Genomic DNA, 106,736 nt, shown 5'->3' on the forward strand with positions numbered 1-106,736 from the left:
CGGACGGGATGCGGTATTTTCAGAGTCCTATGGCCGTGGATGGGGGATCGCCTCATCCAGAGCACATGCCCAGAGCTCCTGTGGCCGAGGCCCCCGTGCAAGACAAGGCAAAAGATGCACAAGTCCAAAAGATGCATCTGCCCCAGTTCCCCAAGCCTGTGCTGTGTGAGACCACCACCACCCCAAGTCCACAGAGTGTGCCCCAGTTCCCCATCCCCCAAAGGCCCACAAGCCCAATCCCCTCACCGACGCCTGGGTCGCCCCAGTTCCCCGTCACTGAGAGGACAAATCGCGGAACAAAGGCTTAGCCTCAGCGGATCGTAGCGACAAGGCTACTCTGCCGCTTACAGCACCCCGTTCCATTCAAGTCGTCTGCAAAGGATTCACCCCCGCCCATATCCCATTTCGCTCAGGGAGACCCCCGACGCGTTTCCACGAGGGGGCCCTACCCATGTATGGTGCACAGCCGAAGCCTATTCTAACGCAACTGACACGTGCGGGACCAACAACGTCGTTTCCAGTACAGATTCTGACTTAGAGGCGTTCAGCCATAATCTAGCAGATGGTAGCTTCGCGCCATTGCCCGGTCGGACAGGCGCAAATACCAATTATCTGAATGAGCAGTTCCTCTCGTACTACCCTCAATTACTGTTACGACGTCCCTCCAACAGTAGGGTAAAACTAACCTGTCTCACGACGGTCTAAACCCAGCTCACGTTCCCTATTCAACATGTACCGACCTCGGCCTGGCATTTCCTCCAGACCTCAAGCGGCCTCGGTCACCTTTGCGAAGCACGCGCTCCAGCGGCCGACACGATTTCTCGTGGGTTTAGCACGTCCCTTAAGCCACCCCGAGGGCGACCGACACCTTTCCGCGCGTTACGTGCGTCCTGAGACTGCACTCGGGATTAGCAGGGCCATGAGCCTCAGCCTCCCCCGAACCAGGTTGTCTTGCCGCGTACCACGTGCAACTTGTACGGTACGTCGACTAGCAGGTACCACTGGCAGGAGCCAGCCCGCTGTTACCACCAATAAGGTCTAGTGGGTGAACAATCCAACGCTTACCGAATTCTGCTTCGGTATGATAGGAAGAGCCGACATCGAAGGATCAAAAAGCAACGTCGCTATGAACGCTTGGCTGCCACAAGCCAGTTATCCCTGTGGTACGTAGATTCCGGTTACACCCCATGGGCTCGGGCGAGGGGGCTCAAATGTTATGGGGCAACAACAAATTGAGAGAACTCCATCGAGTTCGACGGATTAGGATGGAGGAAAGCGGCAGCTGGAGGCAGTGCTGCATTAGGTAGGGATGAGTTTTCCCCCTTTCTAGATTTCTCCACTGGGTTTGCTCAAAGGCGGTTTTTTACCTGTCCAAGTATGTACGTAGACGCTTGCAGTAGGTTGAGAGGAGGACACGGACCCTGGTAGATAGTCTATAGTACAATCAGCAAAGTTGGTACTTTGCTGATTCTTCAATATCATTCTTTGGCTACATCGATTGCAGAGGAGACACAAGTCATTAGCAACCAAGACACCCAGACTTCTACGAGACTTCCATCGAGTTCGACCCAACCTGCGACCTAGTCATTGTGTTTCCAATACTGTTACAATAGTGCTAATTCTTCTTTGTCACCCTAATGCCACATCATGCTCTTAGTGTTTGTCACGAGGACCAACTAACCAGCATTGGCTCGATATAACAGTGCCCAACGGAACTGTCATGAATCACAAGTATCAGTTTCGTCATGTTTTAGTTCTGCTCTGATGCCTTTGAGGCAAGAGACCTGAAGCTTTAGTTATGTCATTCTCAGTTATGATGCCTGGTATGGCATGAGACCCAAGACTGCAGTACAGTTGGAATCAAGGTGAGTGTATGGTTCACAACGTGATGCGTACTTTCTCGTGCGGTCCACAGAGTATTACACGCAGCGCGGTGAGAATTGTGTGCAGTCTGTCTTTGCTAGTTAGAAAATGATAAATATGCCGAGGATTACGGTGTTTTCCTACGCAGGACGGTTCAACCTGGTAGAAAGCCTGATTTGTCTATATAAACCCCACTTAGTACTTTGTAGTCTTCTTTAGTTCTTGATCAAAAGTCATTTCCATTGCCACCCTTTCTTTGAGTCCAGTCCAGTCCAGTTACAGTTACAGTCCATGTCCTTCCTAGTCTTGTTAGACAAGCCAGGGACATTCTTTGGGTCACAGTCCCATTCCTTGTTGGACTCAGTCCTGTTATCATAAGTATATTCCTTGTCACTCCTAATCCTTGTCCCCTTGTCCTTTGTCCTCTGTCTCAGGGTGGGCAGTATCCTTGACAGGAACAGTGATGTGAACCACTGCAACAAAAAGGCCTATTAATTGGCGGTTAACCCGACCTCTTACGACCTGGCTAACCAGCCCCAGGCCGTACACTGGCCATGCATGTGACATCTTAAGCCACTGCGCTAAAAGGCACAATATCACAATCAGCCCTATGATTGCGATCTGGTTATAACCTGATGTCACGACTGAGGTTGCAGGGTCGTGACACTACCGCCGATCGCTGGTTAAATACCCTTCCTCAACTTTCGCTCGACTTGTCACACGCTTTGTGACAGTGTTCTGATACTACTGCTGCTAATGCTACATCCTCAAGTATGACCTTGTCACAATGGTTGTTTCTTCTTCTCTACTGACCGACGATCGACAAACCTCGGCTGACTACGTCGTACTGGGGCGTGTATGTCTCACTGAGACAGGGTACTCATCAGGGGAACTACGGCTAACTTCGCCGTGGTAATAGGTCGAGTGGTAAATGATAAGGTGATCGTTGATGAACTGTGGCTAACTTTGCCGTGGTGGTCAGACTGCTCGGTGGTAGCTCTCCCTAACTCGATGGTTGTAGCTACTGGATATATCTCTCGCTACTGACAACAATCAAGGATCACTGAAGAAATTCAGCGATCTGTCACCTATCTATACTTCTCCTCTCTTCTCAGAGAATGTCCTTCAACCCCTGCACAGCCTCACGCTCAGTGCTCCTCGCTCAACGTCGCTGTAGTTCTCTGTTCGGCGGGGTTGTTGTGACAAATAACCCCTAGGTTCCCATAACCTCGTCGTAGTTGGTCTCAGTGGTTCAGGTTATGGTGGTTGATGGCGGATGGTGATTCGGTGATGGTGAAAGGAGGGTTGGTGGTGGTGGTTGTCAGGAATGTGTCACGAACTACGTCGTGACACCTCGATTACTCCACCAACAATGACCCTCCTTTGGCCATCAAAACCCCATCACGCCTTAACCTCTTTACTCTACACGTAACTCAGGACTTCTGACACCAAGTACGGCGAAGTTAGACGGAGTTAGGCTAAGTAGGGACAATGGGAGCAGAAGTGCGGCGATGTTAGGCGGAGTTAGGCTAAGTAGGAACAATGGGAGCAGAAGTGCGGCGATGTTAGGCGGAGTTAGGCTAAGTAGGGACAATGGGAGCAGAAGTGCGGCGATGTTAGGCGGAGTTAGTCGAAGGAGGAAGAGGATGGCCGAGGGCTCGGGGAAGTTGGACGAAGTGCGTTGAAGTACGTCAAAGCGCGAGAGGGTTGGATGAACGTCTAGGAGGAGTAGATAATATTAGCTGAGAAGATCGCTGAAGTTCTTCAGCGATCCTTGATTGTTGTCAGTAGTAAAAGACAAATAGAGATAGCTATACATCGGGATACATCGCCATCAATAGAACAAAGCCTTAGTTAGAGTAACTACGCCGAAGTACGCCGTAGTTACACTCCTTTCGACGTCTGCGCCCTCCTGGTTGGGTGAGACATCGACTCAGAAGCGTGAAGTTAGCCGAGGTTCGTCGACCGTCGGTCTATTAGGAAGAAGTTGCTCGACGGCCGTGACAGAATGTTACGACACGGTTCATGACAGACCTGCCTCTGTGCAGTGTCATAACACTAATGTCATTGGACATGGGGCAATTTTGGCTGTTAATTTGGGATTTGGCCGGGACTTTTCCGCCCAACAAGTAGTTTGATGATCACCTTTTGTCCCTTTGACAGGCATACACTATCATAGTGTAGTTAGCCATAGTTGCCTGAAGGGTGCCCTGTCTCTCTGAGATGTAGGCCCCATTGTACAAAGCAGTTAGCGGAGGTTTGTTGACTGCAGGTCATCCAAGAAGAGAAGGGGTGTCAATTGTGACACCCAGAAGCTCGAATATGCTACACATCCATCGATGAATCTCGTTTCCCCTGAATTACTTAGTTGACAGGTCATGATCACTGGTTTTCTTGAAAGAGATTCATGTATGGATGGCATTTGACCTTGGAGTCATACAGGGCAGTGACATTTTAAACATTCTTTTCCTACTTGGGTTACATGATGTGGCAGCTCTGGTCAGATGTATGACTAGGGTATCGACTTGCGGAGGCGATGTGAGCGGCTGTCAGGGTTCTGCTTGATTAGCCCAATCCGGCTATGAATTTTTGGTCTCTCTCTTCATCTCTCTTCATTGTCACAATGTGGAGGAAAGGTCTAAAACTTACTTGAGACACTATCCCTGCTTCTCCTAGAGTCAAGACTTCTGAGTCTCAACTCGAAGCTGTATCCAAAGATGTATCAAAAGATGTATCGAAGTCGAAAGACGTATTGAAGTTGAATGTCGTATGTCAAACAGCAAACACTTCTGGAGTCAAGACCACTAAGTCTCCAATCGAAGTCAAATCCATATCAAAAGTCCTGGAAGTCGTATCAAGATTTGAAGGGAAAGTTGAAGGAAGACTTGGAGGGAAAGGCGGAGGGACAGTCAAAAGCGGAGGTCAAGGAAAACAGACTAAGCGGCGGCGGTCTTGAGCTGAGGAGGAGTATCACAAAGAAGGTCAGAACATGAGGAAGCGATGGGTCAGGAAATTCAAAGACCTTGGTAAGTCTGTCACAGATCACAGAGAGATCTCACCCTTGCTTTCCACCCTTGCTTTCCACCCTTGCTTTCCACCTTCTCTTTCCCTCTCTTTTCACCTCTCTCTTTTCACCCTTGCTTTCCACCCTTGCTTTTCACCCTCGCTTTCAGGTGAACTGACATATAGTTCCGCTTTATCTCCAAGCACCCCCCCATGTCTGGATGCATGCGCTATACCATCTCGGACAGAATGAAGGACAAAATGCAGTCAGAGAATGGGCTGAGAGTCACCGATCATCACTCTCCATTTATCGACTTGCTCCTCCACCAACTCCCCTTGTCATTCCGGTCCCTGCCAATACCTCACACATTCAAGTGAAGAATCTTGTCATACATATTCCAAACGCTTTTTCCACAGAGGTTGGAAGGGAGATACTGGAGGCATGGGACTCCTCAAACGCAGTGAGTCGGATTGAAGATAGACTCTGACCCAGCTAGAGCTGACTCTCCAGGCCAGACCCAAGGGGTATTCCGGGTGTAGTGCATGTCACGCTTCCAATAATGATGAACATACCGACGATCTTATCTACCAACAAGTCCTACATCTACTTGAATGGAAGCGTTACAGCAAGGAAATCTTCACCACTCGTGATACCAAGCAGGAGGGAGATGAAGAAGCTGTATATCAACTCATCCTACTCTGTTCCACCATAGCCAAACTTCTTGGACCTCAGGCCAAATCCTTGGTCAAGCAACTTGACCCTGGCACACTAAACCCAGTCACTGAGTAAGTTTATCCTTCTACACAAGCAGCAACTATGGCTGACCTCCAGATAACTTCACGAACGGGTGAATGCACCAAGACCTGAACTTCAGAATGTGCTAGACCGCCTCAAGGAGTCACATCCTACCTACTCCAACCCATTCCCCTGCGTATTGCAACTTTTGTGGCGGTGACTGAACAAGCTGGAGAAGTGTTTCATTTGGCTTTTGGGGATTCAATAAGGACATATTCACTTCTAGCTTCCATGGGACAGTGGACATCAGGTGGGGAATTACACATTCCATCCATTGGTCTCTTTCACCAGCTCCCTTCTCGTTCTGCAACTTTTTTTTGCCTCTTACCCCACAAAGTGACCCCAATTTCTGGAGGGAAGAGGCTCTCTCTGACCCATTCCACCTGTTCCAATGCCCTTGAACATGTACTCAAATGAGCAGATCAATTGTAAAGATGATGAATACCATATTCATGTTATGCAAGACAGTACAAGAGGACTCATGCATAGAACGGAAGCGCCGTCCTTCTCAGCTCATCCTCCTGTGCAAATTGTTGAGTTCCCCCTCTATCCCTGCTAGCCCCTTGTCCAAATAGCCTCTCCATCGTAAATCCTGGTCGGAATGTCAAGCCTATGAGACTCTTTACTCGGGACACTCCAATAAATGTGAGACCGGAAGCAAACTCTGGAGAACCCAGGTCTATACAAGCATGCCTCAAGGTCATACCTTGAGATTTGTGTATGGTAATAGCATAAGCAACTCGTAGGGGAAACTGTGTTCGAAAACAATGAGATCCGCCTGGGCCTTCCTGTGACGGGGGTGATTGGCACCAATGGATTCCCTTCAATGTCTTGCCAGTCTGTTGGCCCGGAACATGAAGGGATTGCAACCATGAACACACATGGCAGTCCTACTCCTGGCTCCTCACCCTCCAATAAACCAATGGAGTGTAAAACCCCACATGTACCATTTGTGAGCCCTTGTGCGGTCCAAATATTCCTTGTAAGCATAACCCTTGCCCCGACCATCAAATAGACAATTCTAGCCAATCCCTCTGCCTGTTCCTCAGAGGCGTTTTTTGGCCCCTAACCCTACATGACGTGCAGGCACTTGCAGAACTGGCTTCTGTGCTGCCAGCAGCTCTCGGATATTGATCTCTGTCAGAACAGACTTTTCTGAACACAGGTGAGTGGCTGATTGAAACGTCTGCTGCTCCGCAATGGTGAGCTGATCCCAAAATCTTGTGGCAAGAAATTGGTAGTCTTGTGAAGTCAAGTTTCCGCTCCTCAGATTAGATAGTGTTTGACGGAAAGTGCTTGCTTCCACATCCTCTCCTGCTTGCGTCATCACTTGTGACAGTTCAATACTCTCGTCAATGCTGTGATAGATCTCGAGCCCCTTGTTCTGGAGCAGGGATGACTGAGAGTTACCCTCTCGCCAAGAAGTAACAAAGAGGGGGGTGTCGCCAACTGGTGGTAGTTGTCCAAAATCACCAAATAGAAGAACCGAAAGTCCACCAAAGGGAAGATGGGAGGATCCGGGGAAGATGTGACAGATCTGAGTCTGTATGTGTCCCAAGCTTTTCCGTCCAATCATACTTTTCTCGTCAATAATGACATATCTAACATTCTGCCATTCCTCTTGCAAGTTTGCCAGCCGGGTGGGTGAGACGGTTGTAGGGCGTGACTTGTCATCTGCTGACAGACCAAGGGCTGAGTGGTCTGTTTGTCCACCAATGTTGAATGCAGCTACCCCCATTGGAGCTAGCCTCATGACTACTCTATTTGAGTACAATTTGTAGAGGGATTGAGAGATGGCATCAGTCAAGAATGATTTTCCTGTACCTGTGGTCCCATTGGTATTAAGTTGGAAAGGGGAGGGGTTTTGACCATCAAGATGACACCCAGCATGATTGAGAATTTTGTTGAGGACCCATTGTTGGCAATCATTCAAGGATGAGATGTCAATGTTGGGGCGCAACAGGTAGACCTCTGATCACAGAAGTTCTTCAGCAATCCTTGATTGTTGTCAGTAGTAAAAGATTGATAGAGATAGCTACAATCAAATTGAGATACATTGCCATCAGTAAAACAAAACCCTAGTTAGAGTAACTACGTCAAAGTACGCCATAGTTACACTCATTTCGATGTTTGCGCCCTCCTGATTGGGTGAGACATTGACTTTTAAGCATCAAGTTAGCCGAGGTTCGTCGAGCGTCGGTCTGTTAGAGAGTGGTTGCTCGACGGCCGTGACACATGCAGCTCGTACCACCTCTCCTTACATTTTTCACAGTACTCCTTTCCAAGACGCTGAACCTGTTGGTGAAAATTATTGATGAGGGTGATGGATTCATTAGAGATACAGGGGCCGTATAGTTCAGTTGGATCACAAGAAATGAGTGGATCAAGAGTTGTCTTTGAGACACTATGTGAGTGTTGTCCGGTTCAGCTGATTGTATATCATTTGGTTTGACCCGCTCTTGATACCTCTGTCGCTGAATTTCTCGGCAGTTGGCACAGGAAAGGTATGGGGCTGTGCGGTTTGAATGTTGGAAATTGATGTCTGCAGACCATTTTTGGCAGGTGTTACAGCATTTTTCTCCTACATGTAGGAAGGGTCAAGGGGGTCGAGGGGCAGCCGGTCTTCCTAGAAGTGGAGGAGTGCCATCAGGGGGGCGAGGAGCACGGCAATTTTGAAGTGCAGGGTGTGTGTTGCCAAGCATGAGTGGTTGTGGTCGAGCAGGAGAAGGTGAGGGTACACAAGAGTTGTGAAGACGGCGGCGAGGTTGAGCTCTCTGAGACCCAGGGGTGAGCTGAGAGTGCCCATCAGAGTGAGATGGAGCAGGATGAGGGCTCTCCAGATGTATTTCCTCTTCCTCACAACATGCTTGACAAGAATGAACACGTCTTCCACGATTGCCTCGGAAATGGGGGGATGGGAGAATGACTTGACAGCGAGAGCAGCAGACTGACTGGTGCTGTGATGTTGGTGTTGAGAGGGGTATGGTTGTATTGCCGTGTGTCACGACTCGGACGAGTCGCGCCACCATGACTCATCAAAACTCATTGAGTTACCCTGAATTCAATGAGACTCAATGAGTTACCCTGAAAACTCATTGAGACTCATTGATACTCATTGAGACTCATTGAGACTCATTGAGACTCATTGATACTCATTGAGACTCATTGAGACTCATTGATACTCATTGAGACTCATTGATACTCATTGAGACTCATTGATACTCATTGAAAACTCATTGAGACACAATGAGATAATGAGGTTATAGGGGAAAAGGAGAGACGAGACAAGAATGAGTCAATGAGTCGACTCATTGAAAAGCTCATTCTGAATCCCTCAGAAAGGTATAAAAGGAGCACGTATCTACTTTGTAGTTTTCTTTTTCTCAAGGATCAAAATATTATTTGCCACTTCACAAAGATCTCTCTTCTTGACATATACTCATCTTTAACACGCCTTCCATCGACAAAACCCCTGCCCACGTCATATCACACACCCTTGTTGTCATCTCGACTTGCTCGGATCCTTCGCAAGTCACTTTAGTCGTCCGACCACATCACAAGTTCACGAACAATATACTGACCGTCGTTGTTCAAGCTAACTAAACAGTTGCAGTCCACCTGTCTTTGATCTTTAGAGATCTGTCAAGGACAGGACCGTGACACCGCGGCAGAAAGAACAAGTCTTGTAGTACTCATCACTCTTCTTTCCCTTGGAGCCCTTTCAAAAGTGAGATGAATTGAGTGTCATGTCAGAGGGAGCTTTACATCTTGAGTTTGCCATGCTGCATTGCCAGCGGGAGGACATGCTGGCTCGGAGTGGAATGTCAAGGTACAGTGAAGAGGTCAGATTTCACCATACATGTAAATTTCCCAGCCTCACGTAAAGTCCCTGTTTCTGCCAGGCACTTACTTAGAATTGCACCCCCTATATTTTGCGAGCTGACGCCCGCAATGAGTATGATATTAAGGCGTTAGTAGAGAGTCGCATCAAAGACTACAATCACATTTGGCAATCCGTATCGCAGTGACGTGGCATTACTGATCAACAAGCTGGTTTCTACGTACGCACGGATCACCAACTGACCTGCGTTGAGTGATCTTCCACCAACCTCCTTGAAACTGAAAATGTCAACAATACGGTGCTGCTGCAATCAACATCTCTCAATCTTTCTTCTTTCTCACTTCTCACTTCTCACTTGACTCTTATTCAATCACATTTGTCGTTCCCGCTCAGTGTTCCATCCTTTTGAGATTCAAGTTTGACTTGAAGAGTGTGAGTAAGTCTTCTCCTTGTCCATTAATCACCGAACTTCGTATCGAGCTGATCGTGCAGACGGACATGGTCCTCAACTTAAGTGCATCTAGCAATACCACTATCCAAAGTCACACTTCACTTCACTTCCGAAGTAAATCCAAATGAATAATTTACGTGTCGTCTCATGGACCAAATGACTCCTCGGGATTTCAAAGATCATAGTGAGTCTTCTCACTTTGTATGTTTTCGTCGATAGGATCATTCCCTATTCTTCCATCACATACTTTCCCGTGCAGGTTGACAATGATGAGTTTTATATTCTCAAAAGTCGGTCGATATATCGGTACCCCGTCATACGGCTCATACCTATATAACAGTATCAATAATGTGAACGGCGTTACATTGTTGATCACTATGAAAGGTTTACATCCACACCCTTTCAAATCGGACTTGGTCTTGGTTATTTACCAATGATACCAGTATCGATATCCTTTTTCTGTGCTACCATCAGGTTTCATGGATGACAAGATTATGTTTCTTGTCTTAGTGGAATACAACAACCATTAATCTTTTTGGTGAATGGTTTGTTATACCCTCGTCACCCTTGATGTTCGTGAATCAATCTTGAAGAGGATTTTATGACTTGGAAAGATGGAAATTGAGGGTGACGGGTTCGCGATACTCATTTGTTCAATTTTGCGTATTACGCTTTTTGACATTTGGGAGATCTGAAGATGGACGTCTTGCGTGTTGTGCTTGATGGAAACTTGGATTGTTTCCGGGGGTGATCTTTGAACGTATCTTTCGACCTTGAGGAGGTAGTTTGATGCTTCGAGATCATCATATCGCGGTGTCAGCTTGAGGGAAACTGGAAAATGGTTTTGGCTGACACGCGGGTTTCACGAAACTAGGTACTCGGTCGACATTCCACATCGAGTGAACTGAGCAAGTACCGGCGAATGGGATGAAGTTGGGTCATGTGGTCGAGCCTGTGTGGTACTTGCTTTGGGAGATAAAATATTGTGAGTAATCTTTCATTGCGATTCCTTCTCCCACCAACATATCTCTCTCCGATGGTAACGATATACGGATAGTACCAACTTCACCGCTGTGACAGATCGAGCATTGTGAGTAGATATTTCGACCCCCGATATACTCTATTGACACCGACATCAATTGATGAACAATGTGTATTGGTGTCTTTCATGAAGCATACCATATCCCCAGTGCGCCTGTCTGCAATCATGGCTCATTCAGCCCGCCCCGATCAGAACGTGAAACTACCAAGTGGGGCGTGTTCTCCGAAACAGATTACTTAGAGAAGTGTCCGGATGCATCCGTTCAAAACAACTGCACCTACAAGCACCTACTCCTCCCCCTCCACAACCTCATATCTCTTCCCCCTTATTCCCCAAACACCCCAGTTCGTCTTGACCCCGACTCTCACATCCCACTCTGCAATCTCCCATTTAATACTACCAAACGGATTGATACCCGGAGTCAACACCATCTCGAATTCATCGGTAACCTTGTCGATCCTGTCTATCGGCCTGGTGGGTAAAGCCACGTGATCCGGGTATTCTCTCGGTCCGGAGAGAGCGGAAGGCGGTGTGGTACCTAATAGTGCGGAGACGTCTCTTTGGAGATCTAAGGGTGAAAAGGCGGTGAAGAAGAGGGCGCATTTGGTTCCTAGTATTTGTTGAAGAGGTCTTTTCCATGTTGTTTGAGCTTGTACGAGGGGTTGAAGAGGTTGGTCTATTTCTGTGGATTGAGGGGAGGGTGGAACGGGTTCTGATTCTGGGGTGGAGTATATGCCTGCGGTCTCGGAAGATGTATTGTTTTCTTCCACCACGGGTTGCTCGAGAGTGGAAGATTGGCTTGAGTCGTCCTCGGCTTGAGAGTGGGAGGTCGGAATGAAAGAGGTCGAGTCAGATGGGTCCTGTTTGATAGGTACCGGAGAAGGTTGGTGTGGGAAACCTAATCCTGGTGAAAAGGCGAAAAAGACATCGGAATAAGGATCGAAAGGTCCGAATTGATTATGAACCTCTTCGTAATTTGTCCTCAAGCTTGTGAGTTTGAGTTGAGGATTCACATTCAGTGTATAACTGGGCACACCATATCCACCATCAGGATCGAAGTCGTAGTTTGTTTTCCGCCGAGGAGAATTTTGGGAGAGTAAAGGAAGTCCGACTTCAGGACCGATAAAGTAGATATGGAGTGATGAGCGGGGGAATAAGAATGTGAGTTGAGACCAGAGATCTGGGGGAAGGGTAGATTCGGCTCGAGCGCCGAGAAGGAAGATACGGAATGGAGGTTGAGGGGTTGACGAGGAAGAGGGGGAGGTTTCGGTGATTGCGCCTCGGGGAAGGTGAAGGATGGAGTGGAAAGCTGCGGATGAGCGTGGGGCTTGAAGAATGAATGAGACAAGATGGAGATAAAATTACTCACCAGCCATACTCCTCTGACCTTCCCGAGTGATCCTCCCATTACCAGAAGTGAAAGGTCCATTCTGATGCAAAATGGCGCCGACCGTGATTGGGTAAGTGAGAATCTTGGAAACATGTCTTATCGCTCGATCATTATCGATAGAAGGGAAATTTCTGCTGAAGAAGAAAGTATCCCATGATGAGAAGTTTATCGCTGCTTCATATGGTTGCCATTCTGTATATCAGAGTGGTCCGTTGTCCCTTTGATATATTATCAACTGTGTGAAAGAGGTATGGGTGTTTGTGAAGTGCTTTAGGGTCGACCCGTCTTGTACGCCGTAGGAAGCTGTTCGATGGAGAGGACTGTGTGAATGTACTGTGAGAGGAATGTTGTAGAGAAGGGTTGATGACTCACCAGGCATACTCTCAAATTCTTTCATCTTTCTCCCACTCCTCAAATCATGTTCATCCTCGTTGACCTCCCTCAATCTCCCACAATACCTCTCATGTTCGGATCTTCCCTCATTCCATCTCTGCTCAGAAGCGTGTGTAGGCCAACCGCAATTCGGACAATCAAACTTAGGTCTGATTCGCTCACCATAACGTTCGTAAGATACAGGACAGAGAGAATGAGCTTTGACTCTATCTGCTTTTTCCCTAAGTGCGGATGAGGGGGATTGAGAGAGTAGGTGGAAGAGGGTTGAAGGTGGAGGAGAAGGAGGGGAGGGGAGAGGGGAACGCCGGAAGAGTGAGAAGAATGTACGTGAGTAGATGGTGATTGGTATAGGTATAGGTAGCCGGTGTGAGTGTCGGGGAAGGAACATTGTCATGGGTGGGATGGTAGAGGACAGCGGTACTTACAGCTAAGTAGGAGGGGTGAAAGGGAGAAGGTTTGGAAGGGGAAATTTTGATCCCGTTAGTAATGTGTGATGTGAGGTTTAAGATTAGTAATCTCATTAGGAAAGTTTTACTAATCGCCTATTTGCTCCCTTCGTCCACCTGTCCACGATTTCAACTTGCATGACCTTCTACGTTCGCCCGTTATCATTGATTCGGTTTTCTTCTCTGCGCCATTTGCTTCTCACTATACACGATACGAAGATGCAGTAGGAAGATGATGAGATGGTAGCGAACTTACTAGATCTTCCAACTGAGGTACGTTTCCTCTCTCTCGCTTCAACAGTTCTCCCCGAACTCGATCCATCCATTATATAGATGACATCTGTTCATGAGCTATTGCATATGTTCATGACCTATGACACTTGTTCTCAATGTACGAGACCTAACGCTCAGCTCGTACAATCTATCCATCTACTCTCTCTCAACCCTTTCCTACCTCAAGTCTCAAAACGTATCTACTCTACCCTCCACAATTCTTCCCCTACAACCATCGCCACTTACCTTCTTTCCCTTTATGCGCATTACGGACCGGAGGATGTATTGGTGAGAAGTGTGCGACATCCGGTATGTGATGTAGGGGTGTGTAGAGAGATCCGACGGTTATGGGATATGAGAAGGGGTGTGGGGGATGAGGATGAGGATTTTTCGATGAGGAGGAAGCAAGGCAACAATCTACGACGTTCCGAAGTGGACGATATTCGCGGGGAATCATCTTCTGGACGACATACCTCTCGATCAGAGGTTGATGCGACCGGTGGTCTCTTACGAACCGATCCGGAAGTTGGTGTAGAGGAAGAAGGACAAAGCCTCGTAATTGGTGGATTACCACACAAGGACTTCTCAGTGGAAGAGGTCGAAAAGACACAAGACGGTGTTAAGATTGGACCATTGTCATGTGTCGAATTACCAAGAAGATTATTTCGACCACCTTTTCTTCTACCAACATCTTCATTCAAACCTCCTCGAGCATCACAAACTACCGTGTTCTCATCCAATCAACATACACAAGATCCACTTTCTGTTGATGAAACCTTTTCAGCAAACTCGACTCTCCACCCACTTCTGATCCACCTATTCTCAACTTATTCTCCTTCACCGAATTCCCACAAAGGTTATCCTCTATGTCGTGCTGTTTTAGCTAGAGACGTGTCGTTGATCCAGTTTTTATTGTATCACGGTGCTGACCCAAGTGTGAAAGGGTGGATGGCTTTGGAGTTGGCAATACATATGAAGGATTTGGAGCTTGTTAGGTTGTTGGTGGATCGGAATTGGGTGGAGCGTCAGACGTCGAAAGGTGTGTCATACCTTAGCAAGAAAGCGACAATATCGAAGGATGGGGTCGTGAAGGGGAGCGAACCAATGAGAGCGATGGAGATTCCCGGGGACGATGGAAGAGAGGGACGGGGAAGCACTGCCGGGGGAGGAGAAAGTGTACAGGGAAGGGAAGAAGAGGTAAATGGTAGATGTAAGAAAAGGAGAAGGATATCTATAACGATCGATCCGAAATTTGTCGATCTCGCTATGAAGAAAGGAGCACATGACGTGGTGGAATATTTTGTAAAGGAAAAGGGTGAGTCCAGTTGAAATCTTGCTTGACCAACTTTGATCCTCATTCCGTATATATCTTGATTCTTTCTCCTCTACTTTGACTCTCCGCTACTTTGGTCCGGGTCTCGGATATAATCCCCTCAAACTGGATCATGGGACCTTGCCGATATGTCACAATAGCCACGCTCATTCATTCGTTCCGTCGACCAATATCAAATATGTTTCCTGCGTCCGGGAGGGGAGGGACGAACAACTCAGACCGCTGACGAATAGGTATAATGCCTTCTTTAGGAACTATAATGTCTATGAACCCTGATCGATCTGGGAAAGAATCGTCGAGTAGGAAGTCGAATACAATCGGAAACCAAAAATCGAGGTCAATCAAAGGTAAAAGGCGCTTGAGATAACCATGGGGGCAAATCTCTCATCTATGTTCAACATTTTCCCTATGACGTATATGTATTGAGTAAGCTCATGCTCTTTGATTATGGATCATGAGTCTTCAGGCTTTGGGCGTTGGGCGTTAGTCATTGGGAGTTAGGCGTTCGGAGATGGGCGTTGCAAATCGGTTAGCGATTGAATATGAACGCTTCGACCAGATTTATGATTTTCCAACTTGACCTGTAAACCAAATACCTTCTTCATACTGATATCACAAATGATACTGATACCACAAATGGCAAAGACTCTCCTCATTCGGTTCAATATCACTCGAATCATTAATCTTTCATTCATCTGAGGCCAATTGGAAATCACAACGTTTTCACCGTACCAACGTTTCTCAGCCATATCACTCGATCTTTCCACAGTCTCGAGGATTGACCTCACCAAGTGGGGAAGAACGAATTCTTTAGTTAGTTACTCTATAGTACTGGTGTATAGGACAGTGGTGGTCGAAATGAAATCTGGCATGTGGAGAATTACAAGTATGAAGGAGAAAACAACTTGTGACCAAGACAAGACAAAAATATATTTTCATCAATTGAACAGGATATCAATTCCTAATTTGCTACAACAATTCACAATTCATAACCCCACACCCACTCCCCCAGACTGATCATTCCTCTTCCTCCTCTTCTTCCTCTTCAATGATAAATGGTGAAGCACCATTACCCAACCCTAAACCTCTTCTTCTATCTCCAATCTCTTCTTTACCTTTACCTTTCCTCCTTCTTCCACCAACTCTTTCTTCTTTCCCTCCCGTCGTACTTGTCCCACTTGCACCCGCACTCGCACCTCTGATCCCCTCTATTGCAAAAGAAGATTCAATAATCATTCCATTCTTCCTTCCTGATCCAGCTCCAAGATTATGATTCTCACCAAGTCCATTCCTTCTGGCACCGACTTTTGAATCACTGTCATTCCTCTCTTCCCCACTTTCCCCACTACTTCCCATTCCCATTCCTCTCCTTCGCCGTTTATCACCTTTGATCAATCCTGAATTACCCGTTCGGACACCCGGATGAACATCTGACATTGTTGCTTTCTCATCGTTTACCAAATCTGAGATTCTTGTTTTAAAACCCGGATGAACCTCTGTTATCCTTCCTCTGAACACGTCCAATTTGGTATTTGGATACACCGCATTACCCCAACCAGCTTTTTTACTTTCATATCCATTCTTCCACCCTTGACCTTTATTCAAATTCATTTCTTGACCTATCCCACCTAAATAATCTTCATCAGATTCATCCACCCAGTCATCATCTTTGAAAACATCTCTGGTAGGTTTCTTTTCTTTCCCATTCATATCATATCCCAACATTGAACGTTGTGCCATTGTCATCTTTTTTCCTTGTCTTGATATCTTTTGATCCAACAAAGTAGATTTATGTAATTGTTTGGCCAAAGACCGTTTAGATCTGATTGAACCGTTATCACCAGTTTCATAATCACTTTCATTCTTGTCCCTTTCTCTTTCTCTTGAAGAATTTCTAGAAGATGTTGTGGATTTTATAGAACTTGTGACGCTCATAACACTCGCAGATCTTAACATATGAGAACTTGATATACTGACAACACTTACCATACTCCCCGAACGGAGTATTTGACCACGACCATTCCCACTTCTGAATATTTGGGATTCAGGTATAGCACGAACATGTTTGATACGTCTTGATGAAGAACCAGATGTTGGGCGTCGTTGATAATTGTGTAAAGGTGATGAAGGTTGATTTTGATAGAAAGATGATTGAGATTGACGGAATATACTTTTTTCAGAATGTAAACTTGGTGAACGTAATACTCCAGGTCGACGATCACGACCGTATAAGGAAGATGGTCTGGATTCAAAGTCTGAAGTTGGAGTTTGACTACCTGATGTATGTCGACGAAGAGATAGTTCGATGGGATGATTGGGATGTGTGGTTGTTCTAGATGGATGATCTGGTTGAGAAGAATTTTGAGATAATGGATGATGATGATGATGATCTATCAAAGAGGAAGAAGATCTAGGTCCGAGTGGTGGAAGATGATCTAATAATGTAGGTATGGAAATTGGCATAGGACTAGGAGGATGAGAGATTGAAGATCGTCGAGAGTTTACACTACTGGATCGTCGAGAAATCACAGGTCTTCTACCTTTTCCATCGATCGATGCGCGGCGGGAGACTGTGACATGTTTCCCATCTATAGAAGCACGTCGAGAGATAGAGACGGATTTTCCATCGATGGAAGAACGTCTGATAGAAACAGGTCTCCCGTCTATGGAAGCTCGACGAGAAAGGGAGACTGGTCTACCTTCTATCGAAGGTCTACGTGAAGCTGGTAATCGAGAAGGATGAGGAGCTCTGGCTGCTATTCCTCTAGATAACACTAATGCAGGACCGACTTTTATTTCTGATAAATGGGATGGACCAGGAGAAGAATTCTTTCGACGTCGACGATCTTCTTGAAATAGATAACGAAAAGTTGACCAAAGACTATCGCGTTTTGAATTTTTGACTTTCGGCATAACACCTGGATTTGGACTCGGGGTCTTACTACCAGGTGTGGTCCCCTTAGCATGACTTGTCGGAATAACATTCGGAGGACTGTTGTCACTTTTGTTCGGACTAGTCTCTCCGCGAGCAGCATTGACAATGGTTTGAGTACCTTCTGATCGGATGGGAAGAGAAGCAGGTGAATTTATACTATCTTTCGTAGGAGGGGGAGGTGGTAAAGGTGATTTGGGTAATGGAGTAGGAGGAGTTACCAACTCTGTGAGATCTATCAATCCGACTTTTACAGATAAAGGAGTTGAATTTTGAGATTTTTCAATGGTACCATGAGAAGACGCAAGATCGACAAGTGGGAGATTCACAGGTATTGGTGATCTTCCCCTCGAAGGATTCTCAACTAATGAAGGTATAGAACTTTCAGGTGATCTAGATCCTATGGTAGAACTTGAAGCTAAAGCGTTAAGTAAGGTATTACTACTATCCGATCTTGTCATTTTTGTTCTATCTTGAACGATCTGCTGGTTTTCCGACTTGGTTAATTTAGTTTTTGGATTTGGCTTTATTAACTTTGTAGGTGATGTAGATCTTCTGTCCTCCTTCTCTTTCTCTTTCTCTTTCGCTTGTTTAGTGGGTTTGTTCCTATTTGGAGATGGATTATCAGAAGAATCTATCTTATCTTCCAATTTCCAACTACCCCCTACCAGGACAGACGTGGCACGTTGTAACATTGATATTGACGGTGAACGGGATTTCAACCGATTAGACGGCGAAGTGTCGGGCGAAATCAGAAGATCAGGTTTAGGTGGGGTTTTTGGTGGTTTCAGTGGTTGGAAGGATTCAGGTTTGATTTCTTGCATCGAATCAGAGGGAATGACGGGTTCGGGAGAAGTGACGATGGTTTTCATAGGTCCTAAGAGAGGAGCTAAGTGTGACTGAGGAGTGACGGCTCCTGATCCTGATCCTGATCCAGAGAAAGATAGTGGGATGGAAGTGGGGGTATGTGAGATGGAAAGATGACTTGGATCTTCGATTGAAGAATCTCGACCCTGGTCCTTTCCTTCTTTGGGAGGACTCTCCTTGTTTCCTCTACTCTCTGGACTTCTTCCCTCTCGTCTTTCCAATCGATCCGAGTCTTGTTTTGAATTCCGTCCGTCTAGTCTTTCCGATCGATCCTTCTCTCTTCGATCTCCTTCATCTCCTGGATACGGTTTCCGAGCCCCTCTCAAATCTTCATCATCTTCTCCTCCACGTAACTCATACTCTTTTCGCTTCCTCCTCTCCTCTTTGGCATAAGCGGAAGCTCTGTCTTTCTTTCTCGCAGAAGAAGCCATCCTATCCTCTATCACCTTGTCCGTTTCACCTCTATCTACCAATTGCTTTTGTCTCAATATCCACCACATGGCAGCTGAAGAATCACAGGCGTCTGTATTGACAGAATGTTTCAATTGACCGATGTCCACTCCTAAATCTGACATTTGTTTCAACAGATATTTCTCTGAAGGTGTAGTAAATCTTTCTGGGGTGTTGGAGTTCAATTGACCTAGATAATTTTCAGGTGGATAAGTCTGGAACTGACCTGAATTAGAATGATGTGATAATCTTCTTTGGATAGATAAGATGGATGATACCGATCTTCTTTTTGTACGTGAAGGTGTACGAGAGAATTGTGTTAATGGATGTGAATGATGATCTTCAAAAGAAGAAGGTTTTCCTAATGGTGCGAGTTGATCATTTTCCAAATCTTCATCGATCTCTTGAGGTCCATCACCTAGAGTGTTTTTCCCTAACGATACTCTAGGTTTAGGACGAGTGATTTGTGATTCAGAATTGGGATAACGAATGGTGGTTTGACTAGTATTCGAATGTTGCATTTCTAGCGTATGATGTTGTGATTCCAAGACTTTTTCAGTGTAGCTGTCTTCTCCACTGTGCATTCTTTTGATTACTCGATCTTCTTCTGGTTGTTCCTCTTCGGTGGAAGTAGGTGTGGTGACTCCTGTGTCGGGACGTCCTTCACTGCTGAAGAGATCGTGGGATGTTTCAGATGGGTCTGTATCGGATTGTGGAGCGGGTGGTGCGGATAGGGGTGAGGGACCAGGACGAGTGAGTGATTCGTGGGTTGCGTGGACTGCTTGTGTGTCGTGGGAGGTTGAATGTTCATGGGGTTGTGTGAGTTCGGTGGAATGTGGGGATTGCGATGTTTGGTTGGTAGGAGGAGGACCGAGGAATCCAGATGAATCGGAGAATGATAATTTGGAATGTGATGATTCGGGGAAATTACTGCTTTGAGGGTTGGGACTGGCAGCGGGGGAAGGTGCGATGGAATGGGTGTCTCCTCGGGCATGGGGGATATCATCGATGAGGGTCATGGTGAACCATGGGTGGGATAGGATCCCTTCGATGGTGAGACGTTTCGAGGGATCTTGTTGAAGCATGTCTCGGATGAGGGAGCGTGCTTCTGAGGAGTGAGCTAATGTGACATATACACATTGTATCGCTTCGGACAGATGAAAGTGGGTACCACATGGAATTCGAATGGTGTTGTTGGAAATGGAGGGAGAAGAAAAGGGGGAGGGAGGGGGGAGGCTGCGTAAACGACAAGTGCGATAAAGAGAGGATTGTTGAATCACCCACCGGGACTCAACCAATCCGGTTCGTCATACACCCCCTTCAAGATCAAATGTTTCATCTCCCTCTCATCATCACTGTCAAACGGTAAACCTCCACAGAGGAGAGAATAGAGAATTATGCCCAATGACCATACGTCGGTCTCTTCTCCTAGATATTTCCTCCCAGCGAGCATTTCGGGACTCGCGTAGCCTAACCATCAGATTGTGTGTCTTTCCACTGAAAATTGGTCAAAATAGGGAAACTCACCCGTGGTCCCACAAAAAGTATCCATCAACCTACCCTTCTGACATTCCCTAGCAAATCCCAAATCGCCCAATTTGATCTTCAATTCACCATCCAACAACACATTCTCCAACTTCAGATCTCTATGCACCACTCCTTGTTTATGCATCAATCCTACAGCCACCGTCAACTCTCCAAATAATCTCCTTCCTTCACCTTCCAACATCCGTCCCCTTTCCACCAGATAGTCGAACAACTCTCCCCCGCTACATAATTCCGTGACTAGCCAAATGTGAGATTCGGTAGCTATGATCTCGTGTAGATGAACAATGTTGGGATGATGTAAACGTCGATGGTGATGTATTTCCCGTGTGAGTTGAGAGGTGGAGGTTTTTGGGATTTTCTTGATTGCGCATCGGGTGCCAGTGAGACGGTGGGTTGCGAGGTGAACGGAGCCGAAGGTTCCTGCGTTTTAGTGGGGAGGCTGTAGGCTGGATGGTAGTTGTGGTATCGCGAAAGTGATAGGAAGAAAAACCGGAGAGGCAAAGAGTAAACGAGGGCTGAGAAATGGGGATGAGGAGATTCAAGTATGAATGTGATGGGAATACACGATGTGGTAGTGATAAGAGATAAAACGAAACTTACCTTCACCGATGATCCTTCCCAACGTATATCCGCCGACCACTTTGAGTTTATCAGATGCCAATTCTTTGCCTAGTTCTTGATACGCATTGCTTAGCTGAGAGTCAGCATAGTGGAGAGTCTCGAAAAGATGACCCACCTGAGCAGCTTTGTTATTAGCCGACCCGCTTGCGAAGATATGATTCTGTCTCGCACGGGGTATTGACGTCATGTCGGGGTCGAGGGGTGGGTGATTGTTGTCAAGTGAAGCATACAAACTTGCCTATGAATATCGTTCGCGATATGATAGATGTGGGGGAAATAGTCAAGTGAGATGATGACCGATGCGATGCGAGATGGGCAGATGGCAGGGGGAAGAAGTGAAGGGGGGATCAAAGGAGGGAGACGGTCATGGGGAAGCGTGAGTTTTGACTACTTGTTCGTCACAGTTGGATCTGCATGAGAGCGTTCGGTCGAGATATGAGTGTGAGTTGTCAGTCGGGACAGATGGGAGAGGGATGAGGGAGGAGGTTGATGATGGGTGGGTTATACATAGCTTGGATGGGGGTGGAGGAGGGAGTAGGAAGGGGGAAGGGAACGGCGATCGCCGCTGTGGTATAGCTTGGACTTTTGCGTCCTTGCATATATATGGTGGCCAGGTGGCCAGGTGGGTGACCCTGTATGGCGGGTAGACATTGTGGGTGATGATGTGATCACTATATCTTATGTATATACAACTACTCAAATGCATGGCGAGCCCATTGACGACGCTGTGGGATGGTACTATGATGGTGAGAGGAGAAGAAAGGTGACCACTCCATACTCTAGACCCTGCTTGTCCGTCGGCCGCCGGCCTCGGTCTTGGTATGTTACTCCCGACCCTGAAGCACGAAATGATACCTACCTTACTGAACGACTCCGTAACCACTTGATGTTGACATTGTCACCTGATCTTTACACAAATGGTTACATCATCTAGTAAACAGGTCCTTCCGTCTGATGTTCGACCTCGTAAGTGACTTACCCCCATCTTTCTTTCCCTCACAATAATCAACATAGTAATGTCATACTCTTCAACATTTGCGTATGATCTAGGCCTAACTCCCAGTATCGCTACATGAACAATTCTCACTCTGTCGTCGACATGCAGGATACCCCAATATAATCTCGGTAATCGTTGCATATCCCACTGTCTTCCATTCCGAAGAACACTCCAAGGAAAAGGTTGATCAAGTACAAGATTTCCCCTCGGAAGAATACTTGAAAAGGAGGATAGATCAATTACAAGATAAATTACCCATCTTACATTCTCGTTTACGAAAAGGATGTTTCGAACCTGGTGAAAGATGGTCTGTTGGGGATATCTTACGTCGGGAGGTGGTCCCTAACGATGGTTTGTCCGATGAACAACGAACAGAGGGGAGAGATACCAAAGGAGAAGATGGAGAAGGAGAGGAACAAGAGACGTTGATGAACTATTTAATAGAAAGAGAAATTAGGAGAATGGAAAGACAACCTCTTCATGGACCTATGTGGCAAGTCACCTTGTTCACTAGACCATCAACAACCTCTACTATATCTCAATCAGATCAAGAAAACCAGGATCAAATAACCGACCATATATCTTACCTCACCTTGAGCGTATTCCACGAACTGATAGATGGTCGTGGTATACTCCATTTACTATCTGCCTTACTATCTTCATCAGACATAAAACAAGAACCATTCCGTACTTCTCTCCTGGAAGAAACACATTATATTAAACCACCTATATGGTATATCTTGCCCATCGCATTTCAATCTCTTTTACTTCCTCTCTTACCTGAATTCGTCCAGAGGTACTTTGAAAAGCCTCGACCTTGGCCAAAGAAGACGGAGACGAAGGAAAATCCTTTGGATGTAGATTGGACTCAAACCACGGTCGGGCTGTCTGAAAATGTGGTGAATGGTTTGAAGGTGAAGACGAGGGAAAATGGAGTGACTTTACATTCTGTGTTCACTATCGGACTAGGATGGGCATTGAGGGACGTCATGGGGGTTCAAGATGATGACGGGGAAGTCAAGGGGAAAATGTTGTTACATACCACTCATCCGAAAGATGAACGTTCTCCTACCGTTGGACATTCGGCTATCGTCGGGAATTACGTATCTCACTTGTCGGTGGATTTCGAGTTACCTCTTTCTTCGAGGGATGAGTTTAGAGTCTTCACATCGAAATCGTCTGCATCGACCGCATCTACTCCCTTGACCCCATCGACCCTGTCTAACGGATTGGTGGAGACGAATGTTCCTGTCAAACATATCTCAAATGGGGAATTCTCAATCACAAAAGGTCTGAATCTCACTTCTTCAGATATGACTCCAACGTCATCAGTGGGAACGATGAACCGTGAAGATTTCTTCTGGGAGTCAACACGTCAAGTAGGTATACAATTGAAAGATGACAAAAAGATAAGAGAAGGACGTTGGGGCATAGGTTTATTAGAATATGTTCCTAAGAAATTTGTTGGACCTCTTCATTTGACTCCTCAAAATGTTTCTTCTCAGGATTCTCAAAATGATTCATTTGAGGATGATGTTGAAGATGGAAGAGTTGTAAAGTTGAGTGATACAAAAGACCAATCCAATGAATCCGGAATGAGGAAAAGAAATCAAAATAAACCAATATTGGTCAAATCCAAAGGTCAAATACAACAATCAAATACGAATACGAATACGAATACGAATACGAGTACAGGTAGCCCCACTGAGGTTATAGACTACGACACAGAAACAGGTTGGGAAACTTTTTTCATTTCTGAAACTCGTAAAATTCCTTTCTCAACCAGTATATCAAATTCAAACCTCGGTTTTTACACTTTACCACCTTATGCGACCGATCTCATTTGGGGATCAAGTTCGACGGCTTTCGGACCCGCTTTGAACGTTTCTATCATTGGACATGAGCGTGGGGTGAGAGTGGGGATGTCTTGTAGGCTTGGGGCCGCTTTGGGAATGGATGAGTTGGATGGAGTGGGGAAGAGGTTCAAGAGGATGATGAGTGATTTAGCGGGGGTGAAGTAGGGGGTTTGGACTTGGGCGTTGTGAGAGTGTTTGAGAGTGTGTGAGAGCGTTTGAGAGTGTGTGATCGGGGAAGATGAAATTGGACGAGGGAAGGTAGATGGGGGAGTGGGGGGGGGAAGGGGGGGGGGGAGGATGGATTTGAGGAAGGATTATATCCAGAGTGAGGTTCAGAGGGAGAGGGGGTATTGGGATGGTATGAAGATGGTCTAGGTTTGGGTTGAGTTTTGAGTGGGATGGGGTATGTGAAAGAAAGGGATTTATAATATGAAAGCTATAATACAGTAAGAGATTAATAGAGGAATACAATATGAGGGTGGTACAGGGATCATAATGCTGCAGTGTCGAGGAAAATATGGTAGGCGAGGGAAATAATATAAATAGATGTCAGGATGGGTAATTGAAATACCACTTAATAATCTGATGAGAGTCGTAAACATACAAAGTATAATATCAAAGTGGTAGAGATAATAATCAGTCATTATAATTGATGCAGCGAGTGAATAAAGTATTGATCTTTTGCGCCTGAGAATCAACTGATTAACTGAACAGATTGAATATGATCACATGGTTCAAACCAGGAATGACTCGAATACATATCCTCTCATCTCCCCTTTCTACCTTTTCTCTCAATTTGGATCAAACGTAATCGACGACCTTCTTGTCCTGCAAGACTCAAGGTTCCCGCTATGAGTTCAGCGGTACGGAGTGACTATTCATCAGTCGTTACCTTCTTGTGGACAAACAAGACGACTCGTTCAAGTGTCTATATGAAACAAGCTCCCACTAGGAGAAGTGAGAAGTGAATATTGGGTGAGGATGAACATAGCGTAAAAGACAAACAACGCACGAATAGAGTCAAGGAGAGAAGAGGGCGAATGGTAGAATCTGAGTGGAAGAATAAATGGGGAACAAAGATAAAGAGGAAAGGGAGAGTAGAATTCACTCACTTCCATATTCGCAGGAATAGGATATGTGACGATCCTAGGATCCGTATCGGTATCTACGATACCAATAGTTGGGACATTCCTTATGGTACATTCTTTTATACCACCCAAGTTTTCAGAAGGGTTTAAGAAAAATACCAAATCTGGAAGATAAGATTTATTTTCTATAGGTTTGATACCGAATCTGTGTGTTAGTTCACTGAGTTGATCATATAACCCCATTCTCCGAACATTCCACCTCAAGCTGACTCCCAATCGATACTACAAACCGACTAGCTGGAACCCTTTTGCTCTGATATTTGAATGCAACTCATTCTGTCACTTCAACAGTCACTCGTTCGAAACTCTCCACACCAATATTCTCGTGGTCATGTACTTGGTGATAATATGATAGTGACCGATGATGGGATATAAATGATAATATGGTAGCGACCGATGATGAAATATAGAGGTATGTTCAGAAGAGAACAAAACCAAAAAAAACTCACACAGTCTCAGCATTTGTCAAAACACCCGATACCCATTCATTAGTACCAAAACCATTATCACCTAATCTTTCAACTGATTTCCTTATAATCCCCTCATGTCCTTTTTTAGTACCTACAAACAAGACGATCCCATCGGATCTTACCACATCCCTCACCATAGCAGCTGTTCGACGTAGAATAGGAAGTGTCTGATCAAGATCGATAATGGATAAATTAGAACGAGTTCCGTAAATGTATGGAGTGAAAGAACGGTTTTGGTATTTTGGTGAATGACCTAATGCCGCACCGGAAGCTAAGAGTGTAGAGAGAGTAGTTTGAGTTGGTGATTTTTTACTTTGTTGAGATTGAGAAAAAGGTGAAGGAAGGAAAAGAGGTAAAGAAGATTCTAGATGGTTAGTTGAAATTTTGTTAAGAGTAAGAGTAAGAGTAAAATTGAGTTGTAGTGGTGAGAGGAAAGTAGAGGTTGACTAACTGATGATACTTTGTTTTTTTCTCCATTCCCTTGCTTCATCCAGATTTCTTTTCCAAGCAACTGAGAAATCTTCATTTTCTTCTCTGACGAACTTTCCCCCGGGTTGTGCGGTGGTGGAAGTGGTGTGATATCTGATACTTCCTCCGGATTGTGGCCTGATGCTCGATGTGAAGCTGCCTTTGTTTGAATCTCTCCAGATATATTCAGCAGAAGTACAAAGGTTTGTATTGTATCTTATACCATTCAACCTGAGTGAGAGGGTTTTAGGCGTCACTGAAGCTTGTCAGTACGGTCCAAAGTAGATCACAGTGGAGGGACTCACTCGGGACAGACCCACAGAAAGCTGTAGCTGTAGCGGTAGTGTTGGTACTCTTGAAACTTTTGACATTGCCCAACCCTGTTATAACTCCCAGCCTGCTCATGACTTGCAGGGGACGAGAGACTTGGTTGTATCTGATGTTACTATATGCTAAGTATAGGAAGTGAGAGATCGGAAAGACGTTTCAGAGGGAAATTGCGGTTGCTTATCAATCCACGTGTGAGCCACGTGTTGGATAAACGGGTTTATACCACGTCACCAACTCCCCACTATTCCCTTGCTATGCGACCGGTAAGTAAGTTGGAAGGAATTCGGTAGGTATGATGGGGGCTGCTATGTAGATACTGATGCATTGTACTGGACGGTTTATGATCATGAGATTGTCATATATGTCATGAAGAACTACCCTCACTCTCTTCACCCTCAAACTCACTCCCATCCTCACTCCCTTCATCACCCAAAACTGGCAACTCCTTCCTCTCCACTTCGAACCCCATCTCTTTCGCAATCCCCTCCACTTCCTCCGCTTTACCGCTGTTGACCGTGATGGCGCACACGCTGGTTTGAGAGGAGAAGATGGGGAGAAAGTGGGTTTTGATCGTTTGACGGATTTGGGATAGGGTGATGGACTATGGTGTGGTCAGCTCAAGGCGATGTTGTGCTTATAGAGCTCTCGATGGTGGCAGACTCGAGTAGCCAGCTCAGTTCATCTAAATTACGGGCCGAGGTCGTAGAGGTGTGATTAAAGGGGGTGGGTGGGGGGGGGGGGGGGGGCCGACGCTGAGGAGTGAAATGAAGAATAACTCACAGGGAGAACAGTCAATACATGCTGATGATGATCTTTCCCTAATCCTTTGAGAGCTTCGTTCAAGTACGCACTAGCAGCCTGGGAATCAGCTCAGGTTCGTGACGCAAGGCTATGATCATAGCAGATGATTTGAATCAATGTATTTTCAGAGGGGAACAGAGAGAATTGAATTTGGAAACAAGTACGTATCATGGTCTCGACTCACCGCAGCAGACACAGTCTCAGATTCACGAGCATAGCTAAACGTCATGGTCGCTCTAGCTCCATCTAATATACTTTGTTCCAATTCCACACTTCCGTCCGCTAAACCTTGAAGGAGTTTCCCAGCTGCACGATACGCTTCCAATGCGTTTGGGCTCTGGTTGTCAGTGAGTGGGTCTATTGTGGTTCGAAAGAATTTTGAGAACGAAGGAGAGTTACTTTGGGCATATGGAGAGAGAATGTTCCAACGGAGATAGAAGAGGGGTTACTTTGGTGGGATGGAGAGACGATAATCCAATGGAGATAGAAGGGTCACACGCTTGAATCTACCCACCCGATACACTGAAAACCCAACTAAACCCGATTCAGCATCAACATCCACATGAGCCCCATAAGCTAATCCATTTCCTCTGATAGATCTCCATAGATAACTTTCAGTGGCGTTCAATACTGCCGCGGAGAGTAATAATGCTGGTAAATCCGGATGAGAAAAACCTTTGGGTCCGAGGGCTGAATGGTTTGAATAACTTCCTTCTATCGAACTCATGGGAATTATGATACACTGGGGTCAGCTTAAGATATGCGAGGATGTGTTGGCAGCAGCGAGTCAGTTAGCGGGGTAAGGAGACAGAGGGAGAAGGGTAGGAAAAGGGGAGGGTTGTATTACGATTAGCAGGGAAATTTACTTTTGCCTTGGGATTTTTACCCAATACAGAAAGTGTGTCAGCTGATGTTGATATAGGCCGCAAAGGTTTTGGGTCCTATTCGTCAGTACAATGCTATCTACCTGCAGATGACCAAAATATAAGTACTACCTACTCCAGTAGCTTTCAATTTCTTCCTATAAAGTAGGGTTCAATCACACACAACATGGGCTAGGGCACGGGACAACGCAGAGAAATGGGCATGGTACAAGTGAGTAATAAGGAATTACTGTCCACAATCCAACTCGATGGAGATGGCGAGAGAGAGAGGAAGATAAAAAGACAAGATGGACCCACCTCGATACGGAAAAACTTCTCCTGCAATACCTTCCTAGGATGTTGCAAACTCTTCACATCACCCCTCACCGATACACGGATGATAGCCGGATCCAACAGATATGCCCTTATCTCCTCCAGATGACTCAACACAACCTCTGGTGAACCCTCCAGCAGCTCCATTGTCTCCGGTACGAACTCAAGAGCTTTCAACAGCCCGCACGCCTCAGAAGTGGATTTCAACGGATCATACAGGATACTATTCAAAGTGGCAAGGGAGACTGAATCTCCTTGACGTTTGTTGTAAGGTAATTCTTGCGCCATTTTAGCTAAGATGATTGAGATCCTGGCCATCAGCGTGGTATAGACCAAAAATGAAATGGGGGGATGGAAGGGGAAGTGAATATGGATGTATGGAAGAGGAAACTGACCTCTCTTTCGTGAATATACCCCCGGTGATGAGATCTCTTATCCACTCTACCGCTTCTTCGTATCGAGGTTTCTCCACCTTGAGCGAGATCAGGAATACCTCGGAGAATGAGTTACGGAATGAGAATGAGGCCGAGTGAGAGACTGTCAGACTGGAGTGTCAACGACGTGACATATATTCAACAGTTGAAACGTGTACGACGGCGTGCCCGGAGAGTCGACTGTGGCCAAGGGTGAAGAAAGTGGAGAAGAAGGAAGATATTGCAAAGACTACACTTACTCGTTCAATTGATCAACCACCTGTTCATATGATAGTTCCGATCCGTCGGGCTTTTTCACACCCAAACGGAAAAGAGCGTTCTGGAATATTGACATGTATCTAGGTATCAGTTTTTGACTACGACCCAGCGCAAATCCAAAGGCATAGACAGTGTCTCGGTCCCAGAGTATCGAGCAATGTGCATAGTGAAGATGTACGCTCCAAAGACTGGAAGAGATCATTGACGGCAAGAACGGACAACTTACGGTCTCAATTCTGCCTTGAGATGAATAGTATCGAACAATACGGAAACATGTACGAAATTCGACTGTATTTTCAGCCCCAGCAGACCTCATTGGGACAAACTGACATCAACATTAGCGAAGTGGACTTCATATGGCAGAACATTCCCATCCGATTCGATCCGTTTTTGAAGTTCACCCCGGTCACCAGATTTGGATTCACCTAGGGCATTGTTGATTGCCGTTTCCACAGGTATCCAAGTGAGGGATTTTGGCTGGACGTCAGCGTGATGTCCATAATCAGTCCAGATATCACGGCATGCACAGTCAGAGGGCCAAAACAAAGACACCAGATGCCGATTGATCGCCTAGGGCACTGTCAAGGTACCGACATTCACAGTCAGTGTTCAGCTCGAGTAGTGTCAAAGAATGGAAGAAAGATGAATGAGTTGCTCAATTGACTCACATCGGTCAGAGGAAATGAAGTGATCATTTCTTCCGGTGGAGGCGTATCACTCTCTTCTTTAGCTTTCTTCAACATTCTTCCCAATTCTTCCAACTTTTCTTTCCCGAATTCTTCTTTTCGCTTGGCAATACGTTCCTTCTCGTCGGATTCGATCTTTTGAGCTAACGCCGCGGAGGGTTTGCCGATGATTGTCAGGCAATTCTGAGAGATGAAGTATCTACTTTGTCAGCCTAGGTGTTCGTGCGTGACTTTCCAGTATTTATCCTAGACTTGAGGCTAGCCAGTCATGCGACTGACGATGCGCGGGGGTATACCGGACATTCGCGAGGTGAGAGACAGCATTGAGAAAGGAAAAGAAGGGTTGATACTGATGGGCCGGAAGAAGGTTGACTTGCTTTTTGAGAAAGCTTTGCCAATCTGAGCCAGACCATTTTTCCAGGATCGCATAATCTTTCAGATCGTCGAATGCGGAGGGAAGGTCTTTCCCCTCTAGGTCGCCATACAGGAAGTCTGGCCGTGAGTTTCACGTATGACCGCTGGGCAGAATTCGCGAGGGCAACCAAACATGTGTGTTGGCGACGAGAGACGAGGTGACCACTAGGAAGAAAGCGGCAGGTCACGACGCACGGGGGTGAGATTCAGTACGAGTCGAATCATAGGATGTGACAGGCAGGTGAAGAGAGAGATAGACTGATTGACGATGAAGAGAGGATCTGCTCACCCCCAATCACTACATCCGACAACACACCCGATACACTGGTCTCCATATGATCCAACAACTTTCTTTTATCTTGTCTCAACACTAACTTCATCCTCTCCTCGTCCACACCTTCCTCTTCGGCGATCTTCCTCAATTTCTCCAGAATTAGTTTCGGTAGTTCTTCCAGATGTTTGGTAGGTACGTCAGAGATGTACATTGAGATCTCATTCTTGTTTACCCTATCCTCTGATGAGACTCCTATATAGCTGGCATAGGGCTTAGAGATTTCGATAAACTCTTTCTGTAAAGGAGCTGTGGCGGTGAGGGTCAGATATGAGCCGAGAATCTTGAGGGCGAGACCGGAGAGATAATCCATTGGTGATGGACCGAGCCAGAGAAGAACGATTTCACCCATTGATTCATCTTCTTCCATGAATTCCACCACTTGGGTTTTTGGAGATGGGATGGAAAGTGGTTGAGAGGTGGTAGATTCGATGAAAGGTCGTTTCCAGTCTGTTGGTAGGTGCCATTTCCTTGAAGAGGTGGCTGTATTTGATGTACAGGGAATAGTGTTTGAAACCTTTTGCTGACCTAGGTTTTTGAGAATGAGTGGATCTACTTCCTCGTTGAGTACATGGAAGAGTTCAGCGAGAGGGACAGCGCCGTCTATCAAGAGACAAGACTGTGACTGTCAGTTTGAGTCCCATAGTGTAGTTGAAACATACATTATGGGGAACGTAGTAACTGGCATGGTAGTCTCGTACTGGATATCAGCGAGTGACAACCAACCGAGTCGAGACACAAACTCACTCTGTTGAGGTGTCAATATACGTAATTGGGACATCAGCCCTCCTGTTTCACTCCTATAGGCAGATGATTGAGGGTATAAAAGTCGTTGAGACCTACAAAGATTAGCTCAGCAGGATTTCGGACGGAGCTAATGGACTCACTCCAACGCCATGAGATCACCCGATGTATTCTCCCTAGCTTGCATCTCACTATACACCACTCCCGCATCTTCACCCGCCTCATTGATGTGGTGTATTTCGGTAACGAAACCTGCGTCCGTCATGGTAGGATGGAAGATGTGGTCGACATATACTTTCTCGTCAATCTGAACCCCGCACAACTTCATCAGTTAACTCACTGGGGAGCATCTTTAGAAATCCTTGTGTTCCGGCGGTGGCGATAGTATAAGCCGTATCTATCCATCAGTCATCATTACCTACTTCAGCACAAACTTACGATCATTGGCAGTCCAAGCGTTGGTACCATTACTTCCTGCTCTATTCGCCAGCTGATCAAGAACACCTTTATAAGGATAATCTTTACTTCCTAAGAAGACGAGATGTTCTAACGTGTGCGGTCTACCAGAGTCGTCGAAGATTTCTGAAGCGATGACAAAGTGTCCGTTTGTAATGGGAGCTTTGTGTTGTCCCACCACAACCGTCAAACCAGTTCGTTGTGATCTCCATTTTGATACGACTAGAGGAGCGTAGTTGACATGATGAGTTTCAAGTAATTTGTAGTGACCGAAATCTTGAGGCTGGGGTGACATTCCTCGTCGCGACGTCACTCGGGGGAGCGTGGCTGTGAATCGTGGTACGGATGGAGCGATAGAATGTGATACTCTTATTCTGTGGAGTATAGGAAGAAGCATGAGCTACTGGATGGTTATATAAGGAAAGGGGATGTATTGGAGGAAGAGGTTATATGTCAGAGTTGGGTGCAAGGGGTTCAAATGCCACGTGGGGCCACACGGAGATTACGTCATCTCCGTCAGTCCGATCACCCCCCCTTCTCACTTTCCCGATGGTCACTCACTTTCTCACTTTTACTACTACTTACGCTTTTCATCCTATCGCTATATGGCTCTGTCAGGACCATCATGAGTGCTGCGAGACCGAAGAAGAGTAAGATTATCCCCAGGAAATCTGTTGAGGAGAGGTTGGTCAAGGAGTCCACACCGGTCAAACCTCCCAAGAAGAATGGAAAGGTCATCAATGACAAGCCACATCGGACCCCTCGTCCTCCTCCACCTGTCATCGTGAGAGACAAGGGACAGACTAAAGGTTTGTAATGGATCTAACAATGTAATGGACACTGATGGAAAGAAGATTTGCATCTCAAATCAACTGATATTCCGACGCACGACCAAAACGACCAAGATGACGAAGAGGAGGAAGATTTTGAAGAGATTGTCATACCTACCGCTGGACCTTCCTCACCTCGTATTGGCACTTCAAGCAGAGGGATACATGATACTCCCGGAAATACCACAGCTCCCAGTGTAGACGACGATTATGCTGGTTATGGAGATGACAGTCAATCGGGTGAAGAAGAAGAAGAGGGCAATGTGATCCGTGTGGAGATAGGTGGTGAGACACCTGAAGAGAAAGCCAAAAGGTTATTGTTGGCCATGAGAAAGTGAGGTCGCATGTTCTGGTGTAAAATACACGCTGACTCGTAGGAAACCGATAACCAGTAAAGATCGTGCTATACGAATGGAAATTCATAAATTACATGTTGTCTGTCTTCTGGCGAGTGCTAGAATACGAAATAGGTGGTGTTCAAACTCCCTTCTAAAGGTCGGTCTGCATCTCAAGACATGTTCCCAAAAGGATACGTTTGTGTTGATAGACTTCAGGCCAGATTACTCTCTCTTCTCCCTCATCCACTACAAGCGGCATTCAATATCCCTCCTTCACGTTTCCCCGATAGAGCACAACGTTCCAGACTTTTCTTCGAGGCTTTACAATCTTTAGTCACTTGGTGGTCTCAATCGTTTTTCGACATTCCCGATTATACCATAGGTTTGAGGACTAGACCATGGGATGAAGTACAAGAGATCATTGATAATCTTCCTCCCTTGACCAAGACCGATTTCCTCACTCCCACTTTCAATCTCCAATCAATCTCCTTAACATCCACGAATAACAACCATCAAACTCCTTCGTCCAGGGAGAAAGGAAAAGGTAGAGAACAAACATCACCTGCTTCTAGTAAAAAAGGTAAACAAAAGGAAATGGAAGATGTCTGGATAGAACAAATAGGAGAAGGAGCAGGGGGCGAGAGATTGAGAAGCGTCAATAGTTTGATGAAGAAAGCTTTACAACAAGAAGGTTCGAGAGATGTTTCAGCTCAATTGTTCGTAGCTCTCGCAAGAGCTTGTGGTTTAGGGACAAGGTTGGTATATTCGATACAGGCTGTACCATGGAGAGCGGAGAAGTCTTTAGTTAAGAAGAAACCTACCGGAGCGGGGAGTGGAGGAAAGACTGTAGCAAGTCGACAAGGTAATGGAGATGATGAGGACAGTGAGGATGAGTTCGAAGAGGTTTATATACCATCTATAGATGGGACGAAGCTTACAACTCCTGGAACTGAACCATCCATTGGGAACGAAGGAACTGCTGGAGAAACAGAATTGGCAGAAAAAGAAGTCTTGGGGAGTAAAATGGAGGAATCGGGGAAACCAATTAGGGCAGCTGGGAAAAGACGTTTACAAGATCCGGCAGATTTGTACAGGTTGAGGAAACAGAAACCGACCATCACACCAAAGAAGAAAGTCAAGACGAAGCAAGGTGAGACCAGATCTCCCCACCTCCGACCCTTCCGCTGGATCGTTGTGGGTGCGGATCCAAGTGATATCTGCGGCGGTGTGCTGATAATCAGATCTGAAATCGCAACCTCCTGTATTTTGGGCAGAAGTGTTCAGTCGGTCGGATCAAAGATGGATCCCTGTGGATCCTGTTTCCGGGATTATAAGGAAGAAAGCGCATTACGAACCTAATAATGATAGTGGGTTAGTGAGGATGACTTATGTCGTGGCGTTTGAAGAGGGTGAGTTGTATGTTCGATTTCCGTTGTTTTCCCTCTTTAATTGCGTACAAATATACCACCATCCACCATTTATCTCCTGAGATCGAGTTGATTTCTATTTCGCTGGTTGTGACATCAACGTCCAAAAGCGTCTGGATTCTGAGAGTTGAGCTGTATGCAAGCGTTTGTTTGGGTACGTGGTTGACGGTATATGTCTCTCCAGTTGGGTTTGGAGAGGAATACTCATGGTGTTTTTCGTTGCTAAGAAACAGATGGCCACGCTAGAGATGTAACATTAAGATATGCGAAGAATTTCGGTGCGAAAACTTCAAAACTTCGTATTCCTCCAAAGAAGGATGAAGAGGATTGGTGGAATGGAGTGGTCAGGTTTTTAGAAAGACCTTATCGATTGGTAAGCTATACGATTGTGATCATCATGCAAGCTAATGGTAGAAACGAGACGATTTAGAAGATGCTGAGTTGGAAACTAGTCATTTTTCAGAAGGCATGCCGTTACATATGAATGGATTTAAAGATCATCCCATGTGAGTCACCGGTCTTTCCCTCCCTACACATGCTCTCTCACCTTTTATCCCTATAAAAGCTCCCACGTCGTTTTGTCCCGTTATGGGTTGTCCTTGGAGAATCTGATTAACCCTGTCACTGAGACCTCCCCTCCCTTCCCTCCGCAGTGAAGACGAGGAAATAACGGATCGTCATCGGCCATATACGAAAAAGAACACAAGTTGTATTCATCCCTCCCAACATACCCAATACCGGCATCTCATGTTCAAGATGCAACCAGTCATGAAACCATGGTATCAAACCCTGACCCCAGATACGTACTCGAACGTCATTTAAAAAGAGATCAAGTCTTAAATCCTCGACGTGAAATAGGTAGGTTCAAAGGTGAACCTGTCTTTCGTCGTTCTTCAGTACAACAATGTAAAACGTCTGAGAATTGGATGAGAATGGGTAGAAAGATTAGAGATAAACAAGAACCTTTGAAATGGGTAAAACAACGTGCTGTCACTATACAAAAGAGAAGAGCACAGGAATTGGTAAGATTGGAAGGTGGTGAAGAGGTACAACAAGGTTTATATGCCGAATGGCAAACTGAGTTGTATAGACCTGAACCTATAAGGGATGTGAGTGTTGTTACTGTTCCCTTGTTTGTCTTTCATAGTCCCTTCATTTCTGTTCATGTTTGATGGACATGCTCTCTTCATGTATACTTCTCGTCCTTCTTACGTATAGTCGTTCGGTCTGGTATCTTCCCTTCTTCGTGTAGTCGGACAATCTCCTTGTGTTGTTTGACAATCATCTTGTGTCGGTTGATCACTCTATGTGGTCGTTCGCCTGCTCCGTCGGCTTCCCTTCTTGTGCGCGGGTTCGCGGACAAATGGACTTGCGACTCGATTGCGATCCGACCGTACTGCCATGGATCAGACAAAAGAGCAAGAAATGAGTTTAGTTGTTAGGTAGTTAAACTGGACGAAGATGGTCTCAATGATGAAATGATTGACGACCAGGGAATCATACCTACCAACACATTTGGTAACCTAGATTTATACGTACCTACTATGCTTCCCTTAGGAGCTGTTCATCTCCCATGTGAGTTGCTGAGTTTTATCTCCCTATCTAGCACTATCTCATTATACCACAGTCTTTCAATGACCGAGCCCCCCCCCCCCCCCTTTGCGTCTCGCCATCTGTTCACGAGACGTCCATTTTATTCTCCCTTGACAGATTTCTTGTCTCCCCTCACCAGCCGCTCTTATGGGACTTGTTTCACTGAACATCCGGAGAAAAGCTGATTATCAGATCAAGGTATTGCCAAAGTTACCAAACAACTAGGTATCAGTTATGCCGAAGCTTGTGTGAGTAGAACTCCATTACAAACTGATGTATATGATAGACTTACGGATAGACCGGGTTTGAATTCAAAAACCAACGTGCTATACCGGTCATCACGGGAATTGTGGTTGCGGAGGACATGGAGAGTATTGTCTTGGAGGTGAGTTACTTGTCTTGGGTATATGGACCTGCAATTGGACCGGATTTGTTCTTTGTCAGTCTGGATGATGAGTCTGAGCTCTCTACTAGTTTCGAATAGACATTCGGTTTTCGGCTACTCGTTGAGGTGGAGAAAAAAGTTCTTTGTCCATTTACCGGTCCGGATATGACTTTTCGTACCTGGCCATTGTCTCGTACATACCATCTCGGTATCTGTCCATCTATCCAAAGATCAATCCTGTGTTCATTCACCATCCCAGATTAATATGCCGAGTGTACCCTGACACATCAGGCATATTGGGAATCCGAAGCTGCTGCTATGGAAAGAAGTAGGGTCAAAGCGGAAGATCGAGCTTTGAAACGTTGGAAGAAGTTGATCAACGGGCTTCGTGTTAAGCGGCGACTTCAAGAGGAATATGGACAAGGAGATGGGGTGAGTTCTTCCGGCTGAGCTTTCTTTGTCACTTAACACCTCCCCATCGACCCATTCTCCTCTGTTGTATTTGGACAATGGGAAATTCACCTGCACAATCTCCTACCCAGTCTTATCCTCGACGAGTCCACGAGTCCACGAGTCATAAACCCCATTATCATTCCCTGCCGTCAGACATTATGCTTATTTCTCAGTTGATGGAAAATCAACACAACCCAATGGCCAACTCGTCCAATCATTTCACCTCCAATCAAAATCGACCGAAAGGTGCCAAGGAGATTATAGGTTTTGCGAATGTTCAAAGTTCTACCGCTTGGGTTGAGAGGATGAGGAGTGGAAGTCCGTCGGACCATCCCCCTGATTCCTCTCGAATCTATCCGGTTATCCCTTCTCCAACTCATGCTCCTCCTTCGGAAAATTCCCCCACTCTTCCCACATCATGGCGTGTATCTTCTGGACCTACCAAAGTATCCTCTTCGTCATTTCGAAATGTCGACAACTCGTCTGGCCAATCCTTGTTGGTCGACGTGGACAGGCCTGGGGTGACCTCCGAGATTGATATCACACGAAGCGATCCGATGAGGTCTGATCAAGAAGTAAAGTCGAGGTCCGGTGCTGGATCTAGTGAAGGGAATGCGGATGAAGATGAGGCTGTGGGATCAAGGTCGGTATTAGGCAAACATCCTGTTTCTTCAGATATTTCTCTGGATGTTCTTCAGTCTCCTGTGCAGTTGGAAACTGTTGAGAGAGGTGCTCCTTTTGATGTGGACAGAGATTCGGGACTGGGTGAGAAACCTATGCAGGGAGGAGAAGAGTCTGGGAGATCAGTAAGAGGGGGACGAGGGAAGAGAGGGAGAGGGAGGGTGAAGAAGGTTGTGGTAGAGGTAGAAAAGTCGAGTCGGACGTTACGAAGTCGAGACAAGGGCAAGGTATAGGAATTGTTTGAAGCAATATTCTCATTGAGTAAAGTGCATATCTGGTCTCATGGGATATCTTCGGATTTCACTTGATGCTGGGTTGTCTTATATGCCGTAGCGCGTAGCATATATAGTGGTATAGGTAGAGAGAAGGATGCATCTTTCCGACGGAAACGATGCTCAAGTTGCAGTCGTCGCACTTCTTTCTCCTTTGACATCATGAGTGCTTGATGTTCTCCTTCAACCGCGACTGCTCAACGTCATTTATACAGTTCGAATAGCCCTTGCGAGTCGTGCTGGGTCTGGGATCGTCTACGCAACATCCATCGGCTAGAGAGATACAATACATCTCAACACATCGGACAGCACAAAACGTAGTTAGTCTCGGGCGTAGTACAACATCCACGACTTTCCTTCCCTTAAGAATTCATCCGACGTCAAGATACACAACCTTGGATCCATCGTCGCGTGATATACCACGCAAAACATACTACCTCGGTGACGAATTAAAAAGATCAGTCGGTAGACTTGGACTGATCAGAGAGGGTAGAGAAAAACATGGCACAACCGGTAGAACAATGGATCACTGATATTCCACCCGTCACTAGGACTTGGGTTGTTTTGGCGGTTGCTACTAGTGTTTTAGTTGTGAGTTTTTGTCTTTTTTCTTGTGTCTTCATCTAAGTCCATTCCTATCGTGTATCCCAAATATCATTCATGGGTTCATTCTTTGACATCTTGTATTTTGTATCCCAAATATCACTCGTCGGTTCATTCTTTCATCCTTTTTGAAGTATTTGGGTGGAAAAGCCAAAAATGAGAAATGAGAGTTGATGATTTAGGAATGTCAAGCTATAGCACCTATACAATTGTATTTCTCTTGGAAACAGGCTATAATGAAGATGCAAGTGAGTCAGTTCCAAGTTCCTCCCTATCCACCTTTCTACCCATTCATCCATTCACCCATCAACCCATTCACCCAGCCATTTATGCCCATGATCACCTAGTAACTTCCCCTATCTTGACTGGTACGTCAACTGAAGACCCCTTGTTCTCCTCTGAATACACTTTGTACATTTCTCAACCTCAGTGAACACGAACACGCTGATAATAGATATGGCGTTTCGCAACCACTTTCTTCTATTTCGGTCCACTATCATTAGATCTAGCATTTCATCTTTTCTTCCTGTGAGTGTAAAACAATCTTCTAATTTCCGGGAATTATTGACTCATCATTCCTTTCTGATATTGGCTATTCTTCAACGTTGTGGGATTAGATCATTCATCGTCTCTACTGGGATTGGATGGAACATCTTACTTTTGGAATTCGCTGATGAATAGGATGAGATATTCTCGGTTATTAGAGGAAAATTCTTTTTCTTCTAGGAAAGCAGATTACGTTTGGTTATTATGTCTCTGTGCTACTTTTCTGTTGGTGAGTGAATCCCAGATCTCGCAGCTCTTCTTCTCGTACTTTCATACGAATGATATGTTGGATTGTCACAGATTGCAAATAACATAGTTCACTCCCATAAAATGGTATATTCATATTTGAAGGGATAGGGAGGATAATGAGTCGGAGAGTTGGAAAAGGATACGAGCTAAATAATTAGGTCATCTCTCCTCTTTTAACACTCCCATTCCTTTCTTCTTCCTTGGCGTTCGCTCTTGTATACATTTGGTCAAGAAGGAATCCATCTATAAAAATGTCTTTATTCGGGGTGGTTACGTGAGTTCTCTTTTGTTTCATCTCCCTCGACCTATCGCTCGGCACCACAGTTCAGTCTCATCTCACTTTCACCCTCCACCATTCCTGCCTTGATGGGGATGCGTCAGTACACAATAGTCGTGTGAGGTGAAATATGAGGTTAAACCCATCCTCGTGTACTAAGGGAATCACTTGTGGTACGATACAGGATGATACTCCCAGAGACATATAGGATAATGCTGATGAATAGTATAACAGCTCCATACCTCCCAATCTGTCTAGTAGGTTTCAGTTGGTTATTACAAGGTGGTTTCCAAGCTGCCGTCGGTGATCTTGTAAGTCATACTTTTGTCATAGCGTGATTAATATCTGACCAGTACCAGGTCGGAATGTTAGCTGGACATACTTATGTCTTCTTACAAGATTATTGGCCTAGGGAAATGTGGAGTAAAACTGGTGAACCAGAAGTTTCGACACCTGCTTTTGTGTGAGTTAGATATCCTTCAATCCTGATTCCTTGTTCTCTCGTATCTATCTCCACTCTTTTTTCTCAACCTTTCCTTCGCGCTCGTCTCGAACCCCGCTTCATGAATCGGTCTTGCTGCCCTTTTTGTGGTATGATGAATGTTGCTGATCGAAGTAAACGGCTTGTTGATAGACTGGGTGGATGAGTGATATGCATGTGTTGTACCATCTCTCTGCTTGTCCTATCTACGTTACAATGTGATGTATTCAATTACTCACACAACACCTTTTCAATTCAATTTTCAAGTAGAGGCCTATACATAACCGAACCAGTTGCCGGTCGCCTTGTCGGAGACGAATAGGCGCGTCGGTGTGGACATGTACCTTACCGAGAATAGGCATGCGAAAACTTTGAACGCAATCTGCACATCCCACCTTTTTCTCCTCTATCATCGTCCCTCTCATACAGTACTCACCACAATGGTCAAACATAAAGGGCAAAAAGGTGCTAAAGGGCGTGACAAAGCCTCTCAAGCACCAGGAAAGAGTATAAAGAGGATGGAGAGTTATGAAGATACTCTGGAGCAAGGTGGGGTGGATGAACGTAGGTTTTTTCAATCACAACATAATCTCTTCTGCACGAGTTTATGAGTCTCTACCCTGGATTAAGAAGAGAGTAGAAATCCTGATATTCAGATATGTTCAAACGCGATCGAATTATGTTTGATCATCAGTCCGATTCTTCTTCAAATGACGAAGAAGAGGTATTGGCTTTACCCGATAACCCTCGATTAGACCACCGTCAGATACATGAGGACGATGAAGTGGAGGATGAAGAGGAAGAGGAAGTAGAAGATGAAAGAAGGGAGAAGAAGAAGAGGAAAGATAAGAAGAGAATTGATGTTTCTACAAAAGGTAGATATGGGAAGGTGCAAGTGTCGGATGAATCGGATGGGCAAGATGAAGGTGGGTTTCTTTTTTGCTCCCTGGGCTCATCTCCCTATGCCTGAACTTTACTAGTCGCTCTTCTCTCCAATTATTTGCTGTTACACCCATCTCTGTTCTGACATGTCTACCCTCCTATCTCTTACTCTTGCCTTTATCTTGCTTTTACGGGTTGTACTTTCGCGGTGTCGTCGAATCCTCTCTGCCCGTTTCGCGCCGTGTCCGTTTCCTTCTGTGCTGGTGTCGTTATGCACCAAGAGAGTCATGGAGAAATGGGAGGTTGTTTTGAGATTACTTAACAGCATATAGCTGATCATATAGTCACCAATGGAGAACCTTCCCGTGACACGGACGATTCAGATCAAAGTGAAAGCGAAGAAGGATGGGGAAGATCGTATTATTCCCGCCCATCTACAAGGAAAGAAAAAGAATCTCAAGGGGTTTTAGATGAGAAAAGGGAAGAAGAGAGGGAGTTGGAAGAGAAAGAAGTAAAGAGGTTACAGAGAAAAGCCAGGGAAAGTTTGGGGGAAGAAGATTGGGGGTTGGACGATTTGGATGATATGGGAAGAGTAGATATGAATGGGTGGGTCATCAACCTGCTCTTTACAAATCTTCTCCTCTCCCCTTCCTTCTTTGATGTACTTCTTGTCCGTGTATGATAGCTCTTACTTTCACTTCCTTCACTGCATAAAGGTGAAAGGGTCAATTTCTGAAATGGTATCACAGAAAATAAAGATTGACACTCAGTAATGACGACCCCATAGAAGAGGAAAAACCAGCCCCACCTCCAGTACCCGAAACTTCAGACCCTGTCGTCATTTTGAAACATATGGAATTACATGATCCTCTCAAACTTGCCTTGGCTAGAGATTACCCTTTGATGCTTGATAGATTGGAACGGACCGCAGAAGGTGTGGGAAAGATGGAAGAGGAGAAAGATGGAGAGGGGAATTTGCATAAACCTTTAGGATGGTTACATTATCGTGGGTCACCTTTTCTTCACTCCCTGGTTAATTCACTCTGTCCACTTGTCTGATGCTCGGGTCTTTCTCTGACTTTCATCGGAAGGGTGTCTGACCAGTGATCTGAAGTCGACATTTCAATCCACCTTCTGTCGTGAAATATCATGATCTATCCGATCCTTGCTTGTGATTGCTTAGAGCCTTACCCACTGCCAGATTTTTGAGATCGTAGGATTGTGTTGACCCACAGAAACCCTCCTGACTTACACATCCACACTCACATTCTACCTCCACCTCATCTCTATCCCACCTTCCTCCTCCACATCATCCCTCCTCCCACGCGTCATAGCCCGATTGGTAAAGCTCAAAGCTGGGGTGGTGATGTTAGATAAGATGGAGTTGGATGCAGCTATGGATGCTCCTGACTGGGGTGATTTGGATGAGCTTGATGATCTGGACGAGCTGAGCGACTCGGATGAATTAGATTCTTCGGACGGATTGGATTCATTCAGTTCTCTGGATGACGAGAGTAATGAAGATGAAGATCAGGATGAGGAAGGAGAAAGTTTGGCTGGGGCTACCAAGAGGGACAGGAGGAAACTTTCAAGTAGAAGAACAAAGAGGATCCCCACGGGGGAATTATCTTGGTTAAAGGGAGATTTGGAAGATGGGGAATTAGAAGATCTTCTGGCTGATGCGGATAAATCACCCATATCAGCGTCGAACAACAAGATCAAAAATCTCAAATCCGACAAATCCTTCACTACTAGACTTGTCAAATCTATCAAGGTTCCAAAATCCAAACACATGTTTGAGAGCGATAACTCGACCAACAACCTATTTGAGAAACAAAAGAAATCTAAAGCTTCGAAATCCCCAAAATCTGATGTGGCAATATTGGAAGAACCAGAATTTATCCCTTCCTTACGGTCGAAACGGTCCAACATATTCGACGACGCCTTGGGAGATCCTACCTCTTTACTCGATGCGGATGCATCAGACAAAGAAAGACGTAAGAGGTCTTTGGCATTCCATACTTCTAAAATCGCTTCCACGTCAGCAAGACGGACAGCAGCTAGGGAAAGAAGGTTAGGAGGGGATGATGATGTTCCTTATAGAGATCGGAAGGCTGCAAGGGATTCGGTTCTCAAGAGGGGGACTGGGGAGAGGCTTGAGTCTGGAGCTAGTGGACTCGTCGAGATGAACTCGAGGGATGAAGAGGGAGATAGGTTTGGTGGGGAAGAGACAAGGCAGGTGATATCAGGTGAGAAAGAGAGAGGTAGAAGTAAGAAACATCCGAGAGAGGAGGATGATGGAGAAGGGGAATCAGATGGGTATTATGAATTGGTAAAGAGACGAAAAGAGGAGAAAAAAGTAGAAAAGGAAATTGCTCATGAAGAAAAGAGAATGGAAAAATTGTGAGTTTTTCCCATAACATCTATTCTTCATCATCTCATTCCATATCGTTTTATCGCCGTTATGATATCAATGAGAAATCTAGTCGTTCCCTACCTGTGTATCATGGAACTTTTACTGATCCCAGTGCATCATTACAAGACGAAATCACATCCGGTCCTCGATCCGTCTCTAGGGCGATTGAGAAAAACAGAGGTTTGACACCGCGTCGATCTAAAACCGGTAGGAACCCAAGGGTGAAGAAACGACAAGCTTATGAGAAAGCTAAGAGACGCGTGGGTTCTCAAAGAGCTGTTTTCAAAGGTGGTCAAGCAAGTTTAGGAGGGGATTACAAAGGTGAAAAAAGTGGGATTTCACAGGTTGTCAAAAGTCGAAAGTTTTAAGCATAACTTATCATACGTTTTTATTTATTTATTTTCCGACATGTCATCTACATGATTCTTTCGTTGGCCCCCCTCCCCTGTTACGATTGTTTTTGACACTTTGACGTGTTTCTCTACTGTACTTGTACCTCACATTGAAACCAGAACGGCGCGAGACCAATTCGGCTGGGTGACCGTTCCGGTTTCTACTCGTATGTTAGTTCCCAGTACATGTTCTGCACCGTGACGTCTTGACATGAGCCGGCAATGTTTTTTCGTTTGCAGGAATGGTATGAAGATGCAATACTCATCATGCGACGAGTAAGTAGCCAGAATGAAAGGTTATCTAAGGATCGACCGAAACGATGAGGATTGTTCCAATGATGGGAGCTGTAGAACCGAGGGTCGCAGTGTGAGTGAGACACATTGGGAAGTAAGTTGATCATTCATTGTCAGAGTCATCAGAGTACAAGAGAAAAGTATGAATCAGTAATCGGGTTGAACTAAAGTGTCGTATGAAGCAATAAAGGTAGGTGACAGTATTGTTACGGTGTTACATAGAGCAAAAAATCATTTCTTCCTTGACGGTGGAGGTCTACGTTTTTTGAACAAACTGGTGTTTTCCTTAGGAATCGTTATCACATTTTCCGACTCAACTAAATCTTCTTCTTTCTTCTCACCATCATCCTCTTTCTTTACTGACGTTTCCTCTTCTTCCCCCGAATCAACTCTGGTCCAACCTCCTTCCTCACCATTATATATCAAACCTTTCCCCTGTTCCATTTTCACTTCCAACTCTACTTTCCCCTTCCATCCCTCTCCCTCTCCCACCCCCTCTTCCTCTTCCTTGACTTGTTCCTCCGCGAGTTGATTTTGAGATTTGACTTTTTTCTTCATACCTCTCAATGAAGATAAATCGTAATCCTCTTCTTCCCAAATCTCCCTTCCTCTTTTACCTTCCTGTATCTTGAATTCATCCGGATCATCCTCATCAACTTTCCTTTCACCGACTAAACCAAGTGATGAAGAATCCAAACCTTTTGGTAAATCATCCACCACTTCCCAAGCCCCAACATTCGTACCACGTCCTTTTATCTCTTGTTCAATCTCATAAGACGTTTTATGTGTATCGGGATCATCAAACCCGAGTTGTTTAGCAGTTGAATAATTCGCGAATTTATCTTTTGGGATTTGTATACGATGTTGTGAGGAGGAAGAAGAAGATGACGATGGTAGTGTTGATAGAAGTGATGGACGAGATTTATAGGTTGAGATATGTGTGTCTTTGGAATGAGCTTCTGCTGCGTTCTACATATCAGTAAAACGTACAACGTTTTGAAGAGCAGGAGTTAGAGAATGATGTACTTACCTTTTCTATCTTAGCTATCTCAATAGCTTCTTCTTCTTTAGCCTGCTTAGCAAGATTACCATCTTTATATATATCTCTTATGTATCTTTCTCGATTACCGATATGTTTTAATCCCGTTTCGTGTTGTTTCCTCGACTAAGGATTAGTATAAATTGGTCGTCATTGATTATTTCTCATCACATGAATGAATGCATGGTGTGTCAAGACGTGAAAGTCGTTTGATCACCTTCGCATCACAACGCTCATATCCGAATGTGTGATTGACGAGTGGGCTATCAAGGGAAGAAAGAAGGACGATAGAAGAAAAGGGACAAAGGGAAAGACTGACAGGTGCATCGTCCCTTATCCATATATTGCAATATTTGCACCAGTAATTCTTCTTCGATACCCACCATCTGGACGTCAGCACTATTTATCATAACCCAGGGCACTCACTCTGTCATATTGGTAGATGATGAATGTTGGTACAGTTGTACGATGGAGATGGATGTTGGAGAAGAGTCAGTGAGTGGCGAAATGTGTCGAATTGTGGCAGTGTGGCACTCGTGTTGAATGTGGCAATTTTCGAACATTTCTTGACCTCTTCGCACGGTATCCCCCCGAGAATCGACCGATGCTTCCGTTAGTGCGACTTTCCGATAATGCAACTTTCGGACGGGAATAGTATGAGTGCTGGTACTGTACTTGTATGAGGACACAGCAGACAAGGTGATAATGGAGATGCAGAGAATCGTTCCATCATGTGATGTCATAGAAGAAATGAGTGTCATGGATCTACCTCGTCCCCATCAGGAGTGGAATGCACGCTGAACAACACTTGCATGACCAAATTCCGTGTTTCTTAAATGACAAAGTACATAAACCCCCGTATTCAATGTCACTCATAACAACAATACTTGTATAAACACCAGAATACCCAATAACATCATGACACCAGTGAAATCCCACCCATTAGGTTTAGTTCAAAGTCTCGAGTAATAGGTATCCCTTCCTTTTCTCCTACTCAAAGCACTAGTAGTTTGTCCGTACGACCCAATCTTCTCACGTTCGTGTGTACTACTCAAAACTGCCGGTCTGACAATACTGACACTTTGTAAACTCCCATTGGCAAATTCCCTCAAGAACCTCTCCAAACCCTGAGTAATCACCGTTATCTTTTGCTCATGGGGTATTCCACCACCCTTGTCCGTCCATGCCGTTCCGGGTATGGCTGAGACAAATATATGTGATCTAACATCTTCCGAGTACTCTTCATACTCCAAATCCGTGAGGACCAGGGAGATTTCCTTGCCTCTACCTTTCAAGACACTTCCATTGGTAAGTGTAGGAATGGAGGTGCTTCTAGCTGAAGGAAATGGGACGGTGAGAGTGTTCATCTTGCTCGGAGCTTGGGATGACCCAGTAGGTAGATGAGTGAGAGTTGAACTAGAAGGGAAAGAGGAGGTAGAAGTTAGGATATGACCGTACTTGCTATCTTGTGTCAAGATGATCCCACACTGTTCTCTTGAATCATTTGGGTCAGTACTGTATAATGAGACTTGACTGCAATTCATAAGTTCGACATTGGAGATCTTCAATTCACCTTGATCATTGAACGAATGGGAAAATGTTGCGTTCCACATGTATCGCATCGGTTCGACCGCAGGAGGAAAACGAGGGGGCAGAGTAGGGGACATGATGTCTTTTCCTCGATCCGAGTTTCCGTTTGAGTAACTAGGTGGATTGAGTTGATGATAGTACACACTGAGTAATCAGGAGGTTTGGAAGCCTGTGGATAGATCAGATACCATTCAGCCAGATCACAGGGCTAAGTGGAATACGGGAAGGAAGAGAGGGAGTAGATTAGACAAGATGAATTTGGTGAGAGGGGGGGGGGTTGTGAAAGTCTTTCGAGAAATGCTTGTCAAGATTATTGAGGACATGGTCAAGACAGACATACTTGATATACAAAAAGAGATGGAACACCAAGAAGACATCAGGTGTGACTATGAGTCCATACATGTCTGATGACTCGGGGTAGAAACAAAGGGAGGTGCCGGATGGTGTCGTTTGGACGGAAAGGGATGGAAGGCGAGGGAGTCGATTAGAAGGCGAGACGGGCCGGCTACTATCATTTAGTCGGCGAGTTGAAGCCATGTATGGAGGGAGAGGATGAGGTCCTTACCTTGATTTCTCTGGTGTCACTTGAGGTGATAATGATGGATGGAGGAGAAACCTTCCCATGGTCACGGTCATTAGAATATGACTCTTTAGAGTGTCATGGCGGAAGATCATGTCACTCCAAAGCTGCACGGAACTTTGATCTCTCACGATCTGACCCGTGAGGTTCCGAAGTGTCACGGTCTTCCGTCCTTCACTTGACACACTATCTCCTCAGGACAAGAGGTCTCTTGCACTAAGCCTATGTCATGATAATATTCATACATGGGTTTTGACATGGTCTTCGACTAGAGGGTTGTACTCCTCCTTAGCTATAGTCTCATACAGTACCTACTACATAGACATGAAGCATAACCCTATTGACTGCTCAATCAATCAGTGATGGTGTTATAATACTGAATAGCCTCCCTTGCCAAATCACAATTTGGATCGAAGTTTGTGATCTGTGACACTTGGACCTCCTTTTGATGGAATCTCGGTGGACGGAGTGCGGTCACCAACACTCCTGGTTTCCTCAATTGAAGTCGGACTGGAAGCCTCAGTTCTAGTCTCCTGTCTCCCTTCTATTGCTGAGTTGGACGGGCCACCATACCAAATTCCGTCACCGTTCTTACTTGCTTCTATAGCCCGAAGTTGCTGTACAGCTTGAAACTCGGCCATCAAATCATAATCACTCTTCAACGACGGACGGGCTATACCGAGTACAAACTTTGATTCAGGGCTCTGCCTGATAAAGGAGATGAGTTCTTGAGTGCGAACGACTATCCTCCGGGATTGACTAGGTTGTTTGGGTCCAACTGGGAATGCTAAGCCATGAAGACTTTCGACAAGGACACAAGTTCTTTCATTTCCATCATTGACGGTGCTTACTCCCACTGCTACGCTCCTCCACTTCAATTCCTGGACGCCCAGCTCGGAGTCAATGCTAGAATCCTCTCCAACGGGTATCCTTTCAAAAAAGATGACACGGACCGTATTCGAGGTATTACGTTCCAGACCCACAATAGTGCGCGGGTTACCACTGACATCAGAGATGAAGAGTTGTTTACAATTGTTCAAAGTTGTCCCGTCTGGATTGAGAGTGAATTCGTCTTGCCCGGAATTGACTTCACTTTTCAGTTTCAGTTCCTGTTTGCCTAGTTCCGGATCACAGGTGAGCTCTCCATTGGTTGATCTCACTTGACAAGATCTGATAGAGACAGCACCTGACTTATCACATTCAAGGGTCACAACAGTGCTCTTATCATCATCAAAATTGGAAATTGCCAGCTCGTAATTTCCCAAAGCTGACTCCTCACGCCTTAGTGTGAATCTGCACGTCCTGGAAATGAATGCTACCCTTGAGTGTAGTTTCTGGTTGGCTGATTCAGGCCCAGAGGCGAAGTCATCTCGCATTGATCGGCAGGAGCTAATGAGGATCCCACCTCCTGCATTGCTATGGGCGATAACTGTGAGTGTGTGTGGCTCCATGGAAACGATGAGCTTCTGACGGTCACCCCAGCCTGACACACCCCCAATGAGAGTGGGTTTGTGTATGCTGCGGATGAGGTGGGATCGCTGGAAACTGATGGACGCAGTCCACAGACCTTGTAGTCCTCGGAGAGCCACTTCGATCTCCTTGAGGGGGATCTTGTCTGACCCAATCTGAAAAGCTTCAACATTTTCGCGATGTCTGCCTGGTAAACAACGACTGTCCGGGGTTTCATCGATCGGGACTCGTTGCAGAGATACTTGAGAAGAATCAGAACAAGAAGAGGGGGGTATAATGGTCGTATCATCACTCATTTCGGAAGAGACGTAACAGAAGCAAGGAGCAGATACCGACACAACTGCCCTATTTGGATGAGCTGAATATCAGTATAGTGCTGGTCTGGAGATGATCAACTATGCTATCTGCTCACTAATCAGACAAGGGGCTGGAGGTGGAGATTGAGCTAGTAGTTGAGAAACAGAAGTCAAGAGTCGATGGTATGGATACGCGGCGGTAGGCAGAGGACGTCGCGAGGATCTTACTGGTATGTAATATATCCGAAACGAAAAGTAATCTTAGATGGGGAAGATGGAGGAAAGGTAGAATATGGGTGGAAGAAAAAGTACCGGTTTAGTAAGAAGATTGAGTAATAGATTCTCAAGAGACAAAGACTTGATGAGGTCCAAAAGGGGTAAGTTGGCAGAGGGAAGATCAAAGGATCGGGTAATGGGTATGGGGATATAGTCCGTGTTTCAAGGAGAAGGTGATGAAAAGAGGTGGAGAGTAGAAGAAGGCTAAAGGCTTCAAATGCGGAAGGTTATCCGAGGGGAGAAAGTGAGGACGGCGTGGATATGTACTGTAGGTGCGATACTTGTCGGGTATCGGGAGTACAAGTAGGAGAGACCAATCGTCAAGAAGAAAATCCGTGCGTTGATTGGTCCAACGGGGCGGATGATGATGTAATGCGCTTTTAAGGCAGGGCAGACGTCTCCCTATACTATAGGAAACAAGTATGTATTACAAGGGTAATTTTTTTCTTATCAATAACACTGCTTGGCATTTAAAAGTATAAATTTTGACTACTGACGAAGGCGGGCAAAACGTAGGGACTTCCCCTGCCTATTATTGCCCAATGGTGACATCACCCGAGCGTCTTTCAACAAGATTCATAATATAATCTCAACTAATCAATAGTTGGCAGAATCCGGACGGACCAGATTGTCAGAATTTCTTCTCATGACTACCAGCATGAAAGGGGGAGGAAGGAAGGGGCATGAATTCTTTCTTCTCCTATATTTCCAAAGTCAACAGGCAGCAATCACAATGCTCTGTCAAGCGGTATGTGGTTTGGCACCGTAGACGGACACTGTACACAGTTGATAGTCACAAGATTAAACTGTACACTGTCAAACATAGTTCAAACTCTCTTGTCATGGCTTCCATCTTACCTACTGTCCCAACATATACATAGGATCATACCATGTCAAAGAATGCCATTCCTCACAGCTTTGGCATTGATACAGTCATAGTCGGGATGAGCGCTCTCAGCTGTTCTTCTTCCTCTTCTCGAGAATCGACATTTGGGTCAATTGTTATCACCATTGTACCTTTGCAATTTTTCTGTAGGGAATTCATTGAAGTCAGTTGAGGATATGATCCACCATGGTTTGTCATCCTGCCAATAAGCATTTGGCACCGGAGCCATCCATCCAGTGATAGTACGAACAGGGCTGGTTGTTTGAAGGAGATCTGTTTGGATTGTACCTTCCCATAGATTTATCTCTACCCCGGACAGAGCCCAAGAGGCGTTCAAGGACCGTTCTACTTGCTTGGAAGCGTCGACATCCCTCTCGGAGGGGTCAAGATCTTCCTCAGAAATGTCAACATTTACATTTCTGATCAAGTTATGTTCCTCTGATTCCTCCTGGAAGGTACTGTTGGGATCATCTCGATTAGTAATACGTATGACCGCCCATGCAGTCGAGCCAGGTTTACGTATTTCGATTGCGCTACAAGGTCCCATATACCTCGCCTTCAAGCTAAACTTGGAATCTGAGTTCTTTCTGATGTCGGTCACGATCTTCACAAGTCTATTGGCAGAGTCTGATATCAGCACGTACCATTACCATATCGCTTACGATGTAAAAGCTTCTCAGACATTGTGTTAATTGACTCGACTGTCATGTTGTCACTTGATAGTCAATCAAATTAGGGATCGCGTCACTACGGTCTCGTTTACGTACTCTTGCAACTATGAATCTCATCCCCCAATAAGATTGATAAGGTGCGGGTGGATACGGAGACGGATGAAAGGTTGAAGTTAGCCTACCTCGGTGAACCCTGAGTCATCCCCGGGTCTCGGTGATGGAGAAGAGAAGAAGGAGGTAGACAGGAAATACTTCGGGAGGAGAGCTGCATGGAAGGAGAGACCTGAAACAAAGGATAAGGAAGACTAGTAAGTAAGTAGAGAAATATTAGGGCATCTAAAAGTCGAGTAAGATGGGGTGATGATATTTGAGGAAGCGTGATGATTGCTGATGTATCGGCAGAAGCATTGTTTGTTCATTTTCTAAAGGGTAGGAGGAGGAACAAATCACAATCGGCAGCTGGTTCGGCCGATCCTTTCAACGTCCAGGCCAATGTCCAGCTTCGAAATGAGCTTGCTATCGAAAGATAGACATCTTGTAGCTTGTTGGCCGGTAGTATCCCTTCTTTCAGTGAGTAGGTCAGATCTGGGAGACGTTGTTACGTGACCGACGGAAGTCGTGAGACCTTGAAGCTGCACGAATCTTCCATCCATCTTGCTAAGAGCCATGACGCTTCGAAGCGTCACGGCTTTGGTCCGTCACGTAACACGATCTCGTCTCTCTGTACAGGCATCTCTCCCTGAAATGAATTAGGTGGACAACACCACCGCATCTCAAGCACCCCACATGAACAAGAGGCGTGTCGTTATCTAGAGGTCGTGTCACTCTTCTGACAAGCAAGCGCAGCAACACTTCAGCATCTCATCATGTCATCATTCATCACTATATCTCTGAAAACAAGACATGTGATGTCCTTTACATGGCCTCGTGGGGTGAAGACCTCCTCATCTCAGAGCTTTGACATTGGCACTACTGAACAAAAGGAGGGCACTGACATGTTTACCACCCCCTGAACCGTTTTCAAGTCGTCAGGTTCAAGCTTGCGAGTCGGATCCATCTCAAACCGCATCATTTCAGCGTCTTGTAATATGGCCATGGTCAGTGTTGGGCATACAACAATACAGGACAGCGAATTAGGATCTCCGAGCTTTGAACAGGGGATCATAACCCCATGGAGAATCGGATGGTAGTGGCTTTTCTTCAGAAACTCGGGATACTGGTGATGACCGGGTGATATGCCAATGGTGATATCCAGTAGTAAATCCCCTTCTTTGTCATTGTCCACTGTGTGCGCAGTTGTATTACCCAATCCGTCTAGATATGTGGATAGGGCTCTAAGATAGATAATCTGTTCCGCCCACGGACCATTTGACCCCTCATCGGATGCGCCATTGTCGGTCACGCTTCCTTGAAGGATAGCAGGGATTGGAGATAATCCCGGTCGTAGAACGAGAGGGCGAGTATCACCGGGTAGGAGGATAATACTTGAACAGCCTATCATTTGTGTCACTGCACGGACAAGAGTCGAGGATACAGGAGGCGAGGATACAAGAGTCGAGGATACAGGAGTCGTGGGTTCATGAATCAAGTAAACAGATGCTTCCCAATCTTCAGTGTCTTCCATACTGGGAGCAGACGGACAAAGTGATATGGTGTGATATGAAAGTGGATAAAAGTGGTGAGATCAACCCAAGAGTCAAGTATTTAAATGCTCAGCGGACTCGGTTTGATGCCCGTGAGCCCGTCAAGAAAATTTCCCCATTGGTGATTTCTGGAAGGCCCATAAAGGGGATTTGTAGCTCAGTGTTGAGGTCTGAGGGGGGGGGGGGGGAGGGTACCGTGGGGAACCAAACTTACCCATCCATGTCCGGGTTGTGGGGGAAGGGGAAAGACAGGCCTGTGGGAGGGTATACACGCATGGGTACTCGGCCGAGGTTTGACGGCAAGTCAACAAGATCTATGGCCGAGAGCAGCGTGTGACAACCTGTTTCGTGCTATCGCCCGGATCATGTCAGAGGGGCTAATTTCGAAACTAGGTTGTCTGGGTGGAGTGATCTTCTCTTTTCCGCTCGTTGCAAAAGGGTCCGGCTCGTATGCCCTCATTTCAACCCGGATGAAACAAAGTGGATGGGGTTTTGAATAAAGAGATGAGTCAATCTTCTCTAGTCTTTGATAGTCTTTCCCATGTCATCAATAAATCTGCATACATACATTGCCGTCTGCATGACTTAGCAGTAAGAAGATTAACCTCCTGAAGTGTAGCAGTATGTCAACAATGCATGGTGGAAGACAGACAGGTCTCTCTGTCTGTAGTGGGCACTCTCGTCTAATCTCATGGTGGGAAATCCTAGATGGGAGGAACCTCAGCCCCGATATTGTTGTGCCTTCTGGCAATCTGTGCAACTCCAGTTTGCAAAAGCAAGATTTTCACTCAACAATCTAGGTGTGCTCATCAGCCATTATTGCTTAGCTGTGTGAGCACATCATACAGTAAGCGCAGTTTGATTGCATGATCTTCGTGCCAATCCGATTCCTGCAGTTCTTCGGTCGGTCTGATAACAATTCGACTGACATTCCGGGTTTGCAACATGGTCAGCAAAGAAAGACTGGAAACAGCTGTGTTGAAGCTTGAAGCATTGTCCCCCAATTGGAGCATTGTTCCCGTTTCAATACTCGTACTGCTGTCATCATGATATATTTCCAGACGGACTGTGTAGAGTCCTTGCTTGGAAATGATCTGGCGGAAGAACGAAAAATGTAGGATAGATACTTGGGGGGAAATCACAGTCTCACTTTGAGCTTCTTCATTCAGGTGGGTGTTGCCTGGATGGATTGAGAGGAAATACGGGACAGGCTTACGACTGGTTGAATGTGATGATCCACGATGGAAAATTTGACTTCCGCCCATCAGACGGTTGATGAGGGTGAAGCCTATCCTCTTCATTTGGAGTTGGGCATTGGTGTCAGTAGTAAACAAGGGGAGCGGACCGCTTATGAGATTGATGGAGAACCATTGAGTAGCCTTCGGTTCATGACTGCTTGATCCTGCGTGTATCTCATGGATAGGATCGAGAGCCATCTCTTGGACGTGAGGTTGAAGTCGTGTGACAAATTTGAAGGGACAAGCTTGGGCACTTATCTTCCTGCAATCCACCCGTTTCAAAACCCGCACTTTGGAGATGCATTCCTTCCATTCATGATGGTCTAAATCCTCCCACGATTTCGGGGCCCCGAGAGTGCTAGTCTGAACGATGTGGTCCGTACTCGGCCGTTGGGCCGCAAGCTCCGTGCGCGAGCATTTCCTACTTCATCTCACTTCTCACTCCCATCCCGCTTGCCAAGGAGAGCAAAAAAGCAGCCCGTGAACATGATTCCTTCTGCTGTACATGCTAAAGAAGTCCCAAAACCTAGAACTTTCTTGAGACAGTAAGGATGGAGGGTAGAAAGAGTTGAAATCAAACGATTAGTAATGCATAAAGAAAGACATGAGCGAACAAACGAGGAGAAAGGTTTCAACGAGCATAGCTTATTTGATACCTTCAACACAAAGATGCACCCAGACTAGATGACCTTGTTTACACAAACTTGCCAAGAACAGGGACAGGGGATAGATAACCCTCATTCTGTCACCAATGATAGGAACAGAGGAAAGATGGGGCAGAAAGTCCTAGCACCTCATAGCAGGAGGCATCCAAGAGTGTCACGTGACGGATGGAAAGCATGACGCTTTGAAGCGTCATGGGGGTCAGCATGACAGGGAGAAGATCTGTTAGGTGCCGTACGGAAGATGTGCCACTTCGAAGTGTCATGGGTCTGACCGTGCCAGACTGAAGATGTGACCCACAGAAGAAGGATCACTATTTTATGGGAAACACTTGCAGGTCTAAAACAACTTCACAGCTGTAATAAGATGGTCCTCATCTGTTCTCTGTCAAAAAGAGGAGGGAGTAGCTTATCAGATGCTTGCGCTTTTCACCACACAAGATGAAGATTTCTGCACCAGATCTCTTCCTCCCATGCATGTATTTGCCAGATTTCTTGTGGTAGTCTCCTTATAATCACTTTCAAGTATCATATGCGTGATCTACAGTCAGTCTTGGCCAGTGATGTTTGAAAAACTTCAAATCTTCTGAGCTGCATGACCCAGAAGATGTGACTCTTCAAAGAGTCATGGCTTCATCCTGTGCAGCTTTGAAGTGGCACGGATCTTCAGTCTGGCACATAAGGGGGTCTCAGGACCCTGCAGCTTCGAAGTGGCATGTTTTCCGTACAGCACCTAACAGATCCGTGTTACTTCAGAGTGTCACAGGTCAAGGTCATGACACTCCAAAGGGTCATGGATTCTTGACCATGACCCATTGAAAAATCATTCCTTACCAGCAACCACTCATACTGACGGTCACACCACTGCCTAGGGGGATGTTTGAGGTGGTTAGCAGGTACTAGAACAATTCTGGACTTGAATTTCACCCTGCATGTGGTGAAAAGTGCACATCACTGGTCCTTAGCCGGTGTCACAAAGTGACAAGTCAGTTTGGTTAGAGTTGGATTTGGCTTGGGTATTTAACCAGCGACCGGCGGCTTGAAGTAACCGCCGGTTAATAGGCCTTTTAGCACAGTGGTTTAGGCCACTGTCTCTGAAGGGCACTGTTATATCGTGCATATGCTGGTTAGTATGTCTCGTGACAGCCGGTGCTGAAATCAAAGGGTCAATATGCATCCTGAGCCTGTCTGACTCAGTGGACATTGTACAGTCAGTCTTCAGCTACATAATCATGCATGAGGATCCGGTTTGAGAGATGCACAATTGAATCAAGATGGATTCTTCCATGCGTCATGTCGTTGGTCTGTCAACGGATACCCCCATGACGCTTCAGAGCGTCACGGCTTCCGTCCATTACCTAACAGATATCTGGCGGGTACTGTCACAAATATAAGGCCGATGACAATGAAGCCGCACTGATGTGTCTCAAACAGGGGGCAAACTCTCCATATGATGATGAAAGGCAACAATAAGTTTGATTAGAGAGCTAGAATCAGAGCTGACAATTGATCAGAGAGACAGAGAAAGAGACAGAGAGCTGGAACCATTATTCTTGTTGAGGACACGGCCGGAGACGTGCACCTCCGGAGCTGTATGGTTCAAAACCCCCCTCTTGGACACGGCCAGAGCGTTTTTGCTCTTATGATCCCCAAGCTCTCCACATACATAAATCACAGTACAGATATCCTGTGGTTCCATCTTCTGGACTCTTGGAGCCATGGTGGTCTGGCCCCACAACTTGAAATCTACAACACTGCAACAATTACCTATGATACATCACCATTGGAATCCCCCCTGGTCCAAGATATTGGCTGACCTTCTTGCCAGATACAGCATGTGATGATAAACAGCACTTTGATGGTTACCTTGTACACTTGTCTTAGCAGAGCATCTGCCCTTTGGAGTGACCAACACTGTCTTGTACGGTGTGGAGGATCTGTTATTGATGTTTCTCTGAATGGGAATGGCTAAAGGGAGTGTTCAGCTCTGGAGTGGTACATCTCTGGCTGGGAACAATCAGGTCCGTGGAGCTCAGGAGGTGCACGTCTCCGGCCGTGTCCCTAACATTCTCACAAACATCAGTTCTTCTCTTCCAAACTGACCGACGGACGACAAATTTCAGCTAAGTATGTTGTACTAGGGTGTCGACCTCTCACAGAGACAGGGTGGTCGTTGGTAAACTACCACTAACTACGCCGTAGTAATATGTTAGGGTGATAAACAATAAGATGATTGTCAATGGACTTAGCTAACTTTGCTGTGGTATGTTAAAAGGCTTGGTGGTAGCTCCCCCAAACTCGATGGTTGTAAGTAGCTACTGAATACATCTCTTGCTACTAACAACAATCGATATGTATAGATAGACGGTGTGAACATGCAAGAGACTGTGACGCCCAGAAACATCATGAGCTGCCCACCACTTGTGCCACTTTGAAGTGTCATGGACAAGATACTTGAGACAAGAGGTCTACAGAAAGTAACTGCTTCTACTGTCCTTGTATACTAACAATTGGAAAGGGAGTCCCATTGATTCAACACATCGAAGATGGACTGAATACAAGGTTGTGGAGAAAATGTAATAGTACTGGAACCAGGGCGACTCGGTTGCAGGTCGGATCGACTTCGGTGGAACTTCGTGGAAATCTAGGTGTCTCTGAAGTTATGTATGTGATGAATCGTGTCTCCTCTGCAATCAATGGGGCCAGAGAATGATATTGAAGAATCAGTTAAGTTGGTACTTTGCTGCTTATACCATATACTGTCAACAGGTACCTGTGATCCCATCTCTTCCTGCTGAAGCGTCTACGTACGTACTGACAGGTGAAAACCCAAACACGTTAGGGAAAATCTCAAAAGGGGAAAACCCGTCCCTACTGTAGCACTGCCTCCTGTTCTCGTTCTTCTCCATCCTAATCCATCGAGCTCGATGGATCTGCTTTGAGTTGTTGTTACCCCATAACAGAAAAGGAAAACAGAGACAGAGGAAGTAGCATTTGGTACATAGATTGAACTGCAAGGATGTTAGGAGGACGGATGGTATCTGAAGACAAGGAGAAGAAAGGTGACACGACTACTCAAGATTCCGGCAGCAAGATGAGTCTCCTATAGGGGTTCTGTCATGACCGGGTAGCAAGCCCGCGATCATAAACCGTCCTAAAAGGCTCAATATCAATTCTGCTAGTGAGAGCTGATCTTGCTATAATTACTGGTCGTGACAGGTTTCCAGTGAGAACAAGCAGATTCTTATTTTGCCTGAAGTAGGTTGTAGCACCTTCTTGAGTTTACTGTTCTCCATTTCAAGACTCTCGCTCAATCTACGTCTATTGCATCTTACCTGAAGGAACTGGTTTAGGATGTAGTCTACATACCTGGACAGACAATACTATTCAATACAAAGAGTCCGCAAGGGTCATAACATCAGATATTCCCAGATCCTTTGATGTTTGCAGGTACTGTAACAGTAGCTGCATGGCTGACCAATTTATGGTTTCTCCATCCTCAGTATTGTCGCTGGTTGGTTCTCCTCCTACAGGTGTCACTGTGATTTGCCAAGTATGTTTATTTCTTAGGATTTCCTTGAGGGATCGGCTTAGAAGTATAGTACGTGGGCCCTCAAAGTGAGTCCGCGGATAGGGCATGATCCAACCATCGTACAGCTGGCTGACCACCGAGCCCTCTTCTGTGACAGTTAAGACCGTTAGCTGAACACGGCCCGGACAGTAGCCGCTTGGCAAAGATATGCCTACTGGAATAGCTATATTTACACCAAGGTTCATTGGCATGAAGGAGATCGCCGCTGTTCATCAACTAAGAATTGTCCGTCAGTGACACCTACGGAATGAGGGGTCTCTTAATTCATGGACAGCATACGGCTGCAGGGGGGCTTCAGACTCTGTTGTGGTTGTATGTGAGCTTGTTTCTACGGGTTCCACCTCCTGAGACATGTAGAGGTTTACCAGAAGACAGGGGGCCATTCCCTGCTCTACTAACGTATCTTCGGATCGACTTGCTTTATTGTGATCACTCAAAACTTGAACTCCCCACTTGGTCATGAATAGTGACCACTCTGAATCCTCCGGTGGGGACTGTGCTATAGTAGGAGCCAATCCAGAACTCATATTAATGAGATCTGAAGATGATACACTTGATATGTTGTCAATGTAGGTGATATGAGGTGAATACAGGTGAGGAAAATGCAAGAGATTGGTATGTTCTTATGTAATTCCTCATCTTGAAATTTCGTCCCACGCCACTGGTCTTCCTCTCCAAACGACTCAATTCGCCTTCCGTCACTTGGTCATCAATGTCAGTTCAGGGTGTGGGAATGGGAGTGACTCCACCTGCTACTTTTGGAAAGAGTCAGCATGGGAAACTGTGGTATTCACATAATCTACCTTAAGGCAGTGTATCTGGTGGTCTCCATTCCATGAAAGTATAGAGCAGAGAGATGGACAAATAGTCACAACCTGCAAGTGCATGACCAACCGACATGCTTTACTCGTTTGAACCCATACTGTGGCAGAGCTCCCGCAACACTCTGATAGCTCTGATCAGCCCATCTGTATCACCTTTGTCTTGGTCAGGGGTGATTACTGCACTGAGAAAGCCGGCATCCGATAACTTGTCCAGATGAGCGCATGCAAGCACTGTTCGAGCTCCAGAAAGCTTGGAACGAGACCATGGGATCATGGCACCTTGATAGTGAGTGTCCTCAATGGTGCTTCCCACAGAGCAGCGGATAGTCACTGTCACTTTGTGAGGGATGTAATCAGCAGGTACCGAAGCTCCAAGTTTGAATCTAATGGTGAGGACAGCACTCAGAGGTAGCAATTGGATTTCATCTACTGATCAATCATGTATACGAGTCTACTGGACCTCCCACTCACCAGGTCTCCCATCTCTCAAATAAAGTGAGTGAACCGCTCTTCTGACGATACACACTTCTTGGAAACCCAAATCCTGTGATCCACTTTGTTGAGTTTGATCGTTCACTTTGAGCCTGACTGTCATTGATGGCTTGTAATTCATTGAAGCAAGTATCCTGCTTATTTTGTCCGTTTCCTCCTGTGAGAATACCGGTTGACTAGCCTGGGAATCGTTGGTGAGGGTCAAAACCCACTCAGGGGGATTTTTTGACGTGAATAGAGATGATCTATTCCAATCGTTGTCCATAAGATAACTCGGGATAAGTCTGGACTGGTGCTGTTCTAAACAAGTTGAACTTCACACACTTTGATTTTCCCACCTTGCAGTGGTACCTCCATTCTACGGTTGCCCCACCGGCCTTCCTCTTGCTTTTCCTCAACCCTGACGTCACCGATCACCGAAGTGACGTGTGGAATTGAAAGTCTTGCTCCACAATGTGAGGAGTTACGTCCTCGATGTATTGTTCCTAGAGTAGTCACTGTCTGCTCAGTAGGTAAGTGGAAGACGCCAAAGAGGCACGGACTACAGTACGAGTACGAGTACTATACTGTAATTCCTGTGGCATTCTGCAGTTAGTCACTGCGACTGCTATCAATCTCCAAGACGGGCTTTGGGCACCACAGCTCCTACTTGTGTGTCCCAGTCATGGCAGAGGCTGCAAATAAGGAGGGCTGACATTTTGCATGAGACCTCTGGTAGCCTCTGCCAAGCAGGTGTCAGAACTTTACTCAAGTATCTCCTCATGTTGCCAAACACCAATCCACCAACCACCAAACACGGCCTCGGACACCTTGAGTCCCTAGCATTGTTCCTCTCCATCCATAGTAGGCAACTGTAGCTACAACAAGACGCCATCTGTCATCTGCACAATGCAATGTGTCACGACTCGGTAAAGTCGTGACCCGTGATTCAGGGATTTTCATGTTTTTCGTATGATTTCATATGAACTCACCCAAATTCATACGATTTCATATGAACTCGCCCGAATTCATACGATTTCACACGATTTCACCTGAATTCATATGAAATGACCACAATTTCATACGAAATGACCACAAATTCACATGAATTCATACGAAGTCACCCAAAATCATACGAATGATTTGCGCATCAGAAGTCCCTTGGAAACGGATATAAGGAGGACATTTCTAGCTTGTAGTTTCTTCTTCTCAAGGATCAAAATATTATTTGCCACTCACAAAAGACCTCTTCTTGACATACTACTTACATCCGACACATTCCTCATCATCATTACCCCTGTCCACACCATCACACACACCCATATCGTCATCTCGACCTGCCCCGATCCTTCGCAAGTCACTTTAGTCGTCCGACCACATCACAAGTCTACGGACAACATACTAACCGTCGTTGTCCAAGCTAACTAAACAGTTGCAGTCCACCTGTCTCTGATCCATTGAGGTCTGTCAAGGACAGGACCGTGACACAATGTGATCATACACCTACCAGGTCTCAGACAGGTAGTCCCCGTAAAAACTATGAGACAGAGCCTCACGCAGGAGCAGCAGCTCAATTCCCTCAGGTGTTTGAGGATCACAAACTGAGACTGTTTCATTGGGTTCGATCACGAGCTCAAACAGTCCATTGGTTGAAAAGATCTCCGGCAGACGGCGACTGGCAAGAGCCACACATGGTTCTGCAGAATTATGGCGTGGCAAAGGAATTAGCATGCCCGTCTCCCATGTCAGGTTGTAGTTGCGGCGGTCCCCCAAAGAAACCTTGTAAAGAGTTTGAGATGCTGAGAGGGAAGGGGGGATGTTGGGGAAGGCTATTGGGAGGACAAATACATTGTTACTTTCACCTTGGTCTACTTGGGGGGTTGGATGGTTATAGTTATCAGAACGGCTGTACAGGTGATGCAGACTAGGCTCTTTGTACCGATGATCCCTTCTGCAATCGCCATCAAGGTCATACTGGGTTACACAAGGTGACAAGTGCACGCTCCAGTACTTTTTGAACCCCATTGTAACGGTACTGGAAACACGATGACTAAGTCGCAGGTTGGGTCGAAGTCGATGGAACTCTCGTGGAAATCTATGTATCTCTGGTGCTAATGGGTCGTGTCTCCTCTGCAATCGATGTAGCCAAAGAATGATATTGAAGAATCAGCAAAGGTGGTACTTTGCTGATTGTACTATATACTTGTCTACAGGTATTCGTGTCCTCTCTCAGTCCTACTGCAAGCGTCTATGTACATACTCGGACAGGTGAAAAACCGCTTTTGAGCAAACCCAGTGGGGAAATCTCGAAAAGGGAAAACCCGTCCCTACCTACTGCAGCACTGCCTCCAACTCTCGCCGTTTTCCTTCCTAATCCGTCGAGTTCGATGGATGTCCCTCGAGTCGTGTTACTCCGTAACAAGTTTCCCCCCCTGTCTCAAGGATCCTCGCCGAGGATCCTGAATCCTGTAACCAGGTGATTCACATGGATTGCTCTGAGACACCTTTGATTGCGCCCTTACGTCACACCCACGCTAGCGTGACGGTTGCCATGAAACGCGTCACCCGCACGGACCTCCACTGTGATCGAGAAATTACTGACCAAGTTCTTTTCCCTCCTCTTTCTCTTCTTTCCTCCTCATTCCTTCTTTTCCTCTTGTTCGTCGCTCTTTTTACTTATCTATCAACATCCATCCATATCTTACTCATCTCTTAGAGAATCCATCAAATCTTTTCCTGTTTGTAAGCATGTCTAAGCGTACTGTAAGCAATTCTCTTCGAATTCGATGTACTTCCTCCTATCTCTCACCGGCTGACGAGATTAGTTGTCCCCTTCTATCTCCTCTCGTCAAACTCAGGCCTCTACTGCGGCCATTCTTCCCAACGTCGACCCCGAACTCCTTATGCGTCATACGAAAAGGATGAGGATCTCCTCTCAAGCTCCAGCCCCTTCTCAACCTCCATTGGTTGATGCTTCTCGTAGGGCTCTGGACACCATTAAGGATCGATATCAATCCGGTCCTTCTCGTACTCAACAATCACCTTCTCTCGATGACGCGATTATCGAGCAATTCCTCGACCTCGACGGTGGGGCAGGGCCATCTGCCACCGGTGAGAACCCATCTCCCGCTAAGTCCGTCGAATCCGAACACGGTACCATCGTCGAGAATTAAAATTCTCCTGGTAATAAGTCCCCTGTGCCACCCTCTGAACATTTAGACGGGCTTGACGATGTTCCCCCCGAACTCGAAATCATTTTTCGCGCTCCTCGCAAGGTTTCCGCTAATGAAGAACTTGCCAAGGCTCTGGACGCTCGAAAAGACTCGGAAATCGGTGAGGTCTCTATCGAATTCTGTGCGTTTCTGACTCGTTAGCCACTCTCTGGGCCAAAATGTCCTTTTCCTCCGTTCGTATCGCTTTGAAGAACGAAGCCCTGGATCGTTTTCGCGAGACTGGCTCCCTCAATCTTACTGCGAAATGGTTTAGGAATGCTGTGAGCTTCTTCTTTTCCGAATTCTACCGATTTCTAACTGTTAGCTCAATCGTTTGGCCCAAGGTTGGCGACTCCGCAACAAGAATGGTGCTGCCGCCCGTCTCGAGGGTGAGCTCTGCTCCGATTGCCAGCGTCGCCTCGATGGTGGAGAAGATTTTCGTGTCGGTTGTATCGGCCCTCGTGAGTCTTCTATTGATTCCTGTTCGATATTGATGCCATTCAGTTGGTGGTGTTTGTGGAGAGTGCTCTGCCAAGGGAACTTCAAAGTGTTCGGTCAAAAACAACAATCCCGAGGCCAAATTTCGCGAGGTATCTATCTTCTTCCTTCGAACTTGATCGATGTTGATGTCAAGGGTGTCACCGTTGGAGCTCAGACTGTCACCTCCAAGGTTACTTTCGTCCTGGAGCACGAACCCTGTGCTGTCTCGGCCCGTTATCGATCCCTTTCCTCCCAGGATCAATCCTCTTCTCTCACCCAACTCTCCGCTTACATCCACCTCTTTTCCTCTCTCCTTCTTCCTCTTCCCCCAGTACATCTGGGTCTCTACAAATCTCTTCATCTCATTCCTTCCGACTACACCCCTCCCTCTCCTTCTGAAACCTTGGATCATCTCACCTCTGCTGCTGATCCAACCGGATTGACTTCTTCTCAACCAGTCGCCGGTCCCTCCTCTTCTCCCCATACTCCTCTCCCCCGCAATGTCATTCGTATTCCCGCCTCGGTCCGTCGTCCCCGAGCCAATTCTACCGCCTCCAACTTCTAGTGTGTTTTATATCTCTCTATACGTAGCCATATTTCCTGTGTATGTATTTATTTCCCAATAAATTCCGTTGATTTTGATCGAATTCTCACTTTCTTCTGGGGTCCTTTTTTCTCCGTTCCAGAAATTCACCAAAAACGGCCAATTCTTCTACATTTTCTCGTGGTTCCCAGTCATAGGCCGCATTCCCTGTGTATCCTAACCATTTCACCTTGAATTCCTCCTTTCCTCGTCGAATTCTGCTGTCCACAATTGCTTCCACATGGAATTCCTCCTGGCCGTTTATTACTACAGGTGGTGGGGGTTGTATCTGTCGATCTGGTATCATGTCTTTAGGATATGGTTCCAACAGCGTCACATTGAAGACATTGTGCACCTTCATTGATGGAGGTAGATCCAATTCGAAAGCATTTTTTCCGACCTTCCTTATGATTTTAAACGGGCCAACATATTTTGCCTCTAATTTTCGACTGGGTCTTTCTGTAGTAAGGTATTTCGTACTTAGTAGCACCTGTTCTCCTTCTCTGAATTCTTCTGGTATGCTCTTATGCCTCCTGTTGTAATATTCCCCACTAATTTCGTTGGCCATCCTGACCTGTTCTTGAACAGCCGTATGCAATTCTCCCATATCTCTCCATTTCTTCTCTAACTTGTTTGACTTCGATCGAATATCGTGCGAATGGATGTCGTAATGTGGCACATAGCCATAACATGCTTCGAACGGACACAACCCATGACTGCTATGCGGAGAGCAGTTATAAGCAAATTCAGCAATTGGTAGAAGTTGATCCCAATTGTCCATGTTGTAGTTCACATACATTCCAAGTAGGATTTCCATCTGTTGGTTCACTCGTTCAGTCTGGCCGTCTGTTTGAGGATGATATGCAGTTGAATATAGGTTCTTTATTCCCAGGAATTGACATATTTCCTTCCAAACCTCTGCTGTAAACTGGGTTCCCCTGTCTGATACGATTGTTCGAGGTACCCCATGCTTTGAAAAGATCTCCTTGATGTATATGTCAGCCACCTTGTTTGCTGTTAGTCCGGTTGTGCATGGAATAAATCGAGCCATCTTGCTCAATCGATCCACTATTACTAGAATTGCGTCGAATTCAGTCGACTTCGGCAAAGGCCCTACCATGTCCATCGAGATATCTGTCCACGGGAGTGTGGGCACCGGCAATGAGACTAGATGTCCGTATGGTTGATGTCGATGAGTCTTATGTCGGTTACAGATTTCACATCCTTTTACGTATTTCGCGATATAATCGTCTAAATGGGGCCAATAATAATCCTCTTTGATCATAGTGATGGTTTTGTCTCTTCCTGGGTGTCCTACTAATATTGAATCGTGTCTTGCTCTCATTACTTCTAATCTTGCTTGTCCCTCTGGTATGACTACTCTATTCTTGTACAAGAGCAATCCGCTTTGAGTCCATGATACCACTGGTGTCTCGTTGCTAATCTGTGTCTTCTGTGTGTCCTGTGTGCTATGTGTCTGTGTGTCCTGTGTGCTATGTGTCTGTGTGTCCTGTGTGCTATGTGTCTGTGTCAATTGCAGTCCTAGTCGTCGTATGTTTGCTATGTCTTCTGAGTCTTTGAGTCCGTTTTTGATGAGTCCAAATAATGAGTCTTCTCGGATTGCTCCTCTTACTATGTGTCTGGTTTCTGAGTCTATCGAATTCGATCCATGTTTCTCGTATGTTGGTAGTAATTGTAGCCAGTTTCCTTTGTTTAGATCTGGGTCCTTACTACTTCCTTTTCCCGGGTGATAATCCCCTCGTCTTGTTAAAGCATCTGCTCCCCCATTTTTGCTACCTGGTCGATAAGTGATCTCTATGTTGAAGTCTCCTAATATTTCCAGCCACCTCATTTGTCTTCGATTCAGTTGTCGCTTACTTTGGAAGTACTCCAGGTTCTTGTGATCCGTAATGACCTTTATGACATCACTACTGTTCGCCAAGTATGGTCTCCATGCTACCAAGCAGTCCACAATGGCTAGTAGTTCCTTCTCTCCCACTGTGTAGTTTAATTCGCAGGGTGTCATTGCTCGAGACCAATACGCAACCGGATGAAGTTCCGTGGTCCCTTTTATCGATGGATGAGCGAACCTTTGGGACGCTATTGCACCTATCGCACAGTCAGATCCATCGGTTTCGATCCAGGTTGGTCGGGTTCTGTCGAAATGTCGAAGTACCGGTGCTGTCGTGAAAGTTTTCTTCAAGTTTTCAAAAGCTTTTTGACATTCCTCTGTCCAATTCCAAGCCTGATCCTTCCTGGTTAGACGGGTAAGAGGACCCACAATATGTGAGAATCCTTTGATGAACCGTCGATAGAAATTGGCAAATCCTAGGAAAACCTGAGTATCTCGGACTGTCATTGGTTCTCCCCATTCTAGAATGGCTTTCACCTTGTCTTGATCCATTTCGATCCGTTCGTGTCCGATTACATACCCCAAAAACTTTACTTCGTTGCAACTCCATTCACACTTCCTCGGGCTAACAACCAAGTCGTTTTCAAGTAATCGGTCTAATACCTTTTGGACAATAATCTGATGGTTTTCAATCGTGTCTGAGTATACCGTGATGTCGTCTATGTAAACTACCACTCCTTCATCTAACAGGTCGTGGAACATGTCTTGCAGGAAGTTTTGAAATGTGGCTGGTGCGTTGCATAATCCATCCCTTAGAACAGTGCTCTCAAAGCTACCGTATCGTGTTCGTAGAGCAGCTTTATGTTCATCTCCTTCTTTTATTCGGACTAACTGATAGGCCCCTTTCAGGTCGAGTTTGGTAAACACCTTTCCCAATTGGAGTCGATCGAGTAAGGTCGAGATAAGTGGCATTGGGTACGAATCCTTGATGGTTACCTTGTTAAGTGCCCGGTAATCTGTAACTACTCGATAGGGAATGACTCCTTTCTTGGGGACCAGGAATACTGGGGACCCATAGGGCGATTTACTTCTTCGCAGATGTCCACTAGTTAGTCCATCATTGATCCACTGCTTCAGGAAAGCATCCCCATGCTCGTCCAGCTTGTAGATTGGTCCTGGTTTCAGTTCAGCCCCTGCTACTAATTCGATCTCGTGGTCACATTCTCTTCTTGGTGGTAGTCTTCTTGCTCTTTCTACCTTGAATAATTCGAGGTACTGGTGCCATTGTGTCGGTATGATTTGTCGTAATTCCTCCTCACTCATTTCGTCCTCCCCTTTCTCCAGTGTTGCTCCTCTTATTAATCCTTCCTCCAATCTTGGATATTTCCAACCAGTATCTCGTCCAATTCCGTCGAATTCGATCAGTCCTTTTCCACAATCGATCCTTGCCCTAAACTGTCTCAAGAAATCTAGTCCTACTAGTACTTCTGGTCCTTCGTATGCCATAACATCCAGTCGAGTTGCAATCCTGGGTCCTTTTCCTAGATCTAATTCTGCTTCTACATATTCGGTCACTAAAGTCGCGGTAGTTCCATCCAGGAACCTAATTTTTCGTGGTACCTGATATTGTTTCTTTGGGAATAGATGGTATAATGGACAGGCCGGCTGCACATACCTTCCTGTAGCCCCGGTATCGATTAACATTCCAATCTGTAGGGTATCTTTCTTTGTTTGTATTTTTATATATATTATGGCCGAGTCATTACTGAGATCTATTGGTATTTGAATTCTCTGCGATCCGGGTAGATCCTGGCCGCAAGTGGTCGCATCACTTAGGCCAGGTAGTCGTTTCCCTCTTCTTCAAAGGTCACCGCCATTCCTCGAACTAATGGCCCTTTGGATCCAGTTGGGATCGAGTTCGATCCACTAGGAATTGGTGAGCTATGCGGATTTGGGGATCCCCTAGTACTGTTTCTCGTGTTTCCTCCATTCGGACAGTTGTTGGCATAATGTTCTGGACTTCTACATTTGAGGCAGCGTCGGTTCTCTCTTCTCCAGTTCATTTCGTTCTCGCTGAGGCGTCCCCCATCCTCAGTCCATGTGACCGGAGGGTCGCTGGGTAGGCCAAAGTTCATCATCCCTGGTTTTCCACCTGGCAAAGGTCCTCTACCGGTCGGTTGTGAGTGGCGTTCTACCGGGTGGAGCGGATTCGTATCCAATCGCATTGAATTCGATCGAGGAGGAAGCCAGGTTGTCTCATTTTTGCGTCTAGCAGCCCATCGATTTGCTGCAATCATCGTTTCAGCCATGCGTTGATTCTCTTCGGTCCCAATGACATGTTGTTTGAAGTAGATCCAATCCGATTTGGTTCGAGGATCGGTGTTATTTACCACTACGACCTTCAGTAGTTCTTCCTTTAGACCCTGTATGGCTGAAGCGATCTTCATTGCGTCTGGTACCTTCCCAAGATGAGTAGACCACAGTTCGAAGTTCGCAAAGTATTCTGCTGCGGTATCGGTCTGTCGTAACTCCTGTAACTTTCGCATAGCCGTACCTGCCATGTTACTGTCTCCAAATTGAGTTCGTAAGTGCTGAACGAATTTGTCGTAACTATCTAGCCATTCGGTCAAATTCCATATACTTGGATTGGTTATGGCCGGGGTCAGAAGCATTTGAGGAGTTCCTCGAAGATACCCGTACATGAACAGGATCTTTCTCCGATCCGTAGAATACTCGACTCCTTTGAATTCAAAGTTCATGTGGCAGGCCGCCAAGAAATTGTCGAGTTCGCCTCGTTCCCCACTGAAAGTGGGTGGATCTGCACACCGGGTCCTTCCCCATCGTTCGTTGCGGACAGGGGTTTCTTCTAATGTGGGTTTACTTTCTTCGAATTCGATCGTAGTCGACCTCTTTGGCGTAGATTGGTTCTGTCGGTCAGCTTTTATCGTAGCTAATTCTTCCTTTAATGCATTCTGTTCCCTCTGTTGTGTAGTCATAATGGCTAACAATTGTGACAACTGCTGGGCTAAGTCGTTCAGCGGATCTGGGGCAGATGTGATAGGAAGAGAGTCATGTAAAACGGTACTTCTGGAGGAACTCGGTGGTGTATCGGTCTCTGGGGCCCGCCCTTCTTCCAAAGACTCCTCTCCAGGTATCATGTTGCGCGCTTTTCCCCTGGTAAGCATAAAATCCTTCTCTAATTCGACCCAAGGCGCGTAAGGCTGATTCTTCAACTTGTAACGGTACTGGAAACACGATGACTAAGTCGCAGGTTGGGTCGAAGTCGATGGAACTCTCGTGGAAATCTATGTGTCTCTGGTGCTAATGGGTCGTGTCTCCTCTGCAATCGATGTAGCCAAAGAATGATATTGAAGAATCAGCAAAGGTGGTACTTTGCTGATTGTACTATATACTTGTCTACAGGTATTCGTGTCCTCTCTCAGTCCTACTGCAAGCGTCTATGTACATACTCGGACAGGTGAAAAACCGCTTTTGAGCAAACCCAGTGGGGAAATCTCGAAAAGGGAAAACCCGTCCCTACCTACTGCAGCACTGCCTCCAACTCTCGCCGTTTTCCTTCCTAATCCGTCGAGTTCGATGGATGTCCCTCGAGTCGTGTTACTCCGTAACACCCATCCTTTCCCAGGGGTCACGGATGTGCAACTCAAAGTTTGGTACTGATGGGAAGCTGGCAATTCGAAGATCTAAGTCCCAATCATACTCATCCTCTTCCTCTTGTTCATTGTTGGAACTGGTGGGTGGATTCTGGTTGTTTTCACTCATAGCATAGGGAGAGAAGGGTGGCAAGATACTTCTCTTAACCCTTTTGAGCTCAGCACTCAGATTTTGTAGTCAAACAGTAGGCTTCCCTCCCTCCTTTCATTGAAAGCTCCACACACACCAAGACACTTAGGGCATCTTGCTTGAGAAAAGCCTGGACTAACTCCACAAGTGGCATGTTGCAACCTTCCCGTGCTACTCCTGGGGTCAATATGCCTGAAATAGTCTCCTGGAAGCTGCAGCAAAGGTTGTGCCATATGAGCATTTCACGAATGCAACCACTCTCACAACCCCATTACAATTTCCTTGTCCACCTGTTCAACCTCGTCCAGACTCTTTTTGAGGCCTCATGGACTCTGCCTTTGAACATGCGCTATCAGTATAGGTTATCACAAATCCTCAGACATACCAGGAAGCACGGAATTCCGCAGATTGGGAGGATTGAAGAATAGTGATGGAGGAGGAAATGTCAAAGATGAACAGATACGGTGTCTGGGAAGTCATCCCCAATGATGGACAGGGAACTCTGTCTGGGAAGTGTTGATACTCCGAAAATTGATGGGAACACCGGAAAGCCAAGCGCATACAAAGTGTCACGGCCGTCCAGTAACCTCTCTCTAACGGACCAACGGTTGACAAACCTTGGCTAACTTGACATTTCAGAGTTGATGTCTCACCCAACCAGGAGGGTGCAGATGTCAAAAGGAGTGTAACTATGGTGTACTTCAACGTAGTCACTCTAACTAGGGTTTTTCTTACTGATGGCGATGTATCTTGATTTGAATGTAGCTATCTCTATCAATCTTTCACTACTGACAGCAATTAAGGATCACTGAAGATGTCATGAATCAGTAATCATGACTCAGAATAAGTATGGACTCAAAGTATTAGTGACTCATAATTAATTAGGAACGATAAGATCAGGCCAAATGGTAAGAACAAACGGTAAGGACAAATGGTAATGACAAATGGTCATGACAAATGGGCATACCAAATGGTAGCACCAGATGGGCATGACAAATGGGCTACGCAATTGGTAGCCTGAGAGCAAGAATGTCCAGACTGGTCAACCCGTTTGTAACTAGCTTTTGTCTATATAAACTCGTACTTTTCAGTAACTTCTCCAGCAATGAATCTCCTCTTACTTCTCGTCTTCCTATCCTTGATCCTCCCCTTCCAGTAAGAGACGTCACTCAACTGGTTCTAACCCAGTACTCTCTGTCCCCTCAGTATCTAAGGCAGTCATCTAGCTCGACGAGTCAGAGACTATACCCCTCAGTACCTAAGGCAGTCCCTACGCTATCGCAGTCTACCTCCAGGCGTGACAGTTCTGTCACTCCCTATACCTCTAGCTGTCTCTCCTGGTTGCTCTCCATTGCTTTTATCATAGCTAAGAGTAACCAGAATTACACACACAGCTGTTTACCAATCATCTTCAACATATTTGGAATCAGACTCTCTAACACATCTTTTCCTGTCCAAAAGTTAACCATTGAACTCTCTCTCAATGTCAAGCTCAGACTCTGAAGAGGGAAAGAATCTCACTGGTCGTTGGGTTCTCCTGAAAGGGGCTGACAAGTTCAAGGAATGGGAACAATCAATTCTCACTCAATTAATTTAGAAAGATCTGGACGATGTTATTCAGTCCAACACACAGACTCCTGTTGCTTTGGAAGAAAAGAAACCATGGGAAAGGAAAGATTGAAAGGCATGGGCAGCCATTGACAAATCTATCGACTCATCCATTCATAATGTTCTTCCTCTTTGTCATGAATCAATAATCATGACTCAGAATAAGTATGGACTCAAAATATTAGTGACTCATAATTAATTAGGAATGATAAGGTCAGGCCAAATGGTAAGAACAAATGGTAAGGACAAATGGTAATAACAAATGGTAATAACCAATGGTCATGACAAGTGGGCATACCAGATGGTAGCACCAGATGAGCACAACAAATGGACTACGCAATTGGTAGCCTGAGTGCAAGAATGGCCAGACTGGTCAACCAGGAACCTTGTTTGATGGGAAGAGATGATGTCACGCGGCGCTGTGTGACACCTGTGTAATGGATGTAGCCAAAGAATGATATTGAACAATCAGCAAAGTACCATACTTTGCTGATTGTACTATATACTACTGTCTACAGGTATCTGTGATTACTTCTCTTCCTGCTGCAAGCGTGTATGTACATACTGTGACTGTTGTAAAACCGCTTTGAGCAAACCCAGTGGGGAAGATCTCAAAAGGGGAAACCCTGCCCCTGCCTACTGCAGCACTCCCTCCCTGTTTCAGTCCTTCTCCTTCCATTTTGGTCGAGTTCGAGGGAACTTGCTTTGAATCGCTGTTACCCTGGAACAAAGGCCCTATAGCCCATAGTTCATTGACACAGACTATCTTCAACGTCTGATCATGACAGCATGTCTTACTCCGAGGGCAATCCAAAGTATGCTCTCACGTGCTCTTGTGTGTACTTTAACTCACTGTCAAACCGTACAAAGACTGGAAGTCCTGCGTGTGGTACAGCATTCTCCCCCCCATCATCCACCATATGTGTCTCCTTTGTTTCCCAGTTGTCTTTGTGACCCTCATCAGTTTCTTTGTTACTGTCCGCTCCTCCATCCCAACCCACCACCAAAGCAGATGACAGTGTAGGTTGAGTCAACCGCTGAGCGGCGCGCCAGTCAGAACTCATCTTCTCAAACCATGCAAAGCTTTGAAGCACTTCTGGACTGATCTCACTGTGGGCAGTCAGCTTTGTTGAGGAACGAACAGCTGCCTTCCGAACATTCGGCTGTCCCCATGGTGTAATTTCAATGTTCAAGGTTTTGGGGTCACCCAAGGTAGCATGCAGTTTGCTCACTGTCACTAACAGGACAGACTTGTCATTCAAGGAGCCCTGTGGAATGGCCCTCATTGTACCTATTGCAAATCCACCCGGAACTGTACCTGTTCCTCCCCGAAGATCTGGTTTGAAGGCCAGAAATCTGATTTTTCGGGACTTGAGTGATTTTGGGTCTAGGAGCTCTCGCTCTGGTAGCCAAGAGTTTAGACCAAGAAGTCCTGATGCTGTGGGTTAGTCATTACTGAATATCAAGAGCAGGTAACACGGACTTGATGATGCCTCATGAGTTGACCCCCAGACCCAAACTGAATGTCTAGATGGCTCTGTTAAGGACCCAGCCGGAGACGGACCACTCCGGAGTCGCACGGATCTGATCGGACCCGGTCAGAGATGGACCCCTCCGGAGTGGTATGCTTCTATGCGGACCCAGCCGGAGAATCTCCATCAGACCCAGCTGGAGATCGCCACACTCAACAAGTCTCCGATAATTCCTGCCCAACATGTCCAATGAACTTGTGCTCTTTCTGTTTACATTCCATCCTAACACCTGTATCATCCCTTTGTGATTGTTTCTTACTGCTTTCACGTGTAAACCATGTCAAATCCTTCAACCAACTCCCTTCCTCAAGACGCCTTCACACCGCAGTTTGAACACGCTTTTGTAAACTGGGTGAAGAACGAAAACTTTGCCTACACCTTCACAGACGAGGATATCGAAGCTCGACGCTGGGTTTTGAAACATGATGGGGCCTCACCCCCTCACTTCCAAGCACCACATAACTCCTGGCTTACAAAGGTCCGGAAACAACATCGTCTTGGGGAGAATGGGGAAGAAGTCCTCTATCGACCTTCTCCTGAAGGTGATCAATGGTACAAGCTTGTTCCTATCTCACAAGTTCTCACAGTCATCAAACGAGTACATTGTTTACAAACCGCCCACTCAGGACAGAACAAGACTCATGAAGAGATTGCTAGGTACTACCGTGGTGTAGGGAAGAAGGAAGTGGTGAAAGCAATTAAATCGTGCAATATCTGCATGCTGAAGTAAGTTCCTGTACATGGAGCAGGATGTGCTAAATCTCTCAGAGCTCGCAACAAGGATCCTGGTCAAATCCAACCCATCACGTCCAGCTTTCCCTTTGAGCGTATCCAAATCGATCTTGTTGATATGCGCGCAATGGAGTGTAAAGTCGGAACAGAAACAATGCGCTGGATATGCCATATTAAGGACCATTTTACAAAGTATTCACAGATGGTAGGTGATTATCCTGCTCTTGGTATGGCCGGCTAATCTCAGTACGCCATGCCAAAAAAAAGTGCAGCAGATGTTGAACAGCATCTTATGACCTGGATCAATCACTTTGGAGCACCACAAATACTCCAGTCCGACAATGGTAGAGAATTCTGCAACACGCTTATCATCAATTTGGCAAAGCGCTTTGATATCAAGATAAAACATGGGCTACCTCGCACACCTCGTGTCCAGGGCCTTGTTGAGCAGGGAAACTCAACCATGAAGAGCCGATTATCAAAATGGTGTTTGGATAACCCAGACCGGCCGTGGTATGTTCCAAGATGAGGAGATGCTCGAGGGTTGCTGACTGCCATCAGGGCCGATGGACTCCCACATGTAATCCGCTCCATCAATTTCACAAGACACAGTGCTACACTACACACACCTTATCGTGCTGTTTTTGGGCGTAAACCCCGTGAAATTGATATGTGGGACACTCTAGAAGGGCGAGACATTGTGGAAGAGGTTAGGTTGGATGATGGCAGGACAGCAATTGAGGATGACGAAGAGGATAATGAAGGGACACCACTCCCTTTTCGTTGGGAAGATCAGGAGGATGAGACGGAAACACCACAGGAAGGGCAAGGATCTAATCCGCAGACCACGCTTGGTAAGTGCATTTATTACTCTGTCATGTTCTTGAACTTTGCCTGATCAACCAGAAACAACTCCTCTACAGTCTCCTGCTGAGCCTTCGTCTACCAACCCGGTTCAACAGCTCATTATGGAGGATGAACATGCACGTCGGAATCCAACAGCAAGTGACCACATCATCACAAAGATGCGAGAACGACAAGCTCTCTGTCGAGCCAAAATGGTGGAGCAACATGGACGCAATCAGAAGAACTGGACCTACAAAACCGGCGATAAAGTCACACTGTTTGTTCCTCCTCAAGATCGGCCAGGTGCTCCTGCTAGTCGTATTCCTTGTGTGGTATGTGAGGTATTTCCAGAGAAGAGCAACACATATCGACTTCTTTGCTCTGAGGGAGTCCTCACCCGATTATATCAAAGCAAAGTACTCAATCCGGCAGATGACCTCCAGATACCGGTTTCTCTACATCTGGGATGGTCAAAATGGAACACTTTCCCACAAGTTACATTGAGAGAAGCAGCATATAAAATTTTTGGTGAGTAGTTTCCGTGATCATCATGTGGCTGATACTTCAGATATCAAGAAGGTAGAAGTGCATTGCCGCTGTAAAGGGGAATGTACCACAAATCGATGTCGGTGTAGACAAAAGAATGTCAAGTGCGGTCTGTACTGCCATGGTGCAGAGCATGAGTGTAACAATTACTCCCGTCTTACCGCTACAGAGCGTACTTTGATTACATTGCCTGAGAGCTCTGATAGAACTAGACAACAGAAAAAGAAGAGAAGGAGGACAGAGAAGAAGCAGGTGAGGCGTGAAACAGACTTGGATATGAGTGATACTACAAACAGTGGTAAATAGTTCTTGATCAAGGGAGTATCTTCACTGATCCCAGGTGATCGGTCAACTACCACTTCCATGACTGCTCCCTCCTATACACAAGCTGCTCCAAGCTTGGACAATGACACAAGTTCAGAAAGCGACACTTCGGTACAAAGAAGAGAACATCGACGGGCGAATACCCCGTGGCCAGCTAACGATCATTCCCTTGAGTCCTGGAGTGACTATGACGAAGATGGTGTTCCCTCTTCCTTCTGGCATGGTCGCTCACCACTTGATGAATTCCCCAACTACATCGCAACACCCGACGAGCTTTGGAGGGAGGAGTCTTGGGAAATTGATGGGCAGGTTTGGTCCTTACCTCGACCGCTTCTCCGACTCGCTAGGAAATACAAGATATGGCTTTGGCATGAACTTGCTACCATGATCATGAGTAAACGGAGAGGTCTCAATCAGTCTGGGTTTATGCAAGAGGCGGCAGAACAGAAAGAACGTGTGAAACGGATCCTACAGGCTCGAGAGGTATTCAAGGAGAAGTATGGAGCTGAGCTACAATTTGACAGTGAGTTTCTCTCTCCTCATGACTTCTTTCTCATATTCAGGTGGTGCTGGTCAGTAGAACAGAGATTGTACATAGATCAATGATAGGTTCAGGTCACAGTGACTGAAAACCACAATGCATATACGTGTAACCAAGTAGGTAATCATGTCTTTGGTCGGATATGGATGCAAGCGCTGCTTCCAACTTCCGTGGGTGCAAGAGCTTCTTGAAGCATATATAGTCTCCCTCTTGGTCTGTCCAGGAGTAGCAGTTACGGACCCACTGGGAGACCATGCTGCTCCGGAGGTGCACGCATCTCTGACCCGGTCCCAAAGCCTCCTGCCTAGCCAGACCACTCCGGAGCGGTCCGTCTCCGGCTGGGTCCTTAACAGCTCCACTACCTTTGTTTGCACCAAGTCATGTGCAAATCCTACACGAGTCCACACTTCTAACCGTGCGTTGAAAGTCAAGTGGGGCACAATGGGGTGGTCGGGATCATCTTTAAGGCTCACTGAGACTGGCGAGTCTTCTGAGGATATCTTCACTCGATCAGAGATATCAGTCAACACTATCTTCCACTCGATCTCTGCTTCATGTCTGGCGCTATTCATGTTGCTTGTCTTTCTGGTAGATTTGATCTACGTCTATAGCAGGAAAAGCAAAGAGGGAAAGGTGGATACGCCTGTGGGTACGGTTTCCCTCACCATTCGAGCGTCGGAGACTCAATCAGACAGATTCAACCTTTCATTAGTTCTGTCTAGTGTTTGGTAGAAGAAAAACTGAGAAAAAGTGGTGGATTGTCGAATGTGGCGGCGCCTCTCTTTCAAGTGGAGACACGACATTGATAGCACTGTCAAGCACCGTTGAGCAATGAAATAGTTCATTCCTACCAATTCTTGAATAGAGATTTGATTGAAGATGAAACTGGCTCCAGGGTCATACAAACTGTATGTACATGCATAGTGCAATACGGTACAGTGAATACATCACCATTGATACCGGAGAGGTGCCTACGGACATGTGTCCTCCGTTCCGTGCGCAGCATTCAAAAGTGAGGGCGACTGAGCCCGAAGAAGCAGGTGGAGGACGAGTGTCAGGCAGCATGGAATCGGTACTCCAGCAATATCCACGTTCATCCGCAAAACGTATTTGCAGAAAACCAATGGACCTGGCAAGTCAGCTGAGTAATGGACAGGAATCATCATCGAGATTGTCTGTCAATATCCTCTGACGTCCAGAGGCTGACAACCTTACCTCACACCTCGTTTTTTCACGTCGTAGAGGGCCAAACAGCTATGCGTTGAATACAGGATTTTGAGAATGTTATTCTTATGAAGGGAGTGAAGGAGTAAGCATGACATCACTTTCTCACTCCACAGGTTTCCAAAAATACGTCGTGGGAAAACGCTCCAACCCTCGGAAGGCCAGTGACGTGATGTGAACGTTAGAAGAGATATTCATTTCCTCCAAAATCCATGTAACACCCTCTGAAGGTTTGAATGAGACAAATAACATAGATAGACATCTACATATAGACAAAATACTATGAACAATGACAATCATAATGCCCACGGAATGGACAATGGCTCATTTTATCTCGTTCACCCCCGTAGAGCACAGTTCACAAGTGCTCTCGATAATCGTAAGTTTTGATATTGCAAGGTTCCTGTAACTGACATCACTGTCAGTGGAACTTCCCCTCCGCTCGACTGGTTATAGCCTAAGAGCACTCAAAAGAAGTTACAATCCCGGCTGTCCAAGCCTGAGTGCCTATCACTCTATCAGTTCAGACCTGGAAAAGTGCTTAGACCTTCAAAATCATCAAATGACAACAGACCATATTCGTGCATCTACCAGGTGGACGAACTATGATGAAGAGGGTGTAAAAGCTGCATATGTTGAATTAGCTCATCAGAGCCTGATCACCTTGATATTGGCTAACCAGATGGCAGGACTTTGGGTAACAAAGGCAGCTTTCCCTCCACATATTCGGTGTATCCTTCACGATCTGGTAAACCGCAGCATGGCTATAGAGGAATTTATCTTTGTCACCGCAGGGACCACAAAACGTTGGCCTACCGGAGGCATGTGGGTTCCCATGTTACAAGAGAGGACATGGCAATACGCACCGACCGAATCATGGGAATCTGACATTGGTGAGTACTGGATTAAGAATCGCTTGCAGTCTTCAGAGATTGACTTCATGATGGACAATTTCAAGTTACATACCAACTGGACAGAATGCAACTGTACCCGGTTCTTGTTAAGTCTTGTCAGTCAGAGCGCAGAAAGATTGACTGAAGCTCTTGTGAAAGACGAATTGAAGAAAGAGACGATACCCCCCTTTGCCTCCATCATTGAGGAAGAAAAGAGGCGCTTAGAAGAAGGATTCAGGCTTTTCCGGAAGAATCACTTCCTGGGAGTTGAAAGGACAGAAAATTACTTGTATGAAAACTTTCCTGAACTGCCAAAGATAGACCCCATTGATTCTGCAAACTTTGACAGTACTTTAGTCACACATCCTAGTTGGACTGAACTTCCCTTCCAGTTTCCTCTCCTACAACCCTAAGCCATCTTATCACATTACATGATACCTTCCTTGTTAGCCGATAGAATCGGGCCAGGACGGCCGAACCGCCGTTAGAATTACCCCTTCCGTCAAATATTTCTCCGTTCAACTTATCCTCTGAACTTTATTCGATCGTCTCTGGTTTTATGCGTGTGAGTGGAATGTGATAAGTATAGAGACATGTAGAATTGATGCATGCTCTTTTCCCCCTCTGTATTACCATCTAATTATCAGCAAACATTCCTGCAATCTCTGTGTCCATCATATATCTCTGTCTTACTTTGCTCTTTTACCTGAACTTCATTTCCGTCTTTATTCTGTCACTTCGGTGCCGTATCACTCCCTTCATCTTTTTTTTTTTGTATGAAAGTAGTCTAGTTGTCAATACCAAAGAAATCAGAACGCCACAGGATACATAAATGTGGCTGGGAGATTGTTCCCATTTCTACATATGTACAGTGGGGTGCGGTGGCAGATGAAACACATGTTCCTTAGTAATTTGGCTGCAATGTTATGATGTCCATCTTTTCCATGCTGCATCTCCGTTACCTTAGAAGATACAGGTATGAACCATTAACAAAGTTTGTTCATTCAACTAAGACAAGTCAATCCATGGTTTACAGTTCAGATTACTTGACTGAAACTATGGAGCTACATGGCCAAGAAGGAGAGGGTGTGCCCGGGGTTTTGGGCGGTGTGGCATATTTTTGGTCCATTCCTGCCATCCTTGCTAGAGACTTGGCTTCATTCTTTTAGTATGCATGTCACGAACTACGTCGTGACACCCCAATTATTGTTGATTAGTAATGCCACGTAACTATGATACGGATTGGTCATACGATTTCATTCCGTAGTCTTCGATGCAACTCTTTACTATCATCGTAATCGTACTCCTCGTACACATTCGAATACTCCTGCTGGGTCTGATCAAGTCCTTCTAGAGAGGTCTGTCTCCGGCTCTGTCCCTCATGTACCAGAGCTAATGTCGGAGAATGCGATACTATGCATGATGGGATTATAGGATTTAAGCAGTACAATTTCTACTTCTCTCGGGATCTACGAAGTGAGGTTTGGTCGGGACGGGACATGACGGAATTTGATTGGTTTCACAGCACAAGGACAGTCAGGTGAGAAGGTCGGATGTATCACTGAATTGATTTTTTGTATTACGTGTTATGCAACATCTTGACGAGAACGATTCATTCCGGCTACGCGACGGAAAATATGTATTCTCTGGTTCATTCGAAGGACTAAGGACGGGGGAACACCATCAGAGGGGGGACCAAGTTAGATTAATGAACTACCACTCGAACTCTCTATCTCATAAGCGAGATGACATGGTGGATAGGGTTCTGAAACTCACCCGGTGCACCTGGTAAAGAGATAATCTCTCCCGTTGATATGTACTAAACCATCTTTGAAAACCGTCTTCCATTTGTTCTTCACACGTTGTACCTATTCGTCAGTCGGAGTGCAATTGATACGGAGAAAGATAAACATACCTTGTCATACACGCAGAAGACAATGTCCACATCACCCTCTTCATCGTCTTCTTCACCCGCTTCTCTATCCGAATCATCAAGATCGGAATCTATAATCTCGTCGCCTGGTAATAATCCCGCTGCGTTGGGTTCGACTTTCGGTTTGATATCCCCTTCTTCGGACTGACATAAATTTGTTGTCTTTCAGAAGAGATCAGTGATGACTCACGACTCCGCCTCTAGGCCGAAGGACGATGGGAATCGGAGTGACCTGATGTCAGGACGTCTCTGATTGAGAAAGGATTCCTACCCACATTGTCCCTCCGGTACTGTATCACCGCTTCCAGCTCATCGAGCTATCATCAGTGAGTTTTCGACAGGAGTGAAAAGCCAAACAAAAGCTCACAGCTCCTCCCCTGGGACGTAACACATCCTCAACCTCAGTCTTAACACGTATTTCCCCAAACCCATTTTGGGGGTACGTGTTTGTCGGTCTGGATACACCTGGAACATTTGGTAATGCTAGTCCTTGGGGATATTGTTGTGCATAAGCAAGTCCGGTAGTCGAATTGATGGGCGTGTTTGTATTTGACACCGGTTGGGGAAGAGCAGCGTTGGGAGGAGGAGGAGGTTCGTCGTCTGATTCAGGATTGGGACGGGGAGCGCGAGCAAAGTCTGCAACGCGTGTTTCGAGTAGTTTGGCTTCCCATTTCTGTGCGTAAGCCCAGGGCTCTCTTTTGAGGTGTTATAGCTCATGATAATAATTCGAGAATGGAAGGTAGGGAAGCGTGGGGGATGGAATCGCGGATGAATGTGGAATGGAGCACATACCATCTGCAACTCTTGCAAAATTCCATCTTCCATTCCATACTCTTCAAAGTCCACCCTGATGTTCTCCAAAACATCGTCTATTATAGTTCGGTAAACTTGCGGCTGTTGTGGCGAGACATGGATAATATAATCAAAGCAGAAGAACCTGTGTCAGCGATATACGTCTCCAAGATTTAAATGAGACACACGACGATCTTGTTGGACCTTTGAGTCAGCGCATGTTCTCATCATCACACCTGCTTATTTATAGCTTCTATCAAAACGAAGAGAAAGAGTGGCAAGACATGACATACATCTTCAACTTTCCGACGCCACCCGAGCTGACAAACCCACACAACCTTTCGCCAACCGCTCACCGGGTCAAAGATTGAATCTCGAACTTGTCCCTCACGATTTAGATGCTGTGTGTGTCCGTTGTAAGCAGTGTGGACGATGTTTGTGACCAAGTCTGTATTTTGGGTGAAGAGGCAAAGTTGAATATATAGTGGGGACTTGGGACAAAGACCCCTCCTGTTTATTATTTTTTGGTTTATTTAATATTTATCTCCCAGAATTTCCCTTCCACCTTCCTGCTCATGAACACATTTTCCAACTGGAGTTCTATATCGAGATTGTGACCGCCATATAGAGCAGCAGGGGCCAAGATGAGAAAACAATTAGACCCGAGAATACCAGCTTTGATCAATAATGGTGTCAAAGCTAATCACAGGAGCTTCTTCGTCATGGTCGGGGATAGGGGGAGGGATCAGGTGGGTTTTCTTGTCTCTTTTACCTTTGCGCATTCTCTCCAACTACTGCTGCATACTGAGTCCTCGCCTCAGACCACTCTATGAGCTACGTAATGGGATTGAATGGTGAGTAGGACAGTCCGCTGATGTACAGGTCGTCAATCTTCACTTTCTCCTATCTCAAGCTAGAGTCACAGCTAGACCAAACGTACTATGGTGTTATAAGAAAGATCTCGGATTCACCACGTAAGTCTTAATCGTATATCAAGTACGATTACCAGCTGATGGATTAGACATCGGAAGAAAAGAGAAGCAAAGATTAAAAGAGACATAAAACGTGGTATAAGAGAAGCCAACGAACAAGATCCATTCGAACTTTTTATCGCTGTCACCGATATACGATATACCTATTACAAAGACTCTGCAAAGATTCTAGGTCAGACTTTTGGAATGTTGGTCTTACAGGATTATGAAGCTATAACTCCGAATTTATTAGCGAGGACTATTGAGACTGTCGAGGGTGGGGGAATTGTGGTTCTGCTATTGAAGACAATGACTAGCTTAAGGCAGTTGTATACTATGGCAATGGTTAGTCTTCTCTTTCTAACCTCCTACTTCGGGACTCCTGCACACCATGCCTTCTCTCGTCTTTCGTCTGCTTTATCATGAATCGTACTTGAGAGTCCCCCTCAGCTCACTCCCTTGACTAGGTGGCGGAATATGTGAAGTAACTACCCCCCAAACCAGGATCAAATGGGAGACAGTCAAAACTGACACCCAGGATGTTCACGCACGATACCGAACCGACGCCCATCAATTCGTTCAACCTCGTTTCAACGAACGTTTCATCCTCTCGCTAGGTTCATGTCCCGATTGTTTAGTCTTAGATGACGAACTAAACGTTCTTCCATTATCTAAAGGCAAAGATATTTCCCCCATTCCCGATTCTGAAGATGATCGTGGACGTAAACGAAAAATTGAAGAATTGAAAGAGATGAAGAGTAATCTGGAAGGTGTTGAGATTATTGGTGCCTTGGCAAAATTAGCAAAGACGGTCGATCAGGTCAATCCCATCTCTTTTCTTGGAGTCATCAAAGCTCATGGTTTAGGCAAAAGCTTTACTCACATTCGTAGAAGCTATCTCCGAGAAGACACTTTCTTCTACCGTAGCTCTGACAGCTGCTAGAGGTAGAGGTAAATCCGCCGCTTTGGGTTTAGCTATAGGTGCAGCGTTGGCCTATGATTATTCGAATGTTTTCGTGACTTCTCCTGACCCGGAAAACCTCAAGACATTGTTCGAATTCGTCTTCAAAGCGCTGGATGCTCTTGGTTATGAAGAACATATGGATTATGATGTGGTTCAAAGTACAAATCCGGATTTTAAGAAGGCTATTGTGAGAGTGAACATCTTCAGAGGTCATCGGCAGACTATCCAAGTGAGTGGTACTAAACCTTTTCGGTCATAACCCCCAGGGCGACAATCTCATTGATTGTCTCGCTAACAACTTAGTACATCTCACCTGAAGATTCTCACGTATTAGGTCAAGCCGAATTAGTCATCATCGACGAAGCAGCCGCCATTCCACTTCCACTCGTTCGAAAACTTATAGGACCTTACTTAGTCTTTATGGCTTCCACTATAAATGGATACGAAGGTACTGGTAGATCATTATCTATAAAACTTATCCAACAACTCCGAGAACAAACTAGACCATCCATAACGAAAGATCAAACTTCCCAGTCCAACTCCGACCCCCACACCAAAACACTTTCAAATTCTACTGGTACAAGAGTAGGTTCAGGTCTAGTCCGATCCCTACGTGAAATAAAATTAGAAGAACCGATTCGTTATTCCCCAGGAGATCAAATAGAAAAATGGTTAAACTCTCTACTCTGTTTAGACGCCACTATAATTTCAAGAAACATTAGAGGTTGTCCAGAACCTACAGAATGTGAATTATATCATGTCAACAGAGATACTCTATTCTCTTTTCATCAAGCTAGTGAAACTTTTTTACAACGTGTAATGTCTTTATACGTTTCAAGTCATTATAAAAATTCACCAAACGATTTACAAATGTTATCTGATGCTCCTGCACATCATCTTTTCGTTCTATTACCACCTATAAAAGAAGATGATAATGTTTTACCTGATCCTTTGGTGGTTTTACAAGTCGCTTTAGAAGGGAAGATTTCAAGGGAAGCTATTTTGAAAGAATTAAGTGTTAGTGGGATGAAAAGTTCTGGTGATTTGATTCCTTGGATTATTTCACAACAATATCAAGATAATGATTTCGCTATGTTATCTGGAGCTAGGATAGTCAGGATTGCTACTCATCCTGAGTACTCAAGGGTCAGTGGTTTCTTCTTCTCTCTTCCCTCTTCCCTTTTCCCTCTCCTTCTGTATTGCCCCGTTCTCCTCTGCGCGCCAAACTTCGCACTTCCTTAGAATCTCCTTATTCCACATTTTTCATCCGCTAATATCATCGCTCAAGTTTGTTTATTGGCAACCGCCATTCTGCTGTGTTGACTCTTTCGCCCATCCCCTCCTTTGCGAAACTGAGGATGTTCTTTCTTTTGATCCGATGTCGTGTCCAACTTACTTCATGAACCAGTGATTAACACATAGATGGGCTATGGAACTCGAGCTATCAACGCCTTAGTGTCTTTCTTTTCCGGTGATTTATACAACTACGATGACCCTCTTCATCCTCCCAATCCTTCGTCTTCCCTTCACTCCGAAGAGACATCTAATCATAATTTTAAAACACAACTTATAAACGACTCCATATCCATTCGATCCCCTCATCAAATGCCTCCTCTCTTACAACGTCTATCAGAGAGAAAACCCGAACAACTAGATTACCTAGGTGTATCATTCGGTCTCACAACGGACTTACTTAGGTTCTGGAAGAAAGGCAAATTCGTACCCCTTTATGCGAGTCAGAAGGAGAACGCGTTAACTGGTGAACATACTTTTGTCATGTTGAGATCGTTGAGATCTGATGTGGCTCAGAAGGATAGTTGGTTGGGTGCTTTTGCTCTAGGTGAGTGGTTTTGGACGTGATTTGGTACCTCATTGCCCCTGCCTTTGCTGGTTTGAAATCATCAACCTGTCCTTATATGTCTCAGGATCATCATCCCGCAGTCTTGACTCTATAGTCCTTCTGTCACCCTTTTCTTCATCTCACTTAAACCCCTTCTGGTTCTGCGCTTCGTGCGAGTAATATTTGAGTCGTCCCCTACGTTCTAAGATCACATCCACGATCGAGCCCTTGTCAAAGATCACTTCCATAATATCCACTTCCCCCGTTTCTTTGCAATCATCAATCTTACCTTCTAACTCATGGATTCATAGAATCAGCGACTCACTGGTTCAGCACCGGTGGAGTGATATAAGGCGAAAAGTTCTTCACTCACATTCCAGATTTCCGACAAAGATTCTTAAATCTACTATCTTACTCTACTTTCCAAAAATTCTCAGCTAAAACATCTCTCTCCATCATACAATCCACCACTCCGAAAGGTCTAATAGATCCTCCTTCTACTCCCATAACATCAGACGAACTCTCTTCTTTACTCTCACCATTCGATATGAAAAGATTAGAAGCGTATACGGAAGGTATGATAGATTATCATGTCATACTTGATTTGGTACCTTTGTTATCTGCATTATCATTCGGTGGGAGGTTAGGTGAAGATGGAAGTTTATCCGTCGCTCAACAAGCTGTTTTGTTAGCTCTTGGATTACAGAGGAAATCCATTGAAGATTTGCAGGTGAGCACTTTCACGTACTACCTAGTACCTCGTCCCTCTCAACTCTCGCCACAATAGTATCGTCTACATTAGTGGTCTCTCAATCAACGAAACTACATCAGGGAAACGATAGAGTGAAACGAATGAATGGGAAAACTCATCATACAGACCGATCTAGATCTCTCACCTCCTCAAGTTTTAGCCAATTTCGCAAAGATAATACGTCGTATAACCCACGCTTTGAAACAAATACAAAAATCATCAGTGTCAAAAGATCTTCCTGAAGAAAGACCTATCAAGAAGAACGCTCCTACCTTCAAAGCTTTGGAACAGACCGCAGAGGAAGATTTACAAGATGATGTGAAAAGAGCTAGGGCTGTACAAAGGGAATTGTTAGATAGTGTAGATATGACTGAGTGAGTGGATTTTGTCTTTTACGATTGCCTTTCCAGAGTTATTCCTCCTTTTTCCCTGATTATTCTTTTTATACTTTCAGGATATTCTTTCCATATTATCAGGATTTTCTTTTCATATTTTCAGGATATTCTTTCCATACTATCAGGATATTCTTTCATACTTTCAGGATGATCTTTTCGTACTTTCACTTTCACGACACCACGTCCATGTGGATGAAGTGAGACAAACAAGCAAGTTGATTAACGTCAGATTTCAAATTGATCCATCGGCGGATTTCTCTCAAGCTCACAACCGTGTACAAGCTTTGGTCAATGCTTCAGAAGAAGATAGAGCGAGGTTATCAACTACTGTCACTATCAAAACTGTTCCTATCGCTGATAAGGTACAAGAGTCGAAAGAGATTAAAGAGAAGAAGAAAAGACGTGATGAGAAAGATAAAGATAGAGATGGGAAGAGGAAGAAGATGAAAGTTTGATTTAAGAGTACTTTTCATCCTTCATTGTGTGATATCTCCATGCATCTTGATCAGACCATCATTGCACTCATCCCGCTACATCGTTCATTACTTGTATTGTACTTTTTTCGTATTGTACTTTTTTCTTCCTCACGGCTTACCATCATTCTTACGGATTTACCAAAGACAGTTCATCCGTCATATCCTTCCATCCTCTGACCTTCTTTCCACCCTCTGACCTTTTCTCCACCCTCTGACCGTTTTACCCCACTTGGCAGAAAGACGCAGTGAATGATATGATGATTTTTCTTTCATCCTCTGACCAGAACACAGTGAATGATAGGATGATTTCACTTGACACATGTACGGGCATGTAGATATGAGAAATATCAATAAATCGGACCAGTCAGACGATACAAATACATACAAGAATCTAGTTTCGTAATAATTTAAGACGTTCAGTAGCTATCCAATCCGATTTGATAGTATCCATCATTGATCTCATATCCAACTTTCTATGACTTATTTCTAATGTCTTAGAGTGCAGTGACCTTGAGTCCGATTCAGCGTCAACGTCGACGTCGGAATTATGATGTTGAAATAATTTGAGTACTTTGGATAACTTTGGTGTGGTTCCTTTTGTCGATAATTGAAAAAGAGTATTATAAAGTGTATCACGATGATTGATTAGGATTTCGGATTTTATGGAAGAGAGGAAAAAGATGAAATCAAGGAAAATAGAATGTGATATTACTTTTAATGGCTAATTTATCAAAATCTCATTCCGCAGACATTGAAATATTGATTCCACGAAGAGATTTAGGATTTGATTAGGTACTTATTTGAGATAGGAGATGAGAGAAGAAGAAGAAGAAATTAACTTACAGTATTGACACAAATACTTTCCATACTGATTCCTAATAATCTACTCCATTCTGACCATATCCGATCCCATAGTACCCTTTCCCCCGTGTTTTCGGTATCCTCATACTGGGCGAGTTTCACGACCAACAGCGCTAATCGGAGCAAGATGAAAACGTTTGATAATAACTCGGCTCCTTCTCCTGAATCAGAAACGAGAAGATGGTCACTACTTGCTTTCAGACATAGACAACCGACACGAGCTATGATGGGGAATAAACCGATCAGACTTTTCCTTGCTATCTTCCAGTGAGCTGGTTGTTGGCTTGATTCTTTGGTTAGATGGGGAGGTTTGTGATGAGTATGACGGGTGTGGTGAGATGAGGTGGAGTGTGGGGCTTGGGGAGATGCATGTACCTGGGGATGTTGGATGAATGAGGGATTATGGGGATACGAAAGGGATGGATTGGTAGGAGAGAACTTAGGTTCAGATTGGTAGATTGAAGAAAGTAGGAGCATGTTGTACATTTTTAATTGGATAAGAGCCGGTTCGTCTATTATCTTGGTCAGAATCTGAGGGAGACTACCGGGTAGAATCGATTCAGATAAGAGAAGGATGGAAGAGGATTGAATAAGGATGGAGAATAAAGTTTCGGGGTCTAGAGGTCGGAGAAGGGTGGGATGACGTAGCAAGAGGATGTCAAGATAGCCGGAGAGGGATTGTTGTGGGTTGAGAGAGTTTGTTGCTGATTGGGGTAACGAAGGGTCTTGGAGAGTTGAGGTTTGTGATTCGAGTAGGGTCTTCTGAAGTCAGCTCATCTCACAGCGACCAAGCCGCCAGAACGGAAGGCAAGAACCTTTTCATAGAACTAGGAGTGGACAAACAGGAACCACCCGAAGAAGATGAGATACACAAGACAGGGGCGATAACGGAGACGTTTTGAATAGATTACAAAAACTATATAACGGAACGAAAGAATCGCGTCACTCACATCAAGTAAAACCCCCATCGTACCGGACATCACACCCATTCCACTTAACATACTCCCACATAACTCATTCACCACACCTTTCACAGTGTCCTCCGTCTTTTCCCTCTCGCACAATTCTTCTGCCGCGTGACTCAATATTCCCATCGCATCTTTATTGACGTCGGACCGAGTGAGGACAAGATGAAGCATTGTGGAAGTTTGATGTAGCAACATCTATATGTGTCAGTTTTCTCTTGCTTACACTAAAATCTTGATTCAGATCCTTCCCACCCCCACATTCCGTCAACACCACGAAACGATGACATCAAGGCCAATGTTCAGAATTGTGGACAGGGAATGATCATAACACGAAGCAGGATGGAGAATCACAGTCAGAATGGTCATGGAACATTCAAGACTACGACGTGAAATCAGGATGGTTCATTGAAGACTTACCACCGCACACGTAGAAGGAGCAAGTTTGAACACTCTAGCACATGTCATCAACAAGAAATCCGGGTCAAATTCGCCAACAGGTAAATCTGCGATATGTTTTGTCAATCTACTTAAGAAATTCCCAAAATCTTATCTTGTCAGACTATGTCCAGTTGAGTAGGAGACTCACCTTGAACAGCTACTTCTGACCATTGTTTACTTTGCTCTTTGACGACAATGTAGAGGGATTTCAATACGTTTTGTAGATATTGTCGATCTTTTCTAAACACCTCCATACTGTAACCTAAGCTACATCTCTCCACATAACTCCTATACAGGTGTCTGAACAAGAGACTGGATCACTGCGTTGGATAGGGATACGATGTTCGTTCCCATAAAAGCGGCTAGGGTTATCGGCATGAAATAAACTTACATATCCCATATAATACCACGGATTATGTCAGGTCCATTCCCAGAATTTTCATCAGGTTGATCATCCACCAACATCTTCAAAACTACACCTAGAACCGAGTCTTCGCGATGAGATTCATCTTCGAATAACACCAAAAACATTCCGCTCTTCCAAGACGATTTGATAATCGTATGTAACAAATTATGACTTTGTTCGATTATCGTATAATCTTCGTTGTCTTTGGTTTGCTTTACCAATACACGTGAAAGGTGTGAGAATAGTTGTGGCGCTGTTGAGGTTATGGAAGGTCGGTCAAAGTTGGTCAATGCTACTTGGATAGTTCTTATTGCCAAGAGACGGTTTTCTGAACAAGTTGCAAAAGTGAGATATTCGCCTAGGGTGGTCAATGCTTTTCGAGCGAGTAGTTCGACTGGACGAAAGTTGTGCTGATGTGGTCAGTCTCATCGTTGTCGAAAATATCCCACAGAAACAAAGTTTCGATCCTTCTTTGAGTCTCTCTTGTCATCGGACTGCACCGGAGGGACAGGGTCAGACGTGAAGTATGGCGGATTAACCAACTGATGAGTTGGTTGAACGCTTGAGGAGGGGTTGAACGATGTAAGCCATTTGGTTCGTAAGACCCACACAGTGTGTTTTTCCACGTCAAACATAAACTCGGGGCAATGAGAATGGATATCAGGCATGAAAAACCCACCTTGAAAAACGTTACCAAAAGCATATCCAACAAACATCTCTGTTCCACAAAACCCACATGACCCAACTGTCCAGCCAAGGCCAAAACGATGGGAACGAATACCCCACCTGCCAAACCCATCTTTTTAACTTTACTCATCCCTCCCCCTACTTGCATCTTGACGGGTGAATCGAGTAATCCTCGAAGAGAAGGAAAAAGTAATTGAGTGATACCTTTATCGAATTCTGGCCAAGGCAGTGAACAAGCGGAAGCTACATGTTGTTGGAATTTTTGACTGGTTGGGTAATCTATTGGTATTTCGTGTGCTAACATGTCTAGTCCTAATGCTAGAAGACTGGTTCGGACGAGGTGAGCATCGATTAGTGAAAGAGAGGGGAGTTGTTGGGTGTTGGCCACTACTTCTGAGAGAAGCGAGTCGATACATGACCATGAGAGAACTGGGTGTCAGAAATTGTCATCGGATGGATGAGGGCGTTCACGACTATACATAACGAAGTAGAAAATGCGATGAGGAGAAGAGTTGGGATGTATGTCTGGTGACTATAGAAGGCGGGGCAGGGGTAAGTTAAATGAGAGAGTGGGAGGGGGAGGAGGACGAATGTGAAATGGTACAAAGTCATAGGTGACTTATGGAGGTGGGGAGGTACAAAGAATAATCAGTGAACATACCTGGCCAAGTAGGTAGGTAATTATGCCATTTTCTCAATTTAGTAAGAATCACAAACCTCTCATCATCCGTACTCTGAACCAACAACTCTTCATAACATCTTGACACCGCCTCGAGTTGCGTAGGAAATAAAGATTGCAATAATGTCGCGCTATCTGGAGAAAGCTATAAGTCAGTCATGAATCGTCTACAACACTGGAGATACGTACATTGTCTGAAGTCATCAGAGAGTCAAAGAAGATGTTGAGTAATGATACTGCTGCTCGATGAGAGTTTGGGGGATGTGAAAGTGTCGAATCGGCTATTTCGAGGATGAAGATGAGTAGGGTTTCCAGAGTTGTGTGACTGTGTGTGAGCCAGGTGTCTCCACTTCCACGTTCTCTTCAAATCCAAGAAGTGGGAGAAAAGTGGAGAGGGGAACTACCCATTCCTTGTGATGAAAAACCGACGGGGAGGAGGTAGACTCTTCTCCGAGATGGTATTGCAGAAGGGAGACAGGTGATGGGCATGGAGGGATGTCAATAATCGAAAGCCAGCGGGAAGAAAGAGGTAAAGAAGGGGTGAAGATGAAGAAAGACTAACCGATCATCTTCCATCTTCTTTCTCACCAAAACCTCCATAGGTCCCACATTAACACTCACCAACCTCCAAAACAATCCCGATCTCGATTCTTTTCCCTTTCCCTTCCCCTTCGAATCCCACAAACTGGGATATATCATCCCGCAATATTTATGTACATACCCTTCTAAGTCCATCATGGAACTTTTGGTCAATATCAACCATAAAAAGTCCAGTATGATCTCTGTATCATGTCTTTTGAGATCTAACAACTTGGCGCAAACTTGGATAATCTGGGGATTCAGTGATGAAGAAGTGATGATTTGACGTCGTTTAGATAACATGATAAGATGTTTTCTTGAGAGTTCCGAGGAGATAAGAGAAGTATTAGTGATATTTTCAGAAGAAACATATGGTTTTAGGATTCCAAGAAAGAGAAGATGTAGTAAGTCGGTTTCTTGTATTATATTGAGAGGTTCGATAGATCTATCATATGCAGGACTGTTGAAATCCGTCGTGTTGGGATTTGAAGGGTCGATGTATTCGGTTGAGTTGGTGTGTGTAGTTCTCGTATTGAGGTCGGCAGATTTGGGCTGACAATGGTCCGAAAGAGAAGTCGAGAAAGCGAGAAAGGTTTTAGATAGGAACGACAAGAGTTCTTTAGAATCCAAAGGTTTAGGATTGAGATTGATAGTCACCACCAAATCCATCTTTGCCGATAGAGATAACGAACGTTTCGAAGTATCCTTAACTGTTGATGTCGACCTAAGGAGATCTGTTCCAATTGAGAGTTTTGAGGAAAGGTCGATTAAATCGGTCAATGTTTCCCAAGGTATTCCAACATTCGAAACTGCTAAAACCCTCAACCATCTACAAACCCTGTCTTCTCCTCCATCCTGTTTAATCACATCAGATATTACCCCCCAAATACCCTGTTCCACCTCTGGTACGTTTGGATTCATTTGAATATGTCCAAATAACTTCGATAAAGGTTTGTAGATTATATCTAAGGATGATAAACTACCAAGATCTTCTAACCATGCTATGAGTATATCGAGCAACATTGTGAAGACTAATTTGCTATCTACTATTTTCGATATTCTCTCCAATGCCGTAGTAGCTATTTTAACGGCCATTGATTGATTTTCTTCTTGGACCTTTGACAATGATGGGCTGATCGTGGGTTCGTCCTGAAAATTTGTCTTGGGACCGGAATGGGAGGAAGGGATAGAGGGAATTGAATGTTTCTTCTCTTCGTTGGACGAGGTCAGGGTTTCGAGAAGGGGATGAAATGGAGAAGGAGAGTCGAAAGGATCTAAGATGGGTGAGAAGGAAGAAGATTTAGAAGCTTCGTATACTACATGAGCGTATAATTCCGGTGACAAGATATGTAATGCTTGTACCCATGGTCGAACATAACGATTCAGTAATTTCTGACGAGATATCTGGTAGGTCGATACGGATGTAGCTTGAGAATGTTCAAGAGGGTTGATTCGGATCCCAGGTGAATGAAGGTGTTTACTCGCGTAATTCCGGACTATCAGATGGAGTGTTTCGTCCTGTTGTCAATGTTCTCCCGTGTACATCTCTGATTCTACTCTGACATGTTTCGTGAATGGTTGATAGATGATCTAAGAAATTGTAACGGGATTAGTAGGTAATCTACGAGAAGTTACAAGGGCGTGACAGGGAGTCAATACAAGACTGATGAAAAAATGACATGAAGCTGAGAGGGAACGGTCCAGGGGTAGGCAGTAAGATGAAATGATGAAACAAGGCCTACTGAAATGTGAGGGTACGAGAATGTCGAGTGACATAAGAAACGAAACCGATCCCAAGGTCATTTAGTGAAGAATTGAAGAACTCACCTCCGTCATAACCCAACCCATCACCGCCCTACCCAATCTCTCCAAAGCATAATCCGACGACAACCCATCAGGCCAAGTTCGTCTAACTAACAACCCTAAACCCACTTCCAACAAAGTGAGATCTAACTCCCCTAACAGACGTTCTATCAGAACTACTAACAATTCTATACTCGGCGTTGAATCCATCAACATTGGTAATCCGAAAGACACCCATTCATCGCGGTCGATTTTAGGTACCACGTTGGTATTACTTTGCCCGTTGGAAGGACTGAGATTTGAACCTACATTGATGGGGGTTCGAGACAGTTGTGAATCCACGTGTACTTGGGTATGGTAGGATTGGTATTTGAACGGATAGGCAATAAGACCTTGAGAGCGAAGATGATCCAATAGATATGCAACGAGGACAGGATGATTGATGTCCAAATCGACTTTCAAAGTTTGGACAAGAGATGACATCTTTAAACTCTCGTATGATATTGGTATTTCTTCTTCTTGATTCGGATTAGGTGAATTTGGTGCTGAGAGTAAACCGTCGAGTAAAGGTGAGGAAGTGGAAGGACAACGAAGTAAAGTTCGGATGTAAGTCAAGAAATGGTGTGAAAAGATGTATTCCTTTGCGGGAAGTTGATCGATGGATTGAAGAGATATGTGATTAACCAGGGCTGATGAGCCAGGTTGAGAGGTTCCATAACGGGTAGAAATTTCCCTTTCTATGTTTTCCAACTTTGTCTTGAGAAAATCTATCTTCGACGCTGAAACGTTCGAAGTATTCGAGGGTTTGTCATCGTCTGGTGGACGGGAGGGGTGGTCGGTTATACGTATAGATCCCCCAGAAAGACCACTCTGAAGGATTTCGTCTTGTATCCATATCATACCGTACAAAACACATAATTCGTCATAGGATAACTTGCCCAAATCTTCATTCTTCTTCATCAAGTTTGGAAACTGTCGTTCGTATGATTCTTCCATATCTTTTCTCGAGAGTGAGAAAGGATTTCCACCTTGACCGGAAATATCATCAATAACTACTTCTCTTCTGAACCTACATTGGACCATTTTTGAAGGAGTTTGTTGTTGTAGTCTATCCACACAAGAAGGATGTAATAACATTTGACAACCTGATAAACAAGCCATAGCTTGACATGTAGATCCCCAAATAGGTTCATGACATTCGTTACATATTGCTAGGTTGAAAAGGTTTATTAAACGTAAATCGTGTTGACCTACTTTTCTTCTAGTATGTGAATGATTCGATGATGTCGATGATGATATCAAAAGAAGATCTTCTGTGGGTGAAAGGGATTTACTAAATTTCACTGATACCACAGAAGGGAGTGAGGTTTGTTGAGATAAAACTACTACTTCGTAAATGAACATATCGTCTGTAGGGTTATAACATTCCAAGTGTTGAATATCGTGACAAAGTGTACATCTAAGACAAAATCCAAGTACGTCGAGTTGACAGGTTGAACATTTTTGAAACGATGGGTATGATTGGGAAGTTGATGATGGGGAATGAGAAGATGATGAAGAAGAAGATTCGTTTTCTATTTTCCAAGGAACGAAATGATGAGAATCTTCATCTTCACCTAATACCCTATCGTGACTATTCGACCAACGTTCGTATAGGTTCGAATAGGTCATAGAAGGTAATCGACGAGCTACGTTGTCATGTCCTATACAGTGAGGATAGAAAGAAGACAATAGTTCCAAAGCTCTTCGACTGGGTACAGAAGGAGATACGGCTGCTACTTCCAGTAAATCGATATAAGCATCCGGTTTGGAAATGAGGATGAGGGAGAACAGTCGATGGACTCGGAATATGGTAGTGGGTCGAGATGCTCGGAGGTCGATATTGGAAATCAGAGAGAGTATGAGTTGCGTTATCAAGCTTGCGATGTGGTGGGAAGTTTGAGATAGGTTGAGGGATGTACCGTAAGTTGATGATATACCTGTAGACGATTGAGTAGAGTGGGATATGGGGTGAGGGGTTGTAGGTGAGTATCGTAACCATCCTGTCGTTTTCGAATCTTCAACAACATTCTTGGAAGGATTGCTAGCGTCGAAAGAGTACGATGGTACGTGTGAAGCTGTTGTACTATGTGGATCTGGAGGATTTGTATCTTCGGTCGAAATGGCGAATCCAGGTAAGTTCTGGTCGTTGGAAGTAAAAGCAAAAGGATCTGTAAATATTGTCGATTCTTTTTTCTCTCTCCCACCCCTATCTCTTTCTAGTATACTGAGTAGCTCACCCAATCGACCTTCAATCCATTCACATAATCTCTCAATCATTTCTTCCCCGAAAGTATACATCGAGTCAATCACCATCCCCATCACTCTGATTCTTACTTCCATCCCACATTTATGCCAAAGAAACGTCGCAACATCCAAACAAGCTGATTGTAAAGCGTTAGGAGGACACAAAGGTCTATATCGATGTACCTTATGTATCCCTTCTATCGTCGTCAACGTTGATAGAGTATGCAACATCCTCGATAAGAGATTTTGACCAGAGAACGAGGTTTGTTCAATTCTCCAATCTTGTTCTTTCGAACGTGAATTTATAGGTGATACAGGTGATGTTGATAATCGACCTGATTTCTTCTTTCCGATATATAGACCATTCTCAGATATTCTTGAATCTGTAAATAAATCCAACCCTTGTTTATCTGATAAAACCAATAAAGATCTTGTTTGTTCCAATAATTCGAAAACTCCTTCAGTATCCCATTCTCCTTCTTTCAAATGAACTTCATCGTAATCTTCGTTACTGATACCCACTTGACTAGGACCGAGTTGATTGGATGATGAGGATGATGATGTTGGTTGAGTGACAGCGACCACAGCTTGTGTCATTTTTGATGCTCTTCCTTTCCCTTTACCCATATCACGTTTAGAGATGGCTCTGATAGCCAATGCAGCTCGGTCCAATAAGTCAGGAGCGGGCAGACGAGAGTCGATCTTGTCCAATAGATGAGAGAGAAGTTTTTGCGTTTCGTATAACCCTCTTGTGGATCTTGGTGGTTGTTTAGGTCGGGAGATGGTAGGTCTTCGGAAACGTTTTGGGGTGTTAGGTGATTGTGGTGAGGAAGGAGAAACATGGTTGTTAGTTGGAGAAGGTGGTTGAAGGTGGATAGGTGAAGATGGGATTTCTTGAAAGGTGGTGTCAATTTGTACCTATCATATGAGCTTCCATAGGGATAGATGAAGAGGAGCAAGCTATGGGTATTGTAGGTGGGGAGGAGTGGAAGGGAAGACTGACCCGAGGTAAGGGAGCAGCACCTGGACGTCGACCTAGAGCTCTACGTGCATCTAATGGGAGCTGAAGGTTGGTAGTCGACATATCGGTATAGCATGGTCTCGCTAGATACCATGTGATATATGTATAAAATGTATAGACATGAGATGGATATGAAGGTAAAGTAGTGAGGAAGATGACGAAGGTGACAACTCTTCTCTTTCATCTCTATACTTTTCTTACTTTTCACATATAAATGACAGTGGTGTGTCTACACTAAGTACTGCTTATAAGATAACAGCCCAACATGTCAGCAGGTCCTTCTCATTCTCCTGTGAGTATACATGTTCCCCTTACTCTGACTCACTCGCTCACACCCGCAGTCGGTCATCCCTCAACAATGGCGTCAATTCACATTCTTTGACGTATCTCAAGTAACCGACCAAGAAGATGTTACTCAACCTCCAAAGATACTACAAGTGAGTCTCTACCTATCCATATCCACACGCACTAAGATTCACTTTACAGTCCCTCCAACCTCCTATAGCAATCACATCCACATCCCCCCTCTCACCTCTGACACCAAGTATCATCATCTCATCCGGTAACTCCATCACCATCCTCGATAGACATTTCAACCTCGAACGTTCTTTCATCGCATGGGAAGGGAATGGAAGAGCCCAGAGTATATTGGAAGCTGGTGGATTGCTGGTTGCTGTGGGGGAAGAAGATGGCAGTCGATTGCCCGTTTTGAAGATATGGGATTTGACAAGGGAGGAAAAGAAGAGAGTCGGGGGTGGACCTGTTTTGATGAGGAATGTGAAGATACAAAATGGTCAAAGATCGCATCCTGTGAGTATACTCTTCTCAACTGGTTCTTCCATCAGCTTGATATAAAACACACCTCGACCACATCGCCATATTTGACTAACAAGTCATGTTGTATTGCTTGGGTATATTACGGGAACGAGGCTAACACCCAGATCTCAAGTATAGCCCTAACTTCAAACCTCTCACATTTAGCTATAGGTCTAGGAGACGGTACCGTTTTACTCTATCGACATCTACTCCAATCCCTGACCACCTCTCCAACATCTCTAACTTCATTACCGAAAGCTAGAGTCATACATGAATCCCCTGAACCCATTACGGGTCTAGGTTTCAGAGAACCATCGTTATCCACCAATATAATAGATAATGATAAAGGAAGCAACTTGTTAAGTTTATTTATAGTTACTGTCAATCGTCTTCTCTGTGCACAAGTGTCGGGAAAAGGAGGAGAACCCAGGGTTTTAGATGATGTAGGTAGTGGATTAGGTTGTGCTGTTATGGATCAAGAAAAAAAGAAAATGGTCATAGCTAGCGATGAAGGGATTTATCTCTATGATACAGAAGGGAAAGGAGCGAGTTTCGCTTACGAAGGTGAGTTACAATTCTCAACTTTTCAATCACCTCTTCTCTACTCATCACTGTTCATGCTCTCCTCTGACTTAGATTTGAGATTTGTGTCGAGGAAAAGGACGATGACTGAGCACAGGTCCCAAATCATCAGTAACAATACTCCGTCATAGTCTCATCATCACTTCCCCTCCTATCATCCCTTCAGCAAATTCCAATTCCGCTACGGTCAGACATCATTTCGCCAAGACTACCGCGAATGGCGATAATGCAGGATCGGGGGATATAGCTAAGATTACGGTCTTTGATTTGGACAATCAGTTGATTTCTTATTCTGGGACTTTTGCGGATGGAGTTAGGGATGTGGTTTGTCAATGGGGACAGGTTTATGTTTTTGGGAATGATGGCAAGGTGGGTGAACCTCTCACTACTTTGTTGTGCATCATCACCTTGACACCAAGCGTACAACCGTACTCCTGCTCCTCTTGACAGCACAAATCGAGTGTGTGTGTTTTTGGAACCAAAATTCAAACCAACACTGGGCCATACCTTCGTCCCTCATATCAACCTTTTTCTTTTGCTTCTTGTTTGTCTCTTTCTTTCTCTGTGTGACGTCGGTTCCTGTGTGAGACGATGAATTGAATAAGAATGCTTTCCACGTGTCCCCAAGGGATAGTACTCTGACCTCAGCTTTCCAAACTCGAAGAACAGACCACCGCTTCAAAGCTCGAAACGATGTACAAACGCAGTCTCTTCCCGCTCGCTCTGACGCTAGCGAAAAACGAAGGCATCACAGAAGCCGGAATTGCCGATGTACATCGACGATATGGTGATCATTTGTATACGAAGGGAGATTTTGATGGTGCGATGGGACAGTTTGTCCAAACCTTAGGGTTTTTACAACCTAGTTATGTGATTCGAAAAGTGGGTCTATCTCCACCCTTCCGCTCCACTCCGGTCCTCTGCCCAGGGGTATAAGCCTCTCATCACATATCCAATGTTTTAGGACAAATATCAGACAATAAATCTCGCGTGACTGACTATGCAGTACCTCGACGCTCAAAGAATCTCAAACCTCACCACTTATCTCCAAGAATTACATTCCCGAGGACTCGCAAATCCAGATCATACAACTCTTCTACTCAACTGTTATACCAAAACATCCGATCGAGAACGTCTAGACGCATTCATCAAAACTGAAGCTCGTCGTTCCGACGGATCAGAAACAGAACAATTACCATTCGATTTAGACACTGCTATTCGTGTTTGTCGTCAAGCGGGTTTTTATGAGCATGCTTCTTATCTTGCAAGTAGATATGGTCGTCATGAAGATTTTCTTCGGATACAAATCGAAGATGCGGAGGAATACAAGGATGCTTTGAGGTATTTAAGATCTTTAAAACCTGAATCTGTAAGTGACACCTGTCCTCACTTTTCATATCCTTTCATCCCTCTCAACCACCTTGCATGGTCCTATCTATTTTATGTCATGCCCGTGTATGTCGATGTGACTGACGTTGTCAGTGTCAAGAAAACCTTGTACGATATGGTCAAACATTACTCCAACACGAACCGGAATCAACCACTGAACTTCTTATTGAACTTTGTTCCGGTACCCTTGGAAGAGTTCGTTCACCCGATTTAAACCTGTCAACAAATCAAGATCAACCCAACACTACAGGTCCTGCTGTTTTGTCTTATTTAGGTTATAATCACGTCACAAATCTTTTCACCAATTCCATCTCTGCCGTTTCTCCTTCCCCTTCACCTGTACCTAGGCCCACAACCACCGGGCCGAGTATTACCACCAACAAGTCGACCAACGGCGGGGAAAGAAAATCAACTTTGGATTCAATTCCAAATCCAAATCCAAACGCAAATGCAAGCACAAATGCAAATATGAACCTATCCGTGAAACTTGAGATGGAGAAGAAACAGAGTTCACAGACATACGAAATACCTTCCCCCAGAAATTTCTTTTCACATTTTATCGACCAACCTATACTGTTTATCAAATTCCTCGAAGCTGTCGCGAAAGCTAGATGGTCACAATCTCTTGATCAACCTCCAGACAAAAATCTCATAAGCACGAAAGCCGATACCAAGTCTGAGAGCAAGGGTAGCTTGGAAATAGGACAAGTAAGTGTGGAAGAGAAAGAAGATCAAAAAGCGATATGGAACACTCTTCTCGAGTTATATCTCTCTTCCCTCCTTTCTTCCGATCGAAGCCTTGCTGAAAAATCAAGACGAAAAGCGTTAGAATTGATCAAAAGGACAGATTTGGAATATGATCCCATACATGGATTGATGCTTTGTTCAACTGTTAATTTCACAGATGGTTTGATTTTTTTATGGGAAAATATGGGAATGTACGAAGAGATTTTAAGGTATTGGATTTCACAACCTTTACCTGATTCTCCAATCGAATCAAATCTCACTTCCACAGTCAAAGACGATCTTCCAATCGGAACTAAGATCGTAAAAGGTAAAGAGAATTTTTCCACTTTGAAGATGAAAGATGAAAAAGAAGAAGATAATTCAGAAAAGATACCTTCGGATGAAGTATGGAAATATTTAGAAAAATATGGTCCTACCGATAAGAAACTATATCAATTAGTGTTGAGATATTTCACTTCGAACACTAGTATAATAAATAGACATCAAGATAAGATTAAAGCTCTGTTAGATGTCATTGATGAAGAAAAGATTATACCTCCTTTACAAATCGTTAGAATATTAAGTAGGAATAATGTTGTTAGTGTTGGGAATGTTAAGAATTGGTTGGTTGATAAAGTTTCAGAAATGAGACAAGAGATTGATTCGGTGAGTTTTGTTTTTTGACCTTTTCTTTCTGTAGAATCCACCTTCTCCTTTCTTTGTATCATTTGAGTAATCAGGGGTCCTCCACTCTTTGTATCATTTGAGTAATCAGGGGTCCTCCATTCTTTCTATCATTTGAATAATCAGGAGGAAATGGAACATGAACACAAACAAGTCGGATTCGAAGTGGAAAAGGATACAAAAAGAAAGATATCGACCATCATGCTGACGACATAGGATAAACATTTAGTACAATCATATAGATCAGAAACTGAAACAAAAGAAAAAGAATTGATCGAACTTGTTAACCCTCATATACCTCAAGTCTCTCAAGTGACCAGATGTTCAGCTTGTGGAGCACAGTTGGATTTACCATCGGTGCATTTCATGTGTAAACATTCTTATCATCAACGGTGGGTCATTTTCTCTTTCACAAAAATTCTCTCTCTCTCTCTCTCTCTTTCTTTCTTTCTCATTCTCTCTCTCTCTCTCTCTCTCTCTCTCTCTCTCTCTCCCTCTCTCTCTCTCTCTCCCTCTCTCCCTCTCTCCCTCTCTCTCTCTCTCCCTCTCTCTCTCTATCTCGCTCTCTCTCTTTATTTTTCTCTCTCTATTTTTCTCTGTATTTCTCTCTCTCCCCCTCTCTTTTTCACGAGCCTGTCCGGTTATCGCGACACATCTTACAAGACACAAGACACATGGCACGCGACACATATCACACCTCAGATCAAACCCTGTCTCCGCACCCTACCCCTCCAACATCCTGTATTTGAAAAAATATGAGAGACCGAGTATATGTCAGTCGGCGAGTAGTGGACGGAATACCAAACCCTCGCTAAATCCCCAGCTGCCTCAGTGACTCAGAGCCCGAATGTATCCTCTGCGCTAGACAACATTCCATCATCCGTGAGATCCGTAGAAACCAAACTCGTCTAGCGGACAGACACGATTTATTCCTTTCCGAAGTACACGAAGCGGATGATGGGTTTGCAGTCGTAGCTGCTGCTTTCGGAAGAGGTATCTTACAACATGCCATTTCGGATCCTTAATCTGTCGCTCCTTATCAATTCCCGGTCTAGCTGTTATATGTAAAATGCATGACACCAAGTTATATATTCTTTGCTATCTGTCAGCTCAACGACATGATACATTGTCAAAAAGATGGACAAACCTATATCTCTATAACGTTGTTTTCTAAAGACGTCCACCTTTCCTAATCTTCTCAATAACCCTCTAGCCTCTTGTCGTAATTCATTTCGTTCTTCTCCTCGAGTGGAAGAAGAGAGAAGGATATCGTATTGCGCCAAAGCGTTCATACACCCTATATCATGTCAGCTCATAGCATACAGAGTATTGTCCAAATCTCTGTGATGAGAAATGAGAATGGAGTAGCTGACATCGAGAATCAGGTTCCGTTTCATTCAATTCTCTAATCGAATTGATTTCTTCCCTCAGTCTACTTTCCTCAGGATCTATAGATGAGTAAAGATATCACGGGGAAGAGGGAAGACGTACGATCACCTATCAACCAACGATGATATAACCATCCACTTTGATCACCTGGATCGGTCCATAATGCTTGACGAACAAGTTCAAATTCGTCAATGTCAGCCAGGTCATCATCCAACGCCACTGCGGGTCTTCCTCCTGCTCTTGGTTTCAAGAATAGAGTTCACGCTCAATATGCTGAATGCAAAAACCACATTGATTGTTGTCATGCAATCTCCCCGGATTAATGAGCCATGGATATAAGACGGCTTTCTGAAGAGGGAAAGATATATGAGATGATATACTCACCAGCATCTTTCTGTTTCTCCACCACATGACCCTCCATCCCCTCCCACATCCCACCGAGGATCTTGGTACGAAGATGCCATGCGGAAAAGTTTGAAAAATTACTTTCGATTTTTTTCTTGGTATAGCGTAATTCGTCTAATGCTGTACGGGGAGGTTTGAAAGATTCAGGTAAGGAAGAGAGAACGTAACGACGGTAATCCCATGCGTGAACTGTATGTAAGTCTGTCATGACATTCTCCACCGATCGTATGCTTCACCGTTCACCGCTGTCATATTCCGCCATGAAGCAGAGTGAGTTACTTATTGGGGGAGGTATGATGATAGAGTAGTAGGGTTGTTCTACTGACAATTCCGAGCATCCGCATCTAACATTTTCTCAATCACAGCCAATTCCATGGCCCAGAATTCGTTTCTCCATCTTTCAGTATCTTCCGGACCGACCGGAACGTTTTCCAGACACCATTTACGATGATTCCATATCCAATACACCTTTGGATGGACTTGGAGGTAAGACATGGTTAGACGGAGGTCGGTAGTGAGAAGGGAAACGATTTCTTCTGGATTGCTGCACATCAGCTGGATTCTGATTCTGATAGTTATTGATTGTAAGTTTTTGCTTAGCGTTCAAGCCTGGGAAGCTCAGATTGCGGGAATGTTAAATGATTGTGAAAGTAATCACTTTGAATGAAGAGACATAGATGGGAGACGGGTAGGAGACTTACGCAGAGTTGAACAGATGAAGAAGGATATGTCTTCGGTAATTCCATATCGTATAGAATTCGGGATTGAGGTCCAATAACTCGGTCGTCTTTTTCAACGCATCCGGGGTATATATTTTGTTCTTTTTCTACACTATCAATTATATCCAACATAGCTCGACAAGTCACGAACAGGTAGTAAAGGAAGAACGCACCAAAGTCAAGATCTCAGCTTGCAGAGAACCATACACCGCGATTTTTCCCGCTTCTTTCTCCCGTCTTATCACTTCTGCCTGGGAAGATAGACGTGAACGTTTGATACCATGCTGTGTAGATCAGCTTTGAGATAGATGCATGGTTTGACGTACCATTGTAGAGATAGAGTTGTATGAGAGTGTTTGAATGCGTTTGGTGTGGGAAAACGTCATTCAAATACGAATGTGGCACTTTCCGAACGTGGCACTTTTCGGTCGAAATCTTCGCACGGAAGGGGAGACGGACTCATCTAGGAAGCCGCGAAGGGGGGACATTCACGTAGTAAGCTTGACAAGTGAATCACCCTTTCATCAATGAGAGTAAACAAGATCTGACAAGATCACTAGGAGAAGGTCCAGAAGAAAGGAGGGATCTTCCAACCTTCACGGCCGAGAGGGTCAAATGCCGACGGACGCTCTCGCCCAATTGCTCCGTTAGGAATTCAAAGGTGATCCATCAGCACAAATGTGAAATTTCCACATTCGGATTCAGCCTGGGATGGGTAGAAAGAAGACAATATGAGACTGAAATGGGTATGAAGTCTCCCCTGGGAGATATCTTCCCTCTTCTTTCAATCACATCACTTTATCACTTCCATCTGATATAGTAGTACCCACCCAAGCAAAATGACGGCTTTACTGGAGGCAATGGAATTTGTGACCAATGGAACCGAGGTAAGGACTAGAACGACACTTTTTCCGGGTGAAAAGACTAGAATAACACCAGGGACTAGAATAACATCAAAGGACTAGAATGACAGGAGTCAAATTACATGATTCTTCATCCCTATCCTCGAATTTTGAGACTTGAGCCTTTCAAGGTATTTTCAACCCCACAGGGATACTAGAAATTGTCATTTTCATTGTGCAGTGACCAAAATTTCCTAAAAGTGGTGATACCATTCTAGTCCTTCGATGTTATTGTAGGGTGTGATGTCAATTTAGTCTTTTCACACAGAAAAGTTGTCATTCCAGTCCTTACCTCCAATGGAACCTATCACCTTCCTCAACTCCATTATGATTCTTGCGAGGACTTTGTTTTCATATCTAACCCAGGGCTCACTGGTGATCCCTCCAGTGTTGTAAAAACCCTTGTTGTTGCGTTCCATCCGGGACAAAGCTGTGATGATTGGGGACGTCGTTATACTGCTGAAGGTATTCCTTCTTTTGCTTATGTCATCACAGTGGAAAGGGATCCCGTGACACAGGGAGAGAGTACAAGTAGTATACTTCCCTCTCTTGAAACTATTACACTTCGCTTTCGTAGTCATGTAGTAGCATCAAACAAGCAGTGCTGAGCGTTTCGGGGGTGAAGAGCTTGAAATGGTGCTCAGCGCCAAACTGTCACGAACTACGTCGTGACACCTCGATTACTCCACCAACAATGACCCTCCTTTGGCCATCAAAACCCCATCACGCCTTAACCTCTTTACTCTACACGTAACTCAGGACTTCTGACACCAAGTACGGCGAAGTTAGACGGAGTTAGGCTAAGTAGGGACAATGGGAGCAGAAGTACGGCGAAGTTAGACGGGGTTAGGCTAAGTAGGGACAATGGGAGCAGAAGTGCGGCGATGTTAGGCGGAGTTAGGCTAAGTAGGGACAATGGGAGCAGAAGTGCGGCGATGTTAGGCGGAGTTAGGCTAAGTAGGGACAATGGGAGCAGAAGTGCGGCGATGTTAGGCGGAGTTAGTCGAAGGAGGAAGAGGATGGCCGAGGGCTCTGGGAAGTTGGACGAAGTGCGTTGAAGTACGTCAAAGCGCGAGAGGGTCGGATGAACGTCTAGGAGGAGTAGATAATATTAGCTGAGAAGATCGCTGAAGTTCTTCAGCGATCCTTGATTGTTGTCAGTAGTAAAAGACAAATAGAGATAGCTATACATCGGGATACATCGCCATCAATAGAACAAAGCCTTAGTTAGAGTAACTACGCCGAAGTACGCCGTAGTTACACTCCTTTCGACGTCTGCGCCCTCCTGGTTGGGTGAGACATCGACTCAGAAGCGTGAAGTTAGCCGAGGTTCGTCGACCGTCGGTCTATTAGGAAGAAGTTGCTCGACGGCCGTGACAGTATCAAGGATCGCTCTTACCGACGACCCGTGCGAACCTCGGAGAAGTACAAAGATAATATGGAACCAGAAAGAAGAATTACACGAGGGATGAGTAGGGATGGAGACAGGATGGAGGAGAACGAGAGGAGAGCATTGGAGGAGCTTAGCAGAGCGATGGGGCAGGACCTTGGAGTGGAGGATAGTGTGGGGGGGTCAATTCAAGGAGATGAGTTCGTTCCACCGGTGCCTTCTAACCCTCCTTCTCCTCCGTCTAATGCTCTCCCACCTGCGGGATCCCCACTTGGATCAGACCAAACCCCACGCCCAAGAGAAAACACTGGAAGTACGGCGAACTTGGGAGAAGAAGGAACACAAGGGGTGGTGTTGGCCTTGATGCAGATGGTGGCGAATATGAACAAAGACATGATGGAGGAGAGAAGGCGTAGGGAGGAATGGGAACAGAGAAGAGAAAGGGATACAGTGGGCGGGATTGCAGAAGGGATATCAGAAGGAGTGAGGTACGCCATGGGACGGCAAACTTCGGCGACCCCAAGCGTAGTGGGCGAACAACGGAAGGGGATAAAGCTACCTAACCCAGACCTCTGGAGAGGAGATCGGAACAAGTTAACCGCCTTTCTGTCTGAGTGCGACGTACATTTCGAATTGAACTCTCATCTTTTCCCCGACGACACTAAGAAAGTCTTTTTCATGATCTCTCATCTACGCGAAACACCTCTTCTTGCAGTGCAGCCCGATCTATCCAAAAGACCTCTTCCTGAGTACCTCACGACACACGATCAGTTCATTAAGTACCTCAAGACTAACTTTGGTGATCCAGACGAAGAAGGAACTGCGGCCCGACAACTTAACGACCTCAAGCAAACCGGGTCTGCTTCGGACTACTTCTCCGCCTTCCAGCGACATGTTGCGATTCTTAAGTGGTCTGATGATGGAAACCTAGTTGACCGAGCCAAGAAAGGACTAAAATCGCACCTTCTAGATGAAATTGCAAGACACGGTAGATCGTTTGGGACTGTGAAAGAGCTATTGGAGTTTGTGATTCCCTTGGACAACCGCCTGTGGAGGAGACAAGTGGAGAAGGAGGCAGAGAGGAAAAGGGAAGGAGGGATAAGGACAACGACAGTGGTGGAAAGTCAGAGGACGGAGAAGAAAGAAGAGAAGAAATGGGAAAAGGGGCAACCTTCGGCGCAGGGTGGTGTCCAGGCGGCTATGATGTCGACGGTGGTAAAGAGTACACCGCCAAACATCGACGAAGTTCGCCGAAGATGGCCTAGGCCGAGCTCCGATCTGAGGGAGACAAGGAGGAAGGAGGGGAAGTGTACCGAGTGTGGTGAAGCAGGACATTGGCTGAAGGAATGCCCTGTAAGGGAGGCTAAGGTTAAGGTTGGACTGTTGCCTCCATGGGGGGAGAAGTTCGGAGAATGTGGTGGAGGATCGGGAGGGAACGCAGTACCTCTCGGACAGAGGAGGAACTTGAATGCGGTTGGAGGAGAAGTAGATTTGGAAGAGGACCAGGGAAAAGAAGAGGACCTGTCGCAGTAGGCGAGGCTCGGCGGGTCCGCCATATTCTCTCGGCCACCATTCCCAAACCCATAAAAGAAACACAGCTGATGGAGCCAGAGGATTGTGAATACAAAAATACACCACTCAGTACCCCTTGTTCATGCAATGTCGATAATCATCTCCTCATCCCTTCCGTTTCCAGAGATCAACCTAAATCGGACATTTTCATTAATGGAATGAAGCTAACTACGCTCTGGGACACCGGGGCTACTTGTTCATATATAAGTCCTAGAGCGGCGACGAAGATAGGCGCAGAAAGGAGACAATATCAGGTGAGCGTACCCGTTCACATGTTCGACGGCTCGGTGAGTGTCGCGGGACCTATCACCGAGTTTGTCGAAGTCGGATTTAGTTTGACGAAGGACGCCGAAGTGCGATCTGTTTGTCTCGATGTAACAACGCTCTGCGACGCAGATGTTGTGATAGGGTGGGATTGGATGAGGAAGGAAGGGGTTGTCCTTGATGGAAGAGACAACTCGGTGAAATTTCCCATCCCAACCCCACCAAGTGCGGCGAAGTTAGCGGCCATAGGTCTGCCAACTCCGACGGACGCGATAGATCTCCGAGACAAAGATGATCAGGATGAACTGAGTCCGGAGGAACAGGAGGAATTGTATCAGGTGGTTCCTGAACAATACCACCAGTACATTGACGTTTTTAATCCGAAGAAGGGAGGAGAGACCCTTCCCCCTTCAAGGTCCTACGATTTGAAGTTTGAGCTTAAGGAGGGGGCGAACCTTAAGGTCGCCTCCCTCTATGCTCAAGGAGAAGATCAGAGACGCGCGCTGAGAGACATACTAGATCGCGAAATCGCCGCTGGCCGAATTCGGGCAAGTAACTCGCCATACGGCTCACCAATGTTTATGATACCGAAGAAAGCCGAAGGACAGTGGCGAATGGTCATCGACTATCGAAAACTGACGAAGCGACCATACCAGATGCCTACCCTCTCCCTCTA

The 106,736-nt window shown here is 45.2% G+C and overlaps 25 protein-coding genes across 25 annotated transcripts, besides 2 other annotated features; 11 read left to right on the plus strand and 14 right to left on the minus strand.

Annotated features, from left to right (window-relative positions):
- Positions 1-308: part of a sequence feature (Protein overlapping with rRNA (TREMEDRAFT_64075, EIW67493.1) was converted to a misc_feature.) that runs on past the window's edge.
- Positions 309-495: 187 nt separating this feature from the next.
- Positions 496-705: a sequence feature (Protein overlapping with rRNA (TREMEDRAFT_33474, EIW67494.1) was converted to a misc_feature.).
- A 4,147-nt stretch (positions 706-4,852) lies between these two features.
- Positions 4,853-5,702, plus strand: TREMEDRAFT_64076 (uncharacterized protein; the record flags this gene model as incomplete). The annotated part of the gene is made up of 4 exons (XM_007006397.1): positions 4,853-4,889; positions 5,053-5,327; positions 5,378-5,652; positions 5,699-5,702. 4 exons carry the CDS (start codon positions 4,853-4,855, stop codon positions 5,700-5,702), a joined length of 591 nt encoding a protein of 196 aa, XP_007006459.1.
- Positions 5,703-11,283: 5,581 nt separating this feature from the next.
- Positions 11,284-13,167, minus strand: TREMEDRAFT_33397 (uncharacterized protein; the record flags this gene model as incomplete). The annotated part of the gene is made up of 4 exons (XM_007006312.1): positions 11,284-11,775; positions 11,872-12,305; positions 12,366-12,578; positions 12,759-13,167. The coding sequence occupies 4 exons, from the start codon at positions 13,165-13,167 to the stop codon at positions 11,284-11,286; spliced, it is 1,548 nt and encodes a 515-aa protein (XP_007006374.1).
- A 424-nt stretch (positions 13,168-13,591) lies between these two features.
- TREMEDRAFT_33512 (uncharacterized protein) lies at positions 13,592-14,827 on the plus strand (the record flags this gene model as incomplete). Its single annotated transcript, XM_007006326.1, has 3 exons — positions 13,592-13,864; positions 14,078-14,541; positions 14,686-14,827. 3 exons carry the CDS (start codon positions 13,592-13,594, stop codon positions 14,825-14,827), a joined length of 879 nt encoding a protein of 292 aa, XP_007006388.1.
- A 4,754-nt stretch (positions 14,828-19,581) lies between these two features.
- Positions 19,582-21,436, minus strand: TREMEDRAFT_69611 (uncharacterized protein; the record flags this gene model as incomplete). Its single annotated transcript, XM_007006551.1, has 6 exons — positions 19,582-19,630; positions 20,107-20,188; positions 20,365-20,550; positions 20,608-21,048; positions 21,229-21,322; positions 21,365-21,436. 6 exons carry the CDS (start codon positions 21,434-21,436, stop codon positions 19,582-19,584), a joined length of 924 nt encoding a protein of 307 aa, XP_007006613.1.
- Positions 21,437-22,166: 730 nt separating this feature from the next.
- On the plus strand, positions 22,167-24,267 carry TREMEDRAFT_64080 (uncharacterized protein; the record flags this gene model as incomplete). The annotated part of the gene is made up of 2 exons (XM_007006398.1): positions 22,167-22,215; positions 22,313-24,267. The coding sequence occupies 2 exons, from the start codon at positions 22,167-22,169 to the stop codon at positions 24,265-24,267; spliced, it is 2,004 nt and encodes a 667-aa protein (XP_007006460.1).
- A 541-nt stretch (positions 24,268-24,808) lies between these two features.
- TREMEDRAFT_45105 (uncharacterized protein) lies at positions 24,809-26,629 on the minus strand. The gene is made up of 5 exons (XM_007006357.1): positions 26,494-26,629; positions 26,172-26,444; positions 25,700-26,084; positions 25,215-25,395; positions 24,809-24,976 (listed from the first exon to the last, which is right to left on the minus strand). The coding sequence occupies exons 1-5, from the start codon at positions 26,591-26,593 to the stop codon at positions 24,869-24,871; spliced, it is 1,047 nt and encodes a 348-aa protein (XP_007006419.1). The 5' UTR covers positions 26,594-26,629; the 3' UTR covers positions 24,809-24,868.
- Positions 26,630-26,882: 253 nt separating this feature from the next.
- Positions 26,883-32,133, minus strand: TREMEDRAFT_33585 (uncharacterized protein; the record flags this gene model as incomplete). Its single annotated transcript, XM_007006339.1, has 19 exons — positions 26,883-27,119; positions 27,299-27,376; positions 27,504-27,656; positions 27,834-28,061; positions 28,186-28,260; positions 28,501-28,825; positions 28,911-29,060; positions 29,189-29,287; positions 29,434-29,495; positions 29,538-29,684; positions 29,876-30,092; positions 30,244-30,385; positions 30,597-31,121; positions 31,167-31,257; positions 31,301-31,338; positions 31,386-31,477; positions 31,526-31,676; positions 31,723-31,779; positions 31,821-32,133. 19 exons carry the CDS (start codon positions 32,131-32,133, stop codon positions 26,883-26,885), a joined length of 3,180 nt encoding a protein of 1,059 aa, XP_007006401.1.
- Positions 32,134-32,892: 759 nt separating this feature from the next.
- TREMEDRAFT_33288 (uncharacterized protein) lies at positions 32,893-36,861 on the plus strand (the record flags this gene model as incomplete). Its single annotated transcript, XM_007006291.1, has 12 exons — positions 32,893-33,002; positions 33,046-33,163; positions 33,223-33,889; positions 33,980-34,156; positions 34,248-34,415; positions 34,661-34,806; positions 34,848-34,939; positions 35,233-35,542; positions 35,927-36,008; positions 36,219-36,274; positions 36,325-36,411; positions 36,703-36,861. Coding segments are annotated over 12 exons (2,172 nt in total), but the record flags the coding sequence as incomplete, so codon positions are not given.
- Positions 36,862-38,318: 1,457 nt separating this feature from the next.
- Positions 38,319-39,959, plus strand: TREMEDRAFT_33222 (uncharacterized protein; the record flags this gene model as incomplete). Its single annotated transcript, XM_007006276.1, has 7 exons — positions 38,319-38,408; positions 38,603-38,668; positions 38,875-38,948; positions 39,102-39,195; positions 39,374-39,489; positions 39,719-39,803; positions 39,852-39,959. 7 exons carry the CDS (start codon positions 38,319-38,321, stop codon positions 39,957-39,959), a joined length of 633 nt encoding a protein of 210 aa, XP_007006338.1.
- Positions 39,960-40,413: 454 nt separating this feature from the next.
- TREMEDRAFT_69614 (uncharacterized protein) lies at positions 40,414-43,639 on the plus strand (the record flags this gene model as incomplete). Its single annotated transcript, XM_007006552.1, has 6 exons — positions 40,414-40,537; positions 40,630-40,899; positions 41,200-41,461; positions 41,626-41,861; positions 42,091-43,258; positions 43,384-43,639. 6 exons carry the CDS (start codon positions 40,414-40,416, stop codon positions 43,637-43,639), a joined length of 2,316 nt encoding a protein of 771 aa, XP_007006614.1.
- A 549-nt stretch (positions 43,640-44,188) lies between these two features.
- On the minus strand, positions 44,189-45,430 carry TREMEDRAFT_64085 (uncharacterized protein; the record flags this gene model as incomplete). Its single annotated transcript, XM_007006399.1, has 4 exons — positions 44,189-44,926; positions 44,988-45,122; positions 45,316-45,382; positions 45,423-45,430. The coding sequence occupies 4 exons, from the start codon at positions 45,428-45,430 to the stop codon at positions 44,189-44,191; spliced, it is 948 nt and encodes a 315-aa protein (XP_007006461.1).
- Positions 45,431-45,949: 519 nt separating this feature from the next.
- TREMEDRAFT_64086 (uncharacterized protein) lies at positions 45,950-46,663 on the minus strand (the record flags this gene model as incomplete). Its single annotated transcript, XM_007006400.1, has 1 exon — positions 45,950-46,663. One exon carries the CDS (start codon positions 46,661-46,663, stop codon positions 45,950-45,952), a length of 714 nt encoding a protein of 237 aa, XP_007006462.1.
- Positions 46,664-47,564: 901 nt separating this feature from the next.
- TREMEDRAFT_64087 (uncharacterized protein) lies at positions 47,565-48,932 on the minus strand (the record flags this gene model as incomplete). The annotated part of the gene is made up of 1 exon (XM_007006401.1): positions 47,565-48,932. The coding sequence occupies one exon, from the start codon at positions 48,930-48,932 to the stop codon at positions 47,565-47,567; it is 1,368 nt and encodes a 455-aa protein (XP_007006463.1).
- Positions 48,933-50,203: 1,271 nt separating this feature from the next.
- On the minus strand, positions 50,204-50,802 carry TREMEDRAFT_64088 (uncharacterized protein; the record flags this gene model as incomplete). Its single annotated transcript, XM_007006402.1, has 2 exons — positions 50,204-50,721; positions 50,757-50,802. 2 exons carry the CDS (start codon positions 50,800-50,802, stop codon positions 50,204-50,206), a joined length of 564 nt encoding a protein of 187 aa, XP_007006464.1.
- Positions 50,803-51,714: 912 nt separating this feature from the next.
- TREMEDRAFT_64089 (uncharacterized protein) lies at positions 51,715-52,389 on the minus strand (the record flags this gene model as incomplete). Its single annotated transcript, XM_007006403.1, has 1 exon — positions 51,715-52,389. The coding sequence occupies one exon, from the start codon at positions 52,387-52,389 to the stop codon at positions 51,715-51,717; it is 675 nt and encodes a 224-aa protein (XP_007006465.1).
- Positions 52,390-58,803: 6,414 nt separating this feature from the next.
- On the minus strand, positions 58,804-59,481 carry TREMEDRAFT_64090 (uncharacterized protein; the record flags this gene model as incomplete). Its single annotated transcript, XM_007006404.1, has 2 exons — positions 58,804-59,150; positions 59,196-59,481. 2 exons carry the CDS (start codon positions 59,479-59,481, stop codon positions 58,804-58,806), a joined length of 633 nt encoding a protein of 210 aa, XP_007006466.1.
- An 824-nt stretch (positions 59,482-60,305) lies between these two features.
- On the minus strand, positions 60,306-61,220 carry TREMEDRAFT_64091 (uncharacterized protein; the record flags this gene model as incomplete). The annotated part of the gene is made up of 5 exons (XM_007006405.1): positions 60,306-60,383; positions 60,435-60,455; positions 60,515-60,543; positions 60,602-60,615; positions 60,703-61,220. 5 exons carry the CDS (start codon positions 61,218-61,220, stop codon positions 60,306-60,308), a joined length of 660 nt encoding a protein of 219 aa, XP_007006467.1.
- A 723-nt stretch (positions 61,221-61,943) lies between these two features.
- On the plus strand, positions 61,944-63,452 carry TREMEDRAFT_64092 (uncharacterized protein; the record flags this gene model as incomplete). The annotated part of the gene is made up of 6 exons (XM_007006406.1): positions 61,944-61,958; positions 62,021-62,306; positions 62,415-62,549; positions 62,570-62,688; positions 62,733-62,868; positions 62,944-63,452. The coding sequence occupies 6 exons, from the start codon at positions 61,944-61,946 to the stop codon at positions 63,450-63,452; spliced, it is 1,200 nt and encodes a 399-aa protein (XP_007006468.1).
- An 8,071-nt stretch (positions 63,453-71,523) lies between these two features.
- On the plus strand, positions 71,524-77,785 carry TREMEDRAFT_64095 (uncharacterized protein; the record flags this gene model as incomplete). The annotated part of the gene is made up of 17 exons (XM_007006407.1): positions 71,524-71,569; positions 71,984-72,178; positions 72,266-72,450; positions 72,595-72,992; positions 73,048-73,203; positions 73,560-73,852; positions 73,905-74,176; positions 74,288-74,372; positions 74,413-74,499; positions 74,610-74,642; positions 74,731-75,237; positions 75,376-75,425; positions 76,007-76,068; positions 76,195-76,428; positions 76,752-76,858; positions 77,094-77,372; positions 77,532-77,785. 17 exons carry the CDS (start codon positions 71,524-71,526, stop codon positions 77,783-77,785), a joined length of 3,243 nt encoding a protein of 1,080 aa, XP_007006469.1.
- Positions 77,786-79,085: 1,300 nt separating this feature from the next.
- On the minus strand, positions 79,086-80,130 carry TREMEDRAFT_64096 (uncharacterized protein; the record flags this gene model as incomplete). Its single annotated transcript, XM_007006408.1, has 7 exons — positions 79,086-79,101; positions 79,149-79,240; positions 79,288-79,449; positions 79,496-79,537; positions 79,581-79,622; positions 79,673-79,978; positions 80,098-80,130. The coding sequence occupies 7 exons, from the start codon at positions 80,128-80,130 to the stop codon at positions 79,086-79,088; spliced, it is 693 nt and encodes a 230-aa protein (XP_007006470.1).
- A 611-nt stretch (positions 80,131-80,741) lies between these two features.
- Positions 80,742-85,001, plus strand: TREMEDRAFT_33355 (uncharacterized protein; the record flags this gene model as incomplete). Its single annotated transcript, XM_007006303.1, has 9 exons — positions 80,742-80,846; positions 80,980-81,071; positions 81,119-81,413; positions 81,607-81,888; positions 81,935-82,261; positions 82,336-83,178; positions 83,455-83,872; positions 84,253-84,602; positions 84,750-85,001. 9 exons carry the CDS (start codon positions 80,742-80,744, stop codon positions 84,999-85,001), a joined length of 2,964 nt encoding a protein of 987 aa, XP_007006365.1.
- Positions 85,002-86,328: 1,327 nt separating this feature from the next.
- Positions 86,329-95,285, minus strand: TREMEDRAFT_64098 (uncharacterized protein; the record flags this gene model as incomplete). Its single annotated transcript, XM_007006409.1, has 13 exons — positions 86,329-86,616; positions 86,731-87,117; positions 87,306-87,518; positions 87,741-87,868; positions 87,910-88,016; positions 88,153-88,577; positions 88,847-89,283; positions 89,516-89,678; positions 89,723-89,858; positions 90,096-90,218; positions 90,255-91,630; positions 91,940-95,119; positions 95,205-95,285. The coding sequence occupies 13 exons, from the start codon at positions 95,283-95,285 to the stop codon at positions 86,329-86,331; spliced, it is 7,044 nt and encodes a 2,347-aa protein (XP_007006471.1).
- A 202-nt stretch (positions 95,286-95,487) lies between these two features.
- On the plus strand, positions 95,488-100,444 carry TREMEDRAFT_69617 (uncharacterized protein; the record flags this gene model as incomplete). The annotated part of the gene is made up of 10 exons (XM_007006553.1): positions 95,488-95,514; positions 95,564-95,659; positions 95,709-96,032; positions 96,164-96,602; positions 96,718-96,989; positions 97,269-97,502; positions 97,627-97,989; positions 98,103-99,401; positions 99,636-99,811; positions 100,243-100,444. The coding sequence occupies 10 exons, from the start codon at positions 95,488-95,490 to the stop codon at positions 100,442-100,444; spliced, it is 3,432 nt and encodes a 1,143-aa protein (XP_007006615.1).
- Positions 100,445-100,503: 59 nt separating this feature from the next.
- Positions 100,504-102,261, minus strand: TREMEDRAFT_64100 (uncharacterized protein; the record flags this gene model as incomplete). Its single annotated transcript, XM_007006410.1, has 9 exons — positions 100,504-100,517; positions 100,567-100,716; positions 100,793-100,867; positions 100,911-101,027; positions 101,193-101,402; positions 101,540-101,757; positions 101,915-102,039; positions 102,106-102,216; positions 102,259-102,261. 9 exons carry the CDS (start codon positions 102,259-102,261, stop codon positions 100,504-100,506), a joined length of 1,023 nt encoding a protein of 340 aa, XP_007006472.1.
- Positions 102,262-104,272: 2,011 nt separating this feature from the next.
- TREMEDRAFT_64101 (uncharacterized protein) lies at positions 104,273-105,757 on the plus strand (the record flags this gene model as incomplete). The annotated part of the gene is made up of 2 exons (XM_007006411.1): positions 104,273-104,674; positions 105,353-105,757. The coding sequence occupies 2 exons, from the start codon at positions 104,273-104,275 to the stop codon at positions 105,755-105,757; spliced, it is 807 nt and encodes a 268-aa protein (XP_007006473.1).
- Positions 105,758-106,736: the final 979 nt, after the last annotated feature.

Source organism: Tremella mesenterica (assembly GCF_000271645.1).
Source record: "Tremella mesenterica DSM 1558 unplaced genomic scaffold TREMEscaffold_10, whole genome shotgun sequence".
Taxonomy (NCBI): Eukaryota; Fungi; Basidiomycota; class Tremellomycetes; order Tremellales; family Tremellaceae; genus Tremella; species Tremella mesenterica.

Excerpts from the sequence above, each read along its gene's own strand:
- TREMEDRAFT_45105 (XM_007006357.1), bottom strand. The coding sequence starts at position 26,593 with ATGAGCAGGCTGGGAGTTATAACAGGGTTGGGCAATGTCAAAAGTTTC. Across the intron at positions 26,445-26,493 it reads TTTCTGTGGGTCTGTCCCGA|TGACGCCTAAAACCCTCTCA; the intron begins GTGAGTCCCTCC and ends GACAAGCTTCAG. Across the intron at positions 25,396-25,699 it reads TTGACAAATGCTGAGACTGT|ATTCGGTATCAAACCTATAG; the intron begins GTGAGTTTTTTT and ends ACTAACACACAG.